Genomic DNA, 137,926 nt, shown 5'->3' on the forward strand with positions numbered 1-137,926 from the left:
GGTGCATTTTCATTATACAGAATAATGAGTTTCAATGAGACATATTTGTACATGCAAATAAAACACTTCCCTCGTATCCACCCTCCACTGCCTTCTCTTGCCCTCCAGTCCCCTCCCTTCATCCCTCCCCCATCCTCCTCCTCTTTTCTTCTAGTCTCCCTGTTACTTTCATATCTTTTTTTTTCCCCTCCTAGATTCCACATGAGGGAAAACATGCCAGGGTCATCTTTATGTGTCAGGATTATTTCACTTACATTAGGAACTTCAGCTCCATCCATTTTCCTGCAAATGGCATGACCTCATTCTTCTTTATGGCTGAATAAAACTCCCTTGTATATATAAGCACATTTTCTTTATCTATTCATCTCTTGATGGGCACCTAGGCTGATTCCATAACTTGACTATTGTGAATTGTGCTGCAATAAACATGGGTGTGCAGCTATCTCTGAAGTGTGCTGACTTTAATTCCCTCAGGTACACACCCAGGGGTGGTAAAGCTGGGTCATATGGTAGATCTATTTTTAGTTCTTTGAGGAGCCTCCATACTGATTCTCATAGTACTTGCACTAATTTACATTTCCACATTCCCACAGTGTATAGGGGCCCTCATCAGCATTTATTGTTTTTATTGTGTTTATTTGTTTGGGTATTGGGGGTTGAATCCAGTGTTTTGAGCATGCTAAGCAAGTGCTCTACCATGGAGATATACCCCTGGCCCTTATTTTTAGTTCTTATATTGAGATACAGTCTCACTAAGTGCCCAGGCTGGTCTTGAACATTTTTTTCATTAATTATTGGCAATTTGTACTTCTTTTTTATTTTTCCATATTTGTATTGGTGCACTATAATTATACATAATCATGGGATTTGTTATTGCATATTCATACACGAACACACTTATAACAAGATAATTTGGTCAATATTGTTCTTCAGTCTGTGCCCTTTCCTTCCCACCTCCCTCCCCCGGCCTCTTTACTACTCTCTTTCTTATTTTCATGAGACACCCCCACACACCCTTTTATTCCTTTTTCTAACTTCCACATATGAGAGAAAATATATGACCCTTGACTTTCTGAGTATGGCTTACTTCACTTAACATAATGCTCTCAAATTCCATCCATTTTCCTGCAAATGACATCATTTCATTCTTTTTTTTTGTGGCTGAGTAAAATTCCATTGTGTGTATATAAACACATATTCTTTATGCATTCATCCATTGATGGATACCTAAGCTGGTTCCAAAATTTGGTTATGTATTTCTTTTCTTTTTTAAGAACTCTTCACATTTAATGATCAAACAATAAACATAATATTAAGAGATAAAAGTTAAGATAAAATATACAATAAAGCAGCTCAGTTAATCCATCCTGGAAGTGTCCCCGTGAAATGTCATGAGATTCATTAGTTTATAATGGCATCTCATGAAAATTGGTATTGAAAAAAGGTACAATGAGGAGGAATTTTGTTCTGTCAGATATTAACTTCTACCTGCTACAAAGTCATAATGCAGTGAGATGAAAGAACACATAGTTCAATGGGGCAGAGCATCAAACTGGCAGACAGACCTGGTACACGTGGAGACTTAATGCTATACACAGGTGACATTGCAACTCAACAGGAAAAGTCCACTACGAAATAATTGTAGCTGGAAAATCTCTCCATGTGGAGAAAAATAAACACCACAACCCTATTTAATTCCACACAAGGATGGACTCCATTTCCAAAAACGTGAAAGGTAAAAACTAAAAAGTTAACAGAAGAAAATGAACGAGAAAGACTATACTCCTAAAACTGAATATTAAAAATATAAAACTATAAGGCAAAAAAAAAAAAAAAAACCTGATGATCTTGATTATAAACACCACCATGGGCAATTAATAAAACAAACAGAGAAGATATTTGCAGCATCTAAAACTACCAGGGACCCATAGCTAGAAAGCATTTGAAACTCTTGCAACTCAATGAGATCCCCAACAGAAAAACAGGCCAAGGATCTGAACCACTTCCAAATAAGGAAATCCAAAGGGCCCACAAATTTAGTAAAGAGGCTCCGATGTGTTAGTAATGAGAGAAATGCAGAATAAAACAACAATGAGCTATTTCATCACCATCATCATTGTAGGGCACAGAGAGACGGTGGCAACAGCAAGTGTGGTAGGGAGCAGAGGCCCTGTGTCTTGCTGGGGAGTGTCTCCATCAGCGTATAATCAGCTTTTTTTGCTGCTGTAACTAAATTACTTGACCAGAACAACTGTTGAGGAGGATAAGTTTACTCGGGAGCTCCTGGTTTCAGAGGTCTCACTCCATAAACAGCCTGCTCCATTCTTCAGGGCTCCGGGTGAGGCTGACATCAGGGCGGGAGAGCGTGGTGGAGGGAAGCAGCTCAGTTGATGATTAGGAAGCAGAGAGGGACTCCACTGGCCAGATACAAAATATCTACCCCAAAGGCAAGCCCCCATCACCCACCTCCTCCAGCCACACCCCACCCACCTTCAGTTACCACTCGGTTGGTAACTGATTGGGCTAAGGCTCTCATAACCCAGTCATTTCTCTTCTAAACCTTCTTGCATGGTCTCACAATGAGCTTTGGGGACACCTTACATCCAAACCATAATAGTTTATCAGTGCTCTGAGCTTTTCACCTCCCATGGTCTCAGCTGCTGTCTCTTGTCCTCATGTAATTAATAGCATCTTATTTCATTCTTCAAATTGTCCCTGTCTGGATGATGTCATATGGCTACCTTCCTATGATCCAAAAACTTCACTTGTGCTTATTTGTCCCAGTGAAATTCTCAGGTGCAGAGGGATGTAAAGGAAGATGATTTGGGCTTTGCTGGGGTGGGGAGTTGGAATAAATTGAATATTTTCTGGAAGGGAGGACAGGTAAAATGAGGAACAGAAGGTGGATGTGAGAAGTAATGAAATCCATGAACCCACAGCAACATGGGTGGCTAACTAAAGCAGTGCTGAGTCGCAGGAGAGCAGAAAGAGATGCATAACCTTATATCACTTATATAAGTCAAAAGTTTGTTTTTTTTTCAGAAAATACATGTAAATAAAATATACACATTAAACATATTAAGGTAACAGGGAAAATGAAAACGAGAATAAAAAGAAATAATTACAACATAAATAGCTGGATTCAATTTGAATAGGTAGAATTTTCTAGAAAAGGTCTCTGGGGATAATTGTTCAGTTGAATCAGCCACAGCTACCTCTCAATTGCTACTATTTGCTGAGAAATCTTAGTATTATGGGGAGTTCCAGCTGACAAAGCCCAGTTCATTCCACCACAGTGATGGAATAAAAATGTTGATTGAGCCCTTCTCTGTGTCAGGCACTGAGATAGACCCCAGGGGATAAGGATAAATGTCTTCAAGGAGCCATAATTAACTTCCTGCCTTAAATTAGAACACTTCCCATTGAAAAAAATTCTGAGGGAACTAAACAGAAATATTTAGACTAAGTAAACTTAGCCTCAAATGTTTTGAGAGTTGTACAATATTTAGAGAATGGAGTCCAATTCATTATTTAGGGGGACCTTGGTTCCTGAGCAGTATTTTAAGAGGGGAAAGATAGGATTGCTGAAGATGAGTGCTCCTGATTAACGAGAGAAGTCAGAGAGCATGGAGATGCAGATGGGGAGACAAGAACAAGGGGTGGTGGGAAGCAACTCTGGATAGATAAGAAACTAGATTCTTGGAGACTGCAGGCATCAAAAACACCTAGATTAAAAAACCTCACTGGAGGAGAGCAACTTGCAATCTTTAAGAAGTTAGCTTCCGTTTGTTCTGCAGGCCACAGGAGATGCAGGGTACTGGCACAGATAATGGATGGTCATTCCTTTCACTTATGGGGAGGGTCAGGTGGAGACTCCAGGCATTCATCACAGTTTGAAGGTTCTAATAAATAATGTTTTTCTTCTCTGGACCAGTTCTGGGACAACTAGGATAAAACTCCAAACTGTTATTGCTGATAAAGCCACCATTGGAGAATGTGGCCACCAACTGTGGGCAGGTGTAGCTTAAAACTGAAGGGAGAATCACAGGAATGTGCCCCCTCATCAGAGCAGGCCCTGTCCCTGGGGGCCTCCCATGGAGTGGGATTCGGGCCAGGCATGATGAGTAAGGCTGGGAGGGGTGGAGCAGTCCTCAGGTGCCCAGGTGGGTCCTTCTTCACTGAGGGGCAGGAGGAGCCCAACACACGGTACTAGAGGAAATGAAATAGTGCATCGCCACATGGAAGAGAGGTCTCCTTCTCAGTTCTACAAGACGACAAGAGAATGCAGAAAAGCCAGAAAGAATCAACACCACCAGAGTTCTGAGCTTCGGGGGACACACAGACCTGGTTTGTCCACATTCCTGTGGGCTTCAACCTCACCCTCTCTGAGGCTGACTACCTGGTGGACTCCACTCTGAGATACAAAGTAGCTTTTGGATTGTCTTTCTTTAAAAGTAATTTCAGAATGAAAGCCAGTCTCAGGCAATGTGTGCCTAAGGACTTAGATCCACAGTCTCTACTGTAGATAGATCCAGAAAGCAGTTGGTTAGCTTTCCTTGACGTGGTGGAGATTGCACCCAACATCCACGGGTGTCCTTGGAAGTCATCTTTGAGCCGTTTCTCACCTGGTGATGAGGCACACAGGGTGGGACATGGCCAGAGGAGATCACCAGTTGTAAGACGGGCAGATACTAGAAGCACTTGTTGCAGTCTGAAGAGGCCTAATAAGTGCTTTCTGCCAGTCTAGAAGCAGAACCCAGCTCTGCTGGCAAGGAAATGTGCAGAAAACTGAAAACCACTCTGTTGTTTACTGAGGAAGAAAAGGCAGGGCAAGGGGTTTGGGCACACAGCACACACAGACAGGATCTGCTGGGAGGAAGAGCACTGGCCAGTCATTTAGAGTTTTGTTCACCACAAATGAGGGGGAAACCCCATCCTCTAACATCCCTAAAGTTTAAGACCTTGAATTACCAACAGTGACAATTCCCAAAATAGAAAGTGCAACCACAGACCTGCCTTTGTGTACACAGAGAATGGAGAGTCTGTGGATGGGCTGCTGCCAGCCTGTGTGTTTCCCACCCCCACCCCCAGGCACATGGGGAGCCATCCCTGCCAGCAGTGTCTCCTGTGAGTGCTAAACAGTAACAGGGGGGCGACAGCGCTATGGAGCCTAGGGAGACATCACAAATCACCTTGTTGGACCCAACTCAGAACAGACACTAAAGCAAGTCTGCAGGGCATAAGGCTGAGGTGGACACACACCTGGCCCAGGGACACATTTTGTATGGCTTGCAGAGGATTTTGAAGAAATATTAACCCATTGCCAATGCTTAAGAATTTGGAGCTCTCAAATAAAAAGCCAGCTTTCAGACTTTTCTTGAAAATGAGACCTGTAGCAGGACAGGGCCCACATTCCAGCTAGGCCACAGCCCTCCAGGCCATCATGCCTCGCCAAGTCCCCAGGGCCTTTCCTCGGCCTGCTGCTGTGAGCATCCGCGTCTGTTGGCTGGCCAGGTCTGAAGTGACTGCCAACACTCACAGTCAATGGTGGAACTGGGGCCAGACTCAGGACAGCCGCCTTTGGGCTCCACCACCCACCATCCATGAATTCCTGAATCAAACTCTTGGGTTCACCTGAGGACCCAGAAAAGGAGCTGGCTTGGAATTACATATCAGCCAAGTGAGGATGCTGATATCATGGAAACTCCGGAAGGTCTGGTAAACGCCAAACAGCCAAAGGCCAAATTTTAATGAAGTGTAAACTTCAGGGGCTCCTCCATGTGGCCCATTGCCTAGGGAGGGTAGCAGCTCAATAAATATTTGTTAAATGAAAGATGTGTTCCATGTTTCAGCCTGGGCTGCAGCATTGCCCAAGATGTTATAAAGATGGATTTATTCTGGAGTTGAGTCCTTTTGATATTCAGTATGATCCAGCGGGTCACGGACATTCATCACAGGCTACAGAAATTCGTTTGCCCTGTTATCAAAAGGATTTTATTTCCAATTTAAAAAATTAGAAAAAAAAACATGAAGTGCCAATTTTCCAAGTTTACATGTCAAATCTCTAGGATCTAGACATCTGTGTGCTAGTGAGATGCACTGCAGAATACTCACAGGGCTCTGTGTTCAGCTCAGTTCTATAAATTTTCAGTGAGCCCGATCACATGCATGACTCTGTCCTCAGTACTGAGACACCAGATGCTGGCCTTAACTTTGCAGGGTGGGGGTAGGCAGGGAAAAGCTCGTGATTTTTAAGTGTTTATTGTTTATGTCTGCCACTAAGTACCTAACTACTAATATTTATTTGGGAAGTAGTTTGTTTCACACAAGTGGATTTCTTTTCATACAAAACCTTAACTTTTGCATAATGGACATAGCATCTTCAGGGTAGTGACCGTTCTGAGGACTAGGCAGCCTGTAGTTTATCTATAAGATAATGGGATAAAATAGTACCATTTGTTCAATCTATAGATGGTGGGTATATAACTGTCCAATGAATTATCTCCTGAAGATTTTAGACATTTCATAATTTTTTAAAAAAATCACAAAATAGCATGTTTTCTGACAGTAGAGAGCAGATACGAAGTCCTTTCCCTGAGGAAACCATCACTGTGAGCATCAACCACTGCCCCAGGCTACACCTGGGCAGGGACCCTGAGGAATGCACAGCTGCAGACGTGACCACAGTCGCTTACACCGGGCTCCCTCTGCTCTGCTTCCCTTTCTGCCTCATTGCTGAAGGCCTCTGGCTGCTGTCAGTGTATCGGTCTGTACCTTGCACCCTCCCTCCCAGCCTGCTGTGTCCTGGGGAGGCAGCTTATCAAACTCTTAGAAGTGGCATGAGGGTGAACTTTAAGGGAAACCTAACAAGATTCTAAATACATACATGTGTCCTTTCTGATGGTGTTTGGGGCAGCAGAAGTAGCTAAATAAAAAGTCCTGGGAATTGTGTCATGATTGGCAATGTAGGTGTACAGGCAAGAAAACTAGCCAGAGCACCCACCTTTGACACTAACTAGTAGTGTTCGGTCATTCCCTACTCAAGAAATGCACATCTATTACCTGCCAGGCACTGCTTTAGCTGCTGAGGACCCAGCAGGGAACAGGACAGACAGGCAGCTGCAGGCCTGGTCAGGGAGAAGGCGAACACACATGACAACTGTGGTGTGGCCACTGCTCTGAGGTTGGCAAATGGGGGAGGGGGTGGAGGGAGGTGGCACTTCAGGTGGCCGTGTTGGGATGTGCCCTTAGAGAGGGTCCCTTGGGCCAAGACCTAGAAGATAAGCTAAGGCCAGGCTGGCAGAGATGGCACCTTCCAGGCTGAAGAAAGATCCAGCATGAGACCCCTGAGGTGGGAACAGGACCGATATTCACAGAACACATAATCAGGCATCGGTGGGGAAGTGGAGCCAGCAGAGTTTGGGGACTGTGACGGCATGAGTGGCAGGAGGTGTGGCTGGGGAAGCAGTTACACACAGGGCCAAGGAGAAGTCTAAACTTTATTCCCAATCCCAGAAGTCTGGGAAGGATCCAATCTGCTGTGTCCTGGAAAGGGGGCTGTGAGGGCGGCTGGATAGGATGGATGGCGTGGGAGGGTGAAGTGGGGTGCTGGAGAGACAGGGATTGAGGCCGACTTCTAGATCTAAGCAGCAGGGCTCACAGCAGGGCTATTTGCTGAGAAGAGGAAGGCTGATCTCAAACAATCAAGAACATCAGAAAAGCCAAGGTCAGGGCTGAAGATGTGGCGGAAGCCTTGGGAACAGATGAGATGACCCAGGAAGGGAGTGTACACAGATAAGGGCCCAGGCCTGGGCAGGCTGAACCAGGGAGAGGTTGGGGAGGGGAACTGGAGGACAGAAGATAGGACACAGGATCCCTAAGAACAGAGCGTGCCAGGGAGTGCTCGGATGTGTGGAAGGCTGCTCAGAGGGTAAGATGAGGCAGAGGGATCTGGCGCCCGCACTCAGCAGGACAGAGGGAATGGGAGCTAGACAAGAGAAGTCTGGGAGCAGGAATAAGCACAATTTAATGCTCTAGGTCGGCCTCCTTGTAAAACAAAGGTAACTGAACAGTTGAGCTTAGCCATTTCTTGCAATGCACTTTGTACCACATGCTTTTAGACTGGGAAAAAAAATGCTTGGAAAAAAAAAGGGGGTGGATGATAAAGGATAAGAAAAAACTATAATATAGGAAGCCATGCTGTTTGGGAGTTAAACAAGTTGTGTGGTCGTTAATACTCTTTTACATGAAAATTATTAAGGATGTTTATATAAATTATTAAATAAGCAAATAATTAAAATAGAACTGCTAGTGGCCATTCAGAATTCTTAGCACACCCAAATTATGTAAGCTACTCCATTAAAATAGAAACAAGGGACTCTCCCTAGTTTACCATCTAGTAAAATTCCTTAACAATTATGTCTAGACCCAATGCCCACTCACACAGCTGAGTGGCACCTGGGGGACTGTTGTGAAAGCCCCCTCTCACCTGACCAGTCACTCTTCTGGAAGTCAGAAAAGAAAGTTCCATGATATCAGAAATTTGCATATCGAGATCATGAAACTTTATGAGATTCCATGAAATGTTTATTTCTCTGTAACTATCATCTTAGCCAAAGACAAGCTTGCCTTAATGTGATGTTTAAAATAAATATTTCAGCACCACAAAAAAGTAGAAAGAAGGCAATGAAGGGCACCCCTGGACCCCACTCACCTTGATAAAGCATAACCAATGCAGGTGAGCCTGCACAGAGTGTCTCAAATTGCATCATCTCCCAAGAATACTGCATATCTTAAATTTTCACCCAAGGTTAAGTGTTGAAAAATCACCCACAACCCTGTTTTGTCAAGGACACTCCACATGTGTTTCCTGATTGCCTATTGACTGTTCTTTCAAAGAGAGTGAGGCTGGAGATTGTCATGCTATTTGTGGACTTTCTTTAATTGGTTGAGATTAACCTGGCACCGGTGTGGAGACAGGCTCAGAGGTGACTTGATAGGAAGGCTACACTGTGTGTCTGGGATGTGACGGTTCTGTACAAGGGTTCTGGTTGTGGGCCCTCTCACTTTGGCTTACCTTGCCTTAAGAATCCAACCAAGGCCCAGTGCAGTGGTACATTCCTGTAATCCCAGCTTTCAGGAGGATCACAAGTTCAAGGTCAGCTGGAACAAGCCCTTGAGACCCTGTCTCAAAATGAAAAGCACTGGGGATGTAGCCCAGAGAACTTGCCTAGCATGTATGAGGCCATTGGTTCAGCACTGGAAAAATAAAATAAAATAAAAAAAAAATAAAAGGTACCAAGAGCCCTCCTTTGCCAGGCTCATAAGGCAGATGTATGCTTGCACTCCTGAAATGAGGAGTCAGTCCAGTAAGCACGATTCCTGCTCCAGGGCTCCCACGCTTCCTTCTGAGGTATTGATTATCATATATAACAAACACAGGGAACATATCATGTATTCAAAACACAGGGAACAGCTTCACAAATGGTCAGAAGAGAGGCAAGGTAAGTAAGGCATCAGGGTCTTGTCACGTTCAAAGTCCGTGGTTCTCAAAATTTGGTGCGCCTGAGAATCACCTGGGTAGCTTGTTAAAGGCAGATTCCAGGGGCAACCTGGGTCTCCCTGAATTCCTAGGGAGGGCTCCAGAGAGGACCTGACACATGCCTAAGCTTCAGAGCCATTGTCCTAAGCCATTGTCCTAAGTCAAAGATTGCCCTGGAAATCAGACTTCTGCAAATGCTGGGGGAGGGAGGGCTCAGGTTCTAAAGGCATTTGAAAATAAGTTACCCCTGAAAAATCCCCCCAAATTCTCAGAAGATAGAGTATAAATGGCTTTATTTGGTGGGGGCCCCTTTACAGTAAATGTAAGTTAAACAATATAATGCTTACACATTGAGACACATGAGGAATGCATATACAAAACAGAGCTTTATGCTAGCTTAACTGTACGAGGAAGAGAAATACCTACAAATTGAATGTAAGTTAAAAGCTTGTATGATATGACTCTGTGTCACGAGAATACTATGAAATAGTCATTTTACAGATGAAGAGTTGGAAGCTCAATTGTGTGGCTTACCCGGAGTGACCAGCCAGGAAGCACTGGAACCAGATTTCAGCCTTAGCTCTGTTTGCTACTAAACCCTGTCATCTTTACCACACTGCCACAGGCCATTTTTCAGTATTCCTCTGAAGGGTAAAGTTCAGAAATGTTCCAGAAGGTCTAGGGCCACTGCTATTTCAAACATTCACTTAATAAGACAATATACCATACACTGAGTAAGATAAAAATTACATTACAAACTTGTCCTAGCAGCAGAGCTGGGGTCCCAAACTGCTACCAAAATTCCAAGTGGTGATAAGGTGCTGCAGACATGGTGTTTTAAGAGGAATATGTACAATGTCGGCATTGTAGTTGATTAAAATATCTTCCATAGTTTCCTTCCTACCCCAGTTGCCATTATATCTTCTTTTTTTTTTTGTTGTTGTTGTTGTTGTAGATGGACATAATACCTTTACTTTATTTATTTTTATGTGGTGCTGAGGATCTACCCAGTGCCTCACATGCATTAGGCAAGTGCTCTACCACTGAGCTACAACTCCAGCCTATATCTACCTTTTAATAGAAGAAATTTTGTCTTTGAGAGGGAAGTGACTTTTCTGATTAGAGGACAAAACCTCAGAAAAGTCCTCCTTCCTCGACAGACCTCTGAAATGCCTGGGCCTGCAGTGGGGAGGTCACAGGAGCTGGCAGGGTTGCCCCAGCAGCCAAGTGCAGCATGGTGGGTTGGGCATGACCATTCACCCAGCGCTGGGCTAAACACTCCACATGCACAATCTCATTTAATCCTAAATCTATATAGGAGGGGCTACTAGTGTCTCTTACCCTACATAGGGGGAAACTGAGTCAGAGAGTTTGGAACTTTACCCCAAATCTTTGGTCACTCCTTGTATCAGGACAGAGTGTTTACCATACTGTTCTAGGCATTTTAATGCATTAACACCTCTAATCGTCATTATAATCCCATGAAATAGGAGTCATATTTAATGCAGTTTCACAGATATGAAAACAAAAGCGCTAAGGGATTCAGTAACCCACCAGGCTCCCATAGGGAGTTAGTGGTGAGCATAGGAAAGGAATTCAGGGGGGAGTCTCAACCTTGTCCACGTCACCGTCACCTGGGGGCCTTGCTGATACTCAGATTGCTGGGCCCCGGCCCTAGAGTTTTGGAAACCCTTGTTGGGGTGGCACCTGTCGTTTCTGCGGCTGCAAGTTCGCAGGGGATGCTGGGACAGCAACAGGCTAGTTGCAGAACCAGACTGCGAGAGCCAACGCTCTAGAGGGAGCTCTCCAACTCACTGCACAAGTTCTACTGGTCACCGAGTTCATGTGTTTTTAAAACTCCTCCTAAGAGCTAGTAAGAAGAAAAAAATTTTTCTGGAATTTCAGAGATTCCCACTTAACTTTTTGCAAGTCGAGTCAAATAAGGCAACACATTAGTCCTTTAACCTAACCAAGCGGTGGTGGAGTGTCTTCAACGCCCGTCTTTCTCGGATGAAGGCGGAGGCGGCACAGACCACGTGCACGGAGACACCGCGACCAGGTACGGCCGCCCAGACCCGGGTCCCGGCCCAAGGACGTCGGGGCAGCCCCACCCCAAACGGCCGGGCAACTACCCTGGGCGCCCGCCCAGCCAGACTTATGTACATTTCTTGATGTCCCTGTGTCCAGTGCGGAACAGTGTCGCACCTTACGTCTCCTGCCGGAGTAGAACCTAGTGCACACAAACCCCCCACCCGGGCAGCGCCGAGGCAAAGGTCCGCCAGAACCAGGGGCGCGGGGCCGCGGCCATCTTGAGCGGGGCGCACCTCGCAGGTCGCGCGGGCGGGGCGGGAAGGGGCGCGGCCCCGGGACCCCGCCCCGCGAGGGCCTCTCGGGCGCGCGGGCGGCGGGCGCACTCGCGGTCGCACGGACAGCAGGAGCGCACGTCCACTGCGGGCGCCGCGGGTGAGCCGGGCGCGCGGCGGGGGCGGGGGCGAGGGTCGGGCGGGCTCGCGTGCGCGCTCCGCGGAGGGGACCGTGGCCAGGACTCGACGGCAGGTGCGGCGGGGACGGTCCGGCGGAAGGACAGCCAGCACGGGAGCCCGGGCGGACGACCTCGAGGGGCGCCCAGCGAGGCCCCACTCCGGGCAGGTGGAGCTGAACCTGTGCGGCCGGGCGCCGCGGCTGCTGCGCGACCGTTCTCTGTCCACTCTGTCTCCTCCCGAAGGGAAAGCGGAGCCCGGGCTGCATGGACGCGCTCCTCCCGGTTCCCCGGCAGTTAGTTTTTTTAAAAGTGTTTCTCCGAGGCTGGACGGTTGCAGGCCCGGGGCAGCGATTGCCACACTAGTGAAACTTGCTGTGCGCTCGGGCGGCCCCAGGAGGACCGCGGTGGACCCCGCGCCGGCAGCCCCGCCCCGCCGCTCCCCGCCCCCCGCCTCCGACCCCGCGGGGCGGTGACTCACCCGGCGCCGCCCGGCCGGTTCTTAAGCCGCGCGCCGAGGGCTGCCGGGCGCGCTAAGGGCTTGTCTCTGACTCCAGGTCGCGAGAACTTTGTCAGCTGCTGCTGCACAGCCGAGTTTCCGGGGGATTGAGTGAGCCCACCAGGAACCGAAAATGCCGAAACCAGTAAGTTGCCCCGGTTCTGGGCCGGGTCACGTGCGCCAGGCTCCCCCTCCGTCTGGAGTCACCTGCTTGAGTGGATGGGGACAAGAACCGGGCGCTGACGGCCTGTCCCCTGACCATTTGTTGATCCTTTTGCGGGACGCCAGAAAGACACCATTGTGCTCTTCTCTCGCTAGGCCTTTTCTCCGTGAGTCCCCTTCCCCGAAGTTGTGGTCATTCTTAAAAATGAGGCAGAGCCCCCCCTTTACCTTGTTTCTGTCTTTTTAAAAAGTGCCTGCTAGTGCAACTTTGAGGTTTCTTAAAAAGTGCAAATCGCACTCTGGTGGTTTCCAACTGCCTACACCTGCTGGCCCATTTCCTTCAACTGTCCGAAACCACATGCAGCCCGCACCTTCCTGGGGCGATTTGAAGGGCATTTGGGAGAGAAGACACCCTCTCTGCAGCAGGCAGCCTTCGTACAGTCCGATTCCCACCGGGTCCGGGAGGCGCTGGCCTGTAAACCTGGGAATTTGCTGGTTACAGCAGGATTCCTATCTCTGAAAGGGTTTAGCGATGGACTTGAATTGCAGATGAGGCCGCCCTGGAGCTTGATAAGGACGCTCCCCGGGCTCCGGTCCTGTACTGCTGGTGAAGTCAGCTGATTCAAGTGCTGTGTTCCTGCCCCCCGTCCTCGAGTATGATTTGATTGTGTTGAGATTGCTGACCAGGCCCGGGTGGTTGTAGGAACTGGTTCTTAGTGGCATTGCTTAGAAAGTTGTATGTATTTCAGCGGGTGACACACACCTGTAACACCAACTATTCCCAGGCTGAGGCAGGAGAATCGCGAGTTCCAAGTGGGTCTGGATAACTTAGTGAGACCTTTGTCTCAAGTGAAAAACAAAAAGACTGGAGATGTAGCTTAGTGGTAAAGCGCCCCTCAGTACTGGAAACAAACAAAAAGTTGTGTATATTCCACCATTTTAACACTGGTGAGCTGGGTGACTTGGCACTAGGAAGAGGGTTTTACCTTTTTTTGAGATTTGAGTCATGGAGAAAATATCGAGTCTTTAACAATTATAATTAATGATACATAAAAATTTATTTTTAGTTTTTCAAATAATGTGGTTCTTTAATCAATACTTTTGTGCCTTTCCTACTGTTAAGTTTTATGTTCCCTGAAAGGAATTCTTGATTAGAAGACTTATTTTACTATTAGGTTAAAAAAATTACTAATAGATTCAGACATCATAGACTTCTGGTGTGAGTCATATCATTAAGATGACTGGTTCATGAGGCAGATTTTTTTTTTCCTATACAAAATTCTTCCTTTCATTTCAAACTTAAAGTGACACATAACAGCCAAGCTCTACAGTGCCTGTGGTCTACCTCTGGCCTGATTGTAGCTCCTTAACCAGGACTGCAGAGTGTAGCAAGCTTGGGGATTTAGGGGGGCGGGGGTCAAGAAATGAGCTTCTGGTGTGGTTTTCTTGATTTCACTAAAAAAATGCGGAGTGCTAAGATAGTGCCCAGAAAAAAAGTCAGTGTTTCTGGTCACTAATTTTCTTTTTCTTTTTATAATTTGTAATTTCTTTTAGTCTTTTTCTGTTTTTTTTTTAACTTCTTTTAATTGTGGTGAAATGTATATAACATTTAATTTGTCCTTGTAACCATTTATAAGTGTGCAACTCATTGGCATTACGTGTTCCTATTGTTAAGCAGCCATCACCTGAACATCATTACCCCACAGTGACCCCCAGTACCCATTAAGCACTTGCGCCCCATTTCCTCAGCCCCCAGCCTCTGGCATCTACCATTCTAGTTTGCCTCTGTGAATTCAGCTACTCTGGGGACCTTGGTGGGGGGTGCCTTTCAGTATGTGTCCTTCTGTGCCTGTTTCCTTTCCCTCCACATGAATGGCCTCTTCAGGGCTCACCTGCTTTGCAGGTATGTCAGAATTCCCAGCCTTTTTGTCTTACAGCAGGTATGTTTGAACTTCATTTTGATTTAAAGTCTTGGTGATGCCTAAGAATTTAAAAATTGTTTCTGACACAGTGAAGATGGTTGTAAAACTGCAAAGGAAGGCGAGTAGCCATCACTGTGTGTGTGTGTGTGTGTGTGTGTGTGTGTGTGTGTACGTGCACGCGCGCGCATCAGCCTCAGTACCAGAGGAACTTTTTGAAAGCTTTGTTTTATGTAATATATTCAGTTACCATTTTTGAATCTTATTGAGAGGTCTCCTTTTAGGTGAGCCAGACTTGTCTGCTGTGGAAATCCCTGCCTGTTCCTCCTTGGGCAGGAGAGAGTGTTACCATCTACAAATTACGTTAGGACCACCCTGTCTGTCATTGAGAAGGGCACAGTAGCCATCTCTAAGGTAGTTATGGAGAATCTAGTTTGATAGTTAAACTAAGTTTTGGGGGCTCTTTTGTTGGTTGTTTTTTTGGATTCGATAAATGGTCAAGGTACATTCATCAGTGAGCTTCATCTTTTAAACAAAGGGCTATTGATTCTAATTATTCAGTCCCAAGTTAAGAATTTCACTTAGATAGCTTTCATGGGATTGAATGTTTAATAATAGGATTAAGGGTCAATTACACTTAATGTATACATCTGAATAGTGGGGTTTGGGGCTTCCATCCACCTGGTGATTGGTTTACCTGCTCTGAGAGGATGGCTTTGTACATAAAACAGTATAAATGAAATAATACTCGTTTACTGTACCTTAATACTGCTTCTGAAAGCGCCACTTACTGAAGAGGTTGAGTGTTTGGCCAGCAGGGTGCCCTACAAGAGGTGATGAGGATTCTGTCCTGCCAGGGCCACTGTCTGGAACCTGAACCAAGACACAGGCACACACTAAAGGGGAAAGTGGGGAACTCTCAGCTTTCTCAGGGGAAAGGAGCCTTGGTGGAGTGTGGCAGCACAGGCATCTGGTGGGGACAAGGGCGAGCCCTGGAGAAGCCCATTTCAGGGGAGGAGGGCTGGCACTCGACGAGGGACAGCTGTGGCCTGTCTGGTCTTGCTTTCCTTGGCTGCTTTGGGGCCGTATTCCGTGGGACTGGTGGACTTCCAAGGAGGGCACTCTGGTGCTCTGGCCTCCTCGGAGGACGGGGGTAGGGATTGACATGCGGGGAATGGTTCAGGAGGCAGTCCTTGTGCCACCTTCCAGGCCAGGTGGCTGGCCCTCAGAGTTCCTCCTCCTTCCTCTTTCTCACTCCCTGGCTTGCTTTTCTCATCTGATGGGAAGGCTTGGAGGTGAACTGCCTCAGGCACCAGGAGGTGTCTGAACTGTGTGGCGGCTGAAGGGTGTTAGAGGAGTTTAACATAAAGGGAGGTTTACCCTCCTTCAGAGAACTCTGAACAGGGGTTCAAAGTCTGCCTGTGGCAAAGCTTGAGGAGAGTTTGTGAGATAACCCAGCTCTTTGAGAAGAGTGCTTTCCACTAAGTATTTCAACAGGGACAGGATTTCCTGGATAATGATTTTACTCCCCGCCCCCTGCCACCCTTCACTGAAGACACAGAGAACCCCTCTCCACCCCTCCTCCTTCACCATGGGCAGATGGTGAATGAGGTAGCTAAGATTTTGGCAGGTGGTGGTGAGAAATGCTGGCTGGGGTTGCTGGTTTGCCACCCTCACACCGTAAGGCATGATGAATATTTAGTTTTCATCCACTAGTTCAGCAGAGAGGCACTGAGGCTCCCAGGTGGCAGACACAGAAGTGGCCCTGTCATCATGGGTTTACCTTCTGGTTTGGGGACAGAGTAGTCATAGTAAATGCAGAGCCTCTGGTCTGGCTGTTGTGCCTGAGGTGTGTGCTGGTTGGGGGAGGTGAGGCGGGTCAGAAAGGCGGCCCTGGAGGTGAGGACTGGAGGGGTTTGAATAGGGTGGGGAGAGGTCGGGTGGGACTCCACCACTTGGAGCTCGCCAAGTAGAGGACACTCTAGTTGGGTGCTAGGCAAAGCCTCCAGTGGCCAGAGAGGAAATCAGAGGTCAGGCCATATCTTACAAGCCGTGTTCAAATTTTTTGTTGTTGTTTTTTTTTTTTGTAATCTTAACTCAGGGTTTTGACCTTCTAGAGGGAGGTGACATGAACAGATTGGCCTTTGAAAAATTGACTAGAGGCTATAATGTAAGAGTCTGCAAGAGGCGGCAGGTGATGATTGGGTCTGGGGTGGTGAAACTGGAGAGAAGTGGATGTCCTGGGGGGCTCTTTGGGAGGTAAAACTCAGCACTTGGTGTGGGTTGAAGGTGCAGGGTGTGTCCACTGCCTCCTGGTTTCTGGCTTGCATAACTGAACGAATGATGCGCCCATCGCTGAGATAAGGAACCATGGAGGAGGACCAGCTGTGAGGAGGGTCAGAGTCTGTTTTTGCACATGCTGTTAGGTCGTGTCTGTGGTGGGTGAAAGAAGTTCTTGCCTTCTTCAAATTTCAGCTTCACCTCCATGGTGCCAAAGAGAAAGAGAACCTAGACAGTGCCCACAAACCCACTCCTCATTCCTGTTTCTCTCCTGTTCCTCCCACAGTGGGCGCTTTTGTTACTGCCCTAAATGATAGCATTGAGATTTCTAACAAAATTTTGAATAATTTTGTAAGAACAAAATTATTTGTTAAGGGGCTGAAGTTGAAGCTCAGGGGTAGAGTGCTTGCCTAGCATGTGTGAGGCACTGGGTTCAATTCTCAGCACCACGTTTAAGTAAATGATTAAAAGGTCCATCAACAACTTAACAAATATTAAGTTGTGTTTTTTGTTTGTTTGTTTGTTTTTTAAGTTTGGGGAAAGAACACAGAATCACTTAGTGAATCATAGCTCTTTTTCGTAGTTTTTTTTACTTAGACTTAAACTTGATGTATGTTGGATAGTTAGGAGATTCATTAGGTGATTCACAAGCCTGTTCTCTTTTAGTACCTGGATGTTTTCACTCTGAAGAAATAAAACCACAGTCAACTTTAAAAAGCAGGAACACACCTTGAATTAGCCTTTATATTTTATTTTGTTTCAGTAATAAACTCCTCAGCCTATTTGCATTATAACACCTCAGCTACTCTAGTTTTTAATCTACACACTAAATGTATTTGCTACCACTAATAAAATGTGCAATATTAATGAAGAGACTAGAAGCTTGCATTACTTCCCTCCCAACATATTTATCATCCATATCTGTCAACATAAGGGATAAAGATGGATTCCAAACTTCTGTTTTTTTTTTTTTTTAAGAAACCAAACAAAACCATTATGCAATAGTGTGACTTAGAAACTTTCTAAATGCTTAGTATGTAGTTAATAGACATTACTTTTTCAAATAAAATAAAAATGTAAAGAACCACAAAATAATAATTTCATAATTTACTACTTAACCTGCACTTGGACAGGTCATTCAGTATTCGTGAACCTCTGTTTCTTTTGTTTGTTTGTTTTGGTATTGGGGATCAAACCCAGGGATGCTTAGCCACTAAGCTGCATCCAGTCCTGTTTTTTATATTTTATCAGAGACAGGGTCTCACTGAGTTGCTAAGTGGCTGAGACTGACTTTGAACTCTCACAATCCTCCTGTCTCAGCCTCCCAAGCCTCTGGGATTACAGACGTGCACCACCACGCCCAGCTGAGCTTCTCTTTTGTAGTCTTTAAAATGAGAGTAAAGACAGTGTTTAAGCGAAGAGGGTATCAACGTGAAGCTCACCTTTGTCTATGAAACCTAAACACTTTATATCCCGGGAGCTTCGTGTGTCCTGGGTGCTTTCTCCCTGGCTATATTTTACACACTTCAATGCAACCCATTGGTTAAAAGTTGGGAGTGCCAGTGAGCCAGGTGAAGTTTGTCCATGCTTCCCAAAGAAACAGCCACAGACATAGTGATGGGGGGGAGCCTCTGACTGTTCTTCCTCTTGCTATGTCCCAGGTGTCAGAATTCTTTGGGCTCCTTCCTCCTGTGTTGGAGCCCTGACATAGGCCATCGTGTGCCTGGTGCTAGACAGTGGAAATAAGATGGGCTTTGCCTTTAAGGAGTTCTCAGTCTAGTTGGGGAGGCGAGGGTGCAAGCAGGGAACCACAGTGCATTGCCCCAGGAGAGGGATGTACCAGGCAGGTGGAGGCAGGGCAGGCTGCAGGTCCTTGGGGGTCTGGGGGATGCAGGGGCAGAGGGTCAAGGGTATTTCTGGTAGCAGAGGGCATTCCATTTTCCATTATTCACTAAGATAAATAATGATGCTGTTTCACGTGAAACAGAAACACTTCACTGACACAGTCATCCCTTTAATATATTTAAGAAAACAAACCTTAAAGGCAATTAAAATTAAAAATTTCTGACCTTGACCCAACGGTTACCAATGAGCGAGAGGAACCGATGTCACCGGCGGGTCAGACTACACTGGTCAGCACAGGCGTATCAGATTCTGCTTATCTTTTTGTTGTTTGAAGTCGCTTTCCACATCCTAATTTTGTTTTCCATCTTCACTAGACAGATCAGCTTACCATTGCTGTGTCAATAGCTGTCGTATCAGATCATGTAAATAACCGTTTTCATTTAAGGATGGAGCACAGCGATTGATTATCTGCAGGCAGGCACTAACTGTGGCCAGTTTTTGTGAGGTCTACTAGCTAAAGATGGTTGCTGCATTTTTGCAGGGTTCTTTTAGAAACAACAACATTATGCAGTAGTCACCAAATAAGGCCCTCAAAGCCTAAAACATTTACTCTCTGATCCTTTACCAAAAAAAAAATTTTTTTTTTTTTTTTTTTTTAGCAACCCTGCTTCTAGGATAAAGGCAGTTATTGTGAAGACCTTGTTATAAACTTGTGTGTATTGTATGGCGAGACTAATATTTGGAAACAGAGCCACCTCATTGGTTGCAGTTTTAAAAAAACTGTTCACAAAGAACAAAGAACCAGTTAGCCAGTACAAGTGCATCACAGCCCGAGCATGGATGTCTGTTGTAAAAACTGTCACCTAGGACCAAGGTTGGCTGGTGCTGAGGTCATATTTTAAACAAGGCTGGTAATGGTGGCTGTTCTTTGTTCTGTAGAGAAGGTGGCAGTATCTTGTGTCACACCTGCTCCCCCAGCATCTAATGACAGACTTCTGGCATAAGCTAAAAGAAAACAATTTGTACCTGATATTTGAGTTGGAAAGAGAATGCTGTATAAATGAATTGCTTTTATATCATCATTTAAAATTAACTTTTGACTTACGCAAGTCTTATGCTAGTGAATTTCTGACTATGGACAGTTTCATCATTCAGTCCCAAGTTTTCCCCCCATCAGATCCAGCCGTGCTGTGCCCACCCCTTGCCCCACCGTACTGTGCTTCACAGAACTTATCTTTGCGTTCAGTGCTTGTTTTGGGGGGTCTTGGCTTTCCTTACTACAAATCGAGAAGCAATTAAAAAAATTTAGAAAGGCATCATTGTCTGCATCTAGAAGGAACTTCAAATTCTTGCTCTATTGGCAGGTAAATTGGGGTGGACCACTGGGTGAATGTACTGCCTCCTGGTGGGTAGTCTGGCGCAGGCTTCTTCAGCTGCCTCTCTCCGTGCCTGTCCACCAGGGCCTGTGAGCCCACCCATGAGGGCTGAGGGGCTGCCTCCAGAGCACCTGGCCTGGCGCCCGGCCCTGATCGGAAGGGCCTGTGTTCTGCTTGCAGCTGCTGAGTTCTAATCTGATTAAAAGCTTTACCGTCTCATGATGGTCATTCTTTCTCCTCCAACTCGGCCTCATGGAATGGTACAGTCAGTGGACTTTACCTCACTGTCGGTCCTTCTCTCCCACCATAAACACCGTCCACACCCCTCCCACATACAGAGCACTGCTGTGCCAGGGTTTACTTCCTGGGGACATGTTGGTGAACTAAAAGAGCCTTTTGGAGGATTACTGCCCCTTCCCCTCAGTCACATCAAATGATGGCCCGGCCAGTGTCCATCCGAAATGCACGCAGTCTCAAATGCACATTGCCCCACTCTCTCAGTGGCCAGAGGCCCAGGAAGGTAGACCCAGGTCTAAGTAAAACAGCCTTTGTGCCTAGAGTCTAAAGGGAGCAGCATTGTCCTGGGCCCTCCCCAGGCTGCTTTTAGAAGCTCTCTTTGTCACAGGAGAGGCGAATACCAGTAATGCCCCGGAGCAGGAAGAACCTACTGCGGGTTCTCGTCCAGGCTTTGCCAAGAGGCGGAGTTGTTTTTATTCTTTTACTAACTCAATTGGGCAAAGTGACCTGTGAGTGGCAGATGTGATCGTTTTGGTTTTGGTAAATCACCTTTGTGTTGACCCAGGAGCCAGGATGACCTTTCGCCAAACACTGGTTTCGGGTAGATTTGGTGAGAGCCTGTTGCCGTCTGCTGAACCCCGTTAAATTCTTCCATCATTTCTTGGGTGCGCGCTTTCAGGAGAACTGCTTGTTCTGGTAGTACTTTGCCGATTGACGGCATCTGTAAGTTCTTGTACGATGTGTTTTGGAAGACGATCCATCCCCACCCCATGTTCTTAGAGAACCCTGAACCACAGATCACTGGTGAGAGCTTAGAGAGTAGATATTATGTTGGAATCTGCCTCCGAGGACTTTATTGCTGTGTTGGTATGCTGTTCTCATTAGGGGGCTGTGTTGCCTTAGTTACCAAACGAAGGGAGTCACATCTGGTGCTGAGGTGGTGGCCTACATAGCACATTGCCATTTGGGTGACACTCTGAAGTGGGCCTTAGACTAGGCGGTAGGGAGGGGAGAACCTGGCTGGACAGGGCAATGTGGTAATCATCTGAAAACAAGGTCAAAACGTGCAGTGTGGGGCTTGAACGGGTCAACTGTAAAAAGATGATGTTCATCAAGCTGGGAATGGAGGCGCCCACCTGTCTTCACAGCATCTTAGGAGGCAGGAGGAAGGAAAACTCAAGGCCAGCCTCAGCAACTTAGTGAGTGAGACCTTGTCTCAAAATAGAAAATAAACTTTAAAAGATGTGGTGGTACAATGGGGGAAAGTGAATTGACTGAGTTTTAAAAATTAGGGAGCTGGTTTTGGATTGTTGGATATGGTAGTGGGATTATGGTTTTATATACATTCCCCCTTGCCAGATGGGGATTGAACCCAGGTCCTCTTGACAGTTGAGCTACATCCTCAGCCCTTTCTAATGTTTATTTTGAGAGAGGGTCTCGCTAATTTGCCCAGGCTGGCCTTGAACTCTCATCCTCTTGCCTCAGCCTCCTGAGTCGCTGTGATTTCAGGTGTGTGTGACCACACCTGGTGGTTTTCAGGTGCATTTTAAAGCCCTCTGGTGCTGTGTGATGACGTTTTCACTGGTGAAATGATGTTGATGGTCTTAAAATAGGCAAACAAACCAAAACGTTGTTTTTCTTTCTTAAACTGTACAAAGAGTAAAGAGCAACACTGGAGAGTCAGTGTGCGGCCAGGAGGAAGCCTGTGGAGGCTTACTGTGTCGTGGGGTTCCCTCTGCTTTGGGGAGTGTTCCAGAGCTCCCACATGGAGAGTTTGCTTTTTAAAGCCTATTACAGGACAGAGGGGGTGGGAGGCTTCGCTTTTGCTCCTCAGGAGAAGTGCCAGTCTTCTTCCGGTGGGAGGAGCCCAGCAAGAGGGAGTCCCTGCCGCCAGGGGCTGAAGAGGCACCGCGGGTGTGGGACCCCCTGTGTGGATCACGGAGTAGCTGAACCTCCCGAGGGCCATCTTACCCCCGTGCGGGCGTTAAAGGGGGTCTCCTCAGAACTCCAGTTGCCGTGGAAGCAGGAGGGACTGTTGGTTCCCAGCTGTTCCACTATTATTCTGATTTCCAAGATTTTTAGGGAGTGAGAGAGGGAGATGCTTTGACCCAGCTGGGAACAGGACATTGTCTTTATAGCAGCTGTCCCAGACTTGAACGTTGGGATTGAACATGAAATGCAAGACATCTACTGACTGGGATCTTACGCAGTCCTTTTAAGATGCCACGTCCCATCTGTGTTCTGGCAGGGTGGACGCCGTCCAGCGGAGCAGGTGGGGGAGGCATTCATCAGACCAGGAGCAGGGTTGGGGCTGGGGCAGGCACTGAGAGTTGTGAACTGCACACCGTGTCCCCTTGTTCTCAAGTCAGGCAGTTACACACATGATCGTGATCCCATCATGGATACAACATGATGTATCCAAGGCTATTGCCTTGAAGTGCAAGTCAAAGAGTTTGGTGTTTGAATGACTTCAGAAACAAGGGTGATTTAAAAGTGTAAGTTTTTCTTGGGTTTTGCTTATTCAAGCAAATTTTGTGATCTTGCTTATTCAGTTTGGATTTTTTAAAAAAAAAACAAAGATACTATGGTCTTACTCTATATTTGATCAATGCCAAAAGAAAAGGCTTCATAGGCAAGTTCAGAAAGCTCCTGCATGAGCTTCTTCAGGAGAGATGTTCTTTAATGCTACAGAATACTCCTGCATGTTCACTAGATTTAAGTATGGCTCATTTTATATGCCCCTCCCTCAAACAGCAGGTCGACAAAGGAACTGATGTCCGTTTGACAACTTCCCCAGGCTCCCCCCTGATGTCATGAGAATGGAAAGGGAAAACTCTTCACAGGCTTCTAAATTTACAAAGAAAATAGTGCTTTCCAGGGGGTTAGTGGGTCTAGTCGGCAAGCTTTTGGTTTCCCTGATTCGTGAGTCTAGAATTAAAACTCGTGGTAGCCTGAATTAGCCCTTCCGGCATTCCTTGTCCCCTGCTTTTTGTCCTTTATGGAATCCTGTAATTTACTAGACATTTCAGGGAACTAAATCAGTGCTGAAGTACGGGACACACCTAGAAAACCAGAATCACACGTTATGGACCTACAGCTTCACAGGTTTGTTAGATAAAGAGAAAGTGACCTTGAAAGAGGCGTTAGTTTGCCTGCCTTGGGGTGGGGAGAGAAGGATGTAGACTATTTGTATTTCTTTAAAGAATCATTTCTTTTGCAGAATGTAGCCTCCTTTGATGCTTCCTTTCCCCTCTAAGAATTTTAGTTTAGTTCCCCTATTAAATGTGCACATCCAATCCGTGTCATTCCCAGTGTGGACGGTGCTGGTCAGTCCCTACTTACAGAGAGGTACAGAAAAGGGATCTTGGAAGTTAACAGAAACGAACCTTGAAGCTTAACAGGTCGTGGGTTCAGGAGCGGTATTTTCACACACCATAAGCAGGTCCCCAAATGCCCGCCGGGGTTGCCTTGCCACACGGGGAAGCAGCTGCCATCTGCGCCCCCGCAGCAGTGCTTAGCCTGCTAGCAGCCGGCAGGGCCCAGCAGGTTTTGAAGTAGAGGAACTGGCCCCCTTTTTAATGTGAGTGCTCTGAAAGCTGCTTCTGGTTCTAAGGTCGTGATTTTCTCTCATCATAATGAGTACAAACAGGACTGGTTTGTCTGCTTTGTGTGTTTGTTAAGCAGCCCCAGCCTGTCAGGAAGTGGGTCTGGGGACAGGAAGTGGCTCACTTTCAGAAGCAAAAAGGAGCTATTCAGAAGGACGTGAGAATACATATTCTTGAAGTTATGGGATACATATTGATTGATCTGCACACTTCATTTTTATATTCATAGAATTTCAAAATTTTTTTCAGCCCAAGAACTTAGAAACTTTTTGTCTTAAAAGCTTGACTTAGAGATACACAACCTTGGGACTAACAAAGGAGCTACACAGATGTAAATGTTTTCAGTGAGCAAGAGTCAAGGAAGTTGCTTAAACGCTTTTTTGGCCCCACTTTCTTTCCTCTGTCACTAAGTAGTAGTCAGCAGGCCAGCTGCAGGTGCCTGCCTGTAATGCCAACTACTCTGGAGGCTGAGGCAGGAGGATTGCAAGTTTGAGGCCAACCTGGGCAACTTGGGAGACCCTGTCTCCAAAAAGAAAAAGGAAAAAAAAATAAGTCATCAGACGAGGACAACCTTACACCAAGCAGTGCCCATTCAGAGTCTCCCTACAAAGCAGTTAGTTATACCTCGTCACTGTTTTACTTGTTCCACTTAAAACATACATTTATTCACAAAAACATAACAAAGTAGATACCAGCAGCATAGAAGTCATTGGAAAATTCCAAGACCCAGCTTCTGTGTTAGTACTCTGCACTGTTGGCGTCTGTCCCATGGTAAGAGTTTGACATCTACACGTTAAGCTCAGCCTCATGGTAGACGCAGGGGAGGAGTGAGAGGAGTTTGACAGAGGAAATGAGGGGGGTGGCATGTTAATTTTCATAATTAAAGCTACCCGAAAAGTCCCTTAAAGTGCCTCTGGCCTTTCCATAAGATGAGGTGGGTGCCTGCCCCGAGTCAGGAGGACCACGGATCAGAAGAGCATCCCAGACCTGCCCAGGCTCTGTTGCCCCTTGTCAGGGGTGGATGATGTATGAGGGTTTGTGCTGAAAAGAAACAAAAGACAGAAGTGTACAAGTCTTCCAAAATGAAGTTGTGAGGCATTTATAAGTAATTAGCTGGTAGGACAAGCAGAAATGCACCAGTAAAAATCTTTCATTGACAAAGATTGGGCGGGGGGGCTTGGTGACCGTCCTTTTTGCCAGACCTGCTGGCGGTTAAAATTTGAACCAGTGGCTCTTCAAAGTCTCTTTTATACAAGTTAAGATTGACTCACACTTCCTGAAACTAAGTCAGGACTGTGCTTAAATAGAGCACAGAGCTCTAGTCGCACCTTCGGAGCTTTTCATGGTTAAGTTGGTGCCTTTGACTTTGACCTCTGTGGTTCCACTTGGTTTTCATTAGTGATTAGCACCTGGGCAGAGCTGACCAGAGTGCTTACACCTCCCTGGAGGGTGCGGGGGAGGACAGGGTGGTTTGAAGGCCCTGCCTTGCCCTGCATCAGTTCCTGATGGACACTCATCAGTCATCCCAGCACCTACCCACGTGCAGAGGAACCCGAAGTCTCTTGGGTTAACTTTCTGAGGCAGTGACCACTGTCACAGGGATGGCTTCTGCAGTGGAGGTCTACAGCTTTGTCGTAGATGCCGGGAGTTCTGAGAGCTGCTGGAACTGGCCTGTGCTCAGCACTCTGCCAGCAGGACCATTTCTCAGGGACTTCATGTTCCTGGGAACAGCGCAACTGTCTTCTGGTGGTTCCTAGGAAAGTTGAAGGGTTAACAGGACTGTGCACCAGCACTTTGACCTTGGTGGGGGTGCTGTCTAGTAGTTGTCAAAGGTGTGACAAGTGGACTCTTGTCCACTCTGGCATTTGATGGTTTATTATTCTTATTACTCAGGCAACAAAAGACTAGTATGTGCTGCTATTGTATAGTTACAGGGGATTTCCTACCAGAACATGAGAACATACCCTCTGTCCTACCCATGTGTCTTTGTTGGTTTGTTTGTGCTACAGACAAAACTGTGCACAGAAATCGTTCTGAATTGCTTGATGGTTTTTGTCATGTGCAATTAATTTGAGGCTGGCCTTTGTTAATGTTCCTAAGCCCATAGATGAAGCAGCTTTCTGCATGCTGGTGGTGTTTAACCTCGAAGGAGGCAGTATGAGATGATGATCGGGGATGGCTTGGAGATGGAGAGCTTGCTAGAAAGGATTAGCAGTGTGATCATCTTCATCCATTGGGCTGCAGATTGCCTTAGGATTATTTCATTAGTACAGCATATTTATCCTGATAGCTCCCACCTTTTCTGCCTGCCAGCAGGAGTGTTTACAAAGTCTGGTGATAGAGCCAGAGCTTCAATATGTGCTCCTGGAAGTTTTCTGGCCCAGGCTGCCTTTGGGTCTTGGTGACAGATGGCTCTTGCCATGGGTGAGGATTAGGGAGGAGCCACCGTTGCCCACTCTTGATTGACAGGTGGTGTGGTGCCTTCGCCAAGCACAGTGTCAGGTTACTGCTGTAACTGATCTGGATGTGCGCCTCACTCCATTTAATGAGAAAATGTTTCAAGGGCCACATTTCTGTATTACGCATCTTTTCTCTTGGCAGCAGTGTTTGAGTGTGTTAACATGGAGATTCTTCTTTGTATCTGTTCAGTCCTTAAAGAATGATGGCTCTTCACAACAGGGAGGTTTTGGGACTGCCCTTCTGGGGTAACAATTGGACACTTCTGACCTGCTTACTAGTAACTGTAACAGTGTAAACATGGCATTGGAGTTTCAGTTGCAACTGTTTTATATAATTTAGTTTTTTCTATAAACAGTTTTATGGCAAGCAACATTACATGTAAGAAAGACGCATTCCCATTCTGTGTAATAGATGGAAACAAGGTTATCTTGGTAGGAATTAGCTGTTGCTGTGACACCCTACCAATGCTGGTGACACCCTATCAATGCTGGTGACGTGAATGGAGGGAAAGCAATAAATAAACCCACACCCCACAAACATTCCACCTGTCCCTAGGGCCTTCTGCCTTGCCTGCCGCTGAATTTGAGGAGCTGCATTTCTGCCCTAGGCCAGTTAAGGTTTGCTAAGTTAGTGTTTTCTAGAGGTTGGTCACATGACAAATGCTATGGACAGTTGACATTAGATGGGGGTTTTTCTCTTTCTTAAAGACGAGGGGATCAGGATCCAGAGGTGTTACAGGATGGGCTCATCGGTTGCGGGTTCCTAAAGCACACCTGTCCTGCGTGCCAGTGTGCCCAGGAGATCCGGGACAGACATGTCACGTGGTCACGGGCACAGCGAGTGCGTTGGCAGAGGAGTCGGGCCTTCTGCACTTCCACTGCAGCCCAGGGCTTGTCATGGGCATCGCTCCTGGGCTTGTGGGGTGAATTCACAGTCCTGCCCCCACAGCTGCCCTCACGGGGCCCAGGAAGCAGTGGGCTGCTTAATAATAAGTGCTGCAGGTGGTTCTTTTGACGGTTCCAGTGGGACCCACACTAAGGGCCAGCAAAGGGGCACGGCTGGGCCACCTCACTCCAGTTTCAGAAAACATGTCTGGTGATGCGTAGCGCACGTTTCCCTCAGCAAAAGTCGGGGAGGGGTATTAATCCAAGAAGGTCTGCAGGGTACAGGAGGTGTTCACTTAGAATCTGTGCTGGCGGGCTGCGGATATAGCTCAGTGGCAGAGTGTTTGCCTAGTATGCACAAGGCCCTGGGTTCTAATCCCCAGTACCACATTAAAAAAAAAAAAAATCTGCCCTTGGGGTGGACTCAGAACACACTGAAGGCGATAAATGAAGAAAAAAATTTTTTTTAATTTTTAAAAATCTTTGTCGTCTTTGAGTGCTGACTGTGGTGTACTCGCACCCGCACCCAAGTGCCCGGTGTACAGCAGAGTTTTACAAAACCTTTAAAGAAGAACTAATACCAATACTTTTCAAGCTATTTCAGGAAATAGAAAAAAGAGGGAGAACTTCCAAATTCATTCTACGAGGCCAACATCACCCTGATTCCTAAACCAGACAAAGACACTTCAAAGAAAGAAAACTACAGACCAATATCTCTAATGAACCTAGATGCAAAAATCCTCAATAAAATTCTGGCGAATCGGATACAAAAGCATATCAAAAAAATTGTACACCACGATCAGGTAGGATTAATCCCTGGGATGCAAGGGTGGTTCAATATACGGAAATCAATAAATGTATTCACCACATCAATAGACTTAAAGATAAGAACCATATGATTATCTCGATAGATGCAGAAAAAGCATTCGACAAAGTACAGCATCCCTTTATGTTCAAAACACTAGAAAAACTAGGGATAACAGGAACATACCTCAATATTGTAAAAGGTATCTATGCTAAGCCTCAGGCTAGCATCATTCTGAACGGAGAAGAATTGAAGGCATTCCCTCTAAAATCTGGAACAAGACAGGGATGCCCTCTCTCACCACTTCTGTTCAACATAGTTCTCGAAACACTGGCCACAGCGATTAGACAGACGAAAGAAATTAAAGGCATAAAAATAGGAAAAGAAGAACTTAAATTATCACTATTTGCAGATGACATGAGTCTATACCTAGCAGCCCCAAAAGGGTCTACAATGAAACTATTAGAGCTAATAAATGAATTCAGCAAAGTGGCAGGATATAAAATCAACATGCATAAATCAAAGGCATTCCTGTATTTCAGCGACAAATCTTCTGAAATGGAAATGAGGACAACCACTCCATTCACAATATCCTCAAAAAAAAATAAAATACTTGGGAATCAACCTAACAAAAGAGGTGAAAGACTTATACAATGAAAACTACAGAACCCTAAAGAGAGAAATAGAAGAAGATCTTAGAAGATGGAAAAATATACCCTGTTCATGGATAGGCAGAACTAACATCATCAAAATGGTGATATTACCGAAAGTTCTCTGTAGGTTTAATGCAATGCCAATCAAAATCCCAATGGCATTTCTTGTAGAAATAGATAAAGCAATCATGAAATTCATATGGAAAAATAAAAGACCCAGAATAGCAAAAACAACTCTAAGCAGGAAGTGTGAATCAGGCGGTATAGTGATACCAGACTTCAAACTATACTACAGAGCAATAGTAACAAAAACAGCATGGTACTGGTACCAAAACAGGCAGGTGGACCAATGGTTCAGAATAGAGGACACAGAGACCAATCCACAATATTACAACTATCTTATATTTGATAAAGGGGCTAAAAGCATGCAATGGAGGAAGGATAGCATCTTCAACAAATGGTGCTGGGAAAACTGGAAATCCATATGCAACAAAATGAAACTGAATCCCCTCCTCTCACCAGGCACAAATGGATCAAGGAGCTTGATATCAAATCAGAGACACTGCGTCTGATAGAAGAAAAAGTTGGCTCCGATCTACATACTGTGTGGTCGGGCTCCAAATTCCTCAATAGGACACCCATGGCACAAGAGTTAATAACTAGAATCAACAAATGGGACTTACTCAAACTAAAAAGTTTTTTCTCAGCAAGAGAAACAATAAGAGAGGTAAATAGGGAGCCTACATCCTGGGAACAAATCTTTACTCCTCACACTTCAGATAGAGCCCTAATATCCAGAGTATACAAAGAACTCAAAAAATTAAACAATAAGAAAACAACCCAATCAACAAATGAGCCAAGGACCTGAACAGACACTTCTCAGAGGAGGACATACAATCAATCAATAAGTACATGAAAAAATGCTCACCATCTCTAGCAGTCAGAGAAATGCAAATCAAAACCACCCTAAGATACCATCTCACTCCAGTAAGATTGGCAGCCATTATGAAGTCAAACAACAAGTGCTGGCGAGGATGTGGGGAAAAGGGTACACTTATACATTGCTGGTGGGACTGCAAATTGATGCGGCCAATCTGGAAAGCAGTATGGAGATTTCTTGGAAAGCTGGGAATGGAACCACCATTTGACCCAGCTATTCCCCTTCTCGGTCTATTCCCTAAAGACTTCAAAAGAGCATACTACAGGGACACTGCTACATCGATGTTCATAGCAGCACAATTCACAATAGCAAGACTGTGGAACCAACCTAGATGCCCTTCAAAAGATGAATGGATAAAAAAAAAAATGTGGCATTTATACACAATGGAGTATTACTCTGCATTAAAAAATGACAAAATCATGGAATTTGCAAGGAAATGGATGGCACTAGAGCAGATTATGTTAAGTGAAGCTAGCCAATCCCTAAAAAACAAATGCCAAATGTCTTCTTTGATATAAGGAGAGCAACTAAGAACAGAGTAGGGAGGAAGAGCATGAGAAGAAGATTAACATTAAACAGGGACAAGAGGTGGGAGGGAAAGGGAGAGAGAAGGGAAATTGCATGGAAATGGAAGGAGACCCTCAGGGGTATACAAAATTGCATACAAGAGGAAGTGAGGGGAAAGGGAAAAAAAACAAGGGGGAGAAATGAATTACAGTAGAGGGGGTAGAGAGAAAAGAGGGGAGGGGACGGGGGAGGGGGGATAGTAGAGGATAGGAAAGGTAGCAGAATACAACAGACACTAGTATAGCAATATGTAAAACAGTGGATGTGTAACCGATGTGATTCTGCAATCTATATACGGGGTTAAAATGGGAGCTCATAACCCACTTGAATCAAAGTGTGAAATGTGATATGTCAAGAGCTTTGTAATGTTTTGAACAACCAACAATAAAAATTTAAAAAAAAAATTTAAAAATCTTTGTCGTCTTTGAGTGCTGACTGTGGTGTGCTCGCACCAGCACCCAAGTGCCCAGTTGGACCCAGGGAGGAGCAGGTCTATTAGGGAGGGTCCTGGGGAGAGGCTGGTTCTCACTCTTGCCCTGGTGTGTACTGGGGGCAGCTCGGCAGTGAAGGAGAAGGGGCTTAGAGTCACGAGGCCACATGACTGCTGGCCTCCGGAGACCCAGCGTGGCGCAGAGTCCCCAGTGTCTCAGTCCTGTGTTCGAGTCGGTGTGGCTGCTGGCAGTGTCTTCCCCAGAACATAGAGTGCTTTCCTTCAGAGCTTAAACAAAATCAGCAAGTTAAATTAAAAGTGTGGTTTTTAAAAACTGATCTTATATTCCTATCACTCGGTTTCCCTTTTAAGACTTTTCGCTCTAATTAAACTGACAGCGCAGTGGTCCCGATTGAACGGTTTCCAGCTGCTTCCTCTTTGGAGCGCTAAAGCAGCAGGGAGCGAGTTTGTAAGTGGAGTGCTGAACCCGGCGCCACCAGCAGGGGGGCAGCCACGCAGGGATGGTCACACGGTGGAATATTATTGGGCAGTAGAGCGAGAATGTTATTGGGTGTTAAGCAAGTCAGTGAGACCTTTCTCTAAATAAAATATAAAATAGAGCTGGGGATGTGGTTCAGTGGTCAAGTGTCCCTGAGTTCAGTCCCCGGTACCTGCTCCCCCTCAAAACATAATAGGAAAAGACTGTTCAGGGCTACGGGATGGGGTTCCTTTTCTTTCTAAAACCAGATAGCATTGGTTGCATAATTCTGTGGATGTACTAAGTACTACTGAATTGTGCATTTCAAATGTGTGAATTTTATGATGTGTCAAAAAGCTGTTATAAGGGCTGGTTTGTAGCTCAGGGGTACAGCCTTGCCTCCATGTGTGAGGCCCTGGGTTTGATCCTCAACACCACATAACAGTAAATAAAATAAAGGTGTTGCATCCACGTGCAACTGAAATTATATATATATTTTATATATATGTGCACACACGCACACACAAACACACACACACACAAACACACACGAAGCTGTTATTTGAAGGTACTAGTGACAGCATGAAAATCAAGGTTCAGTTATTTTCTCCGTGATTTATTCAATGAAGTGAACCAAACAGCATCTGAAGAAGCTGCTGTAGTTCATCTGTCGTGGGGACCGATTGCCCCCGCCTTGTTCTCCCCTTTGTGGGAGAACCTAACAGTATCTACTTCTGGCGGAGCATTTCCCAGCCTGCAGAAGGTCTTATCCAAATATTTGAAAACCGTTAGAAGTTGCTGAAGCGGCCCCTTCGGCAGGGGACTGGAAGGCTGGACAACAGTGCTGACATTTTCATGATGCGGAAGGTCAGGCGCTCGGGGACTCTCGGCTGATTGGACAGTTCCACTCAGGCTGATCTCGAGTGACTGCAGAGATCAGTGTCACCCCCGAGTTCACTTCCTGAAATTCAGACCTGTGTTACATGGTCTTCCTGACTCTGGCAGATGCGAGGAAAGCCACCACGCTTGTCTCCCTGCCGTGCTCTGGCTCCTCTGAGTCTCTGTCCCTTGTCTGAAAGTTGTAGAAGGATTGGTCCTGGACCTGTCCCTCCTGTCTGAGCTCTTTGTACAGACAGCATTCCTTCTATTAAAAAAAAGGAGAATAGAAGTAACCTTAAATTTTTAAATATTTTCTCCTGAAGGAAATGACACTTCCCAAAGAAAAACTTGCATAGCTAGATTTATACCAAAATGAGGGAACGAACTGGGAAACAATTTGATGGGAGCCAAAAATTGAGCAGTTACTCAGTGGTTAGAAGTAAAACACCATATTTCATTACAACTCGGTGCCTCCCCCCATTTCTCAGACTCTTAGAAGGTGTTTTCTGGAAAGACTCAGAAATCGTGTATTCCAAAGTGTGTTCTGAAGAACCTCGGCTCTTTGACATGCCCTTGGGAAGTCCCGCTTGGGCACAGCCGCCTGGGAAGCCCAGACTGGGCCCTCCTGGGATTTGCTGTTTGCCTGAGTGTGGCAGAGGCATTCAGAAGCCTTTTGGCTAAAGCAAAAAGAAACTTAACCACTCAAACCGTGGCCCCCGCCACCGTACATTTCGCTTCCCTTTAAAAGTCAAAGAATTTTCCAGAGAACTGCATGGTCTCTGACTTGGTGGCGTCCAGGGCCATGCAAGCTAGTTTTCAAAAGCTGCAGATGGGAGCTGGGAGGCCCCTCCCTCACTGGCCAGCGGTTTCCAGCTACTTCATTCTGCCTGCTCTCCCGAGCGTCCAGCCCTGAGAGCGGAGCAGAGGGTGGCTGGGTTTGTTGTGCTTTAGCAGAATGAACTCTTGGTGAGTTTGTTAAAACAGGTCGGGGTTTAAGGCCTTCGGTGTTGGTGCGGCATTGGCGGACTCGCAGTGCTGGCTCATTTCTGCCTGGAGAGCTGTCTCCCCGTGGAGACTCCAAACGAGGTGTCAGCACTTCTGGGTCCGCATAAACAACCTGGCCAGCTTCTGCTAGCATTCTAGCGTTATTTTCCTCCTCGTGGTCATCTGTGGGCATCCTCCTGCCCCAGCCACCTGAGAGGGCTCTGACAGTGCAACCTCCTCTGGGCTTGCCACCCACCACCTCCGACCCAGCAGTGTCCAGACCCTCTGCAGATCAAGTGGCCCAGGGGTCGGGGGATCATCTGCTTGAGGTCTTCAGTAGAAAACATACAAGTTCTGATCCTTACATTCCAGTGACACCCTCCCCAAATTTGCTCAGAAGCACTTGGGTGACTTTAAGAAATAGATCCACAGGGCAGCGTGGCACACGCCTGGAATCCCAGGGGGCTCAGGAGGCTGAGGCAGGAGGATCGTGAGTTCATAGCCAGCCTCAGCAAAAGTGAGGAGCTGGCAACTCAGACCCTGTCTCTAAAAAAAAATAAAATTAAAATATGGCTGGGGATGTGACTCAGTGGTTGAGTGCCTCTGAGTTAAATCCCCAGTACCACCACCACCCCCCCAAAAAAGAAATACGGATCCCTGGATTGTATCCCAGAAACTGGGGTGTTTGAAAAGCAGCTCTGGGGGTCTGATTTGGGAACCACTGTAGTATATGGTAGCCACTGAGGCCTCTCCCTTCTGGTTCATTGGTAAGATGTTCCTGGGCGGGGCAGCAGTGCCCACAGAGGCCTGCACACTCCTGCTGTTTAGTTGGTGTTTGTAGACTGACAAGCCCCAGGGCGTGGGAGGTGGCCTTGTGCAAGTGTCAAGCCTATGGGACATTGGAGCAAAGCTGTTAGTCATCAGCAGGTTCTGTGGGTAGTCTGAGCTAGCCTAGAGTTAGAACAACAGGCAGTGTTTTAAAAAGAAGAGGGACTAAACAAAAGGTTGGTAGAGTCAGGAGTAATTAGGTTTTCATTAACTTCATTAACTAAGACAAACAGGTTTTTGTGTTCCGCATCTTCACACATGAATGTATGTGTTATTCACTGTACAGGTCAGTGGCTTGGCCCAAATACGTGTGAAACTATGGCCATTTTTCATTTCAAGAAATGTGTTTTTAAAAAGCTTTACTGGGTGACTTTGTTTGGTTTTGTTTTCCCAGAAACAAAGTTCATTCCTATTTTTGTTTTTAGGCATTTCTCTTTAAAACACGGATATTCTGGCAATAGATGAGAAACTGAAATAAAAACCAACTTCACTTACTATGTTAGGCAGCTATGGGAGGGGAGATTTTGCTGTTTTTTTTTTTTTTTCTTTTTCTAAATATGATTATTGTGAAAAACGTACACATATTCACTATAACCTCACTTCCTTTGAGGGGTTCAGGCCTCTGCGGTACCAAGCTTTCCAGGTTTGTGTTCAAGGTAAGTCATCCTATTCTGAAACTCATTCTAAAAATCTGAAAGTACAGAGCTATTTTTTTAAATTATTTTTAATCATTAGATTACTACTTCTCTGAATTTATTTATAAATTTTCATTATAAACCTTTGAATGTGAGTATGTCTAGTTCCCTGCGTGTTTTAACATTTCAGACCTCTGGATGTGACTTTGTGTCTTAGCTTGAAGTGGCATAGCACATGGCAGGAAGATACGAATTATTGTCATCTGCACCATCACCCACCGGCTGTGCGGGCATGGAGGGGGCATATGAGTAAAATTGAACTTTAATCACCTCTACCCCTAAAATAAAAAGTATGGATTTTAGTTTTTTGGCAAGCCTGAGGTGGGTGAATAGCACCCTTTTGGGGGTTAGATTTTAAATGCCTAATTGCATACTGTGCACGTGATTGTGTTGCCTTCAGTATGGCTTTTGACAAAAGTGAATGATTTAGTGGGAATTACCCAGACAATAAAAATTGCAGACAGACACTCTTCTCCCTGGTCTTTGCCCAGATTAGATTTGTGTGGTGGTCTCTTCAGGCCTGTGGACTTGTCGGGCCGTCCTCACATGCACCAGAACCAGGCAGTCCCCCTTGATTTCCTTGGCAGTGTTGAAAAGCACCAGCCTGCCTCCCCGCATGCTGCACCTGCTCAGAACAGTAGCTGACTGCGGAAACCTAACACCACGCTGAGAAAAGAGTTGGGAGTTAGATGTTTCCCTAATTGCTAAAGCCTGGTTTCTTTGAAGCCTCAAAATATATATGGAAATGGTCCTCTTACCCTAGTAAATGTCTCCTTTCATGCTTTGGTGAAAGTTTATACCACGTTGCAGCACATTATTGAAGGTCTGTAAAACTGAAGATAATCTTCATGGTCTCTCTAACACAGAACTGTACAGCATGCTGTAGATTGTGTGAGCAGAGACTGAGTAGAGCCCCTACCTGCCTGCACCAAGCTTTTGGTGTTCCCAGGATCACTTGTCCTTAGTAATGGGCTCAGGGACACGGAGCATTTTGCAGTGCCTGGGGTGGTCCTGCAGGATGATCCCTTGTGCTGTCCAGAACCCAGGAACACCCTCTGCAGGAAACACTGGTGGGGTCACAACCAATAAGCAACACACACCCCCATTAATTTAAGCAGCTTGGTCATTGACCATTAGCACAGAGCTGGTCACCTGTCACTTAGATTTCATTAGCACTCGTATCTCAACCTTGATGTAAAGATTATAGAGTTGGGCTGTTTATGAATCTGTACAAATTTCAAAATCAATTTGGTAATTTTTTTCTCACATTTGTAAAGTGAGAAAAAAATCCTCGTGTATGCCCAAATAAGACCTGGGGTCGTCGTCGTCTTCTTTTTTTTTTTTTTCGTTGTTGTTGTAGATGGACACTATGCCTTTACTTTATTCATTTATTTTTATGTGGTGCTGAGGATCGAATCCATGTAAGCAAGCCCTCTACCACTGAGCTACAACCCCAGCTCCTAGGGTCATCTTTTGTTGAGGCCAGAACTGAGCAGGAGAGGGAAATCCTCTTTGCTTCTTGGGCTGGTCCTACTGTGTGGTTTGCTGGGGATTCAACCCAGAACCTTCACCGATAGGCAGGTGGGCCTCTGAGCCCAGCCTCTCCTCCCCCCTCTGTGTGTACTGCAGTGCCAGAAAACCTCCAGTTGCTCCTCAGCCTTGCCACCTGTGTTGGGGGTTCGGTACCAGATGGCACAGTTTCCCGTGGATGTTGGAACATAGGTAAAGGATTTGTGGAACAACTTGTCCAACTAAAACTTGGCAGAATGGCCCGAGCTCTGCTGCTGCTGCTGCTGCTTCTGCTTGGGTGAAGTCGCGTGGTGAAGGTGTGGATGTGTGCACCTACATGTGGATGTGTGCACCTACATGGACCGGCTCGGCTTCATTTCTGAGTTCACCTTGGACATTGCTGGGTCATCACAGCTACCCTCAGTATAAAAGTATTCCTTATTCTGCTTGCCTTTTCAAAGGGTTGTGTGGACTTTTATCAAATATGAACCTGATTCAGAACATTTAAATAGTACATTTTAAGTTCCCATTCATTCCTGTTAATATGCTTTATTTATTTGCAAAATAATCTATCACTTTTTTATGGTGATTATTTGCTTTGCTTTGAGATGACACTTTCTCAGGGTCCTTGGTCTTAGGAGTGATCAGGACTTGGTCTGTTCCCTCCTTTGCCTCAAATCTGCCCTTTCCTTTTTGCCTTGACCAGGCAGGGGCTGTAGGTCTGCTGAGCTGGGGTTCCACTTCTGAATGGTTAGGGAAGGCGTAGCTGGGCGTCGGATGCATGGCATCTGGTCACATTGGATGTGACCAGGAGTCGCCTTTGTTGGAGTATTTAACTTCGCCGCTGGTTTGCGCCTCTCACATGTGTCCTGAGAACCATGATTGAGAGAGATGCTTGCTGGTTTTATGCTTCATAACAGCCTTTTTAAAAAAATAAATTATTGTCAGCAAGAAATGAAAGAAACTTAGGGTTTTATACTTTAATATGATTAAAGACTTTTAAAGCCTCTTTCATCTTGCTTTTCTGTAAACTTTAGTTCTTTTAATTTGTGGACTTGGGAAATCATCCTTTTATTGAACCTGGCAAGTTGCACCTCCCTCTGTCCCTGTCGGCTAGCTTCCGTGGCGTACCGCGTGTGTGTCCGTGTCTCCGCCATCGGAGTCTGGAATGTTCGGGGGAAATGGTTTTATGAAGACTGAGTGTCCCTGAAGTAGGAGCAGTGTTTGGCGAGCGCTGAATGCATGTGACACCACACGTGGACCTCTGTGAGCTGCCTCTGACCTTCTGCAGTTCCCATGTTGGGAAGGGGCCAGGTGGGGTGCCTCCCAGCTCTACTTCACCCAGTATCTCTCGGATGGGTGAGAAGCAAATATCATAACTTCAAGCGTTTCAGTTGCTGTGCGGCTCTGATGTTTCCCTGTGGGTAGTGCTGTAAAGTAGCCAGATTTGGTGTTTTCCACAAGTTTAGTAAATCTGGGTGAGGAATGTTCTAACTGCCTTGAGATTCATTTCGGCAACCTCCCGTCCCCTGGACCACCTCCTACTGTCTTACCCTCTCCTCCACCTCACCGCCCTCTTCTGTGCAGGTGGACTTCACATCTGCATTGATAGCATATGCACTGTTTTGCTTGCCACCATTTAAATTTGAGACACATCTTTCTCTGATTGTCCTATCTTCATATTTGCCATTTTAAAAATCTACCATGTTTGATGTGTCTCAGTCATTTCTTTCTTTTTCTTTTTTTGCTACTAAAGATTTGAACCCAGGGGCACTTAAGCACTGAGCAGCATCCCCACCCTTTTATTTTGTATTTTGAGACAAGATCTCACCAAGTTGCTTAGGGCCTTGCTCAGTTGCTGAGGCTGGCTTTGAACCTACGATCCTCCTGCCTCAGCCTCCTGAGCTGCTGAGATTACAGGCATGCACCACTGTGCCTGGCTCACCATTTCCTTCTTCAATGTTTAGGTGGTTTCTAACGTGGCCCAGACCTTCAGGCTTTACTCTGCCTCTGCTCTCTGTGCTGCTGTGGTGTGAACCTCGCCCCCGAGCCCTGGTGCCTCAGGAGCGCTGTCTGCCTCCCTTGGCATATGCAAGGGTCAGGAGGATGCGTGGAAAAATACTCTGCTGTTAGTTGTTTTTGTAGAAGAGCTGCTCAGACCTACATGCAGATGTGCTTTATGGAAGCAGAGTCACCTTGCCCTTGAACCCAGACTCTGCACTCTGGCTGTGTCGTGTTCTGTGACCAGCGTGAGAATGGATGTGGAAGAGGGACGTGAGGCTGCCACCCTGCCAAGTGGCTCTGCACCTGCACGGAGCCTCGGCGGTTGTCAGAAGAGTGCAGTCGGTTCACTGTTTCCATCTTGCTTTCCAGATCAATGTGCGGGTCACCACCATGGACGCGGAGCTGGAGTTCGCCATCCAGCCGAATACCACCGGGAAGCAGCTCTTCGATCAGGTCGGTCTCTGCTCTTGAGAGAGTCACTGTTTGAGGGCGGAAGTGGGGGTCGGGGACTTTTTGCAGCATCCAAATCCCTTTGCTGAGTGAATTGCCTCGGTTGGCTCACTTGAAGTAATAGGTTAGAAAGGTCTTTGGGAAGGTAAAATGCCACCCCAGCCTGCAGTAGCATTGCAAAACGCCTTTAAAGTTGGGAGATTTCTGTTAAATATTTATTAGTGATGTTAATTTCTATTACATTTAGTTTTTCCTGGTAGTAGCTGATTCAGATAAAATCTCATCTTAATAACTTAAGTCTTTCCGCCGTCAGGGTGAGACAGAAAATCATTATTTGGCATTGTTTCCATAGCTTTATGTCTCAGGCCAGTACACTTTCCCTGCAGAAAGCGGATAGGCCTGCCGGTCATAGTCGCTGTCAACTGTTCACCCTTGCCCTTGTAGTATTGAAAGCAGCCATGAACTTGGGAATGAATGAGTGTGGTGTATTCCAATAAAGCTATATAGGCACCCTGGATTTTCACGTGAGCCTCTCCACCCCCAACCATTTAAAAAATGGAAACCCATTCTTGACCCGAGGAAGCTCATGGGTCAGCTGAACAAGTAGCAGACCACAGGCCACAGCCCGCTGTCCCTGATTTCTTGAGAAACCCCCTTTTGCAGATGTGAACACTGTGGCCTAGCAGACACCTTAGGCTGGTTCCAGATGCACTGGCCCTGGCCCCTTGTTCGTTCTTCCTATTCTGTAGTGTGTTGTGATGGCTCATAACAAGGCACTCTGAACAGCAGGTCTCCACCTGTAGGCAGATCACGCTACAGGATGCTCATTTGGGGTTTAGGAGTCGTTTCAGCATGTTTTACTTGTCCCCTCAGATGGAACTGGGGTGGTACCTGTAGCTCTCACCTCGCGGGTGGTCTTGGAAAACCCAGTCCTCCCTCCCTGCCTTCCTTTGGCTCCTCTGCCTGATTTCACAGGGCAAGTGGCCCTGGGCGGTGGTGAGGGAAGTGCCTGAGGTGCCCTTGTGCCAGCCAGAGCTTGGGTCACTGGCAGGCCTGGCTACTCCCCGGCACCCGTGAGCTTCCTCGGGTCACAGAGGCTCTTTCTTGAAGGGACAGCACAGGTGCCTCCTGTTCCTGCACCTGCGGGGAATCTGGGGGCAATGGCAGAGTTTGACAGGAAGGGTGAGCTCCCCGGAGGCTGTGGTGCTTCTCTGTGGAAGGGTCCAGGCTCTGGGAGCAGGATCAGCTTTTCTGGGCTGAGTCAGCTCTGCTCAGGGGCAAGGATCCGGGGGCCCCAGGGCAGAGGTGAGTCGTGAGGCCCCTGAACCAAGCCTGCTTTCCTGAGGGCCCACAGTAGTGTTCTACACTCAAGCACCAGATTCAGAAATGGGAGGGACTGGCGACGGGGAAACCTGGGAGGAAGAATTGGGTGCATTTAGAGATTCCAGGTGGCTCCCAATGCTTGACCAGATCTCCAGTAAGCGAGTGCCAGGTAGTGTTGGTGGCCCTGCAATAAAGCCACTAGTGCCAGGGCATGCCCAGGCTGGCTTTGTAGGGGTGGTGACAGCCAGTCGCCATGATTATTGTCGTGTGTTTTGAGATTCTACCTGGGTCTGCTTCACCCAAAAAGGATAAAGATAATTTACTATTCTGGGTGAGGCTTGATTTAGGGCAAAAATCCAAAGGCTTCTCCTGGAAGATAATCCCAGAGTAAGCCAAGTGGAGCCAGCTGCACCCTGTGTGACTCGGTGCCTAGGACCTGACCCTGGGCAGTGCCCTGACTTCCAGTGGTGGCTCTACCTGCAGCCAGCATGTCCTTGGTCACCTGGGCACCAGTCCTCACCTCTGAGTAGTGGGGTTTCCAGCAAAAGTTTTTTTGGTTTTTTGTTTGTTTGTTTGTTTGTTAAAGCAGAGGATACACTAGAATAAGTGGCCAGACAAGACCTGGTTACCGAGAAGGGTCTGATGGGAAGCTGGTTCATGGGCCAGGCTGGTCAGTGAAAGCTGGCCTTGATGGAGCCAGGTGGGGGAGACTGGGGGAGTTGGTCTCCGTCCTCTCCATCCACCTGTCCTCACATGTCTTCTGCAGCAGCCTATCCCACTCAGCCTAGGCCCTGCAGTGAGTGGCGGTCAGTGGCTGAACTCCAGTCCAAAGCTCCGATTTGCTGGCCACTGACTAGGCAGAGTTGGGACTGGACGGCTGCTGCTGCACCTGCTGGAGGCGGGGGAGTGGCCCAGCTGTTGCTCAGAGTCTGTGAAGCCGACACATCCCTGCCTTTGCCTTCCAAACCTTCCACTCTAACCCTCTGAGGTGGGGGTGAGGGCTCGAACCCGTGGTTGACGGGTCTTTTTATCATGAGGCAAAGCGAAGGACCTGGAAGGCAGTTGTGAGGTTGGGAGGCGAGTGAGGAGGACCCATGGGATGGCTTTTAAAAAGCAATGAATAAAGTAAGGTTAGTTAATTCTAACTTGTCGTTTTGGGGAAACCATGGGGTAGGGTAGGACTTTGAAACAAAGACACCGAAGACCATTAAGCTGAAAAGAGAAGATTCCTCCAATAAAGAGTGCAGTAGTACTCAGCCATAAAGAAGAGTGAAAAAGGCATTTGCCGATAAACAGAGTGGAGAATATCATGCTACATGAAATAAGCCAGTCCCCAAAACCAAAGCCCGAATGTCCTCAGACACGCAGGTGCTAACATACAATAAGGGATAAGGGTGGAGCGTAGGGAAGGAAGTACTGTGGATTTAGACAAGGGGAATGAAGGGACGGGAGGAGGATGGGAACAGGAAAGATTATAGAATGAATAGGAAATAAATTTCCTGGGTCCTATATGAATTCACAACCAGGGTAATGCCTCGTCATGTACAAGCTCAGGAATGGGAAGTCATACTCCATGCATGTATAATATGTCAGGATACACTCTACTGTCACGCATATCTAAAAAGAACACATTTTTTAAAAGAATTTTTAAAAGTGCAGTAGGTCGGGGCAGCTAGGGACTAGTTTCAGCTGAGAGTGGGGATCTTGACATGGCTGCACAGGACGGCCTCAGATGCAGGAGGCTGTGGCCCTGAAAGTCCATGGCAAGCCTGATACAGGACAGGAGAGGATGGTCAGGAGATGGTCGGGGGACAGGAGATTCTCTTCAGCTGCTTTGGTCCACGCTGGGAGGATGAAATGGAAAGGCTGGGTGAGAGCAGGCACCTGCCCCGTCTGCAGGGCTTCCTTGTGCGACTTGGAAGCAGCCTCAGCCAATAAGGTGCTGGTCTGTGGGGAACAAGAAGTCAGCAGGACGGGATGGAGACCTGGTCTTTGCTCTCTGCGCTCATCTGCCATAACACAGGAGACACGGGGCTGCAGACACCTGGCAGGGAGCACTGTGGAAAAGTGCATCTCCTTCACTTTGTTCCACAGTGAAGAATTTTGAGTATAGTCCATCTGCCCTGTTTTGGGGGCAAGGGAGAGGATGAAGAGGTCAGCCCTTGTTAGCATTGAATGACCAGCATCTGGCCCCCTGAGGGTGAGGAAGCAGAGCTGGCTTTTATGTGAAATCTCAAGTTTTACTTTAAGCAAGGGCCCATGCGTGGCTTTGAGGGTGTTCCCTCCTCTTTCTCTTTAAACATGTTAGAAGCCATGTGTCTGAAGAATGCTAACCTTTTCCCTAAAGTTGTAGCACCATATCAAGGTTTTTAATCATATGCCAGAGCCACAGGACTCCTTTGATGGTGGTCAACACACCCAACTACCTCTGCTTTTGTTTCCAAGACACCCGTGAGAATCACCAGTCTGGGGCTCTCCCTGTCCGCTCCCCGGGAGACTTCTTTTCCTCGTGTTGTAGGGAATTTTTAAATATGAAGTCTTTGTGACCTAGGGTTGGGGTCCTAACTCAGCTGTATCAGAATTTCACATTTCTGGAGTCCTCAAGAATGCTAGTCACCACTACCCCCCCCCGCTCTCCCCCCAACCTCTGTGGTGACAGCTCACCTGGACACACCTGTCCCTGGTAGGCTATGGGTCCCATGGTGCATGTGCTCGCCACGGCCCAACCTGGTGATGTTCATTTGGGAAGCTCTGTGCAGAGCAAAAGGGCAGAGTGTGCGCTTAAAAATTTTAAAGATAACCCCTAATCGGGTCAGATTTATGTTAAAAATACATCATTCGTGGCTTTGGCATAATGAGTCTTTGGGCAACTGGTCCCTTGAGAAAGTGCTGCCAGTGGATTTGACCAAGCAGGCACCTTGGTTTCTTGCGGACCACTGGACACGCGGCCGACTGCTGGTCACTGTGGCCTGTTTAGGGGAGTTTCTCATGACCAGGCCTCTTGCTTGTTGTCTCGCAGGTGGTTAAGACCATCGGCCTCCGGGAAGTGTGGTACTTTGGCCTCCAGTATGTGGACAATAAAGGATTTCCCACCTGGTTGAAACTTGATAAAAAGGTAAGTCGGGGTTAACTGCTTACAGGCTAGTCACAGGATGTTGGTCCGCTTCGTTGACAATAAAGCTGGAGCACTTGAAGTCTTTTGTTTTTGTGTTCCTTTCTGTTTGTGTAAAAAGTTTTTACAGACAAAAAGGCTGCAGCCTTCCATTAAACAGGGATGTGGATCAGAAATTAGACTCTGCGTTCCTCCTCAGTGCCCCTTACTGGAGCAAGAGGAACGGTTCATTACCTAGCTTTTAGTTGACCTCAGTTTTTGTTTTTTTCCCCCAGTGAGATTGTTAATCTTAGAAACCATGAATCACCCACTATGTCGTAAGAACCTGTTATTGCTTTGTTTGAACCTGTGAGAGATTATCTGCCAACTCCAAAGATGGGATAATTCCACTAACAATTTTAAAGAGAAACAAAATGTATTTTCTTCAGATTCTTTGAAAACTCTGCTTTCTCCCAGCGTCCCTCCTCCCGTGTCACTGTAACAAGTCCAGGGTGGAGGTGTGTGCCATGGTCCCAGGCCAGATTAGCACCTGAGCACATTTCAAGATTGCAGGTCTGTGTCCTTGGGATTGATAGCATCATCCCTAGGAATGGGGGTTTTGGGGAGCAGCGTGGCAGCTCAGTGGGTTTCCAGTGGCATGTGAGTGCGCGCTGGTGCTCTTGACTGAACGTTTTTGTTTCTCATACTAAAATTGACTCTGAGAACAGATACTGTCGCTGGCCAAAGGCCCCCTTTTGAGCCCTTCCTTGTTCATCAGACAATGTTTGAAAAAGATGTTTGAAAGTGGCTTCTGCGACTATAATGAGATGTGGCCTCTGTCCTCCAGGTGTCTGCCCAGGAGGTCAGAAAGGAGAACCCCCTCCAGTTCAAGTTCCGGGCCAAGTTCTACCCTGAGGACGTGTCTGAGGAGCTCATCCAGGACATCACCCAGAAGCTGTTCTTCCTCCAGGTGAAGGAGGGGATTCTCAGCGACGAGATCTACTGTCCTCCTGAGACCGCGGTGCTCCTGGGATCCTACGCTGTGCAGGCCAAGTTCGGAGACTACAACAAGGAGATGCACAAGTCCGGGTACCTCAGCTCTGAGAGGCTGATCCCCCAAAGGTGAGCAGGGGGTGGCCTGGCCTGCGTGGTGGAAGTAGTGGTGTGAGAGGAAGCAGGGGACTCTATCAAGGTGAAGGCCCCGATGATTCCTGGAACACAGTGGGGAAGGCAAGCCCCCTCCCTCCTGGAATCTGACAGGTGACTTTTCCTGAGAGTTCTTGCAGCCAGGCACCTCATGACCAGCCTGCTTAGCTGTTCCTGGTATGTAATAATCTGGGCTCTGCTGAGCCTGTCTTTAGTCACCATTGGTCATAAAAATGACCCCTTTGGGAAGAAAAGGTCATTTTAAATAAAATACCTTTTTTAAAAAATTTTCCACCAGGACTGAGCTTGTCTCATTCCAAATGCTCAGGTTAATCCTCAAAGATAAAAATAACATGCATCAGAAAGCAGAAACAAATTGATGGTTTCGTTTGAAAGGACAGTCAGGGTTTGACCGTGTGTATGTCCTCCTCCTGCCACCCAGGGTCATGGACCAGCACAAACTCACCAGGGACCAGTGGGAGGACCGGATCCAGGTGTGGCACGCAGAACACCGTGGGATGCTCAAGTGAGTGCCAGCCCGGCGGCTCAACTCTGGGTGGCCTGGGCCTTCCTAGCTTGTCTTAGGGACTCCAGCCAGCGCTCTCAAGGAGGTCAGCCTCGCCAAGCCCCGGCCCAGGTGCTAGTGAAGTACTCCAGCTGGGGGAAGAGGGAGATTTGTTTTTCAATCAAGATCATGTGTTCTTGCCGGGGAGTGCAGTTTGATAAGGCTTCAGGTCTTAGAAGCTCTCCCTTTCTTTGTGGTAGAGAAAATCTTGTCAAAACTTCATCTCAGTCACAGGGAGCACTGCTCACCTGTAACCAGGGAGAGCATGGTGCTTCATCTCTCTGCTGGAGAGGTGCTGTTTACTCTGTTGATAAGGTCTTTGTCCTCAGAAGTGTGCATAAACAAGAACTCCAGATCCCAGGTAGAAATGCAGCAGTCAGAGAAGTGTGGGTGAAGCGTGAGGAGGGGCAGGGGTGTGTGGCTTTAAGGCAGTTCAGTGTAAGAAATGGCCAGATTCCCAGCCCTGGCACTGCTGCCCGAGCCCTGCACTCAGGCCCGACAGCAGCTCTGTCATTGTCCCAGCCTCACAGGTGTTGTGCTCCAAGGTTTCTGTCTGGCCCAAGAGTCTTTTGTTGGGGAAATCGACTCAAAGCCTGTAGCGATGGCTGCTAGGAGGGCAGGGCCCCCCCCAGAGCTCTGTGTGCACCCAGAAAAGGGTAAGGATTTTGTCTAGCAGTAGAATCGAGAAGAAAAATCCCTCTTCCCTGGAAGCAAGCAAGAGTCAGTTTTTCCAGTGTGGAGTGTATGGTGGTCAGCGTCCCGGACAGCAGGGACCTGTCAGACACTTCTTCCAAGCTGCCCGGGCCTTGCCGGCCTGCGCTCTGCCCACAGTTGTCAGCCCATCCTGCCTGACCGGCCTCAGTTCTTAGAGATTGGTGGGGGTTTAACTGGGATGTGGAGAGCGCCAGGGACGGTGTCTGTTTGCCTTCCATTAGGGACAGTGCCATGCTGGAGTACCTGAAGATCGCACAGGACCTGGAAATGTACGGAATCAACTACTTCGAGATCAAAAACAAGAAAGGAACAGACCTCTGGCTTGGAGTCGATGCCCTTGGACTAAATATTTATGAGAAAGATGATAAGTGAGTTGAAGTTTGTAAAGCCTTTGGCTGGCGGGGGTGGGGTTCCTGGAAGCAGGCGGGAAATGGCGGTTCTGTGGGGGTTAATTGTGAAGTAGTCGTTCAGCACTTGGCCTGGAGTGTGAAGCTTTAAAGCCTTTTGGACAGCGCTTGGCCTTCTAAGGTCAGCCCAGAGGTGCACATCCACCACTCTCCTGTGTGGTCTGCCAGCAGCACAGGTGTCAGGGAGGCTGGCGGCCTGTCTCTTCCTGCTGTGAGACAGTGGCTGCGGGAATACTCACCCCTCCAGCTCCTTGCCAGGTTCCGGCACACCCCAGGCTTCTCCCCCTGCTCCCTGGCCTGGGTGGACCCCTGGCTCAAGATGTGAGCTGATCTCAACAGAAATACTTCGTACTGTAATCAGACTCCGGAGAATTCTGTCGACAACAGCCTGTGTGTGTGCAAACGTGAGCTGGATCCTCTCCGCCTGCAGAAGGTGTCTGATTGTTCACAGGACTTTCATTGTCTATCGAGCAAAGTCCCAAAGTCTGCGAGTGCAGAGCAGCGTAAGGAGAGCTGCCCGGCGCAGGGAGAAGGCCTTCTGTTGCTGCGGGTGCCCTGGTCCCTGCCTTGGCCCACACAGGAAAGCATCAGACTTCAGTGGGGCGAGTGGTTCCCTGAGCTCAGAGAACAGGCCGAGGTTCTAGGTGCTTCTGTCCAGAAGCTTCCTGGATTTAAGGCATGGAAGGAAATCCCTTGGGAGACCAGAGAGGGGCTCCTTGCGTCCCTGCTCTGGGTGTCCCCTGATCCTCCTTCCTCTGAACGGCTCTTTAGCAGACCCTGTGGTGGCACCAGGCTCAGGGACTGGAGGGCAGCTGCAGCTCTGGCTGAGGAGGGGCCGGCAGCAGTGCTCCAGGGTCTCCATGCCCATGGCCTGTGTGTGAGAGAATGGCCCACAGACCCAGGGTGTGCTGGAGTCTCGCGACACACGTCACGGTTCCCACCCAGGCGCAGGCTGTCTCTATGGATGACGCTGTCCTCGCCTCTCACTGTGGCTCACCCCTGTCCTGTTCTCAGACCTCGCATCCCCCAGAACCTTCTCTGTGGAGTTGCTGAGGGGAGGGCAGGGGCACTGCCTTGGACAGATGACACGCACATAGTCGGTGGCTGGTCCAGCCCTGGGTATTCCTGCCACAGCCAGAGCACAGGTGTATGTCACTAGCAGGGCCTGCGCCCTGGTGCCAGAGTGTGGCCTGCGCACGGGTGAAGGCAGCCTCTGTCCCCTGGGAGGACTGGCACCCACAGAGATGGACGGCATTCATCACAACCCCAGGAACCCAGAGAGAGCTACTGAGGCTTGTGGCTGGCTCCCGGGCGTGTGGGCTACAGTGTTGTCAGAGAAACAAGGACAGAGGAGTGAGGGAGCCAGGCCGCGGTCCTTCCTGAGCTGAGGCCAGGCTCAGTTAGCGCAGCGTGCAACCAGCCATGCACAGAGCCAGAGAGAACCTCGCGTCCTCGTGGGAAACTGCCTCTGCCTTTGAACTTGTTTGTTGAATGGCTAGATTTTGTAACAGAGCCATGGCCAGGGCTGTCCAGACAGGTTTTTCAAGCTGCAATAAACAGACATAGGCAGGGACTTGCTGATGTCCGCTTGTGACCGGCCCAACCCGCGGAAATGCTCATTTCTCCCAGGTAGAGTCTGAGCTTTGTGCCCCCTCAGTCCTGCTCTTGCACCCCACCCAGCTCAGCAGCACAGTGGCAGCTCCCAAGTGAGCCTCTTTCCCCAAAGTCAGGGCCGGATGTTGGACACTTCGTCCCCTACCTTCTCCTCCTGACCTGGTGCTGACCAGGATCATGGCAGAGAGGTGTCCCCTAGGTCTCTCCACTGTGGATTCTGTCCTGGTCTTCGTAACTGACGAGTGTGTTACAGGAAGATACTGTGAAACTACGTAAATAGTTGTCTATTCCAGCATCCATCTGTGAGACTTCTATCAAATAATTATTATTGTGGTGTTTGAGAAACAGTAATTCTTAACCAGCACCTTTTTATATCCATTAGTCTGAATTCTGAGAAGCTAGTTTCTCTTCACCCTTTACTTAGTTATTTCTATTAATATGAACTCATGGATACTTATTTTAATCTTTGCGTTTGATCTCTTGGTAGTAGTATTTATTTCATTACTCAAATAGCTTGAGGTTTGGACTGTGGGAGCCCCTTGGAGTTGGTGCCTGTTCCTTTCCCTGTGACCTCATTGTTCACTGAGTACTTTCTTACCTCCTGGCACAAGGTGCTCCATGCTCATCCCATATATTCATGCTCCAGCCTTGGAAATGGCTATTGCTCCAAAAGCCTCTAAGCTGTTTTTGGGGAATCCCACCTTTTTTTTTTTTTTAATGTGTTTCCTAGCAGGGACACTTAAGATATAAATCCCATAGCAGTCTTCTGGGGACCATGTCCATGTTGTTTATATGATCTCTTAAGAGGAAAAAGAAGTCCTTGTAGGTTTTCATTTTCCAATGTGGTTGAGAATTAAAGGAAGTCCCTCAACTCAAAAGTGAGTCATAACTTTCATGTCGAGCCCTCATCTTGACACAGCAGTTATGCTCATGAGTGGCTGTGGGTCGTTATATGAGGTTCCAAAGTCTTAAAAGGACAAACTTTCCAGACATGGCAGAAAGCAGAGTCGGGAGGCCCAGGGAGCCCACCCCTGGAAGGACAGATGCCTCTCAAGCTCTTGCCACCCAAGTCTTTGGGGACAAGAAGCTGTTTTGAGAGCTGTGTAAAGATGGGAGCCAGAGACCAGAGCTGGCCTGCTGGAGTCCCAGGAGCTGGGGAGTGGCCTGGCCCACGGCTGTGGCGCGGGCAGCAGCCACCTGGCGCTCTGCTCAGCCACCGCATGTTGCACTTAAGTTTGGGGAAAGGGCTGCAAGGCAGCAGCTGCCACCTGGTGTCCTTTCCACATAAGGCGGATGTGGCTGAAGACGGTGGCAAGACCAGGCCATAACTCAAGTTCCTCTGCAGACTGAATTACACCTCGAAAAATTCTGTATTCCACCCGCAACGATAAAACAACAGAACAAGCTCTCTGCGTGTCTGTGTGCTCTGAGACCTCTTAGCCAGCTGTGCGAGCTTCCGAGACAGCCGTGGCAAGGATGTGTCTCAGAAAGCCGTGGCGGGGAAACCAGGGGGCAAAGCAGTGGCCTGTGTCCTGCCTTGCTCAGCAGGTGCACCCCACTGCTGTGCCCACGAAACTGCTCAGAGCCTCTTGCAGCCCTCAGAGGCCACCTGCTGCCTTGCCCTGGCTCACGTTGCCACAGTAAGACCTGCGTCACCATCAGTCTTGCTGAAACCTCTTGGCAAGCAAGGAAGCGTCCCCACCCCTGCTATTTCTGCTGAAAGTTGGACCATGGGAAAGGACAGGGTTTGATTGCAGTGTTTGGTGGCTTGGGCTTGTCCTTCCAGATTGGCATTTTCTGTGACTGTTGAGAGTGGGGGCGAGGTGGGAGGCAAGCGGCAGCCCACTGTGGCCTCAGACCCGTGGGCTTTTCTGGGAGTGCTCATGAGAAGGCTGGCGTTCGGGTCAGCATTGGAATGGCGTTGGTGGAGGACATCGTGGGGCTTTTCGTGCAGTCTCGGGTCATCCTGGGAGTTGGAGGGTGACACAGGGCCGTGTCTGGCCAGCCAGGAGAACGGGTCTCACTAGGAGGATAACCTAAGGCAGACCTCGCACCAGGCCCCGTTCCCGTCAGCAGGCAGCACTCTGCCTGACTGGTTTCATAAAGTGAAGCAATAGCTCGGTAGCTTCAAGACGCAGAAAGAAGAATTTGTGTGGCGAAGAGACTGTGCGATGAGGGGCAGGAGGCAGCCGGCCTGGGTGGGAGGAGGAGGGAGGCCGCCCAAGGACCATTTGCTGAGAGTTCGCCTCAGGTGGCTCTGGGGTGCCGAGTAGAGGGTGGGGTTGACGTAGTGGACAGTGGGAGTGTCCACTGGGAATCAATCTCCAGCAGACTGAAGGAGAGGCGTGTAGGATGGAGGTGTGGGGAGGGAGAAGGTCAAACAAAGGCCTGCGAGGCCTGGGTAGGACCCGCAGCTGCTTGCAGGACCCTCAGCCCTGGGGAGTGGATCCACTCTGATGCCAAAACTGAGGTAAACTAAAAGAAATGGGGGCATAACCAGCTTTGTGCTTTCTGAAACCCAACTTACGTCAAAACTAGACGGCCAGCCTCTCCCAGTCCAGGCATCCACAGACACAGCCCTCTAACCACCTGCCTCTTCTGTTTTCAACCTCAGGTTGACACCAAAGATTGGCTTCCCCTGGAGTGAAATCAGGAACATCTCTTTCAATGACAAGAAGTTTGTCATTAAGCCCATCGACAAGAAAGCACCTGTAAGTTCACATGAATTGTGCACCGGTTGCTGCTTGTCATTCTGACAGCTAAAATAAGTTCTCGGGAATACCCAGATGTCTCTGTGTGCCAAGGAGCAGTGATGCTCAGAATTCCCTGTCACCGAGGGCCAGGATCCTGGGCTGAGTGCTGTCCACTGCAGCTGGAGGTTACTGTGTAGACGAGGTGTCTGCCAAAAGCTAGACGCCTGTAACCCCGAAGTTTTCTCACTCTCTTTGTTCCTTACAGAGAACAGGGCAGTTCTGAATTGTGAACTTTTGATAAATGATGAAAACTTTCCCCAAACTTGGGTTTCTGTCTGGGCACGCCTGGCTTGTGAAATGTGTTGCCACAGAGAGTGCCTGCAGACTGGGTGTGGACGTTGGGGAGGGGGTCTCATCGGCTTCTCCCCAGTACGGCTGGAGGGCAGGTGGTGACTGCCATCTGAACGGCCAGATTGTGGCTTTCAGAGCTTCCCTGGAGTCCCCAAGTTAAAATCCCAAACATACCCAAAGCATTGCTGTTCGCCAGGATATGGGGATAGGGATAAAGATTTTATGTGCTAATCAGAAATCTGATTCTTAAAAAAAGAAAGAGCCACTTGAAAAAATTTGTTACCCTCCTTAGAGCCTGCTCTGAATTTTACCAAAATTATGGGTTGGACAGGATTTTGTGTTCTCATGTCCTTGTTGTTCCCTAGTCAGTTTTTTTAGAGGTGGGCGTGGGTCCTGGTCCAGGCCTGGGACGTCTGTCGAGCTTCTCAGGAATGGCATCACTTAACAGTGGCAAGCCACTTGGAATTCTCCACGTCGTGTTACTGTCAAATTACTGTTCCCCACGTAGGACTTAGTTGAGCGTAATTTAAAATCAGCAGGTCTTGACATTGTGAAAGTATTTTCTTCCTTATTGAAATGTTTCCTGCTGTTTGTAAACTCTTGACTCTCGCTCCGTAGGTAGCTTTGCAGTTCTTTAAAATTAAACCAGTATTTAATACAGACTGTCAGGCTCTATGGTAACAGTTCACACTAACATGCAACCTCGCCAGCTGAGGGTCAGAGGGTACCCACGTTAGCTGTGAGATTGGCTTAGGTAGAAGAGCAAGAAAATTGTGACGTTTCACAGAAGATTGCTGCCTACCCCGTGGGGAACTTCTGATTTCCAGATCATGGTATTTAGAAATTCAGCTGACAGGGCAGAAGCTCTCGATAGGCTAGATCGTTCCAGTGTTTAGCACGCGCGCGCATGTGTGTGGTATGTGTGCATTTTTAATTTGGTCTAAGCTTAGCTTTTGAAAAGCTGAAGAACATTACATAGTTATGAAACACCAAGCAGAGGGGACAACTTTGCATCTGGTTTAGTTGGCGACGTAGATTCAGTACAGAATTGCTCTCAGTGAAGCTTCAGTTACAAAGAAGGGAAAGGCCTGTTGCTGCAGCCCTCTCTGCGCCAGGTACCCAGGCCATTGGCCGTCACAGGGAAGCCAGGTTCCAGGGCAGAGAGCAGTAAAGCCAGGCAGATGCTGGGCTTCCTGGTGGAGATCATAAGCTGCAGCTATGAGGAAAAGTCACACAGCTCTGCAGATGGAGACGGAGGGGAGGGCAGGTCAGGTGGGGAGACCTCACTGGGGCATTGGGAGCCTCTGCACCACCAGGGCTGCCTATCCTTAGTCTTTCACTTTGGGCAAAACAAAGCCAAATTTTCAAATTTCAACCTTTACATAAAAGAGAGCAGAAACCCCAAAGGTCAAGGAGGCTCAGGCCTCATCTAGTGTGACCTCACCCTGGCATTTTCTGCAGGGAACTCACAGAGCCTGCCCTTAGGGACCAGGCAGCTCCTTTTTATAAGCCAACTTCTCCCTCTGCCAAGTTGCAGTGGGGCAGAGCTTGGGCTCAGGTAGGGCCTGCAGACCTGCCACGCTCAGCCTGCCCACGTGGCCTGTGGGGGGAGATATCCACACTTCCTCCAGAGCAGGGCCTCTTGTCCTGCAGCTCTCGGGCCACTGTTAACAGCCGCAAAGGATACCCACCCAAGCCAGGTGAGGTGCACACCTGTAATTCCAGCAGCTCAGGAGGCAAGGCAGGAGGACTGCAAGTTTGAGGCCAATCTCAGAAACTTAGTGAGGCCCTAAGTAACTTAGTGAGACCTGTCTCAAAATGAAAAGGGCTAGGGATGTGGCTCAGTGGTTAAGCACCCCTGGGTTCAAGCTCCAGTACCAAAAAAAGAAAAAAATGTCCACCCAGCCTTGCACTTGGTGCTTTCAGGAGCCCCACTGACCAGGTGCCCCGCCCCTGCCCATCCTAGGTCTTGGGGCCACACCAGAGAGTGGAGACTAGCCTCTTGGCAGAGTTTCTGGAAGTCCTGTCAAGGCTTCTATCCCCACCACCTTTCCCTGGTCGGATCCAGAAGGTCTTGTATCCCTTTTTTTTTCGGGCACACTCATGCCTGTTTCCATTTTTAGGGTGTGAGCCCTCTGCCAGTTGAGAAAGCCTGCTGTGGTTTTGCATCAGGAGGCACGGTCTAGGGACTTGGACTGAGAAACCTTGAAGTGTGGTTTTTATTTTCACTGGAAGTCAGCAACTGGCTTCCTTCAAAGGCAGTGGGAGGACTTCCCTGTCACCCGGTCCCTTGGCCCTCTGGGCAGCACACACCCGAGTGTGTTCCAGCAGCTACAGAACCTTTCTCCAAGGCGGGTGGGAGAGTTCTCGGGTTCACCTGCAGCTCTGACCTTGAATCCTTTCAGTGGATTTTTTTCTGAAGGGTGGCTGTAGCTGCGTTTCTTTGCAAATACTTCTGAGTCTCAGTAGGAATCTGTTTGGGCAGTGTGCCTCGGAAGCCATAATGCAGGGTTGTTTTCTCTTGTGTAATAAGAGATAGGTGGGTAATAAAAATTCCTGCTTCTCCCAGCTCTGGACTCCTCCCTGGGAAACCCGATGACTTAATAACAAATGTGTGAAACCCCGGGGAGCCCCACCCAGGAAGTTCAGGGGCTCTGGGGCTTGGCCTCTGCCTCTCACCCAGGTTTTCTGGAGCCAGGGACAGAGGAGCTAACTGAGCTCTTCTCGGGTGTTGCTTGGCTGGTCCAGCTTGCTCTGTAGGCCTCTGATGTCACTGTGAGGCGTGTCATGGTGCTGCTTGGTTTCAACCCCTTCCCCTGTTCCAGACAGCAGGATCTGAATGCCAGGGACCTGTGGCTCCGAGGATGCTGACGGAGCATTTGAAATGCTTACTGTAAGAGTTTCCAAACTGTGCCCTCCTCTGGCCCCTTAGTCATAGCGGGAACGAGGAATGGGAACTGGGATGGCCTCTGTCCCCCTCTCTGGAGCCTGGCAGGGTAGCAGGTATGTGAGGCACCGAGCATTGGAGAGCGGCCGCTTGGCGGTCTGCCACTTTCATTGTGCCACATGCTATTCTAAGTCCCCTTGTATAGTGGTTGGGTCTTCTTGGGGGTTCATTAGGCCCTATCCTCCCCATTTCGTGTTGACGCTGAGGCTGGGGGATGCAGTAGCCTGCTCAGGTTGTGGGGCTCAGGTGTGGCTGTGTGCGTCAGGCAGCTGCCCCGCAGCAGAGCTTGCTCACCCCCAGGGATTTTTTGAGTGCTGGTTTGGTCCGGGGGAGGCGGGGGAGAGGGGAGAGGAGTGAACACCAGCCCTGTTCCTGGGAGTGGATGGTCTAACAGGAGCAGGATCCCGGACGAGTCAGTGGGTGACGTGATGGCATGTTGTGGGAGCCCCCTGCACCCAGTAGGGCAGGCACAGCAGCAGAGTGGGGCTTCTTGGGTTGGAATTGATGATGACACTGTGATCAGAAGGAGGCTCTCGGGTATGAAAGATGCACCCAGCTGCCTGTGGGGGTTGTGCTGCGAGGCTGGGGCGTGCGCACGCTTAGAAACCTGGAGGAGGGCAGGGTGGCGACTGGCGCACGTGCTCACAGAATGGGAGGCAAAGGCTGTGGCAGAGGATACAGGAGACTCAGGGAACGTTGAGGCCATCCAGGCAAGAAAGGGTAAGGGCGCATGGTGACGGCAGCTGTGGGACTGGAGAGGACAGACACCAGAGGTGGGGCACAGATGGCAGTGGCCTCTCCTTGGAGTAGCTGCCCAGGCTGGGAGTTCAGTGTGTGTGCAGAGACACGCGTACACAGGTGCACCCGGACACACTCCTACTTGTTTCAGAGAACTTGTTCCTGGCACTGGGAATGTACATTTCTGGCCCCTACTTTCTGTCATGTTTATCCTTTTAGAAAAGGTTCCACGACTTCATGAAGCGTGGCTGGTGGGTGCCACCAGAGCATCCCTGAGTCACGTTGTCCCATCTGTCTTGCAGGACTTTGTGTTCTATGCCCCCCGGCTGAGAATCAACAAGCGGATCCTGCAGCTCTGCATGGGGAACCACGAGCTGTACATGCGCCGCAGGAAGCCGGACACCATCGAGGTGCAGCAGATGAAGGCGCAGGCGCGGGAGGAGAAGCACCAGAAGCAGTTGGAGCGGTGAGCGGCGTCTTGGGGCAGGGACCATGGCTCCACAGCTGGCCTGCCAGGACGTGGTGCCTGTCGGGTGACCCCCACGTGGCCATGCCCTCCGTGGCCAGCAGAGCCTGGTGGCACAACCTGCTGCAGGCCTGGGCAGTGCCAGCCAGCGTTAGCGCTGAGGGCCGAGGGCCGCAGGGAACCGTCCCTGGGATCTGGGATCTGCTTCCCCGGCCTTCTCACACACCGTCCTGACAGCGGCAGCGCCCCTTCTCTCGGGGCCTGAGACAGCAGCTAGCAGCTGCATGGGAAGCCCGCCTCATTCGCCCGCCTGGGCCTGCGGGGCCTAACGCTCCTGTGCTTGTTCCCCTCCCTCAACCAGGCAGCAGTTGGAAACTGAGAAGAAGAGGAGGGAGACGGTTGAGCGGGAGAAGGAGCAGATGCTGCGGGAGAAGGAGGAGCTGATGCTGCGCCTGCAGGACTATGAGCAGAAGACCAGGAGGGCCGAGAAAGGTCAGCTGGCGTCCTGGCCACCCAGGCTGGCTGTCCCCGCACACAGCTGGGGGAGCCTTCCAGAGTGTCTCAGTTTAACATGGTACCCCAAAACAGCCTGATCAGAGAAACGACCCACTTGGTTCCCTCCTGTGCTGGTCGTTTTAATTTTCCCAGAGTCCCTTGAGATGAGGTCGCTGTCAGCCTATGGTGGCAGCCTGGGCGTGGCAGAGCCGTGCTGCAGTGCTCCCAGCCTCTTGACTCCACCAAGGCCACCTGTGAAGGCCAGACCCCTCAGCACAGCCCCGGTGGCTCAGAACACAGCTTGGCTGTCAGAGTCCCCCATGCTCCTGACCAGCCCTGCCCCGGAGGGCTCTTGGTGTGGCAGGGAGATGGCTGTGTTCGCTGGCAGCCTGGAAAGACTGGAGGGGAATTGGCTGTTATAGCAAGTGCCAAGGCGGTGACACTGAGGATCGTGGTGCCGCAGGGCGCAAGGGTCGGACCCAGCCGGGCCGGTGTCTGACCTCTCGGCAGTGGTCTCTAACTGTGTGGAGGAAGTTGTGTGGAAACATGACGGAGTGAGCCTGAGACCTCCCAGGGGACAGCTGGCCACCTGTGACTCATCCCGGGCCCGTGGTCCTGGGAATGGCTTCCACCCAGATCTCCCTCCACCCACCCTGGGTGGGAATGGAGAGTAGGACTCTGGTCCCTGGCCTGGGGTTGGAACGGCTCTGGCTTCATATTCCCTGCAGAACTCAATGACCAGATCCAGAGAGCCCTCCAGCTGGAGGACGAAAGGAAGCGAGCCCAGGAGGAGGCTGAGCGACTGGAGGCTGACCGCGTGGCTGCGCTCAGGGCCAAGGAGGAGCTGGAGAGACAGGCGGCCGATCAGATAAAGAGCCAGGAGCAGCTGGTAGGGATTGCCTGGGTTTCAAGATGCTGAATTATAGAGGGGCTGCTTCTGGGGATCGAAAAAGCAACACCTGCCTTGTAACGACTCTTCCCTGGGACCGTAATCGGATCTACCGGAGGCGTGTAGCAGCCACCGGGGAGGGAGCTAGGGACTTGCTGTCATCTGTGCCCAGTCAGGGAAGTGGACATGGGCGTGGGTGTCTGGAGTCCCACACAGACACAGGTCAGCTCGGATGAGCCCTGCTGACCCCGGGGAGCGGGAGGGATGCAGTGTGTCACCGCAGAGGCCTTTCACCAACACATGTAAATGTCGGCAAGTGGCCGCTCAGAGGATTTCAGAAGCCGCTTGGCGCCGCCTTCCCTTCCAGGCTGCGGAGCTCGCCGAGTACACTGCCAAGATTGCCCTCCTGGAGGAGGCGCGGAGGCGCAAGGAGGACGAGGTTGAGGAGTGGCAGCACCGGGTGAGTCTGTGCCTCGGAATCCTGCCTGTTGTGGCCCGCAGTGGGTTAGGAGAGTCCAGCTTGACCCCCAGGTCGCATTAGAAGCTCCTGGGACATTTTGCATCCTTGGCCAGCACCTGCTGTGCTGCTGAAGCAGAGATCCACAGGAGTGGGCTTGGCCTGTACACCAGTGTGTGCAGCTGCTGGATCAACCTGCTAGTCCACTCCATTACTGCCCCGCCCTCTGAGCTGCTCACCACGATCAGACGCCCCTGATCAGGAACTAGCTTTAAATCTAATTATTTGGGCCCCTGTGACAGAAATAAGACCTCCTGGAATATATTGGAGGGTGTGTGAAAAGGACCTCAGAGGTCGCCAAACCAGAGCGGGAGCCCAGGCTCAGCGGCGTGGCCACCTGGCCAGGAAGCGGGGATGGTCCCCCCTCTGAGCCTCACTTTCCTTATGGCAGTAAGTGGTGAGACCCACCCGTGAGCTCTCACTATGGACCTTGCACAGGTTTGATGAGCTCTAATTGCAATCATGAGACCTTGCAGAGCCTGTCCTTCACCTGTGGTCCTCTGTGCCCTCCTGGACAGCACAGGGTCTAGGTGTGGTCCATGTCATGGACTTAACACCAAGCTTTGGGAGGCCCCCTCCCCTTCATCCTCCCACCTATGTTTGTCTCTAGGACTGCCCTCCTGGGTCACTTGTAACTAGTGCCTCCCTGGCTGCCCCGCGTGTTTTCCACCTGCTACACACAGAAGGCTTGTTAGGTTTTGGGAGAAGGTGGTCATTATAAAGTATTAAGTGAGAAAAGCTGATGACAGAACAGGGCAGACTGAGCTCACCCCCAGGAAGCACTTGGAGGCAGGGCTGGGCATATGTCCTGTGAAGGTGTTGGGTGGACTCGGGGTAGTGGTAGGAAGGTGTCAATAAATGTAGCCCACAAGGAGAGCAGTAATTCACACCAGAGTGTTGTGTGTGCTGCTCTCTGGGATGTGGAAGACTTGTTGTTTCCGAATATATATACACAGTAGGTGTATAATAGGGTCATATAGAGAACAAGGAAGGGTTCTTTAAGAAACGTCCAGCTGGGGCTGGGGCTGGGGTTGTGGCTCAGCAGTAGAGCACTTGCCTGGCACATGTGAGGTCCTGGGTTTGATCCTCAGCACCACATAAAATAAACAAACAAAATAAAGGTATTGTGTCCAACTACTACTCACAAATAAATATTTTAAAAAAAGAAAAAGAAACACCCAGCGTCTGGCGCCTCGGTGTCGCCTGTGCTGTGGAAGTGATGATGACAGGGAGAGCAGCCCGCTTCTGCGGAGCCGTGCTCGGGCTGTACTGTTTTAGCTCCCAGGAGGGGGGAAAGAATTCTTGTGCTCCCCACGAGGAGACCAGCCTGCTTCTTAAAGTAGTGCCACACAGGGACCTGGGGGAGAAGCTCCCACCTATTTATTTGCTTTCCAAAGGCCAAAGAAGCCCAGGACGACCTGGTGAAGACCAAGGAGGAGCTGCACCTGGTGATGACCGCCCCGCCGCCCCCACCGCCCCCGGTGTACGAGCCCGTGAGCTACCACGTGCAGGAGAGCCCGCAGGAGGAGGGCGCGGAGCCCATGGGCTACAGCGCCGAACTCTGCAGCGAGGGCATCCTGGACGACCGCAACGAGGAGAAGCGGATCACCGAGGCCGAGAAGAACGAGCGCGTGCAGCGGCAGCTGCTGGTGAGCAGGGGCAGGGCGGGGCCTGCTTTGCTTTCACCTGGGCAGGTGGCTTTTAAACCGGGCCACCACATGGGTCATCTCCACCCGGCAACCTCTCCCTTTCCCAGGGGAGGGGTCTGCATTCCCAGCCACTCGGTGGTGCCACAGGGAGGGCAGGTGCTGACTGCTGCCGCTTCACTTGCAGACTCTGAGCAACGAGTTGTCCCAGGCCAGAGATGAGAACAAGAGGACCCACAACGACATCATCCACAACGAGAACATGCGGCAGGGCCGGGACAAGTACAAGACCCTGCGGCAGATCCGGCAGGGCAACACGAAGCAGCGGATCGACGAGTTCGAGGCCATGTAAAGGCCGGGCCTGAGGGTCCCGGGCAGACATGTCACACCTGGCTCTTTAGTACTCTAAATCTAGAAGCCCCTCAACATGTTCCAGGTCCCTTATAAAAAGAGCGGTTACCCAGCAGAAGTCTCTCTGGGTCAGGAACCAGCAGAAGCCTCTCTGATTTGTTCTTCCCAATTGTATGCTAGTGCCAAACAGGCCTGATTTTTATGAGAATCATTGAATCACTTCCTGTTTTATGCTTGAAGCAGGACTGATGGAATTAAGGAAAGATTCCTGTAAAGTCTGAGTGACAAACTTCATGCTGGCCTGTGTGATCCAAGGTGCAGTATCATTAAAGAAAACCACACCGTGGCTTACACCTGTGCCATATTTTTTCTGTTTTTGAAATGAACTCAAAATTGATTTGTTCTTGATTTCTGTGAAGGGTCCATCTCTGTATATTTGTGTTGAGGGGTGACAATTATTTTGAAAATTGAGTCTAAAGCACTCTCCACACAGTGATTTCCTTTCTCCAGACATTCAGTTCTGCTGGCAAAAATCTGCAGTGGTCATTCAGAATGAACGGTACAGGAGGACTCTCCGGTAAAGTTTTTTTTTGTTTTGTTTTGTTTTTTTTTGCTTAACAGTTAGAATACACTGTTGGACTTATATTCTTAATTAATGATCAGCTATAGAATATAGTATTTATATATGTGATAATATGGGTTTGTAACATTAGTTTTAAAAAGGGAAAGTTTTGTTCTGTATATTTTGTTACCTTTTACAGAATAAAATAATTACGTATCAAAAAAACCATGTAACCACAGCCCTGGAACTGATGTGACGTGAGGGCAGTAATGAAACTGATTACCTGCTGTAATTGCGGTGTAAAAATGTCTTATGGAATTCTTTGTGCACATAACTGCACACTTCAGTTTTCTAAGATTGTTCAGACTCCAGCCATGAAGGGACTCTGTCATCATGAGAACCTCTTTCTGATCAATTTCTATTCTCTGCCATGTCCTCAAAAACCTATTGACACAGTGGCTTTCACGAGCTGTTGGCTGGGCTCACTCCCGGCCCTTCTCTGCGGGTTGTCCTTTTTGGTTGTCTCATGCCAACGAATTCCACACTGCAGACACAAAATAAAAGTTGGCCAAGGTGGTGCGCACAGTGTGGTCTGCTCATGTGTGGGTGGGAGGAACGTCAGGGACTCGCCTGGGTCCACACCGTCCAGTAGCTGTGCCGTGTGGGAGGCCCCAAGCCCTGCAGGCCCCTCAGGAGTTTGACCTGGCAGTCCCTGTGGCCGGCTGACCTGCTCTGCCACAGGAGGGGAGGGAGCATCGGATACTCACCAGGCTCGTTTTTCCTCTGAAATGTGCAGAAAAGCTGTGATTTTTTTCACTATTTGCCAAGCTCTGAGAGACGGGGGTAACTTCGAAACATTTATTGAAATATGGCCATTTTCCACCTCTCAGAGAATAGCTAGGAACCCATCTGAGACTTAGGCAACATGGATAACTGCTCTGTTAAGTACACAAGACAGTGAGGGGCATAACAGAACAACCAGGGGAGGCTGCACAGTCCAGAGGGCCCTTCCATCTACGGTCAGCCTGTGGCTTCTGCAGGCTCCAGGCTTCGGCACATCCAGCATAGCCTGGAGCTCCGAGGCCTTCACTTCAGTGCAGGATGAGCGTCATGTCCGTCCATAAGTTGGGGCTGGAGAGAACCTTCTGCCATTGCAGCCTTGATTGTGCACACGAGTCTGCACCAGCTGTATCCCCCTCTGACGTGAGACAGACACGTTAGTTAATGGTTGATGAGCATGCCACTTCATCCTTCTCAGCTTTTTAAAAACAAGGCCCATCAAGAAAAGTGGTTTTTGGCATAACTGGAGATTATGAAAATGCCAACCACTGCTGGGTTTGAGACTCCCCCAACGACATGTGAGTGCAGGATGTGCTGCAGCCTTGGAGCAGAGGCCCTGACCTCCAGTTCCTTTCTGGGGTCTTAGGGGAGGACGGTTCTGGTTTGGTGGCTGATTCTTCACTGTGAGGAATCAATATCCTGATACGGGGACTGTGTATGGCAGGAACTGAGTCTGTTCACGGAAGGGGTTCCCTAGAGGAGAGCTGTGCTTTGGACAGATTCCCTTAGAAAAATCATTCTTATCTGTAGTTCTCAGCTGGATGTTGTTAGAGCTGTGTGCAGGCGTTTAGGGTTGGCACTGTGTGGAGGGCACTGCTGGCAACCTGCAGGCAGGGTGGGGCACAGAATCCTCCCAGACAAGGGCTGCCCACAAGCACAGTGCCAGCAGCACCCCTGTGAGCAAGACTGAATGGTGTCCCTGTTTGTCTCACTCTCAATGAAGCACTTTCTGAATTGCCATTTGTTTGGGTTAAGATGTTTTCCTTTAAGAAAATAATCCTCTTATGATTGACAATAGAAACAAAAGCAAATACTGTGCCTGGCCTGTTTCGAGGCCCATAACTTAGTTTCTTTGGCAGATCTAAATCTGATTTAAATTGTCAAAATACTTGGCTGTATTATCACTCCGTGGTAGAGTTAGGCCTAGACTTAGGAATTTCTATTTTTGGCAGGTAGGCAGTGCTACCTATAGCCAGTTAAATCGCTGCCATTGTGTAAGTATTTTCTCTCTTCGCGGTACCCATGTAGGACACTTGCTAAGGACATAACAAAGCACTGGGAGACAGTCTGGGCCCATGGGGAATCAGGCAGACTTACTTGAACCAAGTCTGGCTCCCCCCAGCAAGCGGTCGCTCATTCCAAAGATGGCCTGGTCCCAGACAGTCAGTTCCAGGCTCGACTGCCTCAGCTGAGACCTGCTGACGCCATTGAACACGAAGGAGTGTTTCCACTGGGGGTGAGCTTGCTTCTTCAGCACCGGGGACCTCAGTCGCAGCTTTTGTTGGTCTGGCAGAGTGAGACAGCTAAGGAGAGAAACAAGATGCTGCGATCGGGACACTGGGCCTCACCCCAGCCTACACCGCAAGTGCTGCTTCCAGCCTGAGCACTAACCCAGTGAGCGTGGGAATCACAGGACCTGGCCGCACGACCTCACTAGGATTTTCCAAGTTTCTTTTTCAGCTGGATTCCGTGTCAGGTATTAAGGGTAAATTGGAATTCTGAGGCCACATGGCCCTCACCCGTAATCTCCTTACAGCCCTTCGAAGGCATGGCTTATTAGAAGTGCCTCCCAGGGACCATGGCTCTGTATACATGTGACTCATTGTATACTGTTGTCAGCAAAACACATTCAGAAAGGCTACCTAACTTGCCCAAGGACATACACGGAAGTAATAAGATCAGGACCCAGGCTCGGTTCTGTCTTGACAATGAGACCTTCATGTTTCCACCCTGTCTGTGACTGGGGATTTAGCATTTCAATATAACATTCAGTGGTGTTTGCTTTGCTTTTAGAGGCACCAGCGCACCTGCAGTGACTAAGTGAAGTGTGGAAAGTCACCCATGCGACAGTTAATCCAAGAGGCGGTGTTAAACCAAGGAAGTATCTGCTGAACACACTTCTTTCTTCTCATACTTGATTTCAATCGAAACTGATTTTCTGATATAACAAGAACTGACAAGATTTGGGTTTCAGGTCAAAATGTACTATCCCAAATAGGTCTCAGCTTGCCCACATCCCCTGGATTTGTGGAAATCCAGGCCCTTTGTGTTTGCTATAGGAAAGTTGAAGTAAGAAGACTTTAAAATGGCTTACATTTCTGATGTTTCCTCCAGGTTCTAGGAACATACTGTTTGTATTCTAGATAACCAGTAAACAGTATTTGGTTGCATCGAATACCTACCCTTTAACAAATGAGTTTAAGGTACCATCCGACCGCACAGGTAAGTTCTTGGCGCCCAGCACTACCAAACAGAGTTGACCATTAAGTGGTGGCTGATCTGTCCCTGGAAGAAAGCCAGTTCCCACTGTCAAACCCACTTATCCAGAGGCATTACAGTCCTACCACCCCAAACTGAGCTCAGTAAGAGGAGTGTTACAGACTCCAGGCCGGAAAGAGCAGGCAGGAAGAGGCACATTTCCCCCAGAAGGCTCTGCTAGCCCTGGCCACACGCTGAGTGGTCCCCAGCGAGGCAAAGCTCTGAGAGTACACTGGCTTCTAGGGAGAGATGTGGAGGTTTTGGTCTGGCTGTCGCCAGTAAGTTTGGGGAAACTGGGAGCCCCAAACCCATTTCAGGGAGTTAGAGGTGACCATAGGGTACCTGCCACTGGTCTGCTGGTGGTCTCATGAGCTCAGAGGCTCTTCTTCCCACCAAATAGTCACTACTCAATGGAAATATGCATCGTCCCTGTCTACTTTGCCTGCCCACAGGATCTCACAAGTTCAACTTCCTAAAGACCCTGCAGGACCTGTCCTTGATCCACATCACTCACGGGCAACAGTCGCCCCTCTGAGACCTGCAGGTACCAGCACCTGAGAATTGCTCTTGGCTCCTAAAGTTAAACTCCTAAGTCATGTTGTCAGGTGTACCCTCTTCCAGAGGGGACATGGTTTCACCAGACCCTGTCCAGTCTACCCGTTGGGAGGGACGCCTTGGGGACAGTGAAAGTGGACACTGAAGGCCTTGCCTGCTTTGGTCACCCATGTCCCCCCGCAGGCCACAGGTTCCAGGGAACACCTTTCCAGGGTGCTTCTGCCTCTCAGTCTCTGGGACATGTGGGTGTCACTGTGCAGTGGGTAGGAAATGCTAGAAAGCCTTTTGCCCACTTCAGCCTGACGCCTTCCAGGCTTTGGGGACAGTGACAGAGGAGTGCTCAAGGGGCTAGAGGCCACCTACCTTCTAGAGCTTCCTGGGACTTTCTGGGCCCCACGGGGAGAACCAGTTTGGCCCGAACAGCAAGTTCTCCATTATTCTGAGGAATGCTGTCTTCATATTTCTCGTTCTGGGGGTGCAAAGGCAGAGCTTGAGACAATTACTCCCAGAATCTTCCTCCCTCCTCTGGCTGCCTCAGCTCTGACTCTAGATGTCCCCCACCACCTCTGCAAAGCCTCTCCAACCCAGGAGAGCCCAGGGATGGATTGGGCACGTCCCTGGTGGACTGGTAATCCCCCATCAGCAGGGACTTGTCCTGCCACCCTCTCCTCTCCCAGGATGGGGAGAACAACTCTGCCTCCCCAGAAAAACCAGAGGCATATGTGCCTGAGGAAACAGGCCCATGGGAACAACAGGATAGTCGTAATAAAACCTGGATACAACCTGAATTTGAAAAAAGTAAATAAAATAGCATCCCTCCCCAGCAATTCTACCCGGGGCAGTGAGGTTCCAGGCCACCTGTCCATGCCAAGGTCAGCTGCAGACACTGGAGACAGAGGAGCCCTGAGCAGACTCGGCCCAATGCCACAGGGTGGCTCTCCAGGCTGTGGGTGCCCCATTGTCCTGACCCTTGCCAAGGACAATACCCTGCCTACAGAGATGGCTTCTCTGGTCGCGAGTGATTTCTCCAGAGTGAGAGAAGTGCCCAGAGAAGAGGTGGTCTTGAAATCTTTCACCCGGGGGCGAGAGAAGTGTCCTGGGAGGGATCCACGTGCCTAGCCCATTCCACCAGCAGAAGCAGCAGCCCCCATAGTATCAGAGAGGGCTCAGGACTCCTGGGACCGTGTGAGCTAGCCTCCTTGATGCCGAAGCATCTCTTCCTGGCCCCTGCTGTGACCTCTGCCACACTCAGCATAGAACCAGGCGCCACCCCTAGGGCCCCTCCTGCTGAAGCCCTGGGGACAGGCCTGTGAGCAGGCATTCAACATGCAGCATGGGGTCGCAACCCGCTAGCTGGCATCAGGAGGACCTTTGAGCTTGGCGCTCTGCTCCTGGCTTGCTTGTCAAAGGTTCGGTTTGACAACCTTGGCGGCCTTATGCCAGGCCCTTGTGGCAGGTGCTGGCACAGAGATGCTCCAGGCCTCGCAAGCTGACAATAGAGGAGTGGAGGGTGCAGGGAGCACCCGGGTTTATCCTCTGGCAAATGAGTTCACAGTGGCCATGCTGGACACTTGGTCCCAAACAGGCCTCACCTTGGCCCGGAGCGGATACCAGCGGAAGGACTGTGTGGCTCTGTCTTCAAAGTCCCATGTGGCCAGAGGAACAGTCACTTCTCCAAGGAACACCCTCCTGGCAAGCGTGCCCAGGTGCCACACAGAGACTTGCAGCTGCCGGGTCACCAGCTGGGCAGCGTCCACCTGATACTGCAGAGCAGAGTGGAGACGGTCAGCCAGGCTCCCAGGCCCCACCTCCCAGGGCTTGTCAGCCTCTCCCACAGCCAAGCTCCAAGATTTGGCTGCAGCCAGAGTCTCTATGGTCAGGGTGGCAGCTTGGAGCCAAAGCCAGGAAGACCCCTCTTCCTCAAGAGTCCCCCGACTCCCCAGGTGCCTGGGCTCTCAGTCCTCCACGCCACCCCTGATTCCTCACCCCCATTTCTCAGGACAAGATAAGAAGGAAAGTTCTCATCTAGTCCAAGCCTTCAGGAAATCAAGCCGAGACCACCAAGGCAGAACTTGGACATGGACCTGGCCCATTCTGTACCCAGCTGGGTCCAAAAATACTAAAAATAAGACTATTATTTTTAAAAATTACAAAGTATTGGGGCTGGGGGCCTGGCTCCATAGTAGAACACCTGCCTAGTGTGACCAAGGCCTGGGTTTGACCCTTAGTGCTGCAAAAACTAAAACTCAAAAAATGAAAATACAAAGTCTGAGCTTTTACCCCTTAGGTTTGCCCTAGACAGACAAGGCACACAGATGGCAGCAGCCTGTGACACCTCAGCCTGTGACAAAGGCCCCTGTGCGCCTGTCTGAAGGCTTCTCAAGGTGTGGCCAACCCTGCCTCAGCCCCAGGGTCTCTTTTGAAGCCTAGAAGTTGGATTGTCCCAACAGTGAAGACAGTCACAAGTTACTGAGCCCTCCTTCTGCAGGCTTCTGGCTGCCCAGATCCTTAGTTTTTACATGCATCCTGTGAGATCAGTACCACTTATCACCATGTGACCCTGAAACATAGCAGCCTAGAAATCCCCTGTGTCTACTGTGGCCTAGAGGCCATCCATGGTGGGCCAGCATCCTCACCTACTGTGTCCAGCCTGGGTTCTCACTGCTGGTCCTGCCTGGTGCTGCCCCCAACATGGCGCTTGCTGGGGTGTGACTCTCAACCCTTCAGAACCCTCTAGGCTGTCCCAGGGGAAGGCAGGACACTCACGGCCACCTAAAGCAGGTAGGCAGGGGTTGGTTTGGTTTTGGTCTCATCTATCCGGGTCACCTTTCCCTTTAAGGGATGAGATAGAAACAAACCAGAACTGAAGTGCACTTCTCCCCCTCCGTCTCCCCAGAGGGAAGGGACGGGGGCTCTGTCCCTGGCCCTTCTGTCTTGGCTGTCCTTCTCTTCCTGCTGGGGTTGCTGTGGCCAGTAAGTCAGGAGCTCTGGGCCGCGCTCCCCCTCCAGGGCTGGGCTGATTTTCCATGCTTTCCCTCAAGTCCCTGGCCTGTTTGTGACTCTGCCCACATTCCTGGCTCTGGCTGGGAACTCTGGAGTACCCTGGCTGCTCCTGCCTGCCCCTCGCCCAATCAGTTAAGCCCAGACCTCTCTGCCCACCTGCTGCACTCTCAGAAGTTCAGCTGCTCCAGGGAGGGTCACGAGGCCATGGCCTGAGGCCACCCTCCTGGAGGCAACTCCCTAATCTCCACTGCTCTGTGACACTCTCACAACAGCCCATCCCCAACTCCCCCACTTAGCCCTGCTCCTCTCTTTGGGTCCTCACCTACTAGCCACCCTATCTGATAAGCAGGACAGCACTCTTCTGGTGACTGAATCTGCTGTGTCAAATTAGATTTTCCATCATCCTGTGGTCCACAGGCCTGCTCCAGCTGACCCCGAGAGTGCTATCCATTCCATAAGTTCAGGCGCATAAGGACCTTCAGAGAACAGAAGGCTGCCCAGACCTGGGTCTCAGCTCGTCCTTCCCAGGTCCCCACTGCAAGGATCTCAACAGAGGGCTGCCCAAATTGTACTTTAATCAGGAAACTTCTGGATCCTCAAATTTCACATGCACTTTTGTCAAAACCAGTCGGAGAGCGCCCTGGAGGCTGTTATCTCCCCAACCTTCCTGTGGCCTGCCCTGGGCTCTACAAACCTGGGAGCCCAACCAAGGGGTAACTTGAAATACTGGTTTCCCCAAGGTTTTTAATGATTGATCTGCTCTCCAAGCCCTGCACCTTTTCTGTATTACGTGAATTTCTTTAAGAATAAATCTGGCCGGGCACAGTGGCACATGCCTATAATCCCAGCAGCTCAGGAGACTTGAGACAGGAGGATCACAAATTCAGTGCCAGCCTCAGCAACCGTGAGGCGCTGAGCAACTCAGTGAGACCCTGTCTCTAAATAAAATACAAAATAGGGTGGGGATGTGGCTCAGTGGTTAAGTGTGCCTGAGTTCAATCCCTGGTAACCAAAAAAGAAAAAGAAAAGAAATCTAGACTGTGTCGGGATCCTCTGAATTTAGATGAAAACTTGATTTTTTTTTTTCAAAAATATCTGGATAGTTTCCCAGGACTACAAAATATTCACAATAGACTGGATGAAACCCTTGAGTAAATGTAATTTTAAATGATTTGAGATTCTGTGTATAATTTAAATAAGGTAGGAAAAACTGTTTAAATTGACCTGTGTAATTAAATATTTATCTAAAACAGTCCCCATTTCATAAACCACTTCTAGCACAAAAAACCTTATTAAACTTATGATGAGACATTTTAGATATCAACTTAAATGTGTGAGACAGCACAGAGTTTTCCAAATTCTCCAGCAGGCATGGGACTCCAGGGTGGTCTGCAGCCCAGGCCTGGCCAGGGGTGGGGAGTAGAGCTTAGTAGAAGAGAGTCATTGCAGGTCCCACCTACACCTGCTGAGTCAGACTCTACAACTTTAAAATAACACCTCTGGGGGATTCCTAAGCACAGGAATACCTTCCATGCTGGTTTCAAGCTAAGCTTTCAAGTATTCCCTAAGTCTCAGGTCCCCCTTGGTAAATGAGGATTCTAATGCCTACATCAGTGTAGATATAAAGCACTTGGCCACAGCAGGGGGCCCAGCAAACAATGACGATTATTATTTAATGAACTTGTCTGTGCCATCCACCCAGATGGCCCCTGGCTCGCAGTTCACAGATGCCTCTGCTTGCCAAAGAAGCAAACAAAACCCTCTCCTTTTGCCAGTGTGAGATGGCAGGATTTCTGGTTTGCTCAGTCCTGGCTGCGGAGTCCCCCAGGTCTAGGCTACCCGTCTGGCTGGGGCTCCCACAATTGGCTGTCTGCCTGTGCTGGGCCTCCACTCTGCCTCCCCACCCCAAATCAGAGAATGAGGTCTCAGCTCTGTCCTAAGAAATCATATCTCCTAGCATCAAAGAAAGTGAGAACCCAAACAATTTCTTTATAATTTTTTTCATAAAATAAGAAGAAAACAGGGTTTTTAGATATTACAATAAAGAGCACTTCTACAAAAGTAGTGACTTAGTCATTTGATTTTCAGGGCCCCCTGCTTGAAAATGCCTGATAATCATAAAAATTCGACAAGACAAACCAATTTCTAAGCCATTCTGTGCCCAGACACGGCCTGAGACATACAGGCAGTCAGATTCTTTCTCCCCATTTTCTTAGAAATCATTAATCAAAGTCCTTCTCTAGTCTGGCCAACTCTGCACTTCTCGGGTTCAAAGGCTGAAATCTATTTTCACCCAACCTGCCACTGATTGACAGAGAAATGTATAGGTGATGCACTTGTGTTTAACTGATGTGAGGGTTTAAAGAGCCACCCGTTGGACTCTGACCCGTGACATGAGCCCAGCCCAGGACGGGGAAGGCACAGAGCATGAATGTACTCATCCACAGGTACCTTCAGGGTCTCCTGAAAGGTCGGGTCCAGTGTGTTCTTTTGGACTGCAGTCTTGCGTTTTCCCTGAGACGATCGGTCAGGCAGCAGGTAGGTCTTTATATACCTAGTGGCCAAATGCAGAAACAAACAGGCTCTGAGGGTGAGCGGGCTTCAGAGGAGCAGAGTGCACATATTAACCTTTTCTTTACCCTGTTTCGGACTAGTTTTTGAGCTGATAGAAAGGAGTCAGGGACCAGGACTGACATGAACAATGTTAGTGCTGAGTGTACAGCTGCTGGTTCACAAGGTCATGGTAAGGGGCTGGAGCTCCCCCTGCATTGCTCATCCCCTGCTCCTGGAACCTATAGTCCCCTCCCTCCTCGTCACCTGCCATTTGATGAGGACCATGAAACAGGATTCTCCAATCTGCCTGGATGTCCAGGCCACACACCAGCTTCCCCTGTCTGCACTTCCACCTGCATTTCCTCCAACCCAAACAGCGGAAGTGGAAATGGAAAGTTCCTGACTCCGGGGGCCTCAAAGGCTGCACTTCTTCTGACTACTGAGGCAGTTTTGAACTTTTATATCCACAGGATTGTGTACAGACATTGTTTTACAACTTGTTTTTCCTCTCCATATGTTTGAGATTCACCTGTATTGCTATATGTAGCTGCAACTCATTCATTTACATTCCTACACATTGTTCCATTGTATGAATATGACACAAATCATTTATCCTTATGAGGAACCTTTGTCTTATGTCTTAGTGTTTGCTTTATAAACAATTCTGCTATGACCATTCCACCATGCATGTGTAAGCGCTTCTCTAGGCACAAAACTAGAAGTGACAGGGCAATGTGCTTCCCTCCACAGCCACATCAGTGCTCGGGGTGGAACCCAGGGCCTTGGGCATGCTGGGGAAGTACTCTACCACTGAGCTACACCTCCGCCAGCATGTGCATTTTCAATTTCAGCAAAGTATGCCAAATTACTGATTCAATTTCTCTAAAACATTTAGGACTATTTAAGCTTTCTATTTCATCTTGCGTCAAGCTTAGAAAATTTGTGTTTTTTTAAGAAATGTGTTCATTTCATCTCAGTTATTAAGTGGTGTTTTTGTTTGTTTGCTTGTTTTGTTTTTTTGTTTTTTTGGTGCCCAGGATTGAACTCAGGGGCGCTCAACCACTGATCCACATCCCCAGCCGTATTTCATATTTTATTTAGAGACAGGGTCTCAATGAGTTGCTTAGTGCCTCACCAAGGGTGAGGCTGGCTTTGAACTTGCCATCCTCCCATCTCAGCCTCCCATACCTCTGTGATTACAGGTGTGCACCACAGCACCCAGCTTCAGGTATTAAGTTTTAAATAATATCCTCTTCTTATTCATTAATGGGTAAGCATTGCCACAGTGTCTCTTTTCGTTGGCATTTGTATATTCTCTTTTATAAAATCTTGATAAAAATTTACCTCAGTATTTACCAATTTTTCTAATTTTTTTTCGAAGAACTGACATTTGGGTTCATTATTTTTTCTCTATTGTTTTCTATTTCATTGATTATTGATCTTAACTTTACTATTTCCATCCTTCAGAATTAATTAATTATTTTTTCCTAGTGTTTTAAGTTGAAGGTTTAAATGATTCACTTTTAATCTTTCTTCTTTTTAAATAGAAACACTACTTCAAATGCATTCCTCAAATTTTAAAATGTAAAAGTCAGGGGACATTTTGGAACATTCTTGGGTATATGGTATAAGTAGAAGAATATTACAAGTTATAGACCAGAAGTATAAGTAAGATGGTTATGGAGAACCTTAAGTGCTATAGAAATTTGTACTATTTTTTTTTCTGACACTGAAGAAACATTGAAGGTCTAAGTACTAATGTGAAAAACAGTTCTGTAGAAAAATGTATTCACAATCTCAGGTAACATGGAATTCTACAGACAGATACACATACACCAAAAAAAGATTTTGTATGTGTGTGTTTATAGCATGTATGTATTATGTGTGTGCTGTGGATAGACCCCAGGGCTTTGTGCATACTAAACATATTCTCTACCAATGAGCTGCACACCAGACATCCCAAAGCAGAGATTTTAGAGAAAAAGATACACGAATTAATATTATCAAAATTTCTACCAAGAAAAATCATCACAAATAGGCTGGGGTTGTGGCTCAGTGGTAATGTGCTTACCTGGCACATGTGAGGCACTGGGTTCGATCCTCAGCACCACATAAAAATAAATAAAAATAAAACAAAGATATTGTGTCCATGTACAACTAAGAAAAAAATTTTAAAAAAGAAAAATCATCACAAAGAGATTAGAAAATAAAGAATAGCTGAGATAACATGTATCAAATAAGGCTGGCTGTGGCAAAGCAAACCCACAATCCCAGCTATTGGGGAGGCTGAGGCAGGAGGATCACAAGTTTGAGAACAGCCTCAGCAACTTAGCAAGACCCTGCCTCAAGATAAAAAATAAAATGGGCTAGGCATATATTTCAACATCACTGGGCTCAATCCCCAGTACCAAAACAAAAATAGACAAAAAAGTAACATACATATAACCAACGAAAAGCTTTTAAAACCTATTCAAAATAGGTTCTTGAAAACATTTTCCTTCTGAGTATGGCGGCACATGTCTATAATCCCAGCCATTCTGGCAGAGGCAGGAGGATCACACATAAAAAGGTCTGGGGATGTAGCTGAGTGGTAGCATCTGAAGTGTACTTTGCATGTGGGATACCCAGGTTCAATCCCCACCACCACACACACACACACACACACACACACACACACTCTTATAATTTTCTTGTAAGTAAATAAGAAAATGACAAACCAATAGAAAAATGGGCCAAAGGTATGAACAGAATGTTCCCAGAAGGAGAAATCTAAGAGGTTAATGTGGGTGTGTATGAAGCTACTCATCTTTTTTAGGTAATCAGGGATACACACATTTAAATAACGGTGATAACAACATTTCTTTTCTATTAGTTGGGGAAAATTAATCTGTTAATGAATTGTGTGAAGCACAATTCATTTTGTTTTTCCTGCATGGAAAGGCAAACTTTCCAACACCATTTGTTGATGTCCACCTTTCCTCCCTGATTTGTAATAGTCCCTTGCAATAGACTGAATGTTTATGTGCTCCTAAAATTTATATTGAAACTTAACCCCAATGTGACGGCAATTGGAGATGGAGCCTGGGGGAGGGGACCGGGTGGGAGGGAGCCCTGGTGAGGGGATGGACTAGTGCCCTCTTTTTATAAAAGAGTCCTCAGAGGGCTGTCTCACCCCTTCTTCTGTGATGACATGGATGACAGAAGCTGATGGCCACCTATGAACCAGGAAGCCCACCCTCACCAGACACCAAATCCATCAGCACCGCGGACTCCTCACCATCCAGAACGGGGAGAAATGAAGTTCTGCTGTTCAGAGGCCGTCCGTCCTGTCTGCAGCCTTCTTTAACAACAGCTAGAGTGGTCTAAGAACCCCTTGATCATAAAGTTCCCACATATTCAAAGGTGGATGGCTAGACTTCTGATTCTGCTCTATTGAGCCATCTATTTTTGCCTCCATAACTTAGTTTGAATTACTACAGCTTTATGAAAATTCTTGAAGTAAGTAAGTAGTTTCTATTTTTGTTCTTTTTTATAATCATCTTTGTTATTTTGGGATTTTCACTTTTCCGTATAAATTTTAGAATCAGGACATCTATCATCTTATGTTAAAACTTAAAAAAAAAACAACTCACGGGTTACACTTTTTCTTCTTTTCTTCTCCATAAGCAAGGTTCTTACAGGTTTTGATGCATATTTCTAAAGAATGGGTTTTGAAGCAATAACGAATGGCAAATTCTATTTCTCCAGTGACATTAGCGTTGTCAAAATTACCCATCTCTGTGCAAGTGCTGTTAATGCTAATTAAACTTCCCTGAAATAAAAAATGACAAAGGTAATAAATTACTTCACAGTTAAAAGTTTTTTTGGCAGTCCTGATTTCAAGGTATCAAATCAATCTCAATTCACACAGAGCATGTATCCTGACTCTCATTAAGTTACCTTGTACCAGTTTGTACTTTGCCAAAATAAGCAGCCACCTGTTCGTTCCTGAGGAGATGGGGAATCCTCAGAAGGCCCTCTCCTTCCAGATATGGTCTTTGCCTAGCAATAAAGGTTACACAATCCCACTCTTTAACACAAGTCACTTAGGACAAGATGGACTATATCTGTGCAGTTCTGCCAAGACGAGGTCCTGCATTCAAGGCAGCCACGTATAAAGAACGCAGCCCAGCGTGGGCAGGGCCTGAGACTGGGAGTCGGACAGACCTGGTTCAGATGCTGGCTCTGCTACTCATTGGCAGTGTCCAGGTCTAACTAGGAAAGAGACTGGTGTCTTAGGGTTTTGGTGAGGACTGACAGGAACAAGGTACAGGAAGTGTGCAGACAGAGGAAATGATAAATTGTTTTAATGTTAATGGGCACCTAAAATTAAAAAAGAAACACTGTCATCATAAATTAGGGGGTTCTAAGCTTACATGGTGGCTATAAGTAGCAGAGGAAGCCTGTGCCTAAAGGATAAAACAAATCACCTTTCAATAATTAGATTTGCTTAGACAACTGCCACCATTTGCATGCAACTGATCTCAGTGCTGTCTTTATAGGAGTAGAGAAGAAGTGTGATTTCTGCTGGCAGTGGGTTCACTGATTATTCATATTAAAAAACATAGCTACAATCTCTACCTTATACCATTTACAAAAGAATTAACAAGCTGGATCACAGACCTAAACATAAAAGCTCAACTTTTTTTTAAATATATTTTTAGTTGTTGATGGACACTACACCTTTATTTAATTTATTTATTTTTATGTGGTGCTGAGGATCATACCCAGGGCTTCACACAAGCAAGGCGAGCCCTCTACCACTGAGCCACAACCCCAGCCCACTAAAAGCTCAACTTTTATTAAGCTCCTAGTTGAAAGCAGGAGACCATCTTCTTGGCTTGTAGAAAGACAAGACACAGAAGGGACTACACTAGAACAATTTGATAAATTAGACTCATTGAACTTAAAACCTTTTCCTTGGGCTGGGATTGTGGCTCAGCGGTAAAGCATTCACCTAGCACATGCGGGAACTGGGTTCGATCCTCAGCACCACATAAAAATAAAGGCATTGTGTTGTGTCCATCTACCCCTAAAAAAAATTAAAAATAAAAAGACTTCAACCTGTCTTTAAAAAAACAAACAAACAAAAAACCCTTTTCCTTGAAAGAAACACTCATTTTATTCAATACTCTTTGAATGAAAATGTTCATGATAAGATGTAAAAAAGGGAAACCATCCTCAAAATGTAGCAAGGCTCAATATGACCTCCAGGCTCTGCTGTGCTCCAAGTCACCTCGCCCCTGCCCTTGTCCAACAGTCCAGTTTGATGTTTTTTACTCTATTGGTTCTGGTTTTGGTGCTAAGCACATACTGACGTCAGGAGGAAGAGATAAGGCTGGGAAGATAGGGAGACAGGCCCCTGGTCACTTCCTGGGCAGCAGAGCACAATCAGCACCTGCAGATATTTGCTAAGAAACTTACAAAAAAGGCTGTTCTTAAATCAGGGCCTACGTGACTAGGGTCCATGCCACTCCAAAGAAGGAAAAATGCCTGATTGATGTTTCGATTGGACTAAAAGCTGCATGAATGGACACTGAATGCCTTCCCCAGGATTGGGCAGGAAGCTAGCTGACTTAACCCTACAGATCTATGTAAATGCCTAGACAATAGCCACTCTTTGACATCCTTCTCTCGGGACCCCTCTCTTTTTGGGAACTCTGCTTTCTTTCTATTACTCTAATAAATCCTGTTACTTTGCTCTCACCCTTGTATCCATGGATCTTATTCTTCAAATTCATGAAACAACTTGATCCCACCCTCAGTGCTACACTACCTTTCAACTATATCCCCTGCCCCCGAGTGGTGTCCTAGTGACTACGCATTCTGTGTTAAGAGTGTTGGGACAAGACTCACGTGTCTCAAGCCTCCCGAGAACAAAGGGCTGGGTGAGGGGCCCAGTGGGAGAGCATCTTGCTTCAAACCAAGGCTGGCAGAGCGTCTGGGATCCTCTTGAGGAAGAGGCTTCGAAATATCTGGTGTGCTGACCTTCTGGAGAAGGAAAATCAAAATTAATACGATGGCCCACATGCCCATTTGACTCTATTCAAATGCAGAGACTTCAGCAAGCACAGCCCGCACCTATCAATTGGCAGGAGTCATATAAACTTGGAGTGACTGAGTAAGGGAGACACTTGCGTTTGGATAAATGTATCCCCCCACCCCCGCAGGGCCTGAGGAAGACATTGTCAAGCTCTGGGATAGTCGTCAACATGGATGGGTGAGCTATTTATGGATTAGTAAAAGTCTTAAAAGAAGTGCACGCTTTGGCCTTCATAATGATCCTGGCATTTAATCACATGAAATATAATATTCAGTCTGATACACAGTAAGATTTAAATGTGCATAAAAAGAGAAAAATCAAGCCAGGCATGGTGATACTTGGCTTTAATCCCAGCTATTCATGAGGCTGAGGCAGGAGAATAGCAAGTTCAAGGGCAGGCTGGGAAACTTAGTGGGACCTTGTCTCAGAAGTAAAAAGGGCCAGGGATGTAGTTCAGTAATAAAGTATTTATCCAGCACATGCAAGGCCCTGGGACCAATCCCTAGTACCAAAAAAAAAAAAAAAAAAAAAAAAATGTGGGAGAGATCAAAATATACCTCTAAATTTTATAAAGATACTTTTTAAATTGTTAACACTGTTTACAGCTGAGCTTCCCAACACAATAGCCATTGGCCACATAGGACAACTTGAATTTAAATTCAAGTTAATTAAATTAATAAGCTCAGCTGCTCATTTGCACTGGACACATTTCAAGTGCTCAGACACCACGTGTGACAGTGGCTACTACATTGGACAGTTCACATTGTCAGGTAAAGAACATTCCACTGTTGCAGGAAATCCTGTCAGACATCACCAGTAGAGTAATACACATAATATGTAAGTTAGAAAAATTGCTTCCAGACCAACAGTCGAAAGTTGCTGAATTGAGGCTTCTGTCTTGGTGCTAGGTTGGAAGGAGAATTCAAATACCAGCTGCACCAGAGTCCTAAACGTCATGAATGAAATGCTAAGGGAGAACACCAGAGAACTAACAGAAGAATGCCCGTGCTCTTCATCTCCACGACACCAACTCAAGACCAAGAGACGGTCACGCAACACTCCACTGAATCCACAGCTCTAAACCCTGGGGTTGGAAGAGGATCCAAAGCTGGCATCAGGTCTCTCCCACTACAGGGAAGATAGAGGCACCAGCCCTTGGTGGCAAAGAAGTGAGGGGAGTTTATTGGGTGTGGGACATCTGGGGTGACCTTCAGGGGGGGTATGATCTGAGTGGGGTGCTGGCAGGTGGCTGGGGAAGACCAAAAGCTAAGGCAATTGGGGCACAATTCCTAGGCCTACAGAGACCCCAGGGCCAGGCAGACCAGACCCAGGGACCATGAGCACACAGGGGTGTGAGCTTGTCCAGGGGGCTCCAAAGGGTGGGCAGAGAAGGCCACCAAAAGCCCCATTTCCAAGAGTCCTGGAGGATGAGCGACTGCCACCAGTGGTCAGGTGAACCAAGTCCCTCAGAGGCAGCCAACTTGGCAGAACTAAAAGTCCTAAAAATTAGCTGTTAAAGGTACCTATATATTGATATGGAAAGAACAATTTAGACTTTTCCTTAAAAGCAAATGACAAACAGGGACCTGGGGTGGGCGCCCTTTCTGTTAAATGGAGTCTGTGGAGTGCAGAGGCATTTTATTTTGTAAGGCAGAGAGGACTGGGATGTGTGTACGTGGTGAGAGGCCCGAGGGACTCTGGAGGAAAGAGACCCCACCCAGGCTCAGGAACAGGGGAAAAAGCAGCCAGCAGCCAGACAAGTGCCCAGGGAAAGAGGCTCTCTCCTGCTTCCACTTCCAAGGGCCTGGAGCCCTGGAGGGTTCGTGACATGTGCTAGGACAGACTTCATAGAAATAATAGGTGAGTGTCTTTCTGAGAAGAGACAGTGGAGAACTCCTACCTGGCCCCTCCCAACCTGTGGGACACAGCAAGAGGGCAGCCCTCTGTGAGTCAGGAGGAGGGATGGAACCTTCCAGCATCTTGATCCCAGACTTTGAGCTCCCAGAATTGAGAGAAAATAAATGTCAGTTGTTTAAACCACCCGATCTCTGGTAATTATGATTTGGAACCTTGGCTGACTGATATAGTGTTCAACATACATTTTAAAAATCATGGTTTTTGAATCATAAAAAATTAATGGCAGAAAGTTTTAGAAAGGAACAAAGAGAGCTATCTTTACAATAGAGGTTACATGGCACATTGGATTCATGGCCAGGGAAGACGATGTTTCTAATAGGTCAGGATACAGGAAAACCTTCAACGGAGTTAAAACACAAATGTAAATATTTCAAGATTATTAGGAAAGCAGATACTATTCTGAAGGGTTATTTTTAATTCACTGTGGAACCCAAGATGAAGTTCTGTGTTCAGCTTTTCCCCCGGTAAATTCTGAAGGATCTGGACAAGACTGTCAGATCCAACGTCCTACGAAAGGGCTTCAAGATCCTAGGAGTTTATCAGTGGCATTAAGATGGGCATTGTCCCCTTGCCCACAACTGTGATTGTTTTCCTTTTATTTACCTATTTCTGTGATTTTTAATGTACTTCATAATTATCTAGTTTTAGTTAGACCCAGAGAAAAAATGCTGGCCCTGAATGAGGTCTAGTCTGCAAAGCGTTTGACATTATATGGGAAATTTATCAGTAAGTAGTAAGTTTCATTCGATCAAATTATGAACCCTCTGGAAGAGTTTTGCTGTTAATAGCTAAGAGCACAGAAAATAACAGAAGGAAGAGCAACTGCCGGTGCCTCTGCGATTTCCTCTGGGGACTACCTAAACTTGAAAGCCCACTTGAGTGAAGAAACCACCCAGTTTGGCTCGGCCGGCCACATGCTCTGAGCAGGGCGTCCCTCTGAAGGCAGACCACCTCTCCTGGGGCACTGAGGGCACTGCCATCCAGCCTGCTGTTAGCAGTGAGAAATGACGCTGCTGCTCGCCTGGCCTCCTCCGCCCACTCCACCCCTGGGATGCGGCTGCAGGTGGCAGGGAAGACGTGCAGGGACTTAGACATCACACAGTACAAGGAGAGTGAGATGAAGCAAAGTCCTTTTCCTCCACCTTTGTCCTCAGGCCCTCTCCCCAGAGACAGCCCCTCCTACCAGCTTTTTATAATGCTCCCTGTTTAACAGGTACATGTTTTTATGGGCAGTATAGATCAACCACACGTTCATAAGGTACAATAAAACCCACTGGAATGCCCACAAGGAGAGGTGGAGAGAACTCACTTCGGAAGAATCCTGGCCCAGATGCTCCAGGGAGGGTTTCGGAGCACTTTCAGAACACGCTCTTCAAACTTAATGACCAGAAACTTGGAAGAGATCCTGAGCCACTTGTTCGGTTAACAGCCCTGAGTCACCCTGGGGGTCTAAGAAAGGTACTTAAACCAAGTGCAGCAGTGCACACCTATAATCCCAGCATTTGAGAGGCTGAGGCAGGAGGATGGCTTGAGCCCAGGAGTTCAAGACCAGCCTAGGAAACACAGCAAAACATTTCAAACGAGAAAAAGAGAGAAGAAGAAGGTCATCTATTAGCTCTGTGCCATAGCCACCTGCAAGGTGGGCACCAACGTCCGATACTTCCAAGGGCACTATGTCATATGATTAATGTTGGCAATATGTTCCAAAGTGTTCTCATGGAAACAAGCACCATTACTGTGAGCTCCCCAGCTGAGGCATGTGTGATTGCAGTCTGGAAAATGTCCTATTAAAGGTTGTACTCCTTATATTTCAACCCAATAATTATTTAGCATTTATAGATTATGTTTGCTGAGTTTTGGTCGAGTATCAACATTTGGCTAAAGTGCTCTGTGAAACAGCCATATCCTCAATGACACTGGCAGAGGGAAGTCCTGCCAAGAGTGCAAGCATGCCCTGCCCAGAGCCTGGCAACAGAGGGCACACACGTGTAAGGGTCCATGCAGGTGGGGGCTCTACCCACAGCCTCCCCCTGCACCTCCTCACTTCTATCCCTGAAGTCTCCTAGCCTACTTGAAAACCTCCACAACTGCTTGGCAGGCTCTATTCTGTGGGCACAAGCTGCAGGGGAACAGTGCACCAAGGATGCCACATTACGACAGCATTCCCAAAGCCCAAAGCAAGGCCCATGGGAGCTTGGTGTGCCCCACACAGCACAGCACACCGTAGATGGGAAAGGTACTGAGTCTCCACAGCAGGGTACCATGGGGAAGGTCCTGGAGCAGGTTCTATCTGACCCCGACCCTCCTGACCCCATGACCCCCTTCTGCCCACATGACCCCAAGGGTCCTCATCTCCAATGGGGACAGCAGTAATGCAGCCCTCACAGGGTTGTTTTAAGGATCACAAAGATTAAATACCAATAAGGGTCTCTGCAGAGAACCGTGCCCAGAGCACTGCTGACCCTGTCAGTGTTGGCATCAGAGTGGCTTCATCAGACCCAGTAAGGGAACTGTCCACACTTCCAAACCCTCTGGAACTCTTTTTCCTCAGTGGCCCTCGCTTGTCCTTACATGGGGGCATGGATAGAACAAAGAGGCTAAATTTTTCTTACTTAAAAATCATACAAACCCAGGTTCTATTTCTGGCTTCTTTTTTTTTTTTAAGCTATGAGCTGCTGGTGAAGCTGGTTGACCTCTCGCTGACACTCAGGACCTCGTTATCGTGGGAGTTTGTGAGACACAGGGTGATGGTGTGGTTCATGGTGAGCACTAACTCCCCGACTCGGTCTCCTCAGGAAGAGCAGTGGATTCTGGTGTGAACGGATGTTTATGCACGCCTGAGAATTTCAAAGACCTTCAGGGTTTCAAATACTCCTGGCGCCTTGCTCCTTAACAGGGTGGGGAATTGAGAGTCAGTGCCCAGAGCTCAGCCTTCAAACCCAAGTGGGGTCAGTTCAAACACAGCTCTCCCTGGCTCAGCTATGTCACTGTGGCCTGTGACGTAACCCCACCAAGGCTTCATGCTCCTAGATGTAAAGAGGGGCTGCCTGCAATACCTACCTCCTAGGGTGGGTATGTCACTAAAATGAGATGACCCAGGCAGAGCATGGCACATCATAATTAACGCCAGCAATCTGAAGAAGGTGTTTGGAGGACTTCGCTGGCAAATGAGATAGTACAGCACTCAAGGGAGACCTGCGAGAACCCTGTGCTGGGGAACAACAGGTGACTTCATTTTACAGAGGGAGTCCTGGGCTCAGGTGCGAGGCAGCAGATGGAGGCAGAACCTAGCACCTTGAGAACAGGTGCTGAGGTTCCAGCAAGACAGTGGGCTAACGGGAGGACAGTATCTGGGGATGTCTCCAGGGGATCCCACGGCCACAGAGAAGGGACATGTGTCCCATGCAGCTGAGCAGAGCAGCCATAATAGCGCTGCACACAACACGGCTGGCACCTGCCCAGTCAGGTCACCTCAGCTGGACTAGAACCCAGGCATTCTGATCCCAGAGCCAGCTTGCTCTCGGGGCTGGTCTACCTGCTGCGGGCCAAGTAGGTGAGCTTGCCCTTGGTTCAGACACCGGGAAGGAGCCCCCTGCTTGAACATGATTATGCAGTATTTGTGTTTTCCAGAGTTTCCATCAGAGACCAGGACAGATTATAACTAAAGGCTGTTAATCCTGAACATAAGTGAGGGGTTTCACAGACCCTGGGAACAACAGCAATCACAGGTCCTGCAGGTGCTGTGGCCTTGAAGCCCGTGGGCAGAAGCCCTGGGGACTCATGGCCACACTAAAGCTTGTAGCTGCTCTGAACGGTTGTGCAGGTCAAACTCCTTTTCTTTTTCAGGCTCCTGGGCTCAAGGATCCTCCTGTCTTAGCCTCCCAAGTAGCTGAGACAACAGGCACAAGTCACCACACCTGTTTTGATCTTAAATTCTGACTCTCCTTTGGCCAAATGCAGGAGCTTCCAATCACATTTTTCTGACTGTGAATTGTTTTGCTATCAAAGGAAAAATAAATCTACAGAGAAAAAGACTGGAAAGCACTGGAAAGAGAACACAAAGGGGGGGCGGTGCAGGGCGGGGGCCTCAGGTACCCTGGTGGTGACGTTGACCGCAGTGTCTGACTGGCTTCGTCTCTGCGTCTGGCCTGCACACTGCCTGGGGCTGGTGGCTAGAAGATGCTTCTCAGATGTCATGTCATTCTGGGACTTGGAGAGCTCTAGAACACAAACACAAGGGACGACAGCTGGGAGCACACGGCTTTGCGGAGTCCCATGGAGCCCTCCCTTGGGATTCCTGAGACCCGCAGGCCCGGGGGCCCAGGTGGGCCAGAAGGGACGGGGGCGGGGGGAACAGGGAGGGACCAGGGAGGGACCAGGGAGGCCAGTTCACCATGGAGCATGGGGGCACCCAGAGGAAGCCAGAAACTGTGCTGGACACAGGCCCGGAGGAGGTTTGGGGTCCTCTAAGGGGCCTCCTGTGGTCATACTCTACACACCCGACAGGTAGAGCCTGTGAGAGTTGAAGGAACCCCCCAACTTCCCCAGTATTCCCCATCACTCATGTGAGTACACACTTGTCCAGACCCAAAGATGGCAGCCACCAGACAAGCTGGCTTCCCAGGGGTTCCTGACAGAGCTTCCGTGACTCAACACCACATCTTAGGACTCTTGGGAGGGAAGGGAAAGGAAGATATGAGGTATCCTTACAAGTATCTCAGTAAGAAAGCAGGCCCTGAGAAGAGGACTCACACGTTTGTCTTTACAGCATAACACTGGTCTAAAACAAGACAAGAGTAAGAGAAGGAACCGGGCACAGAAGGGAAAGATCCGCCTCAAAGATGCTCCTTCCTCCTCAGGGGCTCCCTTTCCCAGGAGCCTCCCCCTCTGGGCCCTGGAGCCACCTCCTACAGCACTGCTGTCTGCTGAGAGACACAGTGCAAGTCACTTATGAGTCCAAGTTTTTGCAAGCCACATTAGGTAAAAAGAAACAGGCAATATTAATTTTAATCCTGCATTTCATTTGATGCTCTGTCCAAAATGCTATGAGAACATGCAGTCAATATTAAAGTTATTCATGAAGTAGTTAACTCTCTTTAACTCCAAGTCTCCGAAGTCTGGTGTGTGTCTGACTCTGGCAGCACATCCTGCGACTACATTTCAGGGCCACAGGAGCAGCATGTGGCTTGGGCTACAGTAAGGGACAGCACAGCCTCAGGCCAGCCCTCTCTCTTCTGGTCCACCCACTGAGCCACACTGCCTCTGCATTGGCTACCTATGAGCCGACTCCTGCCTGCCCGGCCATGGGGAGCTTTAGAGACCCCTAGAGGGAGGTCCCTGGCAAACGCCCCCAACCTCAGGCCACCCACCCTTGCCCACCTCGCCATCGTCCTGTCCCAAGAGCCCTGTCTCCCTGCTACCTCAGGTCTAGCACTAGCAGTGTCTGGGGCGTCTCTCAATGTCCAGCAGCTAGGAAGGACTAGCATTCTCTGGTTCTCCAGCCCAAGTCACCTCCATGAGCTCCCCGTGTGGCCAACCCCAGGCTGGCTGAGCATGTGAGAGACCCCAGTTTCCAACCCCCAGGAGATGCCGTCCCTCCTGGCTGCTCCCCCCATCATCTGCTCAGGGCTCACCCCCAAGCCTGAGCCTACTTGGTCCATTGCAAGCCACAGAATGAGGAGGAATCTCCTTGAGCAGCTTGGGTTCTGGTTACCCATCGGCACGGCTAGAGGACACCAAGACCCTGAGCTTCTAAGAAGCCATTCCTCTTTCCCTTCCAAGGCGACAAGCTGCCGCCACCTCCTAGAGATGAGCTGATAACAGAAGGGCTGTTGGAGCAGTAATAGCAGCCAGAGGTCATGTGAGTCAGCCTTCCCAAGCCCCACGGGGCAAGGCCTCCTCCTCCATGCTAGGTCTTTGGTCCCTGAAGAGCTTGGGCCCTTTCCAGCCCCTCCCATGACCACTAGGTACCAGTCTGACATCCTGCCCACAAGGGGGGTTTCCTCTGCACCCACTTTTGTAGGGAAAAGGGTTGCAGCACAGATCAAGAGGTCATGTGGAGAATCACTTAAAACCTGAGAAAACATGAATCAGTGCCTACAAGATGTTGCGTGCCCTGCGTGCCCTGCGTACCCTGCGGCAGACACAGGAAAAGAGGCCAGTGGACTCATGTGCCTGTTCCTGCAGACCAAGAGGAAGCACTCAGGAGAGTTCTCAGGTTCTTGGCCCTTCCCAGGAGTCAGGAAGCAGGGCTTGAACTACCCCTCCCTCTGGGATGAGGGCAGCAGGGACATAGGTCACGGAGCTTCAGCTGAGTCCCCTATCTCAGAGGGACACTGCTTTGTTCTCATGAATCCCTGCCCTCACCCCACCCAGGAATTAGCTCTAGTTGTCCACCCAGGTGTCTAACTGTCAAACCTCGGATGAGTGAGCAGACGTACGTGAGACTATGGGCTGGTGCCTCAGGAGACTGTGCACCCAGGGCCCTTTTGGAGGAAGCTTAGGGTTGGGGTCCATTCTGGGCATCGATTCCAATAGCAGTGGAGGGAGGGATTCACACAAGCCACATGGATCTGGGGAGGAGCGGCACAGCTAAGATGTGGAGCAGGTACCACTAGAACCTGCCGTGGAAGAGAGCCAGCTGGGTGAGCATGGGCAGCTCCACCGCCAGGCTGAGGGGCACAGGGGGTCTGATGGGGTGTGTGTACTCTAGGAAAGCCCTGGAGGGTAAGATGGGTGATTTCTAAACCCCCAGGCACTGTTGCCAACAGGCCAATGAAATTCAGTTGCTTCTCCCTTCTGAAAAAGAAGGCGACAGACCCTTACTTGTGTAGTCACAGTTGTTCTTAACTGAAGAGCCGGGGTTGGATTTCAGTTGTCACCAGGGGACAGCTTAGACGGAGCTCATGTGGACTACAGATGACTACTTAAAATCAAATCATCAGACGGTCTTGGAGCCAACAGGGGACAATGAGACCATCCACATGCAACCTCAGGGAAGGAGGTGATGAACCGAAGCCAGACAGGCACCGACAAAAGGAAATGATGCCCCAGGAGCCCTGATCCACGAAGGACCCTGTCTGAACCCGGGCCTGCCCTGCATATCTTAGGAGGCATGAAAGAGTCCAAGACCTGAATTTTAAGATAAGCAGGAAAAAGAAAAAAAAAAAAAAAAAACAACGGAGGGGAGAAGGTCACTGAGGGAGACAGGGTTCCAGCTGAGGTGGTTACCTGCATTTGCAAACTACAAGGTAACTACCAGAGGAAGACCAGACATTGATAAGGAGAAAAAGAAGAGACAAGTAATTCCATGCAAGTGACAGATCCTGGCCCCCATCGCCTTGAAGGTTTCTGGTTTGGGATTCACTGGAATCTTCATGTTTTCTTTGTTGGTCTCCTGGGGTCTCCTGGGAAGCCCACACACGTCGACCTCCCTTGTCCATGGCGCCGAACTAGGCAGGTTCGGGCCTGGAAAGGAGGAAACTGGGACAATGAGTGGACTGACATGGCATCTCCTCCCGCGAGGAACCAGAGGCCTGCTCTGTGGGTGGCGAGATGAAGGGCCCGGTGCTGTGGCTTTCCCAAGGGTCCAGGGACAGTCCCATCTGCGCGGCCTGCCTGTCTGCCTGTGTGGCATGGGAAGGACACATCCTGAGGCATTGACTTACTTTTCACGTGGGTGGTAACAGACAGGAACAAATTCTCCACGGACTTATTAAATCCTCTAAACTGACCAAGTTCCTGTAACTAAAACAGACATAGAATGAGTTAATGCTTGATGGCCTGCTTTGCCCCGCGTTTCTAGACTGTCGGGCCCCAAAACACTGCAGATGGGTGCGGGTGCTCATTGGGCATGCAGGTGGGGGTGGGGGTGGAGTGACCCTCCCAGGACTAGGCACCCTGCTACTCAGCGTCTCCGCTCTATATTTTGATATCCTCATAAAGGAAGAAGCATTATCGATGTGTGGTTCCTAAGATAACAACTACCTCTCAGACAGGATGAAGGATAGTTCCTTGGCTCAAAGATTGTACCCAAGTGTAAATTACTGTTTGTCTAACCTCCTTTTTCTTATGGCCCCACCCTAACTCCATGCACAAAGGGTACCAACGTTGGCAAAATGCAGGTGACATGGGGGCTGAGGGTGGTAGAAGGCACAAAGTGACCAGCTTGGAGTCAAGGAGTTCCACCTCCCAAAGCAGAAGCAGGGAGAAAAATATAGCACAAAGATCACTTCCTTCTCCAAGTCTCATCTGTCTATCCACCCACTGTCCATCCAGCCATGCATTCACCATCCATCCATGCATCCATCATCTGTCCATCATGAATCCAACTGGTAAAAATGTGTTGAACATACAAGTGCTAGAAATGCTTTGGAGAACTTAAAATCTTCAGGGAAAGAACAGCAGGATTTTGAAGGTCACCCCAGAGTCTCAGCTTAAAATTGGAAAAGAATGAACATATTGTCTCCATTGGCAGACAAGGATGTTCTCCCAGATGCACAGATATAATTGCTCCCCTTAATTTATAGGATAAAGGAGATAAACCCACATTTCCATGGCACTTTTACAGCTTGCAAGACATTTTTTCATTGATTTCTCACAAGAGCCATGGGAGACCATCCAAACAGAATTACGTCCACTTCTCAGGTGAGAAACCCAGACAACTTCCCCAAGATCACAGCTAATTCCTTAGGATGGAAATGGTGCTGCTCCACTTTACATTAGAACCTGCAAACACTCAAAAGCCACCTCCACAGGCCCTGCCACTCTCACACACTGTACGTCCACCTGTATCTCCCTGGGGCTCCCCTGTGACCCTACACACCACCTCACACACACACTCAAAGGCACAGTGCATAGCTGGGGGTGAGAGCTGATCGCAAGAGCAAAAAGATAAGGGTGCAGGTGCAGGCAGCGAGGTGGCCCACCGGTCAGATGGCCCATGGCCACCAACCCACGAGGGCGGGAGCACTTCCATGCCTCCATTTGGATCTTTGCCCTCTGCCTGGCTCTGGGACCCACCCAGCCAAAGCAGGACCCCTCTGCTCCCAGGCCATTGGTCCCTCTCCACCTCCTCGCATCCCCCACTCCGGCTGCCCTCCAGGACACTCACAGGCACACGTACCCTGCCAGGGCTGCCGCTGCACTGGTTTTCACTGAGAGGAGGAGGAGTAGGAGGCACCACAGAAATTTTGCTGGAAAAATACAGGAATAAGAAATGGGTCACAAACTACGTGAGCTACTCCTTTTACAAACGCACAGATGTGCCACAATTCTATGATTCATGTTCTCAGCTTTTTTTGTTTTTAAGTAGAAACTAAGTTTTCAAGGAGAAGACACAGCAGCTCTGCTCAGACCTCTGTGAGGAGCACCTTCGCCTGGTCCCTGAACACGGGAAGAAGGTCGTGCCCATGTGTTCTGAAACCACAGGGGCCTGGCTCACCCCCGAGGACCCCAGGCTGCACGTGCAGGGTCTTGTTTGGACTCCCAAATTCTCTCAGTGTAAATCACACCAACACAAGGGCCCAAACTGTTGAGAATATAAAAACAACCAGGAGAGGAACTGGAAGCACAGGCTAAAAGAAGTGAGAACAAATGGGAGAGGAAGAAGTTCTGAGACTGGAAAAATTTCTTCATGGGTCCGCAAAGCAGTGGCTGGTGGGAGCGCTCATTAACGTGTTAATAAACTCAGTCTCAGGTGTCCAGACCACCGCCAGCTTCCAGGTGCTAGGGGTGAAAACTTTGTACAAAGAAGTTAACATCTCTAGGACCATTATTCAATGCCACCAGTTCCTTCCACCCATCTAAGATGCCAGGCACTGGGTACCAGGTGAGAGACGTGGATGAGTAATAGCAGCAAATGCTTGGCTCAGTATGTCCTCCAATGTGCAATCAGAAAAGGTAGTTTGTTTCCTCACAACATTTCAGGAGAATTTGAGAAACAAAGCAGGAAGTTAAATGAGAAAACACGTTGATACCAGAAGGCTTCTCATGAGAATCCGGAAGCATCTTTGAATCTTTTCCAGGTACTTTATCATTAAAAAATAAAAAAGCTACATTCCAAAGCAGTGACCTCTAAAAGTCAGGAGATCTGAAAGTCCTTTCAGGGCGTCCTCTGCCTGCCTGCCCTGAGGTCGGGACCATCTGTCCTTCACAACACTCACCTCAGCCTCTGATAAGATTGCAGGAGCTTGGCCCCAGCTGTCTCCCGTTTGCCTGGAGGAGAGATCAGCAAAGGTCATTCAGAAATGAGAATATAACTTAGGTAATACAGATACAGGAATCAGTCAGTTAAAATTATTTCCCTTTAAAACCATTTCTTGTGCCTAATAAAAGAGCAGGGGCGGAGATAGAAATGTTAAAAAATCAGATTGTGGGGAGGGCTGTACAGCTCTCAATTTATTGAACATCATTGGTTTGCACACTTACAACAGGTGAATTTATGTTATAGGAATTCTCTCTTACTAAAGCTGTTGACCCAGTAAGAGGCCATAATGGCTGGGAATGACTGTTTTTATGAAAAGTTGATTTTGAATCAGATTTTCTAAATCTGGATAACTTAAAAAACAGTTCAAGCTTCCAATCTTCCATTTTTCCTTTAAAAACATGTCTTAATTGAATGGATACATTCCTTTAAATGTTCCTTGTGATGAAGATTAAATTAATCTCTTTAAAAATGTAATCTACTTATTTCTAATTATAGTGCTTAATAATTTCCTAAATTGTATTGTATCTGATATATTACCCTTTTGTTTCAAGGAGAGAGGTTTCCATGATGTATTAAGACCCCAAAATGAAACTCTGCATGTCTATATTTCTGTGACCACAGTTTCTTGGCCACCACACGGGAAGAGTCTGCCCAGGGTGGAAGGGCCCAAAGGCCTCCACTCTGCCCCTCCCACAGCCCAACCCGCCAGGCTGCACCCTGGGAGGTCAATCCAGCTCCTACTTCATCTGTTTGGAAAGTTTTAATTCTGAAGAAACATTTAGGTATTAGTATCACTTCCAGAGGATATACCGACAGATGTGTATAGTAAGAAAATCAGAATGGGCAGGGGAGCCTCCGGAGGGGTGGACAACAGCTGGTGTTAAGTCCTTGAAGAAGCCCCAAACCTTAAAGCAGGAACCCACCCCAGGTCAGTCCTTAGCTGGGCTGGCCTCAGGGAGCGGGAACCCATGAAGCGGCATCTCATTTTTCCAGTCTACCTACCTGTGTGTGTTTCCAGGGCTTCATAAAGGTGTTCACTGGATTCTAAAAGGAGTCTAAGACTGTCCCCACACCCCATTAGGAAACACTTCTCTAAGGCAAAAGAGCCCTGCCCCGAAACTGAGAGCTGGGTGAGTGGAACCGGCTCCCAACAGGTGAAATCCAGCATCTACAAGAGCCCCTGAAAGAAACCGTCTGGGCCAGAAGCAAAGAGCACGCAAGACTTGCACACAGCACAGGGAGCATGAAAGCAGAGGACGGAAGGGGAAGACAGCAGGAGCAAGGCTGCTCATCCTGCAGTCCTGGGGCAAACAGGTGCTGGGACCCAGATTGATCACAGGGCATGATGCGTCTGCTGTAGTGCACTTACGTTACTCCAACTAACAGACAAGAAATGCCAAGCAGAATCCTAGCACCCAGATGGGCTGCTCACCAGAGCCTACTCAGCACCTCGAGTCTCTTCCTGGGGTTGTTTCCACAACATCCCCTGAGGCCCAGCCGCAAAAAACAGTCCCTGTCCACAAGCCTCAGGTTCTCTCTCTGTAACCCAAAGCCCTTCAGGGGCACCCTATTGCCTTAGCCTAAGGTTCAGGCCCCACACTGCCTCTGCACCCTGCCTGGGAGGTCTCGGGCCTGAGGCCTTGCAATTAGAAATTGCTTCTTATTGCCCCACTCACCTGGGCGTTGCCTCCCTCTGGCTCCACGATTGCTGACACCCCATCCTTCTCCTCAGGCCCCATCTCAAGCCCTCCACAAGGAAAGCCCAGCTTTGTGTCCCATGTCACATTCCTTGGGTTCTCTCCTGGGATCCCTGCAGGTGGCCTTGCCCCAGCATGGCCAGCACATGGCCTTCTGCTGCCCCCTGCTGGCTGTAGCAGCTTGGGAGCAAACTTGCTCTTAATTCCTTTCAGTACTAAGGACTGAATCCAGGGCCTCATGCATTCTAGACAAGCCTTCTACCACTGAGCTATACTCCCGCCCCTTTTACTTATTTATTTTTTAATGTTTCTTTTTACTTGTAGATGGACACAATACTTTAATTTTATTTATTCATTTTTATGTGGTGCTGAGGATTGAACTCTGTGCCTCACACATGCTAGGCAAGCGCTCTACCACTGAGCCATAACCCCAGCCCCAGCCCCTTTTATTTTGATACAGGGTCCCACTAAGTTGCCTAGGTTGGCCTTGAATTTGCAATCCTCCTTCCTTGGCCTCCCAAAAATGGCCGTGGGAATGGCCACAGCATCTCTGTCACTGCTCCTCAACTCTGCCTGTGAAAGCAGTCATGGGCACATCTATGTGCTGATCAAACTTTGCAGACACTGAAATTTCAATTTAACATTATTTTTATATGTCACAAATATTAGTCTTTGTTAACTATTTAAGATGTTAAAACAAACAAACAAAAATGTGCTTACCTCCTGAGACGTGAAAATAGGCAGGAGGTTCATAGGTTCTGGTTTGCCCAGGCCCTTGCCACCTGACACGGCACGGATCGGGGCAGCCAGGAGGCCATCGAAGCCCCAGATCCAGCCTCTCCTGTGCAGATCCAAACCTAATGGGCATGAAAGCCAAGCCCCAGTGTCTGCAGGCCCCACTGATGACAGAAATGCCCCCCAGTGGCTTTTGTCCGGCTTCCAGGTTCGGGTTATTTCCCTTGCTCTTCTTCTGTTGCCCTTTGCCATAGCTTCTAGCCAGAGGCTTCCTTCAAAAGCACCAAATCTTTTTTTGTTGCTTATTAACCTACTTCAAATTCATGCAGCCACTGTGAGGAAACTCACAGGGCAACTCTCTGGGGAGGCAAGGTGTTGGGATCAAGGGTCCCTGCCATCCTTCCCGGCCACCTGGCTGGTCAAGTGGCCTTTGAGGGAACACAGACTTTGCCAAGGGCAGGGCTGGACCCAGGCTGCCAGGGCTGCTCAGGAATGTGCAGCTGACCTTGTGGATGCACAGCACTTGCTTACGGTGGCTACTTGGGTGGGAAGCAAAGTAAGGTGGGGAAACACGGAACTGAACACAGCTTGGATGACTGGGGATATCTGGTATGTTCTTGGGAGTTACCACTTTACTTGGGTTCATATTTTTTCATAATAAAAGAATTAAAAGGAGAACAATCACACATAGGCCAATAACCAAGTCCCTGAGAACTCTACCACTTCCCAACTTTATCAACGCGTTCACATCTGTCATTATATCTTCCCTTGCTGGAACCTTCCGGAAGCAAGGCCCATGCTCTTGTGTTTGAGGTATCCCTCACCTTGGGCATCAGACTCCTGAGGGAGAGAGGGCAGGGTGGAAAGGGTATACATAGGGCAGTGGCTGGGTGCAAGAGGGCCCCAAAGTGGGAGGCAGACTCCTCCCCAGCCCAGCCGTGTCCCTCCTCACCTGCAGCCCACCTTCATTTCCCACGTCCACCACACCCTCCAGGGCACACGGAGATCCTGCCCCTTCTTCACTAGGCACCTGCCTCTGTGGTCCAAAGCCAACTTCCTTGCCCAGCACAGGAGCTGGTAGGGGCTGAACTGTCCCCTGGAAAGACAGGTTGCAGTCCTCACCCCTGCTACCTGGGAACTGGACTTTAGGTGGAGATGGAGCCTTTGCAGATGAAGTTAAGATGGGCCACTAGAGAAGGGACACACCCACGTGGCTGAGTCTCTGTTCCCTGCCCAGAAGGACCCACTAGCAGATCCACAGACACCGCCTCGTGGAAAACCCCCAAAACCCCAGAGTAAGGCCAGTTCCTGTGTGTTCCTTGAGAGGGACAAGCCCCTGGAAAGCCTAACAGAAAGGACTTCCTTGACCACATCTCTCTCCCCTTCCTGAGGGGCACACCACCCCCGACAGGGCCTACAGCTCCCTCCCCGGGCAAAGAGAGGCCGACACCCGGCTTCCCAGGACTCTGAGTTAGGGACGGGGAAACTGAGCACCAGGTCTCCTGGGGCCAGATAAAAACAAAGATGGAGTCATTAGAGTATGTCTTCAGTCCTAAGCTATATGACTATGTCCTTACAAAAAAGGGAAAGACTGGACACAGACATGGACGTGTCAGTGCACAGACGCTGTGAGGGTAGCCAAGTGACGTGGGCAGCCTGGAGGACACTTCTATAAGCTACAGCAGTGCCCAGGATGGCTGGGAGCCTCCTGTGGTCAGAAGAGGCCGAAGGATGCAGGGGGCACCCACACCTCCACCCCTCAGGCTTCCCGTCTCCAGAACAGGGAAGACCATAAATCTCTGTTGTTTGAAGCAACCAAAGTACCAAAGGTTGTGGTTCTTTGTGACAGCAGTGCTAGGAAGCTACTCCACAGGCCTGTGCCACTGAGTGCCTACCTTCCTCTCCACTGCCCCCCCTCAATCCTGGCCAAGCCGGGCTTCCCAGCCGCCCAGGCCTACTCACGCCTGCTCTCTACCTGGGCTGTACCTCACTTGTCCCTGCCTACACTCCTCCCGAGGGTTTTGTTATGCAGATTTGGTGACTGAGCTCAGGCAGGCCTTGTGGTGTCACTGTGCACACTCACACAGAAGTCTTCTGACCCCGCTGTAAACAGATGCACAGATCTGTCTCCCCACCAAGACTGGAGTCTGTGCGGACATGGGTCTTGACTTATGCAACTTGGTGTCCCCAGTACCCAGAAGAGGGTTTGCCACGTGGGAGGTGGTGACTATAAGAATGACATTGATAGCAACGACACTGTTCTAACAAGAAGCATAGCCTCGTTTAAGTCACACGATCAGATACATATTAAAATAAGTCACAGTCCCGTTTTCCATGATTTTCCTGTCGTTTCATTAATTCACATGAACTGACTGTAATATGCACAGGCGGCTTGCCCACCACGAGAGGGGGGCAGATACAGTCCCCGCTCAGAGCTCAGCAGTGCTGGAGGATGGTGGGGTGAGGATTCACACAGATTCCAGAAGGAGCCAGGGGTCAACCTGCGGCTTATGGTCAGAAACTGCTCTGACCCTGTAGCCAGTGTGTCCATGACAAATCACTATGCATCTATGTTTCCATTTCTCCACTTGAATTAAGGAAGAAAGAAACTTGTTTCAGATGCTCACAGAAACTCATAGACGTGGATGGCCGCCACAGGCGGGGCTCTGCTGCGATGCTGGCCAGCCACACTGGCTCCTGACCACACCAGCACCCTGGACTGCGGCGCCTGCGAAAGATGCCAGGACCCATCCTCCCAAGGTCTCTCTCTGAGATGACTTGGCTCACAGGGGAAGAGAGCCAGGAACAGTCTCCCTGGAATGCCCCAATGGAACTCGATTCACCAAGTGACAGAGGCTTTCCCATCTGAGTGGCACCACCCGTGCAGCCAGCTCGCTCTCAAGATTTGCCCATTAGCCTTCCCTCTGAGGCAGCCAGACCCTGTACCAGCTACTTCAGCCTCATGTGGTCTTGCTGCAGAGCTAACAGGGCAGTCAGGCGGAAGAGCAGCCTGCCCTGTGTCCACCTCTCTGCTGGTGCCTGTGGATCAGAACAGCGGCCCTCTAGGAAACAGTACCTTGCGGTTCCCAGGGAGACCTAAAGAAAACACAGGAAAGGCTACCTGTATGGAGCCTCCATGGGCGCTGAGCAGATGTGCCCTCTCCTTAAGATCGTTAGGTCCATCCTGGGAAGCTGTTCATAATATAAGGATTTTGTGAGAATAACACTTTGCTGTGTTAAGGTCTTTCCTTTATAGGGAAGAAAAGGCCCCAGAACAACAAAGCTTTAAGCCAATGTCAAGACGGAATCTCTCCCAGAACATTTCAAGATTTCTTCACAAGTACAGAATTGTGTACTCTGTCACAAGTGGTTTTCATTCTACACACACACACACACACACAATTAACCAGGCAGGATGATGGTGTGTGAAACGGCTTCTCCATAGCAACCTTTTTACTATCTGTGCGTACCCCATAACATCATGCTAGATGCTTCCAATGGGAATAATTGAATTTTTTAAAATAAAAATCAAACATTTAAAAAAATAGGTTTGAGCTGGAGTCCAGAGCCATTTTAAAGTATATTTTAGTTTTTAGAGATGTTTTGAGCTAAGATAAACAACCCTGGGGCTAGGCTAGTCCCAGGGTGAAAGGAGACAAAGAACACTGCCTCGAATCAGCAACTGATGCCTTCCAGGGAGCAGAATTAATAATGGTAGATTTATAGCCCTGTGGGCACCAAACATTTCTCACACAGTGTCCTTTTGCCACCAGACATTACTCTTTGCTTAGCTGCAGGAGAGAAAAATACTCTTTCCCTTTGATGAAGCTACCCCCATTCATCAAGCAGAGAGTCTGGCTGGCTTCCAAGGTGATAACGGTAATGGAGGGCCAGACAGTAACTCTTCCACTAAGATCTGCTTATGGTTGATGGTAACTGACCTGAGTCTGTTGAGTATCTGGGTCAACAGGGTCTGAACTCCTTTTCAGCATCCTTTAGATTTTTTCTACAAAGTGAATGTGAGTTTTAGGAGTTCTCTCTATATTCTAAATATTAATCTGTTAAATTGAATTAAGTCTGACTTCAACAATTCTCCATACTTAGTAAATTGTAAACCTAACTTGATGTATAAGCAGACTGTAACCTATTCTTGTAGCAAGTAGTCAAGTCTCAGCCAATCCCAAGCAGACAACTGTTCCAACCACATTCAAATAAGTCAGAGGAGCTGTAACCAATGGGTCTGGCTCGGCGCCTGTTTCCCTTTCTCTGGTTATGAAAGTGACCCGCCCATGTGATAGAGCAGAGCATTCTGTAACACTTTTGGTCCAGACGGCTGCTCAATTCTAGAATCACAAATAAAGCAAATTAAGACCTGCAGAACTAGATTTGTTGTAATTTTCTCTATTAACAGTTTGGGCAACAGCAACAAGACCCTAAGTAAGTGCTAGCAGCTACTGAGATCCTTGAGGAACACAGGAAAGAAGGCATCCTTGACCCCTGGAGTTCCCCTGTCTTTCTTGGAGGCTAGGGGTTGTAAGCTCCTCTCTGAGGGTCTCTGCTCTTTTTGTACTGAGCCCTGATCATTACTAGGTTTTAGATTTAGGCTTAGTTTGTATTGTGAGAGAGTATGTGACCTTCGGAAGTCATAACAAACAAGTAGGGAGGCCTCAGTCTGGGTCAGACAGAAGTGAAGATTTTCAGTAGCCAGGTAAGGTTTGTTTGACCACAGGTAACTTAGAGTTACGTTGGCTGCAGTTGGGGAGTTTTAATCATTATTTACTTGTGGGGAAGGGGAAAAATTATTTACTGGTGGGGAAGAGAAGGATCATAAATCCCATAAGAGCAATGAGATACAATTATGTGGTTTGGGAAGAAAAAGGAAAAACGGATGGGGGAGGAGGAACTTCAGATTCCTGGGTGGCAGGGTGGTCACCCATGGCACATAGCCAGAGTTGCACTACACCAAGTTTCAAAGGTAAAAATTACCAAGGGGCTTTGGAGGTGCCTGCGATTCCTGGGGGGCTATTCCCTGGATTCATAAGGAAATGCAAGTGAATAGGGAGAAAGCAAAGGACAGAATCCTTGGCTCTTGTACCTGTAATAGCTCAGTGAAATTAAAAGGAATGCTGGGTCAGAGCTGGAAGCTAGACTAAGCTCAGATTCTGGTCAGTCCAAACTGGTGTGGCTACCAAGGGCGGTGCAAAACCAAGAAACTTGAAACCTGGGTCAGGTGTGAAGGAACTGTTCACCCTGGAAATGGGTATTGAGGTAGAAGGGATAAAGATAGGTAGAAAGGAGGAAGGGGGGAGGAAAATGAAACTGTGGCTGTAAGTCTAAAAGCCCTGTGATCAGACTTGATCCCTAGACCTTTTTCCCCGCTCCTGTCCCATCACTCCAAATTTCTGAGAAATTTATAAACCTTAGAGTTTCTATAAATTCGCTATCAATGAAAATTGCCTAGCTTTGATTAAAGCTTAAGTGCACTGTTAACCTACATGATGCATTTCTAGGTTAGATCAAGCAAAGGGAGAAGTCTTTTCAGAAACCTTTTAATAATATGGGTACATTCCAAACATTACCTACATAGAACAGACACTGTCAAACTGAAGGTCTCAGAAGGAGAGCAGACCGTCAGAAACATCTTGTGACGCGTGATCAAAGAACCCTGTGCACCAAGCCGACACCTTCCCATGCTGTCTTCACAAAGCTTCCCTCAAAAGAAGAGCCCAAGGCCCCAAACATGCTTCTCACTCCCAAGATAGCTGGCATTCTGCTTTAGGAATGTTGTCTTTCTTTTTTTAATACTGGGGATTTAACCCAGGGGTGCTTTATCACTGAGCTACATCCCCAGCCCTTTTTATTTTTTTTGGTTTGAGATAAGGTCTTGCTAAATCAATTGGCTTCAAATTTGTGATCCTCCTGTCTCAGTCACCTGAGTCGCTGGGATGACTGGTGTGTGCCAGACACTGTGCCCAGTTCATCTTTCATTTTCTGATAAAGCTCTTACTTTTTGCTAAAACCCAATTCATCCTTAAATTCTTTTCTGCAATGTGTCAAGAGCCTGGAAGATGTGAGCAGGGGTCCCAGCCTCTGGAGAGACCTGTGTGAACCCTCTGCCGTGGCAGAATCTTCTAGAGGAGTCTCTCCTAAGATGGGTTCCCAGGGGAGCTGGAGCAGGGCAGCTTCTTGGTGCTGAATGCAGAGTAGAAGAGTGCGTGCGAGTCAGTGCTCTCCACAGATCAGTCACAAATGGCTATACCTGATCTAGACATTGGAAAAAGCCACTGTGGAGCACCTCGCGTGAGCAGCTGACATGCTTCATGCCCAGCGTGTGGGACTGGCTTTATGACGACAGGGACTTTCACCCAATGAGTAGGCCTATTAACCAGGTCATGGTCAATGTAATCTCCCTGCCATAAAGTTGACTACAGTGAAAAAGAGTTCCTATCAAACCTGCTCTCTTAACACCCCCTTCTCTCCCCCCACTCCCCAGGTCTTACAGATGCTAATAAAAAGAGTAGGTCAATTAACAACAACAAAAAAAAAAACAGTCACAGAACAGATTCCAGAAAGGCGGAAAATTTTTAACAGGTCCACATCTCACAATTCCAGGCTCCTGGGACTGTGCAGCCCTAGAGACCTTGAGGTGAAGCTGACATCATCTTAGACACAGCTTCCTGGGGTCACAGAGTGACTTCCTACCCTCGTGAAACTCTTACCTCTCTTAATTTTTTTTTCTACTTATGCCTACCTCTTTCACTTGATAGGATGATGCTGTAATTAGAATTTCAGAACCAGTAGCTTCTTCAGCTAACTCGACAGAGTGTTGGACCTGTTGTGCCAAACTAAGATCCTTCCATGCCTACGGGTCCCCGAGTTCTCCCTGTAGGTAACTCCAGCCATGCCCCTGATGCACTGTCGTTCAGTCGTACTTGTGGTACGATTTCTCCCTATTTTCCATTAACACAGTCATGGGACTCAAGAACCAGGACTGATGAGAACATCGCAAGCAGGTTTGCCCCAGAAGCCCAAATGTTGGTTTTGCAAACTGACTTATATGCCTGCTAACTAAATTTCAATGCCAAGCAACAAGGATATAGATTGGAGAAAAAAGAGTCTCCTCAAAAAAATGGTGCTGGGAAACCTGGATACCCACTTACAGAAGAATGGAACTTGACCCCTTCTCTCCTTAAGTAAAATAATCAGGCTGGGGTGGAGCTCCGTGGTGGAGCATTTGTCTAACATGTGCAAAGCTCTTTGTTCCATTCCCAGTATAGGAAAAAAAAAATCAACTCAAAGACTTAAATGTAAGACCTAAAACTAGGAAACCACTAGAAGAAACAAGGGGGAAACACATCAGGATATTGATTTGAGCAAAGTTTTTTTTTTTTTTTTTTTTTTTTTTTTTTTGGACATGACCCCCAAAACAGGCAACAGAAGCAAAAACTGATGAATAAGATCACATTTACTTAAAAAGCTTCTGTACAGCAAAGGAAATAATCAACAGAGTCAAGTGACAACCTGCAAAATCGGAGAAAATATCTGTAAAACTATTCGTCCAACAAGAGGTTAATATCCAAAATATATAAGGAGCTCAAGTCAATTGCAAAAAAAATCTGATTAAAATATGGGAAAATTATCTGAATATATATTTCTTAAAAATATATACAATTGGTTACAAATATATGAAAAAATGCTTGGTAGCTCTAATCATTAAGGAAATATAAACCACAATATCATCTCATCCTCATTAGCATGGCTATTATCAAAAGATTTTTAAAAAATAACATGCTAGTGGGGACATGAAGAAAAACTCCCAAATGCTGTAGGTGGGAATGTAAATTGGTACAGCCAATGGAAAACAGCGCAGAAGCTCCTCAAAACTCTAGAACTAGAACTAACATATGATCCAGCAATCCCACCCCAGGTATAGATCCAAAGGAAAGAAGCAGGTATATCAAAGAGATGCCTATACGCTCTGTTGCAGCACTATTCCCAATAGCCCAGGTACAGAACCAACCCAGGTGTGCACTGATGGATAAATAAAGAAAAAATATACACAACAGAATATTATTCAGCCATTTAAGAAGGAAATACTGTCACTGTGGCAACTTGGTGGACCTGGAGGATGTTATATTAAGAGAAGTAACCAGCTACCAGAAGAAATCCTGCAAGTTCTCACACATATACAGAAGGTTTAAAAGCTGATCTTACTGAAGAAGAGAATAGAATAGTGGTTAAGACCCTGGGAAGTGGGTGGGAGGGAAGGATGAGAGGGGATGGTTAACAGGCACAAGGGTGCACCTGGATAGGAAAATAACTTCTAATTGGATAACTACAGTTGACAACAATTAACTGAATGTTTCAAAATAATTAGTAGAGAAGATTTTAAATGCTCCTAAGACAAAGAGACAATAACTGTTTAAGGAGGTGTCCATCCATTATCCTGATCTGTCATGGTATATTGTATGCTTGCACTGAAATGTCACACGTACTCCATGAAAACACACAATTATTATGATCAATAAAGTAGATCTTTAAAACAACATGACTGAATAAGATCAAGAACCTGCCTTGGGAAGATTATTACCTAGAAACTCTGGGTGAAAGCAAAAGGTTTGAAGATCAAGGTCTTAATCTGATATGACCATCTCTGCTCTACCCAGTTTGAATGGACCAGTCCAAAATTTTTTCAGAGACATGACAGGCAGTCCAATCCCTTGGGAAAAATCACTTCCAGAGCACACCTTTTGTGATGCTGCCATTCTTTTGTCTTTTCTCTCAAGGAGGGGAGTAAAAGGAAAATATTCAAAAGCAGGATGCCACATTTTCTTAAAGACAAAGGCATATACAAAGCAACCCTGTCTCAAAATAAAAAATAAAAGGGCTGGGGATGTGGCTCAGCGCTTGCGTGCCCCTGGGTTCAATCCTCAATATATACAGAAAGTTTTATGTCTTGGAAACAAACATGGATTCATTAAAGACAGCCTCTTAGGAGAGTAAACACATCAACTAGGGGGTCTCCTTGTCACTTAGAGAGCTCTGCAGACCTGAATCCACCTGCTCAATTGTGGGGTGGGGGTCTTTACTGAAGAACAAGCAGGACATTAGAATGAAGCCATCTAAATATTGACTGGAACCTGATTTTTTCATCTACAAGTTGAGTGCCTCAAGCCCACACCTTCAGCTGATGCTGTTCCTGGAACCCTATAGCCAAATGGACCATACCCAGGCCGCCCACATAGGAAAACAAAACTCTGAACAGCCACATAAAGGACCAAGCCACATTTGCTACCAGAAGAGGAGGTAAAAATTATTTTTGATAATTATCAGACACAACAGCCTTCGAAGATGGACATCACTACCTAAGCACACGTATGAAGACACGAGTAGTGTGGATCTACTTTGTGTACAACAAGAGATATGAAAAATTGTGCTCTATATGTGTAATATGAATTGTAATGCACTCTGCTATCATGCATAACAAATTAAACTAAAAATAAAAATATTCAGCCTTCCTAAACTCTCCTATTTCCCAAATTATTAATAGAATGAAATTCTTAGTAAATCATTTATATATTACATTTATCCTCCTTTAAGCTTCAAAAAAGTGTTAGTATTAAAAATAATAGTATTAAAATCTTTCTGCTTTTAAGCTTGAATAATCAAGCAATAAAACTTTCAGGCTGGGGTTGGGGCTATAACTCAGTGGCAGAACACTTGCCTAGCAGGTGCAAGGCACTGGGTTTGATCCTCAGCACCACATAAAAATAAACAAACAAAGGCATTCTGTCCACTTACAACTACCAAAAACAAAAACAAAAACCTTCAGGCTGAGAAAAAGAAAAAAGTGCATTTATGGCAAGGAGCCACAAGAGGGTGCCATTTTTCCATGCTGAGCAGATGCCTGAAGCCTGAAGATGATCTCCAGCTTCATTTTTCTAGTTATCTGTAACCTAGACAACTTCCATCACAATGGCTCTTTAACTTGGCTACTTTACCAATGACTCTCAAACAGAACACATAAAAAAGATTCCAAGAGGAATACCCTTGAACCGCGAGTCCCACTGAGTCAGAACCTCTGTGTGTGAGGCCAGGAGCTTTGATTTGACACAGCTTGCAGCTGACCCTGGAGCAGGCCCCAGAAGCCACACTAAAAGTTCCTGCACAGAATGCCAGCCAAGTACCTGTGGGCGGAGTGGCTGGAGGTGACAATGACAATGCCAGAATGGTGCGGAGAGCTTCCTGGCTATCTATGGACTGAGACCTCTGAAACCGTGAGACCCAAATACACTTTTCCCCCTCTATGTTGTTCTCATCAGATCTTTTGGACACAGCAGCCAAAAAGCTGACTGAAACAGTTCTTGACCTTTGAGGCAGCATCTTGGCCTCTGGGGACAGCCCTGAAGCACAGGATTGATGTACCTTGGAGCTGTATAAGCCAACCGCCCTGGATTATGAACCAATGTGAAGGGCACTGATAATGTAACAAATAGTCCTGGAGCACTGAACACCAGGGGAAAGATTAGATCAGGCTTTTTGATGGACTGTGAAGAGCTAAATAAAAGAAGAAAGTAAGTGTGAGTATTTAACTGAATTGTAGGATAAGGAAGTCTCTAAGCATTAAAGCAAAGAAAAAAGTTATATAAGAAAAAGTGGATTTGATTACAAACACACACACAAAAAGTATAAACGTCAAAAACCACAAACTGGAAGACACATGTGCAAGTAATATGACTGAAAAGGGTTAATAATTTTAACATAAGAAGAACATCTATGGGGCTGGGCTGTAGCTTAGTAGTAGAGCACTTGCCTCACACGTGTGAGACACTGGGTTCGATCCTTAGCAACACATAAAAAAAATAAATGAATAAAGATATTTTATCCATCTATAATTAAAAAGATATTTTAAAAAATAAAGATCATTTAAAAAAAAAAAAAAAGAACATCTATGGAAGGTCAAAAAGATAGAAAGCCAGGCATGGTGGCTCGCATCTGTAATCCCAGTGACTTGGGAGGCTGGGGCAGGAAGGTCTTAAGTTCAATACGGCCCAGGCAATTGGTGAGATCCTGTCTCAAAAAAAAAAAAAAAAAAAAAAAGACTGGGGATATAGCTCAGTGAATAAATGACCCTGGGTTCAATAAAAAAAAAAAAAAAAAGTGAAAATATTCAATCTCATTAGTAATTAGATGAATGCAATTAAAATATAAGAAAACCACTGTGCACTACCAATGTGGCTTTACCAAATTGACGGAGTTGTTTTTTACTTTTTTTGTTTGTTTGTTTCAGGCACATCCTCTCTGGAAACCAAGTTCCTGACCTTATCCTTGTAGAAATATTCAGAGATTTGTCTACAAGGCTGTTCATGGCACCGTAAAATATGATTTTAATATTACAAACATCCCAGACATAATAGAAAACTGGAAGTTCCCTGGCTATCTAGCAATCGTGAGTTGATTAGATCAATGCTGACACCTTCTGAGGCTGGATGAGATGCGGTAGGCAGAAATCACACGATGATGGTGACAGACATGGAAAGCAGTCTTTATAAATTATTACATAAACATCAGGGTAAAACTATAATCAATTTGAGCCAAGTGACATAAACACATTGGCTTGACTTAAGAAACTGCCTCTGGGCCGGGGATGCAGCTCGGGGTGTAGAGCTCTTGCCCATCACGCTCAAGGCCTTGGGTTCCACTCAAGAAAGAGACAAAGGAGACAGAGGAGAGAGAGAGAAATGGAGCCAGGGAAAGGCTGAGTATGTGAATGAGCCCGAGAAGTCAGAGCCTCCAGCCCCAGAAAAGCCTTCAGCTGGAGACAAAAACAAGAATGCCAGTTGTTTTAAGCCACTGAGTTTGGAGTGACTTGTTACACAGCAACAGGTGACCAATGCACACAAGGGATGATCTCATGCCTCTCATGGTATAGGCCATGGTCTAGTTTTTTGGGATAGGATATAGAGGGCTGGAAAAAGCCTCCTTTGCACCATCACAACACACACTACAGAAATCACGAAAATACATCAGAGAGCTGGGGGTGCAGCTGGCTCCCTATTGGGGTGCAATGGGGACCCCTGGGGATCCCAGACACCAGGGGGGGGGTTGTCTGCTGCTCCCTGTGCACCTGCTGTCTGGTCAGCACAGACAGCAGGAAGGGTGGAACTTCTGTGTCCCCGCACTGACCCCTTTGTTCTTTCCATCCTCCAATAACAGCTATTTAACCAGCCTGAATTACATCCCCATTGTTCCAACGACCACGTGGTTTCCTCTCTCCTAACTGGACCTTACCTGACCTGTGACACAGGTATTCAGTTCAATGCACCCATTTCTCTACCATGTTCTTCTTTAGGGGCACAGCCAAGAGCAAAGAAGACTCCCTCCTTACCCACACAAGCCTTGTCAGTTGACCCCTGATGACCTCTCCAGACTCCCCTGCTACAACTCTACCCCACCCATCTGGCCCTCAGAACTACTCCCAGCTGGTTCCCCCAGCCTGGAAATTTTCTGGATCTCTCTGTACCTCTTGAGCCCACTCGGAGATAGGCCAAAGAAAATGAGACCTCCCAGAATTTGAGGAAATCTTGTAGAGAAAGATTTGTTTTGTTTTTTGGTGTTTGCTTTATACGTTGATAAAAACAGCAGCCAAGAAAAAGAATGATTTATTCTCAGACCGATTCCTTGCTCTCCTTTTTTCCTTTCTTGTTGTCATTTTCTTTCCTATAGAAAGTTACAAGGTGAGAAAGGGACCCCCTGGTGTCAGGCTTAGCTCTTTCCGACTCCCTTTTGTAGCTTGAGTATCACCATGGCGACCTACTTCTCCCAGAGGATGGGGTGCTGAAAGAGGGTGAGGTGTGAGCCCGTGTGTTTACACACATGCAGACACACACACATGCCTGCACGAGCACACCCACAGTACACACATTCACACCCAGGTGCACACACACACACATTCTGGTCTGAAAACTCATCTACTCAATGAGACAACGGGGCTAACGCTTCCAACAACGCGTAAAACAACGGAGGTGTCTTGAAATTGAGAGATGACAGGAACTTCAGTTCCTGTGGTTCAATTTATAAAGTAGGATTTGAAGTGAGGGGAAAAAATGGAGTCTCTACCACCTGAAGAAGGGCGACATCCCCAACACAGCAAGAATTTTAAAGAAACCAACCAAGCAATAAAAAACAGAGCAGGTCCTGTGCTGCTGTGGCTGTGCCTGGCTTGTGTTTTAAGGGGAGGACAGCACCCATGGGGACAGCAGCTGGACTAGGCGGGTGATTCCCAGACGTTACAATGAACACTCTGTGGCTTTCCAGAAGGCCCCAGCACATAACCACAAGTATGGCCCCTGGGATACGGCAATGTCATGGACCCATAGTAATTAGGAAAAGGTGCCCCACCAGCCACCTGGTGGTGGTGGGTGGGATCATGGAAAGGGCCGAGAAGCACTGGCCTGAGTGAAATCAGACACCCTTGCTTCATTCTGTAGCTTCAGCCTTAAGTTTTCCTCCAGGTTTCTAATGCACTGGCATTTATTCTTGAGTAAGAAGTGTCAGCAATATGATCCCGGGGAGAATTTAATCCCATCTAGCTCTGCAGCGTGGCTGTCAGGGCTTCTTGTAAAGCCAAGCATCTGCACTCCAGCGAATGGCTCCCTTATTGCCTGGTTACCCTAGTGAGGCTAACGGGCTTCCCTAACTCAAACTGACACTTTTTCTAGAAAAAGTATCGGAAGCCACCCACGCCCGACAGTCTGAGTCCAGGCCCATCATCACAGTCACAGAGGAGGCGAGCCACCCATGTCACACTTGAGACAAGAGCTCCTCACAGTGAGCGGCCTCCACCTGATGGCGATGTCACGTGTGCACACCTTTACCTGGGAATGTAAGGCCACTCATGTGACCAAAGTACCAAAGTACCATTCACTCAGAGTTCTCAGTGTCAGCATGGACCATCCCGCCATGTCTTACTCTGAAAACACTCTATTATCTTAATACCTGCATGGTATTAAGACCAGCTGCACACACCCACTCACAGGCCACAGCCAGCCTCCACCCCTGCTCCCTACAAATGCTCTTCATTCTCTGTGAATTGTCCTTGGTGCTGTAGAGGGGAACAAGATTCTAAAAGCACAGTTTGAACTCACACAAACAAAAGCACACAAACAAATCTATAATAAGAGGAGCTTTGCAATAATTGCAGAAGAAATGTACCAACCAGAAGCTGTTGGTGTCCCAGAGGAACGGTCACTCTGAGAAGCAGGAAGTCAAGGAAACTCCCTGGAGCAGGAGTCCTAAAGAAGGGAGCCCATCTCGTGGGGGTAGAGTGGGAAGAGCCACAGGCACAGGTAGCAAATCGTGTGCAGTTAGGTGCAGGAAAGCTCCTGCGGAACAGGAGGACCAGTCATCAGGGCCTGTGAACTAAAGTCACGGGAGGCCATTGTTCTGGACGGAGTTCCTCCACCAGACCCCAAGAGACCAGACCAGACCAGACCAAAACAGTCACTCATGCTAAATGCTGCAGAAGAAAAGTGACATTTTAATGATGCAGTTACATCCCCAAACACACCAGTTTTTCCTGAAAAGAGTAGATTCCAGCCTCCTCTGAGTCAGCCTGACAAGGACCGCCCCCCCCTGCTTTAACCCCACCAAGTAATTTCTGATGTCAGCTAATCAGCTTTTCTGCCACTGCTCTGTTCCCTTGTTCCCACCTTACAAAAGCCACTGTCCTGCCCTGGCTATCCTGGGAGCTGACTTCTATTTTGTACAGTAGAGGCTGCCCCATTCATAAATTGCAAATAAAAGCCAATTCGATCTATAACTAAATTTTTTGTGATTTTGTCTTTTAATTCTAAACCCATGAATTATTTTTAATTTTTTTCTAGTTGTAGATGGATACAATACCCTTATTTTATTCATTTATTTATTTATATGTGGTGCTGAGGATCAAACCTAGTCCTCACACCTGCGAGGCGATTGCTCTACTGAGCCACAACCCCAGCTCCATAAACTTTTTTTTTTAAAGAGAGAGAGAGAGAGAATTTTTAATATTTATTTTTTAGTTTTTGGCGAACACAACATCTTTGTTTGTATGTGGTGCTGAGGATCGAACCCGGGCCACACGCATGCCAGGCAAGCGTGCTACCGCTTGAGCCACATTCCCAGCCCTCCATGAACTTTTTTATAATCAAAAATCATAGCAGCAAATATTTTAAAACTAGAACTACATATAGTAAAAATTTTAAGAGCATTTACCTGCTGTTGGAAATTTTTTGGCTCGTTCCTCAAAGAACCATTCCCCAGTTTTTGCTTTCACGTTTCTGAAAAGCAAGCAGAAAAGAGGCCTTAGAATAGATACAAACAGTGCTGTTTGTATGTAGTGGATATAGGGAGGGAGAAGGGGAATATCACAACATATTAATTTAAAAAGGACCAAACACCTCATTTTACCTATTTCTTACTGAGGTTAACCAATCTACAAAGCTAGTCCTCCTGCTATGGTGTGCTACAGTACATGGGATGCATTCATATTAACATATGCTGTGCCCAACGCAGGTCAAGAAACTTAATATTTCTGAATACACACAAAGCGAAACAGATTTGCTATGGAAACAATCGCGTTGCCATGATAATGGTGGTATCTATACCAAGCAATGCCACAAAGGATAAGTTCCAGAACCATTCAGCCTTCTGCAGTCGGCCAAGAGGAAGATCATCCCCAGGTTACCGTCAGTGTTTACCAGGATATTTGCAGAGCACCAACAGGCCTGAGAAAGGCTCCGGGGAGGAGCTGAAGTCCACAATTCTCTGTCAATAAGCTTTGACAGAGACCAGAGAGGTGGTTCCAAGGGCACTATCTGACATCAGGGGAACAACTGTGGTCGGCCAGTTGGTCTGGTGGCCCCCCAGGACCAGGCCTTGCAGCCGCTGGCTCTCACACTTAACTGCGCACAGAGCTCTTTATGTGCTGGCTGCTTGAAACTGAGGTCCTAAAGTGTGTTTTGCTCTCGACAGTTGTGACTTTTCTGGAGAAACCAGAATTGTTTATATCCTTTAGGATGCAAAAAGGGAACACAGATATTATCAATTGTTTAATAATACACCAGATGGGCTGGGGGGCCATGTAGCTCAATGGGAGCATGCAGGAGGCCCTGGGTTTAGTGCCCCACACAACAAAAATATTATTACCCTAAATACATAAAATGTTTCACTAAACTTGACAACTCCTTGCCTATGCAAGTTTTTAAAAATTGAAGTTTTAACTTTTGTGGAAAGTCTTTTTTTTTTAAATTTGTTGAAATAAATTCTCTGCTAGGTTTAGGCTATAACCTAAAAAATGAACTTACATGGACCTATATGGACTCACATGGACCTATATAGACTTACATGAACTCAAATAGATTTTTTTTTTTCTTTTTTAGGTGCAAGAAATCAAACCCAGGGCCTCTCGCCTACTAGGCAAGCACTCTACCACTGAGCTATATCCCCAGCCCCTCTAATGAACATTTTTAAAGTTAATGCTTATGAATGCTGTTAATGTAAATAAAATCACAAATATATGCCAATCTACCTTTTTAAAATTACCTATCTTTTTCTAGCATTAGTAATTGTCAGAAGACCTCAATCAACTTTCTACCGTCATCTGGTTAGGAACTATTATTCTCTGGTTTATACATTAATGAGTAGAACAAGGAAAATCTACAGTGTTTAAAAATTTTATGACAGAATTTTGACATTTGGTACCACATTAAGAAACAAAAATATGTAACATAGTCAACAATGATATATTCCTAGGGAGACAGAAAAACAGCTGAATCCATAAAAATCAGAAACTCAAATATCTCACCTTCTAGGTCTACACAAAATACCTTAAGGTACCCACCGTAGCCTCTCCACAGCCTTCCCCTCTACCTTGAAGGCCAGCAGAGCATCCGAAAACCAGGAAGGGCTGGGCTGGGCTGAGCTCAGTGGAGGGCTCTGGTTAACATGGGCAGAACCCTGAGTTCAATCCCACAAAAAAATAATAATAATAATCAGGGAGAGCGTAGAGAGGTTAATGAGAGGTAAATTCACACCCCTGTGAAGTGCTCCGTGTACTGGGTGTTCAATTTCTGAGGATGTAGCAGGCCAGGTCTGATCATCAGATGAGGTGGGCAGGAGGGGGCCTCCAGCTGGCCAGTGGCCTGCCCTACCTGGACTGTTTCTCTGGTAGTGGTGACCTGCTGGAACTCATCTACTCTCCCACACTTCCTCACCCATGTGACCAAAGCGCTCGTATCATCTGTTGAGCCAACCAGACACAGGCTGGCCTTGAGGAGTGACCATGCACACAGATGCCCAATCATAAAAGATGCAAAGCAGTCAAGGAGAGGGAGGTGAGGAAGGTGGGCACACCTGAGTAAATAAATACCGCAGATACCTCTCACTGAAAGGATCTCCAGCCCCAGTTCAGGACCTATACACTGAGCAAACTAAAACCCTAGTCCCCTAGTGCCAGTCATTAAAAGAACCATCTAATCATCTCATTTAATCTCAACTGAGTCCTCATGAAGTTTAAACAGCTAAGCTGGCCCACAGAGATTTGGGCACAAAATCAGAGTTTCTCGAGCTAATCTGAATCAATGAATGAAAGGATAAAAACATCACCATTCCTTACACTCAGACATGGCTGGTGGGACTGCAAATTGGTGCAACCACTTTGGAAAGCAGTATGGAGATTCCTCAGAAAACTTGGAATGGATCTACCATTTGACACAGCTACCCTACTCCTCAGTTTATACCCAAAGGACTTAAAATCAGCATACTACAGTGACACAGTCACATCAATGTTTTTAGCAGCTGAGTTCACAATAGCTAAATGAGTGAACCAACCTAGATGTCCTTCAACCGATAAATGGATAACAAAAATGTGATATATATACTCAATGGAATATTACTCAGCCTTAAAGAAGAATGAAATTATGGCATTTGCAGGTAAATGATTATAACTAAGAATATGGTGCTAAACAAAATAAGCCAATCCCAAAAAAATAAAAGCCGAATGTTTGATAAGTGAATGCAGATCCATAGTGCGGTGGGGGTGGTGATAAGGAAGAATGAAGGAACTTTGGTTTGTGTAGAGGGAAGAGAGGGGAGGGGTGGGGCTGTGGGAATGGGAAGGATCGTAGAATGAGACAGACATTGTTACCCTAAATACATGTATGATTACACTACTGGAGTGACTGTGCACCATGTACAGCCAGAGGAATGAGAAGTTGTGCACAATATGTCAAAATGCATTCTACTATAAAATTGATTAATTAATTTAAAAAACCCACCACCATCCTAAACTACATGAAGACCACTGATTTTTGCACTGGAGGCCATTTCCTCTAACTGCTAGCTTTGAGCTACACCCCTGTCACCCCTTCAGACAGAACTAGCCATTATATAAGCAATTATTCCATAATGACTTTCATAAGGACTCCTGTCTACATGTGTCCTGAGTTTCAGATGGAGGACCACATAGCAACTCTTGTCTATGGGAGAAGCAAGTCAATTCTGAAGTCTCCGTCCCCCCAGGGCCAACCCAGGGTGGCATGACTCATGACAGTAACCAAAGGAAGCCTTTGATGCCTCTTCCCAGATGATTAAACCAGAATTGGGCTAGGAGAGCTTCTTGAAACATTTTAAGAGTTTAGTGGGTTAACACTCTTAGTAGGTCAACACTCTTAGTAGGTCAACACTCTTAGTAGGTTAACACTCTTAGTAGGTCAACACTCTTAGTAGGTCAACACTCTTAGTAGGTTAACACTCTCAGGTAAAATCATGACTTGCTTATTTAAAAATTTTCAATCAATCCATAAATGCATCTCAAAAGGCGAACACATGGGGTGTGGAGAGAGCAGGAGCTGTGGAGACAGGGGAGACCTTCCACTAACTAGGCAGTCCCCTGCAGGAGGATTCTTAGAAGAATCATCACCAAGCACCTGGTGCATAGATGGTGTTTCTGGAGGTTTCAGCATCCACCTTTATAGTCTTGACCCTGCGAATGCTGTGATTTCATCAGCAAAAAAGAAACAATTGTTGAAGAGCACTTCGCAAAATTCTAGTCCACAGACGTTCAACAAACGCTAAGGAGAATAGAGGATCCTAACAGAAAGCTATTTGATCTCACTACTATTACCAGTGAGCCACATGTTGGAATGCAATTTTATTTTGCATCTAAGTTACTTGCATTTTCAGAGGCATAAGCTATGGCACCTGTGCCTTATACACCAAGGAAAGTGAACATATGCAGGCGCAGTGGCACATGCCTGTAATCCCAATGGCTCTGGAGGCTGAGGCAGGAGGATTTTGAGTTCAAAGCCAGCCTCAGCAATTTAGTGAGGCCCTAAGCAATTCAGTGAGAGTTTGTCTCTAAATAAAATACAAAAAAGGTGGTGCTGGGGATGTGGCTAAGTGATTACGTTCCCATGAGTTCAATCCCTGGTACAAAAAAAGGAAAAGAAAAGTGAGTGTATTAAATATTAAGGTATTTTCATCAGTCAATGCAAGAGGCGGAAAGTTGGTTTGCATAATCAGAATTCATTGACTCTCTGCAAAAGTCCATCTGTGCAGATCTGCTCTTCCACCAGTACCCCAATGGCAAGGAATCCTCCAGAGAGCTCTTAAGAGGGCCCTGGTGGCTCATCAGATGCATGAGCTGAAAATAGCCAAATAAAGAAGATGGATTGTAAAACTGAGAAAAATCTAACTGCTAGTTTGTCCAACTGCTTGGGGATTCCCAGCTAGAACAGATCTGTGTGTGCACACAGTTGAAAGATTTTACCTCAAATAATCTGTATCTCAAATGCTTTGCAGTTACAAACCAGTGGGGTTTTTCCAGAAGCACATCTGATCTGATTTTGACCTTCTTACAAGAAAAGAGACCAATCCTGAGTAACCATGAAGAGTCAGAGAATGGAGATAAAGATAAAGAAATGATCTCATCGAGCTGCTATCAACAGTTCTTGCAAAACATTTATAACTGTCCTTTCCTTAACTTCAGAGACAGGCAAGCCCCTAGTCACACCCCATGCCAGTCACAGCCCCAGGCACTGTGAATGAACACCCCCCCTCTGCAGGGGGCACCCTGAGAACCAGTGATAAGGTGGGAGCCTGAGGGGTAGAGCCCTCAGCAGGGTGCACTGAAGTTTAGCACGTGTCACGCCCTGGAAACATGTGGGGTGGGGGGACACACTCAGGCACCAGGCGGAGGAAGTGGCTAGCACAATGGCAGGGAGGGGCAGGCACTGTGGACGGCCCACTGTGAGGCATTGATCAGGATTAAACTCGGTGCAAAAAGCAACAAGGGCTGGGCTGCCTGAGTCTCTGATTACGAGAGTGAGTCTGGGGCTGTGACTTCTGGTTTGCTACATCTAGTTGATGAAATAAGAGAAACTCTACTGCAGCCTGACAGAGCTGTGGAGGTTCAAGGCCTGGACTATGGGAACTGGGCCAGGTGCCAATCCACCTTCCCACATCACCTGAGGGGCACAGGGAGGAAGGCTTGCTCTATGGCAGACAGCCGCAGCTGGGGGTCTGAGGAAACAGTAAGAGCTCAGACAAAATGCCTGGGGCAGGAGACATGGCGTCTGGGAGACAGAGAAGTGGCCATGCTGAACCTGCGCACTAAGGGAATCATCGGTCTGCACAAACATGTCACACCACCATTGTGAAAAAGATAGGAAAAGCCAGGCTGGAGAGAAGGAGGAGCTAGGAAACTAACAAGACCACGGCAGAGAGAAGTGCTCAGTAGGGGCAGAGAGAGGCCGCTCAGCCAGGCGCCTCCCAGACCTGCAGGAGTCCTGCAGAGAAGACCCAACAATCACAGGACAAGGCCGACCTACCCGTCAGACATTATCACTGAAGAAACCAGTCAGGTGGCATCAAAGAATAACAGAATAATCAGTTCCAATTAAAGAAATCATTAAGAGGTTGATAAACAAATTCAAAGAGCTGAATAATCAGCCCAAAGGAACATTTCTTATTCCACAACAAACACTGTGGAGAAGCTGGATGAGGGGGTACATGCCAGTAGCCCCAGCCACTGGGGAGGCTGAGGAGGAGGGTCACTGGAGCCCAGCCTCAGTGACATTTTGGGAGATTCCTATCTTAAGAAAAAAAAAGGGAGGGGGGAGGGGGAATCAGTTGAAGAGACTTATTCCTAGGCACACTTTAGGAACTATTTTTAATAACAAGGATGTGGGTGGTGGTGGTGGGGGGGGACAATGTCTCTAATGCATAGAAACCAAATGAAAATAAAAATTTTAAAATACCCCTGACGTCTCTATAGTGTTAAATTTCAAAATATAATGAGGATGCATTTGTTGCAAATCTTTGATTAAAAGGTTGCAGTCCAGGATTTTAAAACTCAGAGAAGTCACTGCTCATGAGAGAAAGTCACTAGAAAGCAGTCTCAGATATGAAAAAATATATAGTATAAAAATATAAATGATGAATTTAGAAAACACATCTTTAGACCATGTGCTCTTCCTGGGGAAAAAATCTTGAGAAAGCACTACAGTTGATGGAAAATGAATCAAAATAAGGAATATGTGAACTTGGGAAATCATGACCTCAAAGATGGGCAACAGGCTCTCCAGGAGTTAAAGTGCAGCTGACTTAGCACACTTGTGGAACAAATAATTATAAAGCAAGACAGTAACAAGTGATCCTGGAAGGAGGAGTTCAATAACATTAAAAGTGATAACTGTAGGAATACAGATATTTCAAAAATGATTGGCAAGATGATTAAAATTATTTCTACAACATGTTCACTGGGATCACACCAAGAATCACATAGGATGTGGCCCTGTCATGATCCGCAGAACCACACTCCAGTGAGATTTCTACAGCCAGTAAGTGTCCATGAACTCGCTCGGCATCACTTGCCCATGCCCTTCCTTCAAAAGCAGCAGACTCCAGCTTCACCAGCTCGGCTGCCCTCTGACCCTGACCTGCCTGCTGCTCAGCGCCCATGGATGCCTTCCTCCACTCCTCTGTACTCTCTCTTTTTTTTTTTTTTTTAAATAGTTCCCAGACATCTTCTTGCCAAGCCCATTATTTCAATGGATCAAAAACATATTCTAAGGGCCAGGGTGATGGCTCAGTGCCTAGCATGTGCAAGGCGCTGGGTTCGATTCTCAGCACTGCATATAAGTAAATAAAATAAAGGTCCATTGACAATGGACAACAAAAATATTAAAAACACTCACACACACACACACACACACACACACACACACACACACACTCACACACACAACCATTACTCAGGGCTCTGAACTTGAAGGAATCGCCAGGGAGATCTCCTTCTCTGCTTTCCTCTTCCTCCCACCCCACCGGCTGCTTCTGAGTGCACTCACGGCCTCCACCCCAGCCTCTACCACCAACTTCCCAAACCAGACCTCAAGCCCTGCCTCATGCAGCGGCCAGCCCCTTCCCCTGCTCACAGAATAGCTCCAAATGGACCTCCTATCCCACAGTCATGGCGAACTTGATGGGTCCACACTGCAACTCATAGTCTTCTCAGAACCATGGGCCAGTCTCTCTTGTCAGAAAACAAAAAACCTTAGAATCACAATTTTGGACTGCCCTTACCAAGTCAGAGTACTTTTCCAAGCATAAAAGTAACAAATTTCCCAGTGCCAGATTGTGGAGCCTGAGAATTCCTTTGAAATTAAATATAAAGTAACCATTGCAGACAGGCTTGGGGAACTCCCTTCAAGGTTACAGTTTCAGTTCTTTGTTACAATTTTCTTCCTTCCTTCTTTCTTTCTTTCTTTCTTTCTTTCTTTCTTTCTTTCTTTCTTTCTTTCTTTCTTTCTTTCTCTTTCTTTCTTTCTCTTTCTTTCTTTCTTTCTTTCTTTACCATTTTGAAAGGGAGAAGGAATTACTGTTTTCTTATCAGCTGACTTCAATACCATAGTTACAAATACGGAAATATTGATAACCGAGTGCATAGCAGATTGGCAAACTCGAGCATTTCCTTTTAAAGGAGCACTTGGTTCGTTTCCAAAAACCAGAGTGTAATTTGAATCTGAAAAAGGCACCCCCCAATCCTAGTCCCCTACATCGCCAAAGCATCACAGAGGGAGGAGGGACTTGAGAGGACAATCACAAGGGTCAGTTTTGCCATTAGGCAGAAACCCAGGGGCTGCCTTCTTTCAACAGAACATGGGCTTAATAATGTTGATTCTGAAATATCTGCTTTAAAGGAGCAGAAGACGAATCATCTGAAATCTATGAATCACACACTGCATGTACTTGGTATGGGAATGGGCTGTGCACAATTTACTGTGGAAATTCTCGTAAGAGCGTGACCTAAAAGGAACAGCTAGCCTCCCAGCATCCTCCCAACTCCAGCACTTGGCTACCATGCACTGTGCCAGCCCGGAACGCTGCCTCCTGAGGCTGACCTTCAACTTAGAGATGGTAAAAGACACAATGAAACAGGAAGCTTACTAATTCTCAGAAAGTTATTTTAAAGGCAGGACTTGCCCTGACTAATCAAGTGCTGACCACAGAATGAATAGGACCTTCAGCAAGAATGACATACGTAATACTATGAAAACATTCTCTTCAGCAAGTGCAAAATAAGCTTTTTTCCCAAAAAAAAAAAAAAAAAAGTATTCCATAAATATCTACGTTTTTACTGCTTGTTTTGGTATTATAAGGTGTCGAATATCAAAATAATCATTACATTAGTACATGCATAAAAAGAATATTGTGATCATCTACTGTGTTCATAAGAAAACAATGCACATGTACTAAGTAAAATAGGCAAGCTGTATGCAAAAACTAAAACAGATGTCAGTGCTAGGTCAGAACTAAGAAACACCATATATTACCGGGTGCAGTGGCACCCACCTGTAACCCAGGGACTCAGGAGGTTAAGGCAGAAGGATGCAAGCTGGAGGCCAGCTTCAGCAACTTAGCAGGAACCTCAGAAGTTAAGCAAATCCTATCTCAAAATACAAATAAATAAATAAAAAGGTCTAGGGATGTAACTCAGTGGTAAATCACCCCTGGGTTCAATTCCTAGTATCAAAATAAAACAAAACAAAAACAAACAAACAAAAATTAAAAAAATCTTGGGCCAAGGATCTAGGTGAGTGGAGCCATAGAGTATTCCTTGGTGCAATCTAGTTCAGCAAGACAGAAACCTGTACGGCAAAGAACAAAGCTCTTCCCTTGTGAAATCAGTTTTAGTGGCTATACTCTTGAGAATTTATAAATGTATGACTCTGAAATATTTTACACATTAATTTAACTTGTCTTCATGTATTTTTTTTTTCTTTCTTTCTCTACCAGGGATTGAACTTAGGGACGCTCAACCACTGAGCCACATCCCCAGCCCATTTTTGTGTTTTATTTAGAAACAGGGTCTCTCACTTAGAAACAGAGTTGCTTAGTGCCTTGCTGTCGCTGAGGCTGGCCTTGAACTCGTGATCCTCCTGCCTCAGCCTCCCAAGCTACAGGCATGTGCCACCATTCCCAGCCAGGAGTACATTTTCTAACCTCTGAAAGTTTTATTTTAAGCAGGAAATAATTTTGTTATAGAACCATTATTGAAATGTTGCATGATTTTCAATAAAAAAATCTCCAATTCGATGTAGAAAATACAATGAATGCATCCCGTGACAACACGCTTACCTCCAAATCCTAATCAAAAAGGCACTCGAGCCAAATTAAATCCCTTATGATAAATTCCAAGATGTACGTTCACCATTTCTGCTTTGCAACAGCTCAGGACTGAGAACCTGAGAACTGAGGATGTGATGGTGAAACGCCAAGATAAAGGTCTGGGTCTGTTTCCAGCTGAGCATTATGCTGCTCCCCTTGGCACCAGCTGTGGCACCAGAGGCACCCGAGTAACTAAGAAAACACCGTGAACCTGCTGCAAATTGAAACCTTAGTCTAAAAATCTTCTCATTGTCTTATAAAAGTTCAGTGGCACATATATTGTTAAAATATTGAAAACATGGAGAATTTCTTGAGCAACAAGTTTTGAACCTAATCAGACCAAAGAAGTCTTACTACCAGCAAAATAGCCCAATGAAGACAAAGCAAAACAAACTCTGGGGCTCAGGGGTGCAGCTCAGTGGTAAAGCACTTGCGTATCACATATACAAGACCCCAGGTTCCACCCTTAGCATTGCAAACTAATAATAGTAATAATAATAATGATAAATATACATAATAACCTCTTGAGAATTTGTAAATGTATGATACATATTCTCAAATGAAACAGGAGCATACTCACAAATATCTGAAGAATGAATCTGTTAGGTCATAGCCAATTACAAAGCAAGTGGGAGAGCCTATGTGATAGCAATTCCTCGGCAATCTTATACTTCAGAGATGAGCAGGTATCTCCCAGACAAGTGGAATTTGAAGCCACTGCATATAGAATTTATTTTATTTTATTTATTATTATTATTTTTTTTTTTTTTTGCAGTCTTGGGGATGGAACCCAAGGCCACATGCATGCTTGGCAAGTGCTCTCACTGAGCCATATCCCCAGCCCTAGAACATTATTTAAGAAGGAAAAAAAAAAATCAGTACAAACCTAAGTCACCAAGTTCAATCTTACCTTTAAAAAAAAAAAAAAAATGGGGCTGGGGTTGTTGCTCAGCAGTGGAGTGCTCGCCTAGCACATGCAAGGCCCTCAGTTCAATCCTCAGCACCCCATAAAAAATAAATAAATAAAATGAAGGCATTGTGTCCAACTACAACTAAAAAAAATAATAATTTTCTTCTTCTTTTTTTTTTTTTTTTAAATGAGCAGCTTGGCGTAGTGGTATACACCTGCAATCCCAGTGACTCAGGAGGCTGAGACAGGAGGATCAAAGTCAGCCTCAGCAACAGCAAGGTGTTAAGCAACTCCATGAGACTTTGTCTCTAAATAAAATACAAAATAGGGCTGGGGATGGGATTCAGTGGCTGAGTGCCTCTGAGTTCAATACCCAGTACCCAAAAATAAATAAACATTTTAAAAATAAGCAAAAACAAGCAAATATATAGCTTAGTCTCCCTGACATTTCAACATAGTTTTATCTTGGGCCATTTCATTTTTTTAAGTAATTAATTAATTATTTTAATTAGGTATATATGACAGCAGAATGCATTTTGATTCATTGTACACAATTGCAACACAACTTTACATTTCTCTGGTTGTACACGATGTAGGTCACACCATATGTGCAGTCACACATGTACCTAGGGTATTGATGTCCATCTTATTCCACTATCTTTCCTGCCCCCATGTACCCTCTCTACCCTTCCTCCCATTTGCCTGGTCAAAGTTGGGCCATTTCACAGTAGAAACTCTCAATAAATTCCATGGAAGGGAACCCAAGTGTTAAGCAAGGGTAAGTTCATGCTTCTGCTGCTTTCCTTCTTCCTTCTCCCCAAGCACGCCCTTCCTACTGGAATCACCTTCTTCTGGTTGGCACCTGCCGGGGACCACACCTACCCTTCTCACTGCAGAAAGCAACGTTCAACCAGCTTCTTGGAGGCCCTGTCCACCTCCTCTTCCTTCACCGAGTTCTCTCTGTTGCTCCTCTCCCCCTTCTCTGTTTCCTCTGGTTCTCTGAAGCCTTAAGACTGCTGCAAAGCTAGCTGCTCACTGCTTGGCTAGGCCTCAGAGCCGGCTCCACTCTTCCCTCTCTGGTCCCTGCAGCCGAGTTCCCTCAGCCTTTTTGAACTGCCTCTCGGGTCCCCACCACTTCAGTACCAGGCTCCCACTGGGTGCTCTTCACTGCAGGGACCTTCTCATTGCTCTTTTACCTTCATCTTCCGCCTCTTGAGTCCACCCTGCAGAATAACACCCTTGGTAGGGTTTTCATGGAGTAAAGAGCCTTTGCTCACCCTCCATTCCTGCTGCTGGGGACACAGCTGTTTGAGTAGCTTTGAAGACTCTGCACTCCCACGCAAGTATCCCAGCAGGCGGCCACAGTGAGGACTCAGAGGAGACCTGGGCTCCAGGGCACACTATATTATGTCTCAGCCTCCCCTTTCTCCTCCACAAAATGAGGATGATGGTAGTAGCTACCACTTGGGATTGTTGGAAGGTTTAAATAAAGCTGACAGGAGTACTCCAGCTACGGATGGTCTAGAAATCCGCCTCTTCTCTCCCTCCTCAGAGCTCCTCTGAGCTTCCCACCCCCAGCAGCTCTGCTGATGGCAGTCCTCCAAGAGAGGACTTTCCCTGAAAGCAGAAGCCCTCTAAGCATGTCCCCTGGGCCTACCACACAGCCCAGGCCAGCCCAGCTCACAGGCCTTTTGCTTTGCAACAATCTGTAAGTTGGTCTGTATTTTTAATTGCTACCCCAGAGCTCCCCATTCCTGAATTTAAAAACTTTCCTCCCTCATCCTGTCCTCAAAGCACTTCTTCCTGAAAAAGGAGCTTCAAGCTGAGGGAGAAGCAGGGGAAAAAAAATGAGTGGGGTCAAGAGGATTTCTCAGGTCCCAGGGTGAGGCAGCGAGGAATGTCAAACAGCCTTCTGAAGTTTTACAAAGCCTTGTCTTTGGTCCTAAACCAGGAGGGCAGCCAGAAAGGACAAAGCTGGAGAGAGGACGAGGGCTGTGAAGAAGGGGCAGAGTCAAAGGAAGAAGGCAGGCGCAGATTAGCCACCCATCCCCCATCCCCACCACTCAGTGATGCAATTACCTGAGGTATTTTGAAAACACCCTTATTTCAAAATAAGGAAACTGGGGTTTTAGGAATGACATTTCATGTACTTAGAGAGTCGGGTTACAATGCCTGGGCATCATGCCCTCTAGGACAGAGATTTCAAGATGGGTCAGCTTCCTGGGAGTTGCCTCAGCCCCTGAACTCCTGTTTTGATTTTTAATTTACAGTTAATCATGAGAAGATGAAAAACTACGGAGGGATCTTGAGTCTCACCAGGCAAGGTTTATCAAATTAATTTCTTTATTTCTTTTTTCTTTCTCTCGCTCTCTATCTCTCTAATTCTATCTCTCCCTCTCCCTTTCTTTCATGCCAGGGATTGAACCCAGGTGCAGTTAACCACTGAGCTACATCCACAGCACCCCATCCACCTTTTTTTTTTTTTAAGAGAGAGTGGAGAGAGAGAGAGAGAGAGAGAGAGAGAGAGAGAGAGAGAGAGAGAGAAAGAGAGAATTTTTTAATATTTATTTTTTTAGTTTTTCGGCAGGCACAACATCTTTGTTTGTATGTGGTGCTGAGGATCCAACCCAGGCCGCATGCATGCCAGGCAAGCGCGCTACCGCTTGAGCCACATCCCCAGCCCTTTTTTTTAAATTTTGAGTCAGGGTCTCACTAAGTTGCTTAGGGCCTTGCTAAATTGCTGAGGCTGACCTTCCTGCCTCAGCCCCCTGAGGGCACTGGGTACTAAATTTCAAATCTATAGCATTGATTGAAATGGGAAGAAGGTATTTAGACCTTCCTAGAGATGATTGGAATTGTCATCTGTTCTCCTGAGGGCCCCAACCCTGCTTCAACACCCATGTGTCCAGGGCAGCTCATAGTAGGGCTTTGGTTTTCACTCTTGAGCCAAGAAAAGCCTGAAAGGCTCAGACTCCAGCCAACCAAAGAAACAAGGGTGATTAATGGAAGTCAGGGCGACGTGGTGAGCTGCTGTAGAATTCAGCACGGAGATCAGGTTGAACCACTTTTCTCTTTGGTTGAATAACTGAAATACACCTTGCAAAGGGACGGGAAATTAAGTAGATTAATGCCAGGGCATCGGGTAAAGACAGCCCTCCTGCTTTAGGAGAGAGAGCCTAGACACCACCCCACTGTGTGAGCAACTCTCCACTCTGTCCCTGGGCCACCTGTGCACATTTGGACGTCATTTTCAGGTCTCTGATTACTCTCCAGATTGACACATGCCTCACATTCCTCCTTCTGGTGTCCTTTTTCACCCCCTCCCCCAAAAGAGACCCCTCCTATGTTTTCAAGGAATCCATGACTTGCCCATTCTTGCTTTGAATGATACTGGTCCAAGGCAAATCAATATGTTGCCATTTTCAAAACAGGCAGCTCAAAAACACCAATTCTGTGTTAAAATTTGTTTAAGAACCTCACCATCAAAAGGTTAAAATGAACCTAGATTCAGTATTTCACAATAGGAACCAAATCTAGTTCTTTATCCGAGTATCAAATATAGTCCAGCTAGCCTCCTGCAGAAAGGCCTCCTTGAAAGGTGCACAGGCTCACCCTCACATTCCCTATGCCCCATTCATTCCATTTTCACTGAGGAAGATAAATTAAGGCACTAGTCAAGCGGTCCAGATGAATCTGAACTCCAGGGTTAATCCCTCGGTAGCCTGACAAACTGCTATAAATTAAAAAAAAAAAAAAAACCTTTTTAATATAACAGTTTTTTTCAAAATAAAAGGACTTCCAAGCCACTTTGGGCACACTGGAAGCATCTATGGATTGGATTGAGGAATGGCTGCTCTCTTTATTAAAGGGTTGTTTCAGACCTCTGTGAGGCCTGGTAGTGGAGTGATCTGACCCCTGGAGATGCTCACCTTTCCTCGAAGCACACCGTGCACTTCCAGGTGGAGCTCCTCCTCAGGAATACACGGCACTCAGAGCACACACGGTGGCTGCAGCCCAGGCACACGGTCCCCCGGTTCAGCAGCAGCCCCAAGGCCCGCTGGCAGCGTGCACAGCACTTCTCCTTGTATTCACGGCTGGAATTCCTGGCTCCTTTCCACCGGAGATGCTGCAGGTGTGTTTTCAGTTTCCTGTGGCCCACAGAGTCAAAGAAGATAGGGCTGCACGGAATGCCAGGCTACAGGGCAGAGCCCGCAGTACCCCGCCCGCTGCCTGTGGCATGGGAAAGGGCTTTGGCATCCGACATCCTTGGGTTTCCACTGCAACCCTTGGAGCTGAGACTCAGGGTTCTCTGAACTGTGAAGCAGATGTCAAGCTAACCACCCAGGTGTCTGCAAGGATTACGTGGCAAAGCATAAGTATATGCCTAGTGTAGAGGAGCTAGCTGCTACTTTTGATGTAGGTTCAGCCTTGTGTGCCCAAGACCAGCGAAAGAAGAAAAAAGACACAGAATAGGGCATCCATTCTAATAAGCAAGGCATGGAAAGATCCACAATCATAGAGCACACATCTCTGCTATAGGTGCAAGTTACTCGATAAAATTATTTAACTGATGCTATGCTTTTGCTACTTTGTTTTTAACAGATGATCAGCGCACTTCCAGCCCCTAACTCCTCTAGACAATAGCCAGAGTGGAAAGGGACACTGTATTATATCCCCCACAAATTGTCATTAACCAGACATTCATGGAATGTCTCTATTACCTAGTTTTAGAAGAGAAGAAACAAGATTGCATCAGAAAGGTACTTTAAAATGCAACTTTCAGTATTTGCCCTAGAAACACTGGGACAGAGTTCCTTGCCATAGTACCCATGTAACTTTGTTAATGTTCAAAATGTCTCCAGATCACTGAAAGCTCTTTAATCATCAAAGAAAATGCCATTTTTGTCAGCATATTATGTTTTCTAATGGAAGAAAGTTTACAAGTAAGTACACTCAGAGCTTTGCAATCACAAGGGAGGATGGGAAAAGAGCACTGTACCTTCCAGTTAACCAGAAAATGTTCCTTGTTTCTCAAGCATTTGGTTGTCCAAGTTTTACATTCTGTGTTTTTCTCGGCAGACTTCAAAAGAGTTCTGCCCTTGGATATAAAACAAAACTAAAAACATATTCCATTTGCTTTCTCTTTTCTTTCTGGTGGGGGGATTGAACCCAGGGCCTTGCACATGGTAAGCACACTCTTCTTATTTTCTAAACTTCATGTCCCCCATAAACATTGATAAACAGGCACCAATATATTTTACGAAGATGGACCTTAACAACAAACAGTGAACAGTTTTTTATAAATATTGTTTTTTTATATATATCTTTATTTAATTAATTTATTTTTTTAATGTGGTACTGAGGATCAAACCCAGGACTTCTCACGTGCGAGGCGAGCGCTCTACCACTGAGCCACAACCCCAGCCCCGTGGACAGTTTTGATACCATCCAGCACTGCCTTATTAAGTGTTAATTCATATCAAATAGCTCCTGCATCTAAGAGACAGACAGGAAAGAAACTTTGTTGGCAAAATAGTCAGGGACAGGCTAAGCAGGTTCATGTATATGCTCTGTCTTTCCTCAAAGCCAACACGGAAGCAAAGGTGGCCAAAGGAAAAAAGAGAGCAATGGATTCCATCAGACTTGCTCTTCCAAAGCTGCCTTCTGGTGTATTCAGGTTACACCAAAAGTAAGGTGGGAGAACTCTTAACCTGAGAGCATTCTTTTGGGGACTTCCAGAAACCTGAAAGTGCCCCAAAGTAGAGAAAAGGACAAGCAGACAGACAGCAACGTCACAAAATGATGAGCAAGGGCAGCCTCCCTTTGTTCTTACCACCTTCCAAGTTTAGTTTGATAGCAAAAATAAGCACCCACATGCCTTCATTCGGGCTCAGCAGTGAGTGAGCAGTAACCAGTAAGCAGGTAGCCCAAAGCCAAGCAGTAGCAGACTCGGGGCAGAAAAAGCCAAACCTGCAGAGTGTGCCCCTCTGCAGACGACTCACCTTATCCTTTCTTCCTCTAGGTTTTGAACCGCCTGGTCACGGTGCAGGACCTGGAGAATGACCTCGAGTTCTAACTCCTTGAGGGCATCCAGATTGACTTCGTGGGCCATTTCTTCTCCTTTTTCTTCCACCCAATTTGGAAGAGTTTCACCGTCCTGCCAAAGGGCTCCAGCATCCACATTCACCCCCACTTTCTCAAAAGAGCCCCTCTCCAATTTCATTGGTGACTCTGCTTTGCCTGGCGCCCTTTTTTCCTTTTTAACTGTGTCATAATCCTCAAGAAGAAAGCTCTCAGAGGCTGTGCCTCTGCCAGAGTCACTGGGGGAGTGTTTTCACTGGGTGCTGCTCCCGCCTCTGACGTCCGCCTGAGACAAGAGCATATCTCTTCTGAGGTTTTGCCAGAGATTGTTATAAATTATGCATGGCTCCAAGCAGATAATTTCTGCAAAGCAGAAGCAATCTCCAATCTAAAATAAGTTTACAAATAGCAGTAAGAAGTCTATCAGTGACTTATAGAAGATAACCTTTCCTTTAAACTGTTTCCAGGTCAGAAAAAAAAAAAAATGGTCATTAAAGCCCAGGCTTTTCAATACCTGTAGAAAAGAAAAAAAAAAAAAAAAAAAAAAAAAAAAGCATCATTTTTCCTGGCTTGAATATCTCTGCAGCATTATCGCAGAGAAGACCAAATGTTCTACCCAGACAAATCTTTCCATTTTCTGTTGTGGTGATGGTGTAGCACTTTAAATTTTGTTAAATAAAACTTCCTATATCCAAAAACCCTAAACTTCAAAAGTTGGATTTCTTAAAATTTTTTTTGTAGTTGTAGCTGAACAGAATGCCTTTATTTTATTTGTTTATATTTATGTGGTGCTGAGGATCAAACCCAGTGCCTCACATGTGCTAGACAAGTGCTCTGCCACTGAACTATAGCCCCAGCCCCAAAGTTAGATTTTCCTAATATTGATTCTTTATCTTTGGTGGTCAGAGGTATAAAGATCTATGTTTGAGGTACAATCATGCATCACTTAATGATAGGATAAGTTAGGCGAAATGCATCATTAGCCAGTTTTGTTACCGTACAAACATCAGAGTTCACCTGCTACATGACACACCTGAGATGGTCCAACCTGTAGGCCACCTAGGCTACACAGAATATGTACATTGCTCCTAGGGCCACAATGAACAAAACAATGTGAGCTTAGATCAAGCACCAGGGAATATTATGCATCAAGAGATGCTGTAAGGGAGCTGGATGAGGTTGCCATGATGTAACATGGCTCTCCCTTTCTTTCTTTCATTCATTCTTTCTTTCTCTCAGTACTAGGGATTGAACACACGGGTGCTCTACCACTGAGCTACATCCCCAGTCCCCCTTTTTTTTGATTTTGAGACAAGTTCTTACTAATTTTCCAAGGCTATCCTCAAACTTGCAATCGTCATGCCTCAGCCTCCAGGGTCACTGGGATTACAGGTGTGGGAATTGCATGCTGCAAGCATTAGGTATATATATATATATATATACACACACACATACATACACACACACATACACATACACACACACATACACACATGCATGTATATATCAAACCTCTAGAATAATGGTAAAAAAGCAAGTATAGTAAATGCATAGACCAGTAACAGTCATTGATTATCATTCGCAAGTATCATATACTGTATAGAATTGTATGTGCTACTTTGACATAATTGGCAGAGCAGTAGACTTGTTTACACCAGCACCACCACAAACACAAGAATAATACAAAAGAATTTTTCAACTCTCCATAATCCTATCAGACCCTTATGGTATACTATGACTGACTACATCATCTTAATTGAAAATAAATTAGAGAAATGATGTTCTTAGCTGTTAGCTACTATTATTTTTTTTCAAATAATGTCAAAACTCAAAAAAATATAATCAATTAGAGAAGCATGAAGTGGCAACACCACAGCCTCAATCTATCAATTATTTATGGTTTTTAATAGTTTTCATGAGGCTCCTTATCCTTATGCATCAGGCCTTTTTCTGTTTAGTGTAAGTTGAAAGGTTTGATAGATATCCCTCAAGAAAACGTAGAAGATCAAGTCAACATGCTTTCTATGATGCCATTTTTGTTACCACACCAACATGAATCCCCCAGGGGGGCAGAAGTGACACTCCCCTTGTTGGACTTCAACAGAAATCCATATTATATTAATTTATGATCCTTAGCAGATTTGTGAATGAGGTTAACAGAGCCCTAAGCCATCATTCTCTTTAAGCAAAGATTCTTAAACTTTTCCCTTAATCTTGGTAGTCCAGTGAGGCCTATTATTTAAATGTATAAAATAAAATACATTGGGTTACAAAGGAAATTGATTATACTGAAATCATTTTTAAATTGTGACATTAATCTGTGTGTTTGTTGATTCATAAAATAATGGATCTATTAGTGACCTAATGACAACCTTAATTTCAAAGAGGAAGTGGTATAAACAATATTTTGAGATACTTACAACATATAATGTGGTATGAAACTCTTTAATTTCTAGTCTTTCATGTTTTACACATTTCAAAAATACAGGACCCAATTATCATTAAAAACATACCAACCCACACACCTAGGTCCCTCAGTACAGGTGAGGGAAGTTCCTTTCCATGGAGAAGCGGGAGCTGGGGCTCCCCCTTGCGGCCACTCACTCCTAGCTGCAGAAAAATGATCTCTTGGTTTCCCAGAGCCATCCATGCAATCACTCAGTAAAGGTTCCCTGAGCACCTTTTAAGTGCTAGGTACCATTCTGGATGGTACATGACTTGACTTGTAACAAAGCTATGATGAGTGATGTGGCTTACAATAAGAGTACATGGAGGGCCACCAAAATAAAGTCAGAGAGACATCAGCAATGAGAAAGAAAAGGAACAGATGGCTCCAACGGAAAACTTTGTTGTTGTTACCAGTGGCCTCCTGGTGCCCCACCAGCTCATGGCTTTGAACATTCCATTTGACATGTTTGAGCCACAGTTGCTTCATTTGGGACTTGTTCAGGACTTATCATGGGGACAGTATCACACTCCCATATTTAGAAATATGTATTTTTGTTGTCATAGTGACAAAGAATTTTCTTTACTTCCAATACAAATGTTGATTCTCTTAGCATAAATTAATTTAGGAAAAAAAGTATAATTATCTGATGAAAGACTCTTAACCCCTGGGACTGGGGTTGTGGCTCAGAGGTAGAGCACTCACCTAGCACATGCAAGGCGCTGGGTTTGATCCTCAACACCACATAAAAATAAATAAATGAAATAAAGGTATTGTGTCCAAATACAACTAAAAAAAATTTTTAAAAAAGATTCTAACCCCTATATAAACACCAAGTATATTTTGCAAGTTTTTAAGATGCTGAATTTTTTTTTTTTTTTTAGGAATGCAACTATTATATAAATTGAAGGAAAACTACTTGGTTTCACTCAGAATTTTAACAAGAATCATTGCTATTGCAGAAGGACGTCACTGAAGAAAATACTGCTTGGAGTGTTTGAATCCCTAACACCACACTTCAGCAAGAGTCTGGGTGTGCTGGCCCACTCAATAGGACTCTGTGTGTGGACATCTGGTTACTTCCTGTTTTCCCATGTACTTTTCATACCAATGTACATCTTGTATCATTATTACTTAGTGCCCCTTTATTTCTCCTTTCATCACAATGACATTGCATTAGTACAAATATCATGTACGTGGGTCATACTGTACATAAATTTAATTTCAGGAGAGTAACAGGTGAACTACAAAGCATTTCCTGTAATGAGTGAGCATAAGTCTTGCAAGTTGAAGAACTATCGAATTAGAGGATCCATTATTCCTCAGGTCACTTTCAAGTTAATTACATAATTATCTTGTTCATTTCTCAACATATTATTGAGTTCGCAGGAGAATGGGACACAGGGAAATAGAGGATGGGTTGGTTGTTGTTTGGTATTGTTCAGAGTTCAGAGACTTTTTTTTTTTTAAGAGAGAGGGAGAGAGAGAGAGAGAGAATTTTTACATTTATTTATTTATTTATTTTTTAGTTCTTGGCGGACACAATGTCTTCATTTGTATGTGGTGCTGAGGATTGAACCCGGGCTGCACGCATGCCAGGCGAGCGCGCTACCGCTTGAGCCACATCCCCAGGCCGAGTTCAGAGACTTTGATTGTGAGTTTTCTTGTTTATGCAATAGATTCCAGGTCTGATCTCCAGTTACAATTGTGAATTCAGAATTCCTCTTTCCATACAAATTGTTTTAATTATTTCAACTTTTCCATCCTCTTGTGCAAGTGTTGGTGCTTTTCTGCACTTTGTCTCTTAAGCTACCACTAGAGTCTTAGAAGTTTTGGGTTAACTGACAACATGGAGATTCTGCTCTGTTATATCTCTTCTAAATCACTCAAAAACAATTCTCTAAAACTATTCTTTTTTTCTTTTTTAGTTGTTGATGGACTATTTATTTATTATTTATTTATTTTTATGTGGTGCTGAAAATTGAACCCAGTGCCTCATGCATACTAGGCAAGTGCTCTACCACTGAGCCACAACCCCAGCCCATTACCGACACTATTCTTGGCTCATAGTCTACTTACCCAAGACAAGGTACCCGTAAGAGACAATTTACTTATTTTCTAAAATTATTTAAAAGCCTTTTGTTGAATAAACCTTTCCTAGTTAGTAGAGGGCTCTAGGGTGGCAGATGGAGTTAATTAGTGAGGTGAGTGGGCCCTTGGGAAGTACCAAGACAGTCAGAGACAACTCCATCGACCTCACTGGGATACCAGGATAAAGCACAGGTGGACTTCTGGTCACTTCCTCGAGCAGGAAAGTAAAAACCACATTGGTTTACTTTACATATTCTTGAACACCTGGATAAACAAATACACCTGTCTCCGGTGACTTAAACTTTTGCAATGTTGGGAGCAGAACTTGGAGGAGGAAAACAATTCTACAAAAAATAGGAGGCCTAGTCTTTGCACTGTTTTCAGGTCTCAGCTGAGGGTTTGTGCTTCATGCCCTTCATGGGCAAAGACCACGGTGTGAGGATGGCATTCCTAATACAAATGGGCAAGGGGAACACTGGCAGGTCCAGAATGGGCTGTGCCCATTCGCTCCCACACAGTCAGCTGGACGTAGCGAGTGGGAGCAGCAAGGCCCAGGGTGGCTAGGAAGAGGAAGAGGACCCCTGACGACAGGACAGAAGTCTCCCTGGCAAAGGTGACTCCAGCTGAGCCTGGGAGAAGAAGGACAGGTGAGGAAGGAGTGGGGGACAGCCCTCAGCTCTCAGCGTGAACCTGGCATCCCCCACCATCCCCAACCTGGCCTCTCTCTACCTTTTCATCCACAAAATCTCCAGTTCCCACCACATGCTCCACCCTCCCAAACGGAACTCATCGTGCTGTCCTCTGGGTCCAGGCCTGTACTGCGCCCATCCCTCGGCCCACCTGAATCTCATTTACTCTGAGCAAAAGAGGCTCAGGAGACCAGGGCTTGGGCCTAGCCATCCTGTGAATGGCTCTGCTCAGCTGCTGACTGGCTGTTGAGGTGTTGGGCAAGTTCCATGAGCCCCCTGGACTTGGTTTCCTTATCCCCAAAGCAGAGTGAAGTGCAGCACCCACTTCATGGAGCTGTGATGAGGAAATGTGCTGATTCAGACGCATCTAGAGCACAGTGCCTGCCGAGCACCTGGTGCCGGGTGCAGGCATTGGCTGGGGTCAGTCAGGGCTAGTAAGAGCATCATTATTATTGCTGTCCATGCTTAAAGGGCCCGATCTCCCACTCGCTAATTCAGAAATTATTACCTAATATTACCTAATTCAGGTAATCACTTTCTACAACTTTCGCCCCTTTCTACTTTGACTATTTCTCTATGGAGACTCTGGTTTCATTTCATCTTGTACTGGAGTGTTTCCATGTACTGAGGGCTTCAGGGTTCGGTAATTCCCCCATCACCCGGCAAGGAGGTGCCCAATGTTCAACTTGAATTGAGAAAGCTGGTGAATATTGTGACATGTAGGTTTACTAAAGCAGGAAGTCAAGCAGAGCAGGAAGTAAGGACAGTCAGGGAGAAAGCAAATGCTCATTTCAGACAACCCCGCCTTCAGAAATCTGAAAAGAGTAGGAAACCCTGAGTCATTTCCCAGTTGGAAAGGAAGAGTAGAAATTATTGTATTTTAATGCTCTCAGGCAGCAATTCACAATGCCATACACAGCCTGAATAATGAAATCTTCAGATCCATTTTTCTGGGATAATATTCATAATCTCATTCAACAAATTGGTCAGGTCCCACCCAGAGGCCGTCTCCTAACGCCTTTGTCCCTCACACCTCTGCACTGGTGGCTGCACTCCACTATCACATTCAACAAATAGAAATAAATAAAACCTACAGCACAGTACCAGTGTGAATGAAAGTTTCCCTAAGTCCCTTAGAGAAGCACACCAGGCCGGCCCAGTGTTGTTTGGGGTCAGCTAGTTCCGAGGCCAGAAGTCCCACATGTGCTCAGACCAGCTGCTTCAGTCTGTGAGACCTACCTTCCTCCTCTAGCAAGGGGAGCAGATGGTCCCTGCTTCACAGGGCTGTGTTGGGAACTAAGCAAGTCACTCAAGGAGCCCCCAGCAGGCACGACTCAAGTGCTTCTCCATGGCTTCCTCTGCCCTCCAGGAAGGCCCATGAGAAACCAGGCCATTTCTCCAGGATTGGTGGGAATATAGACAGCAATGGTGGGATATCGCATCCTAGGCACACTGTCCTCAGAGTACCTTCCAGAACCCCCAGGGGATGCCTGGAACCACAAACAGTACCCAACACAATTTATGCTATTTTTTTCCTGCATACCTATGAAAAAGTTTAACATATAATTTAGGCAAACTGATATAAAATGGAACAGTTGTAATACTATAGTAAAAGTTATTTAAAACTAATGAATTGCATATTTCTATAATTTTTTTTTTTTTTTGAAACTGGGTCTTGGTAAGTTGCTGAGGCTGGCCTCAAACTTGTGATCCTCCTGCTTCAGCCCTCAGAAGGTTTTATATTCAGAAGGGATTATAGGTACATGCCACTGTGCCCCGCTCTATTTCTGGAATTTTGCATTTCATATTTTTGGACCGATGTTGTCCATAGGTAACTGAAATCATGGAAAGTGAAACTGCGGACGAGGGGACTACCCTGTTTCTATTTGTCTTTAACCCCTCTTGCTGTTTTTATGTGTCTGGCACCCAGACAGTGTGGTCATGGGATTTAGTGCATCTGTTTGACAACACAGGTTTTCTTGGTCTTCTGAGGACCAAGCACATTCCAGGTAGCAAGGACATGAAAACAAGTGAGACACAGTGAGTTTTGAATTCAAGAAGTGCACACTCTAGCCAGAAAAATGGACATGAAAACAAATAAAGCATAATGTGGAGGATGCATATAAACAGTCAAGGATACACAGGGAGGGAGAGGCTTGGTATGTGGGAAGACAGAGAGGGCTGGTGGGATTAGGGAGGGTTCCCCCCGGGGATGGAAATAGTCACGAGTCTGCCAACAGCTGATCACACTACAACTGTGTCTCACCTGATGACAACCACAGCCATCTTAGCTTGTTTAAGATCGTGCAATGATTTCACACAGCACACAGTGTTTTCCAGAAAGTGCCTCCTCCTTATCTGACACGGGATTGCATTCCCTCATGCTCTAGAAGCTGCAAACAACGCTGGCTTCCTTTACTCAGCCTGATAACAAACCTTAACTTCAGCTTTCCCATCTGGCAAGGGGATCAAGTGCAAGCAATGTAAAATGGAAGCAGAGAAAAATCAAAGGAGAATGGGAAAGGGAGGTATTCCTTATCTGTAGGCAGGTCCTTGTTTCTCTTATCCAGTTATGTCTTATCTCTGAGCAGGCAACCTCAGATCAAAGGAAATAAGTTCTCACCACCTCATTCCGATGGAGGGAAAAATGACACTTGAGTGGAAATGCAAATAGTAGCAGATCACTACGGGTCTTTCAAGAGAAACTATAGGCATTTTCACAGCCTCGAAACCACAGTCTCCGTCACTGATACAGAAGGCACATAGCAAGGTCTTTCCAGGGGCTGCACCTCCGCCCCGCCAGCTTCACCACAGCCACTTCCTTGAGCAGCTTCGCAGGTTGTGTGCAGCCACAGTGCAAGTACCTCATATGCAAGGGAAAAGCTGAGTGACTAAACTGACCTTTACATTTTGCCAGGACAGCAAACGAATACAAGCTACCAAGGCAGGTGATAAAGGAAGAGCTCCTCTAGTCTCTAGTTCCAGCCCAAACTGGGCTCCCAGCCATAGCCTACAAAGACTTAATCTGCAAAAGCTGAGACGACATGCACACGGGTTCCTTCACAAGCCTGACACGGGAAGAGAGATGGGTGCTTATAAAATCCTGTCTGTCTTGTGACTTAGAGGTGGATTTTCATTAGTGAGTCTGAGCGTTAGGACCCTTCACTTGGGCAGCCCCACCCAACACCCCACCCAATTCATACTTGTTTTCTTAGTCTCCACCTGTTTTATGAGCTTTAGGTCCCTGAAAGCTGTGCATGTAATATAGGAAGAAGCGTGTGTGTACACTTAAACCAATACAGCCTGAAGCCCTCCTGGGGGCGGGGGGTGCAACTCATTGTTGATTCTATGTAATCTTCCCATCCAGGTGAATTTCTTGCCATCCCACCCCACCCCCATCCAAAAGCTATTTTAGAATCAGTAAAAACTAAAATATCCATGATTTTCATGGCTTAAATGTGACCTCCTTTTATAGATGGACAAAAAGCAGACACCTATAATCCCAGTGGCTAGGGAGGCTGAGGCAGGAGGATCATGAGTTCAAAGTCAGCCTCAGCAACTTAGCAAGGCCCTAAGAAACTTAATAAGACCCCCTGTCTCAAAATAAAAAATAAAAAATGGTTAGGGATGTAACTCAATGGTTAAGCACCCCTGAGTTCAATCCCCAGTACCTGTAATCTGGATCTGTGTAACTCCTAAATGTGATGCTTCCTTTAGGCAGGAAAGAAGTAACAATCTCCCACTATCTTGGCTCAGTAAATTTTTTTTCTAAAACAATTTTAGTTACTTAATAAATTTTTAATATCAAATGTGTATTTCCTTCTGACAAGATATTTGGGAGTCAAGGAAGTTTGATTAAAAGAAATTTAAATAAGACCCTATCTAACAATTTTTTTTTTAAAGAGAGAGAGAGAGAATTTTTTAATATTTATTTTTTTAGTATTCGGCGGACACAACATCTTTGTTTGTATGTGGTGCTGAGGATCGAACCTGGGCCACAGGCATGCCAAGCAAGCGCGCTACCGCTTGAGCCACATCTCCAGCCCCTAACAATTTCTTTATTCTAAAATCATACTTATGTTCCACCTTCAAACTACAGATTATGGATGATAAAAACAATGTGAATAAATAAGCTGATCTGGAGCAAGTGAGCAGTTTACTGTATGCATAAGAATTTACAAACCAAAGGAGAAATCAATCCAAAGACACAATCACCTTAAAAAAACCCCACACCATCTAGCTTTGGAATAGTGTCTTCTGTTTGTTTTCTTAACTAACTGAAATTACTTCCTCCATATCACTTAGATCATGACCACATTTTAAATGTATGTTATTCAAAATAAGTTCAAGTCATTCTTCATCTAATTTATTATTTATTAGCTTTGTTTCCCAGCTTTACCATGCCATTGGCTTAAGGCAAGTTAAGTAACTGTACAGTAACTTCAGTCTCAACTCACCCTACCCACAATGACCTGCTCCCACATAGACATGGATACTCATCCTACCTTATCTGCTTTACTCAGAGCCAGGAGTCTGCTCTGGCTGGGCAGGAGGAAGTCAGTTCTTCAAATAACTGACCTGGTTCTCGCTCCTTCCTGTCGGGCAGAGGCTGAAATAGCACATCTACGCAGCCACCCTGAGTGCTTCTGCAGCTACTCCCCTCCCCACGTCATCAGAGACCCAGGCAGCAAAGCTACCCCAAAGCCACACCCAGGAGCCCTTGTGGGTCATCATTTCACACTGTTAACTATAGGAAAGGCCAAGTTGATTGAAATCTATCATCCTTTCCAAGAAATCCTCCAGATATCGGTGTTCCCCATTTGTGAGTTTGACTACATCTCAAAGGATAGCTGTTAATTCAAGTCTGGATTTATAATGAGACTGGCATAGGTTTTGGTGGGAGGGAGAATAAAAATTTTTGCAGTATATCATGCATACAGAATATTACAAAAATCATAAACAGAGCTGTGGTCTGAACATCCCCTCCCACACACGTGACATTTAACTGCCGTTGTGTTAACAGAGTTAAGATGTGGGACCACAGGGAGGTGATCAGGTCTTGGGCACTGCCCTTGATAGTGGGTTGATGCTATTATCATGGGAGTGATTGTTATCTTGGGAGTGGCTACCTGTAAAAAGAGTTTGGCCTCTCCCCTTCTGCATGTGCTGCCTTCCATGACCGAGCAGGAAGGCCCTTGCCAGATGCCAGCACCTTCACCTTGTACTTCCCAGCCTCTAGAACACTGAGATTTAAATTCCTACCCTTTATAAAGTCACCCAGGTTTTGTTTTCCTGTTAGAGAAGCACAAAATGGACTGAGACACCCACCTGACAAATGTTCCCAAGGTGAGCTCACCCTATCAAGAAACAATATGAACAGCCCCTAGAGCCTTCTCCTGTTTCCTGTTACTATCTTCTTCCCTGGGCCACTACTCCCATGATCTAACACCATTGATGAGATGTTCTGGTTTTTTGTTTTGTTTTGATTGTATTCATATAAATAGAATCATAGGCCATTACCTCCTCTGGATCTGGCTTCTCTCTCCCAGCATTGTTTGTGAGAGTCTTCCACACTGTTGCATGTAGTCAGCTTTTACTCATTGTTGTATTGTATCTCATTGTACTAACTTCTATATAAATTATCATATTGTTAACGGATATTTGTGTGACAAAATTTTGGTTGCTATGAATAGTGTTGCTACAGATGTAAGGGTCCGGCGAAGTGTCGGAGGAAGAGACCACCAAGAGACTGACTTTATGCAATAAGCAGGAGGGGGTTTATTGAGATTCCAGCATGCTGGGGCTCCGTGCCCACTCGAGAAGGGAGCGCAGCCCAGAGCCCACAGCAGAGGTCAAGCAGTGCTTAAGTACACTTTTTGAGGAGGGCGGGGGCTTTGCATACATCAGAACAAATCATCATGAGGCACGGGAAAATTAAACAACAACTCTGAGACATGATTAGAACATTCATTGGCGGGAACAGATTGGGCAGGGGTGATTGGTCACTCCTAAGCGGGGTACACATTCAAACTGATTGGTTTAGGTCCTGCAATGCCTACATGCCAGGCTACATGGAGTCCCAGGTTATTAGACAACCAGGGAGTCAGTGGGAATATTTACTGAGCAGTTCGGGTATTGTCTTAACAGCTACAGGAATTACAGGTTTGGGGGGTAGCAGAGGAATTTAACAATACCTGGTCTTTTACTTTTTAACTCAGGCCCTGCAGCTTAGAAACTTTACAATGCCCGGTCTTTTACACTTTAACTCAGGCCTTTCGGCTTAGAAGCAGCTTAGAAATTTTACCCTTACACAGACTTTTATTTTTTGGGTGGGGGAGGAGTACCAGGGATTGAACTCAGGGGCACTCAACCATTGAGCCACAACCCCAACCTTATTTTGTATTTTATTTGGAGTCAGGGTCTCATTGAGTTGCTCAGAGGCTGGCTTTGAACTTGCGATTCTCAAGCCTCAGTCTCCCGAGCCACTGGGATTACAGATGTGTGCCATCATGCATTAAAACATTATTGTATAGTCTTTTGGATGAGTATTTGTTTGTTGCTATTGGTTATGTGGCTGGAAACAGTTCGCTGGGTCATAGGTTAGGGATGTGTTCCACTTTTGTAGATGCTGTCGAGCAGTTTTTGGGGGGTTGTATGAACTCACAATCCTACTGGCAACATGTTCCAGTTGCTCTACGTCCTCATCAACACTTGATATTATCTGCCTTTCTTATTTTATCTGTTCAGGAGGATGTATAGTGGTCTCAAATTTTGGTTTTAATGTGCATTTCCCTGATATTTAATATAGCTGAACAATTTGAACATCATTTTATATATTTATTGTTTATTTGGATACTATTTTAGTCAGCTTTTTCATTGCTGTGACCAAAAGAGAATAACAGAGAGGAGGAAGTTTATTTGGGGTTCACAGTTTCAGAGGTCTCAGTCCCTAGATGGCTAACTCTATAGTTTGGAGCCCTAGGTAAAGCAGAACATCGTGGTGAAAAAGTATGGAGAAGAAAAGCAACTCAGGACATGGCAGTCAGGAAGCAAAGAGAGAGTGCTCCATCCAGGGACAAAATATAAACCCTATGGGCTGGGGTTGTGGCTCAGCGGTGGAGCCTGGCACATGCGGGCCCCTGAGTTCAATCCTTAGCACCATGTAAAAATAAATAAAATAGGGCTGGGGTTGTGAGTCAGTGGTAAAGTGCTTGCCTAACATGAATGAGGCACTGTGTTTGATCCCAGCACCACATAAATGTAAAATAAAAATATTGTGCCACTTAAAACTAAGAAATAAATACTTAAAAATAAATAAATAAATAAAATAAAGGTATTGTGTCCAACTACAACTAAAAAATAAATAAAATATATCTCCTTAAAGGCTACTCCCAGTGACCTAACTCCTCTAGTCACATCCTGCCTGCCTTCAGTTACCACCCAGTTAACCCCTACCAGAGGATTAATCCACTAATTGGGTTACAACTCTCAATATCTATTCACTTCATCTCTGAACTTTCTTTCATTATCTCACACATGAGCTTTTGGAGGACACCCCATATCTAAACCTTAACAGATATCTTCTCTTACATCGAGCTATGGAAGTCTTTCACCTTTTCTTCAATTGGCCCATCTGCCTTTCTCTCTTTGCTTTGCTTTGTTCTTTATATATTCAGGACATGAATCCTTGGCTAGAAATGAATAAAGTGTGTGTATATTTTCTCCCATTCTATGGGCTTGTTTTTTCTCATTCTCCCAGTGAGCTCTTTTGGAGGTCTCAAACTCACTCATGAGATGAAGTCTAATTGAAATGTGTGACTTTTGCCCAGTGAGCTGACAGCTAAGCTTAAGTTGCTCTGCTTGGTTTCCACATGAGCACATGAAGTTCACGTTGGCCATCCTTCAGCTCTTTAGTTCTCAAATCTCATTCTTCTGAAACCTAAGGATGATGACAACTTAAGATGGTGAATCCCACCTGGTAAGGAGCAATCATGGGTGGAGGATGCAGTGGCTGCCGAGGGTCAGAATAAATAGGGAAGACTAAATTAATAGGGCAAGCTTTGGAGTAAGATGGATCTGAGCGAACTTTGGCAAATCACTCAACATCTCTGAACCCATTTTCTGGTTCCTCTTAGTTTTATGGTTTGTTTTATTCATTCACAAAATTTACTGTGTAAACATTAAGTTTCGGGCACAGTGATAGTGATTGTGGTTAAGGACCTCTAGATTAAATAAGTCTTCAATAATTAGTAACTACCATTTATTTTCTAGAATTTCTGGTTTGTATCTTGAGATGCTTAGTCAATCTATTTAAGAATATTTGGAAGAAAATGCTTTTGAAATGAGAATCATTAGTTCCAAATCAGCATCAGTTTGCTCAGACCGCTGTAACACAGATCCCAGAATGGTGGCTTAAACAGAAATATATTTTCTTATAATTCTGGAGGCTGAAAATCCAAGGTCAAGATGTGGGTAGGTTGGAAATGCCTTTCTTCTGAATGCCCCTCTCCATGACTTGCACATGGCCATCTTCCACCAGTGTCTTCACATGGTGACATCCCGGTGCACATTGTGACCTGAACTTTTCTTTTTATAAAGATGTAAATCACTTTGGTTAAGGTCAAGACATGACTTAGTTTTATCTTCTTACCTTTTTAACAGTTCTATATCCAAATAAAGTCATATTGAAGTATGAACATATGAATTTGTGAGAGTGACATAATTCAGACCATAACAGCAGAATATACTAAGAAAATATTAAACTTCTATTTATTTTTAAAAGCTAAAATGTAAACTTTATTAGTGTTCAATAAATAAATTTATAGTTGACTATATTATTTTAAAATAAACATATCTGTAACATACATGTTCAAAAATTACTCCTGCTAGAGACACATAGTTAAAGAAGTTTAGAGACCACTAATCTAATGTGTCAGGCTACAAGAGACAGCAGATAGAGGAGTTGGCAGAGGAAGAATGTAACTGCGTGTTGAAATTGAGCAGGTATAACTTAGACCAAATCCAAAAGTACAGTGAGGTGACACAGGGCTGGGGGAGGGAATGAAGCAGATTAGCAGTAAAGGGCAGAATGGCTGGGTCGGTGACTGGGACAGGAACATGAGGATGGACAGCATGATGAAATTACAAGGGAGACCTTCAATATGCTATGTGTGTGGCAGATGGCAGCATCACAGCTGTGCTACCTCAGGGGTGGCCAAGGACTCGCGGTGGGTGGTGAAATGTGTGGAGAAGTGGGTGCGGCACTCAGGAGCAGCACCTTCTTAGCCAGCATTCAAGCCGCCTCTTCCCCACCTTCTCTGGGATGGGGTCCCAGGGAAGTGGCCACAGCAGCCAGAGCAGCAGCTATTTCCAGTTGGCATAGCAGTGTTTCAGTACGATGGCACCCGGGCTTATCAGTCAACAGCAGACCCAAATATAAGCATTTCTTAGATAATCTCCTTAACATGTACTTTCTCAGCACAGGTCTCTCCCTCTACTTGTGTCAGTCAGAACTTCATTTTCTTTCCCATTATATTAAACTCCTCAGGCTTGAGTAAACCTTGACATTATTCTTTTCTTCCTCCTTCCCATTCTTGACTTAGCAAAACTCCAGAGTGCATCTTTATAACACACTCCTAGGCACAGGGGAAGAAAGGAAAAGGTCAGATATCCACAGGTTCGAATTTGGATTGTGAAGGGCTGCAGATCTTAAACAGGAGAGCAGCACAGCAAAAAATTATTGATATTATTTGTTGATGTGACAACCTGTTGATTGCTATGATTATTTGGCCCATGCTTACTAAATCAAGGTGTCAGCAACTCCAGTCTATTTCTACAGTTTGTAAGAGACTTAACTGGAAGGAAGAAGGGTGATTGCCAGTCTATGACTAGCCCCCAAATTGGAAAACAAACCCAAGATTCACTTCACTGACTCACTGCACACGAGCTAAACATTATCTAAAATATAGCTAAATGCTAGAGATTTACGAGCAGTTTTGATTCAATGTGTTTACGCTCTCGTGCTTCTGATGGACATCCATTCTTGGAATATGGGAAGATGGCAGTTAGTGAACTGCCAAATGTCACATCAATTTTAAATTCCTCACTCCTACACACTATAATCAATTGGACAAAATATGATACCATATCCTGGCATTTCCCTCAAGCACTACAACAATACATAAGACTAAGCAATTCAAACCTTCTTACTAACAGAAATCAGCTTTTAAAAAATATTCCATAAAGCCCATGTCTTAGTCAACTTTGTAGCACTAATGAATGTTCTTTCATAGTTAAAAATTGGAGAGGGGTACCCAGAGTATGTAAGGTGAAGTCAGGGAAAATATTTTACAATGCACACATACATGCTTTCTGTTGATGTATGTGCATGCTGGTGAGCTTTAGTTACAACAATGCTGAAGATATATACATTAACAATGCCCTATTACAGCAGCTGTTTAGGAACTTCATTTGAATGTGTAAGTTTCTAGAGTCAGGTGTGAGTGGCACCTGTAAACCTAGCTACTTGGGAGGCTGAGGAAGGTGACTGAGTTTGAGGCCAGCCTAGGGAATTTAGCAAGACCCTGTCTCACTGCAGCGGGGTGGGGGGAGGGGTGTTCTACAAGGCTGTGAAGAAAATGAAAAGGGCCTCCAACTCCACCAACTCCACACTCTTTGATTGAGGATGTTTGCTCAGAATCTCTTTACTCTTGCTTTGCACATAATTCTAAGGTACTTGGCCAGTAGAACTCAAGGCCCACAACAAAGTAGCAGAAGAAAATAAGGGGAGAGTTCAAAGTCCTTGTTTGCATCAGAACCATGGTGGGGAGGAGACCTGGAACCAGGTGCACAGAAATGGACACTGAAAAGGGGATCTCAGGTGACTCTGGGAATGGCAGGAAGACAAAGGAATGTCAGAATAAAAATCGCATGTAGTCTGAGGTACAAGACTAAAACTCTGAATAGGTGAGTTGAAGCCAGGTAAAAGAAGAGTACTTACAAGGTAAAATAAAGTTCAGAATCGACCTGTCCAGCAGGTCTCCTTGCTCAGACCACTTGCCCAAGAACAGCCTTGGGTCTGTCTCAGTTCTGCCCTCCTCTTGAAGTTCTCTGAGTCCAACAAGAAGGCACTGCATTCCCCAGTTCTCTTCATTTGGGTCTGAGGCAGAGCAAATATCTCTGGGTAGTTCATTTATTCATTATTTATTCATTTAGTTTTAATTGTGCACCTACTATGGACCAGGCACAATGTCAGGGGAAGGAGATACATTAGTGGACAAAATGAATTTTGCTTCATGGAAGTTAGATTCTACATGGAGAGGAAAACAAAAGTGAGAGGAGTTCTAAGAAGGAAAGGCAAAGGACACAGAGGTAGACATAATTTGTTTCCTTAAATGGAGTAGTCAGAAAGGCCTGTTGAGGTAATTTTGAGCTAAGACTTGATAAGACTCAATCATGTGGAGACCACCATGAGTAAGTCTGTAGATTATCAACATTCTTGAAATCATTGACTCATGGCAAGGCAAAGTGGAAGAGAGGATGGAAGTTTCTTTGGAAAGGTTAGGTTCCCTCTGAAGGGCTCTACTAAGATCCTGATAGACCACTCAGGTTACAGTCAGTCAGTCAGTCGACACGCACTCTAAGTGAGAGATGCCAACCTTGAGCAATAGTCAGGAGTATACAGTGCAGAAACAGGGCTGCTGGAGGACAGCAATGGGGATCTGGAGCCTAGTCTACCAAGTCCCTGGGATCTTTATTTTCAGCTCTTCTCAGGAGGACGGTTAGTGGGTTCCAGCAGCAGGGCTTTGGAGAAGTAAGGAGTGGCCATTCAACTTCAAGTGCTTGGTTAAACCAGAACAAGCAGCCTCCAAAGTCAAAAGCCCAAACCTGTGTGTAGGCGCACACCCAGCC

General features: G+C 46.7%; 2 protein-coding genes across 3 annotated transcripts; one reads left to right on the plus strand and one right to left on the minus strand.

Moving 5' to 3' along the window:
* Positions 1 to 11,906: 11,906 nt before the first annotated feature.
* On the plus strand, positions 11,907 to 59,603 carry Ezr (ezrin). Of its 2 annotated transcripts, none has more exons than XM_076858077.2 (14): positions 11,907 to 11,995; positions 12,578 to 12,664; positions 38,429 to 38,512; positions 42,852 to 42,947; positions 43,771 to 44,045; positions 44,512 to 44,595; positions 45,570 to 45,716; positions 49,984 to 50,080; positions 54,401 to 54,564; positions 54,926 to 55,056; positions 55,788 to 55,948; positions 56,316 to 56,408; positions 57,863 to 58,114; positions 58,299 to 59,603. In XM_076858077.2, exons 2-14 carry the CDS (start codon positions 12,653 to 12,655, stop codon positions 58,461 to 58,463), a joined length of 1,761 nt encoding a protein of 586 aa, XP_076714192.1. In that variant the 5' UTR covers positions 11,907 to 11,995; positions 12,578 to 12,652; the 3' UTR covers positions 58,464 to 59,603. The 2 variants fall into 2 exon arrangements, with proteins under 2 accessions (XP_076714192.1, XP_076714191.1); XM_076858076.2 differs by having other exon boundaries at positions 11,926 to 12,004.
* A 339-nt stretch (positions 59,604 to 59,942) lies between these two features.
* On the minus strand, positions 59,943 to 120,957 carry Sytl3 (synaptotagmin like 3). The gene is made up of 15 exons (XM_076859396.2): positions 120,712 to 120,957; positions 118,639 to 118,857; positions 104,347 to 104,411; positions 86,616 to 86,667; positions 85,577 to 85,646; positions 84,120 to 84,198; positions 80,548 to 80,672; positions 74,349 to 74,483; positions 72,086 to 72,264; positions 68,352 to 68,454; positions 64,490 to 64,660; positions 63,261 to 63,366; positions 62,267 to 62,369; positions 61,182 to 61,387; positions 59,943 to 60,222 (listed from the first exon to the last, which is right to left on the minus strand). Exons 1-15 carry the CDS (start codon positions 120,930 to 120,932, stop codon positions 60,116 to 60,118), a joined length of 1,941 nt encoding a protein of 646 aa, XP_076715511.1. The 5' UTR covers positions 120,933 to 120,957; the 3' UTR covers positions 59,943 to 60,115.
* Between the last annotated feature and the right edge of the window lie 16,969 nt (positions 120,958 to 137,926).

Source organism: Callospermophilus lateralis, chromosome 6, assembly GCF_048772815.1.
Source record: "Callospermophilus lateralis isolate mCalLat2 chromosome 6, mCalLat2.hap1, whole genome shotgun sequence".
NCBI classification, from domain to species: Eukaryota; Metazoa; Chordata; class Mammalia; order Rodentia; family Sciuridae; genus Callospermophilus; species Callospermophilus lateralis.

Coding starts and splice junctions, on each gene's coding strand:
- Ezr (XM_076858077.2), top strand. Junction 45,717..49,983: donor ATTTATGAGAAAGATGATAA/GTGAGTTGAAGT, acceptor TTTCAACCTCAG/GTTGACACCAAAGATTGGCT. Junction 50,081..54,400: donor CCATCGACAAGAAAGCACCT/GTAAGTTCACAT, acceptor TCTGTCTTGCAG/GACTTTGTGTTCTATGCCCC.
- Sytl3 (XM_076859396.2), bottom strand. CDS start 120,932: ATGAAATTGGAGAGGGGCTCTTTTGAGAAAGTGGGGGTGAATGTGGAT. Junction 80,673..84,119: donor TGTTACCACCCACGTGAAAA/GTAAGTCAATGC, acceptor TTTGTGTTCTAG/AGCTCTCCAAGTCCCAGAAT. Junction 63,367..64,489: donor GGTATCCGCTCCGGGCCAAG/GTGAGGCCTGTT, acceptor TTGCACCCCCAG/AACGAGAAATATGAAGACAG.